This window comes from Dipteris shenzhenensis, chromosome 14 (genome assembly GCF_047967505.1).
Source record: "Dipteris shenzhenensis isolate YYH24624 ecotype China chromosome 14, Dip_SZ_1.0, whole genome shotgun sequence".
Classification (NCBI taxonomy): domain Eukaryota; kingdom Viridiplantae; phylum Streptophyta; class Polypodiopsida; order Gleicheniales; family Dipteridaceae; genus Dipteris; species Dipteris shenzhenensis.
Genome location: NC_141609.1, coordinates 18030799 through 18174977, shown reverse-complemented (window position 1 = coordinate 18174977; position 144179 = coordinate 18030799). Strand labels below are relative to the sequence as shown.

General features: G+C 43.4%; 2 protein-coding genes and 1 non-coding gene across 4 annotated transcripts; all 3 read left to right on the top strand.

Moving 5' to 3' along the window:
• The first annotated feature begins 33426 nt into the window (after positions 1–33426).
• Positions 33427–35272, top strand: LOC147894284 (ubiquitin-ribosomal protein eL40 fusion protein). Its single transcript, XM_087384704.1, has 5 exons — positions 33427–33582; positions 33935–34021; positions 34116–34218; positions 34776–34842; positions 34943–35272. Exons 1-5 carry the CDS (start codon positions 33480–33482, stop codon positions 34967–34969), a joined length of 387 nt encoding a protein of 128 aa, XP_087240830.1. The 5' UTR covers positions 33427–33479; the 3' UTR covers positions 34970–35272.
• A 42126-nt stretch (positions 35273–77398) lies between these two features.
• TRNAR-UCU (transfer RNA arginine (anticodon UCU)) lies at positions 77399–77471 on the top strand. The gene has a single exon. It is a non-coding gene; the product is annotated as a tRNA-Arg (tRNA).
• A 394-nt stretch (positions 77472–77865) lies between these two features.
• LOC147894282 (C2 and GRAM domain-containing protein At1g03370-like) lies at positions 77866–135129 on the top strand. 2 transcript variants are annotated; one of them, XR_015542105.1, is made up of 9 exons: positions 77866–78296; positions 82667–83893; positions 83988–84170; positions 84377–84660; positions 84804–84920; positions 104528–104796; positions 122863–123051; positions 123176–123394; positions 134614–135129. XR_015542105.1 is itself a non-coding variant. In XM_087384787.1 (8 exons), exons 1-7 carry the CDS (start codon positions 77951–77953, stop codon positions 123017–123019), a joined length of 2583 nt encoding a protein of 860 aa, XP_087240913.1. In that variant the 5' UTR covers positions 77866–77950; the 3' UTR covers positions 123020–123051; positions 134614–135129. The 2 variants fall into 2 exon arrangements, 1 of the variants encoding a protein (XP_087240913.1); XM_087384787.1 differs by lacking the exon at positions 123176–123394.
• Positions 135130–144179: the final 9050 nt, after the last annotated feature.

Here is a 144179-nt window from a genome sequence, read left to right as displayed (position 1 = left end):
GCTAGACTACACATCGAAGTGCTAAATGCAGCAAATGAATTTTATCTGTACTCATTTTATGTGCTGGGTGCACTGCAATGGATCAGGATGTGATTATGATAATGAAGATTTGATGATGCTATCCTATGGAAATGTTAGATGGCAAATCTAAGGTGTTTAGCACGTAGAGAATGATTTGGCGAGCAATTTTGCTTTTTGGAGAGCTGTGAAATTCCCTCTAGATCAAAAGATACGGCCCCTAGAAGGATAACTAGATTTTTATCATAAGAGAGGGGAAAAAATGAGGATGGTGGCTTGTGGTGATGTGGCACTTTGTGTTCACATGCTGTGTGCACTGCGTGCCTATGAAGAGGCAAATGTGGCTAGTAGGAGGCTTTGCCATGTGGCGTGCTGATGACTTCACTACTAACTGGGCCTACTTAGGCCCGCTAGTGACACACGGCCATTGATGACATGTCAAACATGTTAATGTGGTAGTGCCATGTGTCTTATTGACTTGGAAGGGTCACTAGGTGATGACATGGACTACGGGGCTAGCTTGAGGATGTGGCTACCTAGTCATGTGATGACATGGCAAAAGGGATGATGTGGCATTATAAGGCTAGTCGGTTGATGTGTACTTCGTGTGACGTGGCAAGTTGGTTGCCACATGTTAGCTTCTTGACCAAGCTTAGGGTATGGTGACCAAGGATAACATTCACCAAAATCTTCTAGATTTTGATGAAATGTAAGGATTTTGCTTTGTCTACGGATTTCCATCGTGAAGGGCATCATCTATCGATGGTTGGAGGAGCATTGCGGAAGAGCGTTGTGTAGTCGATGAGCTGCTAAGGCTTGCAAGCTAGCTAGCTATGGTAAGGCTTTGATCGTGGATGCAACATGCTTTAGGTGAGTAGCACATGGGTTGCCGTCCTGTATCTTTAGCTACTACTGGCCATGGAGGTCCGTTTGAGCTAGGAGCTCATGCATGGACTTTCCCTTCAGCAAAGTCTCTTATTGATGGACATCCATGGAGGCACTATGTGCACGTAGAGGCTGGCACTGTTGTAGTCTGGGCCATTTGGTTTGCTTGGCTGGAGCTTGAGCCACTACCTTAGTCGCTACAGTCACTTGAGGCATTGCTCAAGTGGGGCTACTAGCTTCATTGTTGCTGTAGCTCAATGGGTCGAGTGCTTGATGTTAGAGCTGCTGGAGACCACTGCACATGGACAGCCAACGAGATCCTTGGTAGATGTCGTCTTCATTGAGGCTGGTTGTTGAGGCTAAGGCATAACTACTAAAGTTGTTGGTGGATAATAGGGCATAGAGGCTAAAGCTCGCTGGAGAGGTGTAGAGACTGTGTATGGAGTCATTGAAGTGAGCCATGCTTGTACACTTTGACCGAGTCGAGCAAGTCATTGATGCTAGCCACTGGAGCTAGGAAGGTCGTTGCATGAACACTTGGAGCCTTTGTGTCAAGGCAAGGTCACTAAACATAGGGCCCATCGATGGAAGCCGCTTGTAGTTAGTAGCCTATTGTTCACCTCCTACGTATGTGAGCCAGCCGTTGAGTTCACTGATGGAGCTTAATCATAGTCGCAAGTCTCCTTAGTTGAAGGATGCTTACACATAGTTGATGATCATCTACATGTAGACTAAGTGTAGCCAAATGTAGATGCTACTTTTTCTTGTAGGTGTAGCTAAGGCTTTGGTCTTTGCACAGATGAAGACTTTGAAGGCTAGGTGTGGTCTGGGCTAGGGAGCCGGTTGAGATCTCTCTCTTTTCTCACAAGAAAGAACATAAAACTCTCAGAGAATCTCCCTATTTCTCTATCTCTCACATAATCCTCTCAAATAACATGAGGATGGAAATGTCTATACCTTGAGCTCCAGATATCATATCTGAAAGCTTTTTAAAGCAAAATGGAGAGCGGAATGAGCTCTACAAGATGAGCTAGAGTGACAATGAAGGTGCCTCATAGAGAAGGCTTGTGCCTTGATGGAAGCAAGGGCTTAACGCCTTGACGGAAGTCTCTCTCAAAGAAGGATGCCTCGTGGAAGGAGGGCTTGACACTCATGGAGTGGGAGCACCATCAGCTCTGATACCATGATAGCAGAAGTGAGAGAGGGAGAGAGAGAGAGAGAGAGAGAGAAAGGAGTGCACATAATATAGCTACATGTACAATAAGTTGTATTGAACATGAAGATGAAGATATACATGTGAACCCCTTAGGGTTAGGGTTAGGATTAGGCTTTGCCCCTAATGTCCTAGAGGTATAGTGCAATTTACACCATCCTCAATGGGGGACTTGGCTCGGAAGATGCCCTCTCTTTCACTCTGTAGCTTGTTTGGTATATGGGTCTACAAGCTGCTCGACTGCAAGAGTTAGAATGTCAGCAGACTATTAGGTTTGAGTGAACTCAAAATCATGAAGATGGGTGAATGAGCATTGCACGTTACATGTGTTGTGAAAGAAATGGGATAAGAACAATTTTTCTTTATTAGTCATAAGAAGGAGGCCACCTCAAATGATAGCTCTATAAGGAATGTGCATGCAACAATGTGTTGGGTTCAATGTCATGGGTACTTGCCTAGACTACAACACTTAGAGAACTTGGCTTGACCTAGTCTAAAACTATCCCCTAGACTAGGAAGTGGAACAAACATAATCTACTTCAAGTTTCTGACTTAAATCACCTAAGGATTCTAGACTCATTAGTTGTAGGGAATTGCCTTCTAAGCTTGGTTTGAAAGATTCTTTGAGCTTTTGTGGTAATCGTCTCCTCAAGGTGGAGATATTGAGCTCCACTCGTGATATGCTAGGGTGACCGTTGTGTATTTATGTCACCGACTTGTTAGCTACAGATGCGGTTGGTACACCACCCATGAATAATAGCTGGATGAATTATTCAAATTAACATGGTTGTGTTCTACACTAAAAGAGCTTCAAATATGTCTTTACACCTTGAAATTTGGGTTTTTATATTTTAGTGTATTTTTGTTTTACCCCCCCCATCCAAAAGAGCCCCCTTGGGCCTCACATATTATGAAAAATATGTACAAATTTTAAAATCTTGCATATTTTTCAAGGTATATACCTTATATTTTATGGGAGGGGGGACATGAAATTTGTTAGATATCAATGCTTCACTCTCGTGTAACTACGTGGGAACCAGCTAACTCTACTTGTAAGCCCCCCATATGAGGAGAAGGCATTTGAGTAGCTCAGTTATTCGGTAGGTCCTGGTTTGGACACCAGATGGGGGCCATGTGTGGCCTAATGGCTGGACGGCTTCAGATAGAGTTGGCACACTGCCAACTAGGCTACATGCAAGTGCGGGAAGGCATCATATGACTGACCGCACTAAGGGTAGAAGGAGCATTTCTTGGGGCAACCCACTCTCGAGTTGCGAGGCCCGTTTGGAGCCCCAGATGATCCCAGATGGCTCTAGGCCAAACGTGTGGTCGGTGGCCTATTTCGAGACCGACCCCCAGTCAGTCATTTTGGGCGGACTGGGTCGGTCACCCAATTGAGTCTAACCAACTATGACTGGTGGCTATATAAGAGCAAGCCCGTGAAACCCATATTTATCATTGGCTATAGCAACCCTGATTCCTTAGCATCCAGCCTCCATCCTCTACTGTTTCCAGCATGCCATTGAAGCTTCTCACACAAGAGCACACAGCTAGGAGGTAGCGCCATCTATTGTATCAGTTTTACAGTAATCAAATTTTTTATTCTCCATACTATCTGCTTTTCTCTCTTGCATACGAGATCCTATTATCTGTTGAGCATAGACGTTGTATTATTTTCTTACATGGTATCAGAGCTTGGGCTCTAGCAAGAAGATTTGGTAGTGTGTTTCTCTTTGCGAGCAGATTGTGAGAGATGGCCCAACCCGCAAGACTGCGAATCCCACCGTTCGACGAAAGCGGAAAGTTGGATGGCACTAACTATCCACTTTGGAGGTTCAAGATGAAGACCATCCTAAGCACATATAAGCTTTGGGATACTGCTACTGGGGTGGACCTGAAGCTAGTTTTGAGATCGAATCTGGCCAATGCAGCACAACAGATAGTACCAACTGCGGATGAGATTCTCGTGTGGACAAGAAGAAACGTAGATGTGCTGTGTTCTATTGTCTGCAATGTAAGTGATTCTATCATGGCATTAATTCAACATGTCACGACAGTGGAAGAGGCATGGATGATCTTGAAAAATCAGTACGAGACCACAAATCAGACGCAGATTCAGAATTTGGAGACTCAACTCACGAACGAGAAATTGTCTGAGTTTGAAATGGCAGAGAAGTTCATCACCAGGGTGAAGAATCTGCGTGATTAGATGACTGCAATTGGCATCACCATCACCAGTGAGAATCTAGCATGAAGGTGCATACGGATTCTCCCACCAAAGTACGATGGTTTGTTATGGCGCTGAATACGCAAAACAGAAATCTACCCCTCAACTTTGAGGATTTCAACGCAATGCTTCTGGAGGAGGAGATGTGTCAAAAGACGAGGACTGGAGAATATTCAACTTTCTGGGCTGGATCAAAGAAAGGTAAGGGTAAGGACTCTGGTAACCCATCTTCTTCTGATGATAAAAAGAGAAAGAAGAAGATCAAGTGCTTCTATTGCAACAAGGCAGGGCACAAGCAGAATGAGTGCTAGAAGAAGATTGTAGATGAGAAGAATGGAGTAAAGAAAGAGTCCAGCAACAGCACGCAGGCAGTACCAGTAGAGCTGTTCGTAGCAATTGAGGAGATTTGCACGGAGGTAGTTCATGTACCTATGGATGAACCTTAGATTATTGACCTTGGATTATTGACAGTGATGCATCGCGCCACATGACCAGTTGGAAGGATTGGTATACCTCTCTACATCCGGTAGGGAATGACATCCTGGTAGCAGTCATCGGCAATGATGCAAAATGTCCAGCAAAAGGAAAAGGTACGATTGCTCTCAAGTCAGATGGAGTTGTAAAACAGTTGTCCAATGTTATTTATGTGCTAGATATCAAGAGGAACTTGTTTTCCGTTTCTGCGATCACGGATCGGGACCTCAAAGTTCAATTCGATAAGAATGGTGCATAGATTTTGGATCTTTAAGGGAAGGTCGTTGGTAAATGTACACGGCGCAACATCTATGAACTCTCAGCTTTCAGTGCTCGAGCTAATGTGAGCAACACTAAGCTGTGGCATGAGAGGTTTGGTCATCTAAACCTTAGTTCTTTAAAGGAGATACATAAAAGTGGAATGATTATAGACCTACCAGAAATTTCAGATCTGCCCGATGTATGTGAAGCTTGCATGATGGGCAAGCAGCATCGGCAGCCCTTTCCTAAAGAGACCAGCAAGGCAAAGGCTCCTCTAGAGCTTGTTCACATGGACTTCTGTGGAAAGATGGAGACGGAAGCTTTGGGTGGTTCCTACTACTTCATGACACTGATCGATGACTACAGTAGAAGGATATGGATATACTTCCTGAAGACTAAAGATGAGGCTTTTAGTAAGTTCAAAGAATGGCATGTAATGGTCGAGAAAGAAACGGGGAGGAAGGTGAAGAAGTTCAGATCAGACAAAGGTGGTGAGTTCACATAAGTGAATTCGAAAGTTACTGCAAAAGTCATGGGATCAAGAGGCAGAAACCCCCACGACATACACCACAGCAAAATGGAGTAGCAGAGTGCAAGATGCCCATCATCTACGAAATGGGCAAGGGTATGATGAAAGGGAAAGATTTGCCAAAGACTTTCTGGGCTGAAGCATGTAACACAGCAGTTTACATTCTGAATCATAGCTACACGAAGGCTATGAATGGGATGACTCCACTGCAGGCATTTTCTGGTAAGAAACCTTCAGCTGCACATTTTAGAGTTTTTGGATGTGACTGTTTTATGCATTTCCCTAATGCTAATAGGACCAAATGGGAATCGAAGAGCTGGAAGTGTATTTTCTTGGGCTATAGTGAAGAGGCGAAGGGTTACCATCTCTATAATCTTGTTACCAAGAAGGTAATAGTAAGTCACGATGTGGTCTTCTCAGAACAGCCACATCAATTGGAGGAGGATGCTTCCTTCCCAGACAACCATGACCAGGATATCCATCTAGTACAACCACCAACAGTAGACCGAGCTCCCCCAATGGTGCTTGGGAGGATTCAAGATAAAGAAGAGGAAGAAGAGCCTATAGAACCACAATGGCAATAGCTATTCCCAAAGTGGGTAAAGCAGCTTTTGGACTACAGATAACCTCCAACTATTGAGGAGGAACCATTCCAACACCGCCGGTCCAAGAGATTAGAGGAGCAAAGAAGGGTGCAAGAACACTTGGTCAACTACGCTTTGATGATAGAGGTGATCCGTGCTGAAGAACCCAAGTGTCTTGAAGAGGCACAGGGTGATGATAGGTGGATGGAGGCTATGCAGTCGGAGTATGGCTCCATAATGAAGAACAACACTTGGGACCTTGTGGATCAACCACCAAAACGCAAGGTAATCGGCACCAAGTGGGTGTACAAGACCAAGTACAAGTCCGACGGCACGTTGGATAAGTACAAGGCTTGGCTCGCGGTAAAAGAATTCGCACAGGTACATGGTTTTGATTATCATGATACCTTTGCTCCCACAACTCGACTAACCACAATTCGCAATGTTTTGGCTTTAGCAGCACAGGGAAGTTGGCCCATGTTTCAGATGGATGTAAAATCCGCCTTTCTGAATGGTGATCTCAAGGAGGAGGTATATGTGGAACAACCACTAGGTTTTGTGATCCCCGATTCAAAAGGTAAAGTCTGTAAACTAAAGAAGGCACTTTACGGGTTGAAACAGGCCCCCCAAGCATGGTATCAGTGGATTGATGCCTACTTTCTGCAAAACGGGTTCAGGAGGAGCCCATCTAATGCAAATTTGTATATCTATAGAGAAGGAGGCAGGTGTATGATCATGGTCCTTTATCTAGACGACCTTGTCATAACAGGGAACCATGAAAAGATCTCGCAGAATTGCTAGGAAGAGAGTTTGAAAAGATAGACCTCAGACTGATGCATTTCTATTTGGGGATTGAGGCTTGGCAAGAGCCAAAACAAATCTTCATCTCCTCACAACTGAAGTATGATGGAGAGATATTGAAGGCATTTGGCATGGCTGAGTGCAAGACAGTTGGCACCCCTATGGAGGTTGACGTGAAGCTCTCAAATGAGGATTCATCACCACTGGTGGACGAAGCGAAGTACAAAAGGCTTGTGGGTAGTTTGATTTACTTGTGCAACACGCGGCCGGACATCAACTTTGTGACTGGTGTACTAAGCAAGTTTTCCAATAAGCCCCGGGAGAAAACAAATCTTCATCTCACAGCTGAAGTATGCTGGAGAGATACTGAAGGCATTTGGCATGGCTGAGTGCAAGACAGTTGGCACCCCTATGGAGGTTGACGTGAAGCTCTCAAATGAGGATTCAACACCACTGGTGGACAAAGCGAAGTACAGAAGGCTTGTGGGCAGTTTGATTTACTTGTGCAACATGTGGTCGGCGGACATCAGCTTTGCAACTTGTGTACTAAGTAGGTTTTCCAATAAGCCCTCGGAGAACCATTGGAGGGTAGGGACGCGGGTGCTGAAATACATCAAAGGCACACTTGACTATGGCATCACCTATACCAAGGGCAACACCTTGACCAGATTCTGTGACTTGGATTGGGTAGGAGATGTGGATAGCAGGAGATCAATGACAGGTTACTGTTTCTCACTTGGATCTGGAGCTGTGTCATGGGTCAGCAAGAAGCAACCCACAGTTGCTCTTTCTTCTACCGAGGCTGAGTACCAAATCAGCATGTTTTGCTTCTTGTGAGGCAGTATGGTTGAGGAGGATTTTAGGGGACATGGGTGTAGTGTAGAACAAGCCTACATAGTTATCATGTGACAATTAGAGTTGCATGGCAATTGCCAAGAACCCTGTGTTCCATGCTCGCACAAAACACATTCAGATTCAATATCACTTTGTACACGAGCTCATCATGGATGGAGAGGTCGACTTGGTGTACTGTCTGACTACAGAGAATGTTGCGGACATCTTCATGAAGGCTCTTGGAAGAGACTTGCTAGAGAGGCATCTTCATCGACTTGGCATTGGGCCGAAAAAGTAAGTTCACTTGCGGGTGGACATTGAGGAGGGGTGTTAGATATCAATGCTCCACTCTCGTGTAACTACGCAGGAACTAGCTAACTCTACTTGTAAGCCCCCAATATGAGGAGAAGGCATTTGAAATGCTCGATTATCTGGTAAGTCCTGGTTTGGATACTAGATGGGGGCCATGTGTGGCCTGATGGCTGGACGGCTTCAGATAGAGTTGGCACACTACCAACTAGGCTACATGCAAGTACGAGAAGGCATCCCATGACTGACCGCACTGAGGGTAGACGGAGCATTTCCCAGGGCAGCCCACTCTCGGGTTGCAGGGCCCGTTTAGAGCCCCAGATGATCCCGGATGGCTCTGAGCCGAACGTGTGGTCAATGGCCTATTTGGGACCAACCCCCAATCGGCCATTTTGGGTGGACTAGGTCGATCACCCAATTGGGTCTAACTGACTACAACTAGTGGCTATATAAGAGCAAGCCCGTGAAGCCCATATTCATCACTAGCTACAGCAACCCTGATTCCTTAGCATCCAACCTCCGTCCTCTACTGTTTCCAGCACGCCATCGAAGCTTCTCACACAGGAGCACACGGCTGGGAGGCAACGCCATCTATTGTATCAGTTTTACAGTAATCAAATTTTTGATTCTCCATACTATCTACTTTTCTCTCTTGCATACGAGATCTTGTTATCTGTTGAGCACAGATGTATTATTTTCAATTTTTAAGGAAATCCATGCATATTATTTATGGACCTTGTCCCCCCATCCCCTAGATTCTAGACGAAGGTAGTAACATATTACACATTGAGTTGGCACCCCACAGGGTGACCACAGGTGGTGTGGGTGTGGGGTGGTTTAGAGTCTATACTTTCAACTCTTGCACAGTGTTTTGAGTGCTTGTCATGTAGGTATATAACTCTTGTGGAGTGGGAGGGTGCCCCAAAATGTTATATAATTGTTGCAAGAATGCATCTCGAGGATCAAGCAAACCTACTGAAGAGCTTCCTGGCCACAGGATGAACTGCAAATACACAAAGACATAAAGGCATATACACAAGTAATCAGTAGAGCATTCAAACTAGGATATACATAGATAGTCTATGAGTAATAAGAGAAAGAAGAAGAGAGAAAAGAAGACAAAAGAGAAGAGAATAAGAGTAATAACAGAAAGAAGAAGAACTAAAAAGAATAGAAGAGGAGAAAGAAGAAAATAAAGGAAGAGAAGAGGAGAAGTTGAGAGAAAAGAAGAGAAAAAGAGAAGAGAAGAGAAGAAGATAAGAAGAGCACAAAAGAAAGAGAAGAAAGAAAGAAGAGAAGAAAAAAAGGGAGAGAAGAGAATAAGAGGAAGAATATTATACATTCCCTTATTTCCATCATGCCCTCTTTCCATACATCATGCTCTACCCCTATACTCTCAGCCCTCTTTCCCTATCTCGCCTTCATGCTTTATCCCAATTTCCTTCATGCTTCCCCTATTTCCCTCATGCAATCCCTTATTTCCATCATGCATGCCCTCTTTCCACAAGCATAAAACATCATGCTCTACCCCTATACTTCCCTCATGCCTCCCTAAGGTCCCTCGTGCATAATATGTTTCATCTCTCTACAATTCTCTCTTCCCATAATCAAAGGCAAAAAATTGATCAAAATATCGCAGCACATCTATACACGTGGCTACTAGCGCATCTATAGGCACGGGTACACAAGTCAAAAATAGCTTGACGCACTGTTAGGCACACTCTGGCACTCAAATCTAGACAAAACTCTGACACCATGACTAAAAGACTGACCTCCACATATTATTAAACCTAAAGTGCCCAAAAATATTCTTTCTTGCATGCAAAAGAGGACGAATTTGAAAGAAAAAATATTTCCACAAGTACAAGAAGCATCATAGATTGAGAGAGAAGAGCAACTGACAAGAGACTTACCTTGGATAGAGGTATAAAAAGCTTTTTCTCCTTCTTCACCCTCCTCTTGTATGCTTGGAGATGAATATGTATGCTTGGAGATGAGCTAATCTTGGAGATGGAAAAGCGACCGGAGAGGAAATCAAGCGCGGAGAGGAGAAGCAATGGGTGGAGTGTGGAAAAGCTTTTGTTAATGTAGGTTTAAAACCAAGTAGCTCATATAAAAACATATCTATAGGTGCATATGTACTGTGTAATAGACATGCCTATAGATGTGTTTTCACATAGCACTGATGCACCTATAGACACATTTTCACACAGCACAGACGCGGTAATAGATGTATTACACATAATTTTGGGTGAAAGTTTCAAGGGCTTGAGTAACATTTTGAGCTGTGATTAGTTATAGGATGTCTTCATCTTCAACTTGAGATAGGCTTGAGACTTGGATTGGGTATAGATGGTGTGAACCCATTTGGTCTCAAAAGCACCTCCTACAGTGTATGGCTAGTGATATTGGTGAATTATAATCTTCCACTCTCTATGGTGGCGAGTAAGAAAGGACATGTTACGTTATCCCTTCTAATTCTAGGGAAACATAAAGTCAAAAAGGTGGATGTTTATTTGGAGCCTTTGATTGATGAGCTGGAGATACTTTGGAGAGGTATCAAGGTGCACGATGCCTCCCTCATCATGAGACTTCATCTACAAGGCAGTGTTATGTGGATGAGGCATGACTTCCTAGGCTTTGGCGAGTGTTCAGGTAAGCATTGAGCTTTTAACTATGAGTAGGCAATTGATGTGGCATTGAGAACCCACCTTGCTTACGCATTTGCATCTATTATTTAGGTCTCACTACATCGAGTTACCATCCATGTCATGTTTGTGGTCCTTCACTAGTTGCTTCATAGCCAAAGGACTTGAAGAAGGTAATCTATGAGAATCATTTCTCCCACTTGATTATCCTAGATATGTCATCCCTTGGAATGAAGTCCCTCTACAGTCAATCACTACAGGAGATTGGAAGAAAATTTGGGACCTTTCCACAACTCCTCCTCCACATGGCATAAGCCGGTAAGGGTTCGTAACTATTGTGTGCTATATTGAATGGAAATCAAGGTTGCATGCTAACACCATATTTTGTTTAGATACTCCAACTTTTATTGGCTACCATATTGGTCCCACCTCAAGATCAATCACTTGCTTGATCCCATGCATATCTTCAAGAAGGTGGCATCTAACATTTGGGATCATTTGATTGGGACATGAGATTCCTTCAACATAAGGGAGGATGTGTGAAGCTTGGCCACAAGAAAGACCAAATGGGCATGTATTTTTACGATGTGCACCATAGACATTATCAAAGAAAGATATGGTGGTGGTGAAATAGGCTATCACTACAATTTGTACTCCCACTGGATGCATGAGGTGTTTGAAGGGGGCCTTCATAAAGAGCAAGAAAAGAGGTGTAGAGCAATTATACAGCTTGAAATCCCATGATTGGCACAAGATGCTCCAAGTATGTCTTGGGATAATCTCTTTTTCCTTCCAAATTTGTGAGTCTAGAAGCAAATAATCAACCGTCACTCATGTGTTCATCAGTTCATACTACCTACTAGCATTTCTCATTGTGCATCAAAGGATGTGAAGGATTGTATTTACAAGATGGGCGAGCTTGTGAGGTACTTCACACTATACAAAATATGAAGCGTATCAATGCTTGATGCAAGGTTTTCATATTGCTAACATGGTGCACTTTCTTCTTTCTAGGTATGTGAGCTTAAAGGAAATAGATCCCACCACTCGAGTTATGTTAGTGGAGGTAGTTTGTTTAGTGGAGGAGACGTTTCCACGTTCTATTCTCATAAGACAACTACATCTCATAGTGCATTTGGTGGATGAGATTTCTATATGCGGCATTATACATGCGCGATGGTTGTTCTACCTTGAGCACTTCATGAAGACATTGAAGGGTTTTATGAGGCAAAATGAGGGCAAAATGCGAGGCCTAAAGGTAGCATAACTGAGGGTTGGTTGGTACAAGAGTCACTTGTATATATTTTTGAGCTTTTTTTCTATGTGGATAGCTCTTTCCCATGACTATGGAGAGGTAACCTCTATTTCTTGTCTATGTGGATACCTCTCTCCCACGACTATGGAGAGATAACCTCTATTGCATGCTTAATAGTGATGTGATGAAAAGATGGGTGACAAGATATGAGGATGCAAATGCAAGAAGACAAGGAGAAAGGGCCCTCTTTCGTACACACCATGGATCTCATGTGCCATACCCTAAGCATCTAAGAGCACTTCCAAAGGATATTCATGTCGATTGGCTACTTGACAAAATGGAGAGAGCAGAGAGAGACAAGGGGATGCATATCACATTGGAAGAATGGGAGTATGCTAGAGGATGCATGTAAAAGATTGGTATATAGAATATTTTGCATAAGTTAGGAGCTTTCAACAATTTAGATTGCTTATTCAATTGATTTTGTCTTGGTGTAGTGTATTATGTTCAATGCTAGATGGTGTGAGGGCAAGCATTTTTTAACACAACGGATTGACGATAAGAGAATCACATAAGATTGCGGCGTCATTGCTAGCTTTGAGAAAGTCAATGGAGCCATAAATGATCATTATGGCATAATCCAATATATTATTAAGATTGCTTTTCGGCGCTTCTTTTTGTATGTTTTGGATGTCAAGTGGCTTAAGGACTTGGTGGAAAGAGGCCCTAATGCAACAATCAAACACCATGTAAGTGGCTTTATAACTATTGACTCCACAAAGTTTTGGCAAAGCAAGAAGGACACACTAGTACTGCCACAACAATGTGAATAGGTACTCTACACATATATAAAATGCTCACTTATATATATTTGATACCTTCAATGCAAGGAAATTAACCTGTTTGTATTTGTGTTTGAATAGTTTTTCTATCAACCAATGGTGGATAATAATAGGTGGTGGCATGTCATACCTATTACGCCATGTTCCAAAGTCATGTATAGTACATTTACTAATATGTAGTGTATGGAGGATGATCATAGCCATAGAGGTGATGATGATCGTGATACGATAGAGGAGGAGGATCAGGAGATAGGAGATAGGAGATACAGATATACAGGCCATTACCCACCATGAGGACGAGCCTACCATTGGTGATGCTAATTTCAATGAGCACAGTACCGCAAGTAGTAGTGGGCTGAATGTATTGTAGTTCTCCACATCAGTTTGGATATTGAAGTAGATAGTTTGGCAAGGGTTGATCTCATTGAGAATGAGATCAACCCATAGCCCATTATTGTATCATTCAAATTTCTTACATATTGGCAAAACTATTTTATGTATTATCTCATTCTCCTCACCTCACTTAAATTTTTCTTTTCAAGAAAATTACTTCATTAAGTATGAATGAAAGCCGCGAGACCAAGCTCAAATGTGGGAATACATTATGCTATGCATGAGGGGGGGGGGGGATAGCTCAAAAGGAGCTAATAAAAAACCAAGGCAAAGGCTGAAAATGTCACCTCAACCTTGAGGGAGACTCAAAGAAGAAAGTATATCCTCTCCAAACTCTGAAAAAAGTAACTCTCCTGGCAGTGGTTACTCTAGAGGATCCCTGCATGCTCGCCAAGATGGCCATAAGAGTATACTGTGTCAATCCAAATACTGGCCATAACCTGTTGTCTCTGTGCTAACATGGACTTAGGTAGCACAAAATGTGTGTGTAGAGTAGCAGCAAAGCTCCACTTGTACTTGCATTAGGCTATGAATAATCCCTCTTAGGAATCCAACTTGCATGTTCTACATGCAAGTTCTACATACGATTCCTACATGCATGTTCTACATGCAACATACATGTTCTACATGCAAGTTCTACAACTCCTACATGCAACTTCTAGATGCAAGTTCTACATGTAGAGAGAGAATGTCTTACAATTCCTACATGTAGAGAGAGAAGCTCTCCAACTTGTATAAATACCCCATAATGCAATGAAGCCCACACTCTTTGGGGAATTGTGTTGAGTTCTACTTTGGTATTCCAAGCAATTGTCTCCAAGTGTCCATGCTTCCTTGCACTCCATGTCCAAAAGCATTCCTAACCTTGCAACTCCTCCTCCCCTCTCCTCCAACCTTGCAACTCATCCTCTCCCTCTCCTCCTCCTCCTCCTCCTCCTCCTCCCTTCTCGTCCCTCCTCCTCCTCCCTTCTCGTCCCTCCTCCTCCTCCCTTCTCATCCCCTCTCCTTCTCCCTCCTCCTCCCTTCTCCTCCCCTCTCCTCCTCCCTCCTCCTTCCCTCTCTTCCTCCTCTTCCTCCCTTCTCCTCCCTTCTCCTCCCCTTCTCCTCCTCCCTCTTCTCTTCTCTTCTCCTCTCTCTCCTTCCCCCCCATGCTCTTACACCTTCTTCCTCTCCCACTCCTATGCTCCCTCTAAACCCTTAGTTCCTCAACCATTGACCTCCATGATCTACGAGGGAGATGAGTTCTCCATCGTGCTCTACCCTGAACCTTGGATCCTCCTTCTAACCCTTAAATCCCTTCTAAACCCTAGAACCTCCTTCTAAACCTTGGAACCTCCTTCTAAACCTTGTATCTCCCTCTAACCCTTAAACTCCTCCTAAACCATTCAACCCGAAGGTGAAAGCCTTCATTACCCCAATCATGATGATGCACGTCCCTTTCACACATGCATGCACTATGTTTGCTTACCACACTTAAGCCTATGTCTCTCACTGGAGTACAACCCGAGGTCCTAAGCTACACTTATACTACAAATGACAACACCAAAATATATGTAGGTGACAAAAAGCCTTGAAACCTTGCATACTAAGAATACCCTGCTGTTCCTGTGGAAGCCGTGGGAAAGAGCCAACATTTGGTGCCATTTGCCAAGGAGACTAGCATCTCAAGGAATGAGTAAACATACACAAGTATGTGTAAAAAACAAACTACTACAAAGTTTCATGAACATAACACTCAAGGGCAAGCAGAGTAAATTTTTTTTCCAACTCTAGACAAACATATCAACCCCAAGCATCAACCTTGGGTTACTACCTTAAAAAATTTTATTTATTTCTTTAAAAAAAGCCACTTAAAGAACAAATCAGGCTAGAAGAGCTTAGGGTTTGACCCTAACCCTAAGCCCATTCTTATAAAAACTCACTCCACCCCCTCATTCTTCTTCTTCCACATCTAGCCTCCATCCTCTTCCCCACCATTCCGAGCCCTATGCAAGACCCTCCTTCCTCCATCGACCACCATTGAGCCACCACCCTACTCCCATCCTCACATGGTGAGTTATTTCGAGCCCTTCTTGCAGCGATAACCTAGCCATCCACCCACCGTCCATTTGCCCTCAGCAATCATGTTACATCGAGACAGACTTGGGAGAGCATTAAAGGACAAGAAGCTATGCCAAAACTCAAGATGAATCGGCAAAAGAGTCTACAACCTCAACAACGAGACCCCTGCCAAACATCACAACCGTCTCCTAAATGCACAAGTATCACACTTGCTTACAAGCCGATCTACAAGTTCAATTATCTAGGTGCAGTCACATCCAACATATATGCAAGATAGCAAGAAATGCCAACGAGACCCCCACCAAACCTCTTCCCAAGAAGCTTCGACGATAGAGTCCGCAGCCTCAGCAACGAGATACCGTCCAAAATTCATAGTCGCGGACACCTCTCCTCAAGAGGAGATAAGCTACCTAACTACATACCAAAAATTGTATGGTGCAAAAGCATTATAGCAGGAGTGACTGACATGCCACAAGCTCAACAGCCATTGGGTTACACGCATGGCATCCCAACTCCGAAATCAAATAAGCCATTACGCGAGGATGGGTAATAAAATGGATACGGGAGTATGCTGTCTCTGTGCCAACATGGACTTAGGTAGCACAGAATGTGTGTGTAGAGTAGCATCAAAGCTCCGCTTGTACTTGCATAAGACTAGGAATAATCCCTCTTACGAATCCAACTTGCATGTTCTACATGCAAGTTCTACATAGGATTCCTACATACAACAAACAACTCCTACATGCATGTTCTACATGCAAGTCCTACATGCAACATGCAACATGCATGTTCTACATGCGAGTTCTACATGCAACTCCTACATGAAACTTGCAACTCCTACATGCAACATGCAGCTCCTACATGCAATTTGCAACTCCTACATGCAAATTCTAGATGCAAGTTCTACATGTAGAGAGAGAATGTCTTACAATTCCTATATGTAGAGAGAGAAGCTCTCCAACTTGTATAAATACCCCATGATGGAATGAATCCCACACTCTTTGGGGAATTGTGTTGAGTTCTACTTTGATATTCCAAGCAATTGTCTCCAAGTGTCCATGCTTCCTTCCACTCCACGTCCAAAAGCATGTCCTAACCTTGCAACTCCTCCAACCTTGCAACCCATCCTCTCCCTCTCCTCCTCCCTCCTACTCCTCCTCCTCCTCCCTTCTCCTCCCTCCTCCTCCTCCCTCCTCCTCCCTCTTCCTCCCTTCTCCTCCTCCCTCCTCCTCCCTTCTCCTCCTCCCTCCTCCTCCCTCTTCTCCTCCCTTCTCCTCTCTCTCCTTCCCCCCCATGCTCTTACACCTTCTTCCTCTCCCATTCCTATGCTCCCCCTAAACCCTCAGTCCCTCAACCGTTGACCTCCATGATCTACGAGGGAGATGAGTTCTCCACCATGTACTCTACCTTGAACCTTGGATCCTCCTTCTAACCCTTAAACCCCTTCTGAACCCTGGAACCTCCTTCTAAACCCTAAATCTCCCTCTAACTACTAAACTCCTCCTAAACCCTTCAACCCCCAATGAAGGTGAAAGCCTTCATTACCCCAATCATGATGATGCACATCCCTTTCGCACATGCATGCACTATGTTTGCTTACCATACTTAAGCCTACGTCTCTCATCGAAATACGACTCGAGGTCCTAAGCTACACTTATACTACAAATGACAACACCAAAATGTCTGAAGGTGACAAAAAGCCTCACAAACCTTGCATATTGAGAATACCTTGCTCTTCCTATAGAAGTTGTGGGAAAGAGCCAACATAGCCTGAAAGGGGCGATACCCTCCATCACCTCTGTAGACCTGGCTCTCCAAATATGCCAAGCTACAATGCTAGTCAGAATCTCCCATGATGTGTCTACTGAGGCATGACCAACTCTAGAAGGAGTGAAGGGAACATCCTAGAGGGAATAAGACTCCACTGAGTGTTGCCATACAATGAGAGCTGGATCTGGATCGTGTCCCTCAAAGAAAACTTGAGGGCCAGTAAAAGATAACCATGCTGCTAAACCCCAGGTCATATAGAAAGGCATTGTATGAAAGATGTTGAAAATCCTAGCAATGCCTTTCGAGATTGTCCTCGCCTATCTGCACTTGCAAAGGCATTGTTGTACTGACTCTACTACTGAGCTGAAATCTCTAGGCATTTCTAACTATGTAACAAAAGAAGGGGATGCTCTTCTCTCAGTGCCCCTCATCAATCATATTATCATGTGTGACACGTGCATAGCATAGATACTTTTATTATTAAGTGCTTTGGTAATCATGGGCAATGTTTCGCAAGTCATGATGCACATTTATCAGCCTGTAGTAAAATTTTAAACTCTGTTGCATGTTTATAAACGCATCTAAATGTGCATCTATTATACAATGCAGACATGGTATTAAACGCATGTATAACCACAATTTTAGATGCTTTTGTAATCGCGCTAATAGATGTGCCCATAATTATTAACTCTATCAATGCTTATAGATGCGCCCGCTATTTTTTGCATCTATCAAGTGCATCTACAGATGCATTGTGTTGTTGTGAAAGGGGACTTTTAGGTTACCATTTTTGCCTTATTTTATAGTAGTGGATATGGAATTAAATGTTAGCATGATTAAACTTATCCCTAAATGTGGCTAGAGAGAGTTTGTTTCTACTAATTAGCATCCTATCATAACTCTTAATACACAAGGAACAAAATTATAGCTAAGACCTTAGCCTTGAGGCTCAAAAATAAAATCAAAAAGTGGATAAGAAAAGACCAAAAGGTTTTATTAAAGGGAGGAACATCTTCAAAGGCATAATAACCTTGTGTGAAGGACTCAAATTAGCAAAGGAAGAGGGACAAGACATTCTTTTCTTGAATATTGACTTTGATGGGCCTCTAACAAGATGGAATGGTGTCTTATTATTGAATCTCTATAGGACATGGGGTTAGGGCCAAGGTTTAAGAGGCTTGTTGAAACTTTATTATTAACTCTATGGCCTAGGTTGAGATTAATGGGTTGACCTCCAAGTCCTTTACTTTGAAGAGATCCATAAGGAAGCATTGTCTACTTTCTTCTCTCCTATTTTCTATTGTTGTAGATTCTCTAGGTTGGCTAGTTCAAGATAAGGGACAATGGGAAGAGGTCAAGGGCATCGAAACACCTGATGGTAGACAAGCAATTTGGCAATAGTTTGTGGATCAGTGCACAAACATTATATCCACCAATGATCAAAGACTAATGGTGGGATCTTGGAATGCTTGGATACACTCTGCTTGGCCTCAGGATCTCATGTCAATCACAAAAAGGTAGGGGTTTATGCCACTGTGAGTCTAGCTTCTTAGATTCTACAAACATTGGGGCTATAAAGAAATCCCATAGGGGGGTCCTTTAGATTGATAGGAATCCTGATGGAGCTGCCTGAGGATCTCACCCCTCCTAATACGTGCAACTGAAAGATAAAAGTCGCTAATACTAGAGAGGGCTATAGCTAAGTCTGACAGAGAAAGCTACCCATCCTGCATATGAGATACTTGGGTCCTTAGCACTATCTCTGTAAGGGCCTCCTCTGCATAAAAGGCATCTAAAATCCTAACATTGGCAAAGTGGCCCCACATAGGATTTGAGACCATCAAAATCACTGGAAAATGATCCGAAGTGAATGCCCCAGCTGCAATGCTAATAGTACCTACTACCCCCTCTCTCAAGAGCCCAATCATCCACATAATATCTATCAATATGTGCATGGATAGGCATCTGCAATCTCCTGTTTGACCAAGAAAATAGGAGAGAATGTGGGTGAGTGTAAAAACCATCATCGTGCCAAGCATCCCTACCACTATTCTAAAAAAGGAAGGCATCCCAAGCTGCTCTCTCTAGGGAGTGGATACCACCTTCCCAACCACCCCTTTTGTCCGAGGGCATTCCAACCATGTTGAAATCGCCCCCTATCATCCAAGCCTCTGCAACATGTGACCAAGAGAGAAGTTCCTTCCAAAGAAGGGCACGATCCCCTCTAGAATTGGGTGCATAAAGGTCTAGAAGACCAATCTTATGCCCACCAATCAAAAGTATAATCCACTGAGATCTAGAAGGGACTATAATCCCGTGTCCAATCACCAAGGGGAGTATAGAAGAAGAAACAGAGGTGCAAGTGCCTCCCCTAGTGCTCAAGGTGGGTGACCAAAAAGTATGGCCTAAGAGAAGCTTACCCGACTTGGCACAATCCCTGACATGCAATTTGTATTCCTAAATCATAAGAATATCAATGGGTCCCCCAGTAACACCTAGATGAAGTTGGTTATGAATCAGCTACCTACGGCGATGGTGAGGTACACCCCCGAGGCCCTGAACGTTCCAACTAACAATCCTCATCTGTGAGAGGAAGAGGAAGATCCTATTGGACTTGGTAGCAGAGAAAGCCCTCTCCTTCTATGAAAAGTTCCTCCTATCAAGAGGAGATGGAGGGTACCCAGGTTCACCCTTCCCAGGCTATGGCAAGTATTTGGACCGACACAGTACACACTTTGATGGCCATATGGGTGAGCATGTAGGGATCCTCCAAGCAGCCACTGCCAGGAGAGTTACTTTTTTTAGAGTTTGGAGAGGACCTCCTTTCTTCTCTGAGTCTCCCTTAGGGTTGAGGTGGCATTTTCAGCCTCTGCCTTGGTTTTTTATCCGGTTATTTTGAGCTGTTTTTTTCCTCATGCATTGCATGATGTACTCCTGCAATTGAGCTTGCTCTCATGGTTTTTATTGTTAGATATCAATGCTCCACTCTCATGTAACTATATGGGAACTAGCTAACTCTACTTGTAAGCCCCCCATATGAGGAGAAGGCATTTGAGTATCTCGGTTATCCAGAAGGTCCTGGTTTGGACACCAGATGGGGGCCATGTGTGGCCTGATGGCTGGACGCCTTCCAATAGAGTTGGCACACCGCCAACTAGGCTACATGCAAGTGCGGGAAGGCATCCCATGACTGACTGCACTGAGGGTAGACAGAGCTTTTCCCAGGGCAGCACACTCTCGGGTTACGGGGCTCGTCTGGAGTCCCAGATGTCTCGGATGGCTGTGGGCCAAACGGAGACCGTAGGTTAGTTGCTCTATTTTGCGCACTGGTTCTATTGTGTGGTCAGTGGCCTATTTCATGACCGACCCCCAGTTGACCGTTTTGGGTGGACTGGGTCGGTCACCATATTGGGCCTAACAAACTACGATTGGTGGCTATATAAGAGCAAGCCCGTGAAGCCCATTTCATCACTGGATATAGCAATCCTGATTCCTTAGCATCCAGCCTCCGTTTTCTACTGTTTCCAACTTGCCATCGAAGCTTCTTTCACAGGAGTGCACGGTTGGGAGGTAGCGCCATCTATTGTATTAGTTTTACAGTAATCAAATTTTTTATTCTCCATACTATCTGGTTTTCTCTCTTGCGTACTAGATCCTATTATCTGTTGAGCACAGACGTTGTATATTTTCTTACATTTATTCATACTTAATGAAGTAATTTTCTTGAAAAAGAAAACATATAGGGCAAAATCAAACTCCCATAAGAGAGCTAGAGAGAATCCAAGTTTGAGGCTGAAAATGCCACCTCAATCATGTGCAGGATTCTAAGAAGAATGGCAAGCCACTCCATTCTATGAAGAAGATGATCCTTCTGGTAGAGGCTACTTGTGAAGATGCCTGCATAATCCCCCAGATGGCCATCAAGGTGTGTAAAGTGTCTATTCAAATACTTGCCAACCTGTGTGCTAGATGGAGCTAGGAACTATCTAAAGCCTTTGTGCATTTGGATCGCCAAAATTCCATGTTGCTATGCTCACCAAAATCTCCCAAGAATGTCTACAAGGGCATGCGGTGGTCTATAGGCATAGCCTATAATGTCATGACTCAACCAAATGTCATCGAATAGAAATAGCCCAGGAAGAGTCATGTCTCTCATAAAATAGTTGAAATCTGGACAAAGAGAGCCAAGCGACCGAGCCTCAGGTCATGAAGAAAGGAGAACACATAAAAGTGCTCAATATTCTACCAATCCCTTTCCAAATGATCCTCACCTATCTGCAGTCCCATAAACAATGCTAGATAGGTTCTTTAGGAAAAAGGCAATGCATACATGTGGAATCTACCCCAAACTTGGATCTCCACTGATTCACTGCAATCTCTCCATGAATAGAAAGCCAAAAGAAAAGAGTGATTTTCCTATTCATGAGGGATTTCCAGAGTCTCTTCCAAAATGACTTCTGCAAATTAGCAGAAATATGAATTTTTTTCTAATGAGCTTCTCTTGTGGGCCTCTAGCCTCTGAGGCTAAGCTGAAATTTCCTAGAATTATTTGACCATGTATCGAAAGAAAGGGAGGCTCTTCACTCGGTGCCCTACATCAATCCATTGAGACTACTTAGGATCCCATATTTTATGGTCACTCCATAAAGCCAAATCCTTCATGAACCCAAGGTAATGGGATCTGGAATGGGGTGTAGATACCATTCTGAAGTCATGAAGCACTACTTCACATGGCCTATGACTTTGACAAGATGAAATGAAAAATGCATAAGTATATTTTCTGTAGTCTTAGGCAACCTACCCATAGAATGGACATCAAAGACCAAGGGATCCTTGTCTGATCCTTGAAATCCTATGACCAAAAGTGGAATTTCTAATCTTGTAAATGCTCTTAAACAAGTATACCAAGAAGGTGGCTTGTCACGTGGAAGAACCCACAACCAATATATTGGCTGCATCAATCTACTAGATTCTTGTTGCACCCTCTCTGAGGTAATTTACTACCTGGAGTTTGCAATCATTTAGAAGTCTTCTGAAGACCTTCCAAGAACCCACCCGAGGAGGCAAGACCTCTCTCCCATCTAGACCACTGCATATGATGAGAAGTACGAAGTGTTTTGACATAATCATCAAGTATACTATCATTCCACATGATAGGTAGTCTATCAATCTCTTCTTGAGAGGTAGGGGAACTTTCTGAAGAATATTGTTGAAGCTAACCCAAACTTTCGGGACAGCAACCATAAAAGCGAGGAGAGAGCTCTAAGATGGGTTGTGGTTAAGATCCATTTGGTACTATCCATCCAATCTCCACTTAAGGAAGGAGAGCAGGAAGGTATACTTTGAATTAAAAAATCTTTCCATGGTTCCTCCTCTAACAACCACCTTACATAATAATGCTCTACTCTGCAAGTTTGGGTCTATTATATTGAGGCATCCTTCCTTTGTCGGGAGAATCAAAGTCTCCCAAGCCTCCTTGTCTCTAGTGTCTACCAAACCATTTAGTCCACTCCAAATAGATCTTTTAAGTTGAGCGATGCAATCCCTAAAATGGCACCAACAAGAGAAAATAAACCATGCCATGGCCAGAAGGACCTGGTGTACCACCACCACCACCCTGGAAGCAACATTAAGTTTGGTTGAGCTTCAAATAAGGAGCTTCCTCTTAATACTCTCCTTCTCTAGGGCAAATTGTTGTGAAGGAGAGATGCCCACACTGACCTAGGTGCCCAGATACCTAATAGATAAGTTCTATATGCAAATATATTTTGGATCTCTTATTTATGCAAAATAGGATTTGCCTTGAGAGACAAAGATATAAGCTAAATCATCCCAAGCTGCATGCATTCTGACTGACTCGACATTTTGGAAGATAGTTTTATTAGAGAGATTTGGTCACTTGTACATCTCAAAAAGGAGAACTTCTATTAAGTATGATAGTGAAAACCTCATACAAAATCATGCAGAAAAGAAATGGGGTAGCTGCTGCAATGAATTTGTAAAGTGGAAATGCCTTGTGGCACCATATGTCAAAGATAGATTGTGGTCTCACTCTCTAATGAAAGATACTCTATTGGCCACAACGTCATGTGAGGAGCCCCAAATCTTGCCCTAAGGGCCACGAGGATGTGAATAGTGTTCTACCAGATATCAGAAAGTGATTGAGGCAAAAAATCAGTCTCATCTATCGCCTTTGTGCATCTACATTACCATATCTACCATGCAGTAAGACTGGCAATAATCTCCTATGCTGAATCTATAAGAAAGTACATTTAGTTCCTACGACAATTTTTGTAGGTACTTTAAGCCACAAAACATCATAAAGAAGACCTTGCAGCTTCCTTTGAGGCAATGATATGCACACTCAATGTGACTAAAAGATGAATAGGAACAACATTTCATAGAATTTACTAAGATGTTAGCTAGTCAACTTGTTATGAGTTATCATCAAAACCCATGAGTAAGGTAAGAGAATTTGATTGATACAAGCCAAGGTGAGCACCAATGAATCAGCAATGAGAAATTTTTTGCATCCAATAACAGTGATTGGATCCTAGATACCATTGTCCTAGATGTGAAGAATAAAACATCAATGTTTCTAATGAGGACATGGAACACTAAAGGCAATTATCCAAAAATGACTATCTCCTTTTCACATAGTTAGGAATAACCACAAAGATGAGTTGTTTGTAGAAAAACAAAAGGATCAATAAAAAAGTTCTACAAAGGTCAATTATAGGCATTAAAGGCTTTGAAAAAGGATGGGATGCTGAAATGAGCACGACAAGAGGAGACACACTAAGGTGTGATGCAAAATAGACTCCCTCCCCTTGTTGTTATAGTTGCAATATCTCAGCCTTATCTACAAGCTTCTTTGCCCATTTTAGCAATTGCTTGGCAGATGCAGAGGCTTCTTGGTGCTTACTCTAAGATGCACCATGAGTCAAAATAGTTGAAATTGTCTTGGGATGCTCCCCAATCCACATTGTATGGGTGTTTGCTCCTCATCTACATTAGTGGTTGTTATCAGTTCTCCCCCCTCCTTTGGAATGGAGTATTGGATGTCTTGCCCTAAAAGCCTAGATTCTTGACCTCCTAACTTGCCTCATTCTTATGAGAAGAATGGGCAAAAGTCATGTAACCTTATACATGTCGTGTATGTGTGAAATTTGTCAATACTTGTGGTCATGCTTAATTGTTTAATCAAAAGCTAGTTGCTTGCAAATCTTATGCCTCTCCATTCCTACCTATCTCTAGCATAAGTGGGACTCATGCTTATACATGTCATCTTTTGTGAGCTTGACTCTTTAACCAAAAGCTAGTTGTTGTGTTGTCTATTTATGAGCTTAACTCTTTAGCTAGCTGGCCACAAATCTTGTGCCTCTCCATTCAAACTTGTCTAGCCTATGTGGGACTCATGCTTGGTAATTGCATGACTCATTACAAATATTCCAATGAATCTTAGTTACATGTTGATAAGATCCTTTACATGGAATCCTTAAACCATCTTCTTTAGCAAGAAAAACAAGGCCAATAAGATTGATGTGCACAAGACAGATCACTTCGAACTTCCAACTTGAAGTTACATAGGATTCATACTTTTGAAGCAAATACGAGGCTAATTCATCATGTGCATTCTTTCCTTGCTAATACCAATCTTATGTTGGATATCATTGAGTTTCTTGGCCATGTGATTGCCACCTCCTTGTATCATTCCTTTTGAGATGGAGTAAGGCTTCCAATTGCAAAGTCCTCAAGCAATCGCCCTATCTTCTCACCTCAAAGCACATGTAGCCTACTTTATCTTCTCATCAAACACAACATCCCAAGAAGCAAACATCCTATGGATGCATAGATTGTAAAGCTTGTATGCTATATGTTCTTCCACATACCTAACCATAATACATTTCTCACTTTTGGCATCAAACTTACCTCTTTTATCTTATTGAAAAGAAATGTAGGCTATTGATCCAAAGAGTTGTCCTTTCAAGCAATTGCAATGGCCTACAGTGTAAGCAACTGCCTAGAGTGTAAGCAACCAAATTATTGGTGCCATAGATTGGGTCATTGCTACCATCATGTTGGTTAGTAGAGGCATGACCCCCTACTTTCCCTTCTTCATGAGGGTACTACACCAACCTTGCAACTTTTAAAGAAAAACTTAAGTATTTTTATTCCTCACTCAACCTTGTATTTCACATGTGAAGAGTAGACATTTGAATGTTCATCTACTTGTGACCCCCTCTTAAGTTAAATCTTCATTGAGTATCCCCTCCTCCGATAGATTATCAACACCCTACCATGTGATTATGCTCCCATTGTGGTATTTACCCTCTCTGAAGTCGTGCATGTGGCCATCCTCTAAGATTTTCTATGCACAGGAGGTCAACAAGCATGATGATGGCAAGTCAATCTAGATGTGGGGTCACTTTGTTGAACCGTGGTTTGGTTTGGTTATGGAAAACAATTCAAAGCCCTAGGTTTTCGATGAGGATGGGATTTTATGGTTGGGGTAGAGGTTTGGGAATTTGTCTTCCCAAAATTAAAATCCCATGAGGATGGGATTTTAGGGTTGAGGTAGAGGTTTGAGAAGTCATCTTCCTAAAAAATTTCCTAGGAAAGCCATTCCCTAAAGCTATTTGGGAAGCCATCAAGGTAGCCACATGGGGTGACAATCCATGAAACTAGTGGAATTGGCCATTTTGTCACCATTTCCACCATTAGTTGGAATGCCCTTCAATTTCTTGTCGTAAGCATAGCCTCCAATGCATGGGAAGGTAGTACATCAATCGACGTGCATCATGGCAGGCTACTAGTTGCTAGCATGCCTCCCGATGCACCTTCCCTATAACATTCTAGATGTTGGGGTTTGGTTTGGTTAGAAAACATGGTGGGAATCCCACAATGGCCTTGCATAAGGAAGGTTAAGTATGTTTAGGGTTAAGATATTAAAGAGGAATGGTGTGAGGACGGCTATCTAGATGATTGTATGAGTACAAGCTATGCAAGTATGTAAATGATAGAGTGATTGGTCCAATATGCAAATGATGTGCCACTCTAGTTCATTCTATAGGGATGTTCTCTAGATGTGATAAAGATTACTACCATAAATTGTTGTTGGCTCATTGATATGCAAGTGGTATTTGTATTTTTCCATCATTATTTTCAGGTTCCATCAAAGTTTTAGTGTTTATTGGCATGCCATGTTGAAATCTCCAAGAGATATTTTGTATTGGTTATCATGTCGTATTTTATGCAGTACTTGTTTTAAGAGGTGCAAGAATAGTGTTATGTTTATTGTTGGTGGTTTGTAGATGTTCACAATCACATATTCTTGCTTGAGATTTGAAACATGTACTTCTATAATTTCTATTCCATGTCGTGCATATACATTTGAGTAATGGAGCATTTTATTTATTTTTAACAAGATACATGACCTAGAGGAAGAGAAGCTGAATATTGGTTGAAAAGTTTGTGGCATAAAATCATCAAAGTTTTTAATTTGTGTTTCTTGCAAGCAAATGACATCTGATTTTATTAGATTTGGTGTGTTTTGAATGTCAATGTTGTATTTGGTGAATGATCTTGTATTCAAATATTGAATAAGAATGTTATATATTTGTGAACCAAAATGCATCTCTTTTAATGTTTGCCATCTCATTGTAGTGTTTAATCTTTGCATCTCAATTGGACATCTTTTTCCATGTTAAATTTTTCCTTTTGCAATGGATCTAGCAAGTAGAGATTTCCTATTTTTCTTATGAGAGGGAAGTGTATGTTAGCCCATGTGCACATACACCTTTTGGAGAGACGAGTAGCATGACCTGTCTACGTCGAGTTAGAGACCTGCTCCTTGGATCTCAAGGTTGGGATCCTTAGGTTCCTGAATGCTTTTTATAAATTACCAAATTGGATCTTTAGCATTGCCTTTAGTGGGGGAAAATGTTTTCAGTAACATTGCATCTCTCTCTCTCTCTCTCTCTCTTGTTAAGAGTTGTGGTGCCATGAGCACATAATTAGAGGCTAAGGTATGTGCTAAGGAAAGAATCAAAGTAGCCACCCTAGGATGTGGACTACATGATGTGGAGATGTGGATTGATTATATCCATAAGGAGAGATGTGGATGAGAGGATCCCACATGTGTTGACTATTCAAAGGGCACTCTCTAAATAAGAGGCCTATTATGTATTGTTGAACACACATTGCAATAGAGGAATGCACTCATTCAAGATTTTGTTTATGAATCCAAGCTAATCTATCTTGGAACCTAATTGACTTGAGGTACATGTCATGAGCATTCTCTTCATCATGTCTCCACATAGGTTCCATCCACCTTAGAGTGCTCCATAGATCCTGAGGCACACATTTTTTCTCATCTCTCTCTCTCTCTCTCTCTCTCTCTCTCTCTCTCTCTCTCTCTCTCTCTCTCTGGATTTTCGCAAGGCATTTGACACGGTTCCGAGAGCCCACCTCATACGACACCTATAGGATTTGGGTTATGGCCAGGAGATCATTTGGGCTATCATGGCACTTTATGAGAGAGTTTCAGGCAAAGTCCGGATAGGATTTGGGTGGACAGATGAGATCATGAGCACTATCGGGGTCAAACAAGGGTGTCCATTATCACCTACCTTGTTTGGCCTATACATTGACGAGCTTGAGACAGTGATGTAGACATAGGGGGTAGGTTGCTCTCTTGCGAGCATGTTGATCCGGATATTGCTTTACGCATATGACGTGGCTCTCTTGTCTTTCTTAACAGAGGGGCTCCAGAGACACCTTAACGCACTACAATCCTTTTGTGAGTTTCATGATTTGAAAGTCAACTTGGGAAAAACCAAGGTTATGATCTTCAATACATCTTGAACCATCATGTGCCAAGAGCAGTTCACATTTGAGGGGTCACTTGTTGAGGTAGTTTCATCATACACGTATCTTGGGTCGTCATTTCACCTTCACTATGAGACCCACGATGCAGGCACGCTTGAGCAGAGGATATGCTTCATTGGCTAGACTAGAGAGACAGTGCTTCCATTCTCACTTTTAGGATCCACAGACCAAAGGGTTGCTTTTTGACTCCTTGGTCCATCCAGCAGGGATGTATGGCAGTCCATGGTGGGGGCCAAACTTGTCGAATATAGAGTGGGCCAGGGTGGAGTGGCTACACGTTCTCATGTTATCATGGATGATCCGTGGTAAGCCATTAGTTCCTCACCAAATCATTCGGGCGGAGTTTGGGTCACCCCCATTACAGCTAGATGCTGCATTTCAGGTCATCACGTATTTGTACTGAGTTAGGGAGTATGGGGGTTACACCTCTAGGCGTAGCATGGTACCTTGTCTAGCACTGTCCTCTTCTATGGCACTTGCATTAGGAGGAGACCAGAGGTGCTGGTATGCACTCACAGAGAGATGGTGTGCGGGTCTGGGGCTCCACATGGACAGACTACCCCCATTCCAGTACATCATGGATGCTCTGTTTTCTCCGCTCCTATCACACGAGGTCAACCAGGTTATCCATGAAGATCTATTACAGCTACACACATTCCAAACCTGGCTGGGCCCGAGTGATCTTCCAGTGAATCTAGGCTTCTACAGAGATCACTTCTTACATATCACAGTGGAGGATTTCATTGACCCACCAGGGTACATTCAGATTTATTTACCCCTCTCACTGAGGATCTCTTTTGGGCAGTTCTAGGTCTCTTCACATAGACTTCATATTGAGACTGGCAGAGCATAGCGACTACCTAGGGAGAGGTGCATATACACATTGTGTGACATGCAAGAGGTTGAGACAGAGGAGCACTTCATCTTCAGGTGTCATGTTTACAATGAGATCCCTGAACGTTTCTACTGCCTCTTCAGAGGTAGCTATGGGGTTTTGGCTCGACTCATCTCCTACCCAAGCCAATGATGTTTGGTAGGTTTCATTCATGAGGCCCTCAGACTCCGCAAGAGGATACTCCGAGCACAGCGACAGAAGCAGACTTCTTCCTTGGCTGATCCCTCTCAGAGCTCTATCACGGAGTTTTTCCAGCCAGATCGCATGGACACCCATGGGACGAGGCCTCGACATGACCTTGACCCAAAGCCTGTGACCGATAGCTCAAACAAAGGGTTGACACATAGATCACACTTGGGGACATCTCCTCCATGTTTAGAGTCGGGTCTCACCCGATAGGGGTCATAGTAGCCTTGGTTAGACGCAGAGCTATGACCAAGAGACATGCCACGGCTGCACCTTTGAGTGGATGACAACACTCTATCGCCGATTTCATGCCCCCATTGCCACATCCACCCTGATGTCTTGATGGTGATGATGATGATGATGAGATAGTCGACTACCGACATGACATGACTGTTGTATCTAGGATTTAGTACTGACATTCTGCATATTTTGCATTTGCATTGGTGTGGATGCTTGTTTAGTAGCTCCACCACCACAACTCGTTTGTACCAGCTTTTTCACAGTCTCATAGACCCATTGGTCTTTTGAAGACTTTAATAAAATCTCTCTCTCTCTCTCTTTCTCTCTCTCTCTCTCTCTCTCTCTCTCTCTCTCTCACTCTCCCTCTCTCTCTCTACCTCTCTCTTCTCTCTCTCTCTCTCTCTCTCTCTCTCTCTCTCTCTCTCTCTCTCTCTCTCTCTCTCTCTCTCTCTCTCTCTCAATCTGAAAGTTTACAAATCTCAATGTTTGTATGCTTGCAAATTTTCAAACCAAATCCCAATGAAGCCCTAGCAATGCCTTTATTTGGAAAAAATATATTTTATACCAATACTCTGTCTCTCTCTATATATAGTGTGTGTGTGGGTGTGGATGGGATGTGACTATAATGCAAATAGTTGGCGAGATGCCACCGATTGGACTAGACTACCTACAATTAAGAAGCCCAACTATGGATCATTTTTAAACACATTGCTTTAAACTCTTTACATCTTTGAAAAAAGTATGTCTTAAAAGGAACTCTAGCTACAACCACACACACACACACACAACAACAACAACAAATTCAAGAGATAATTTGAGAAGCATGTAGCCATAGCTATTCGTGCATGTGTGCATGTGTGCGTGTGTGTGTGTGTGTGTGTGTGAGAGAGAGAGAGAGAGAGAGAGAGATGGTCATGTCAACTTCACGAGCTTGCTAGATCTTAGGAATCAGAATATGGCAATTGGGATTCCAAAGCTACTTGGAAAATTTTGTGAAGCATGTTGCTTCGGCAAACAAAAGTGAACCAACTTTGGCAGAAGCAACTCTCACGCACGAGGTATTCTTGATTTGATACATACAAATGTATGGGGTTATGCCCAGACCCACAACATCAATGGTTCACTTTACTACTTGACTTTCATCGGTGTCTAGAGCAGATATTGTTGGGTCTACTTTCTAAAAGAAAAATCTGAAGTGTTTTCCAGATTTCAAGAATTCAAAGCCATGGAAGGAAACCAAACAGGCAGAAAGATCAAAGTCATGAGATCAAATAGAGGAAGTGAATACATGTCTTTAGCATTCGTGAACTTTTGTAGAAGTCACAGCATTCAAAGACAATTCACTTGTGCAGATACTCCTCAGCAGAATGCAAGAGCAGAAAGGAAGAATGGTACTTCAGCAGGCAGTGCTAGAGTAATGCTTAGTGAGAAGCATCTACCGCATGAGTATTGGGTAGAAGCAGTAGCCATTGCAAACTATTTGGTTAATCGGCTTCCAACTAAACCGCTTCAGGCTATGACACGCATTCACTCGACATAAGCCACACATTGGGCATCTCCACATATTTGGTTGCATAGCATATGCCCACATATATGATGATCATTGCAGGAAATTGGATGCAAAGTCATGTAAATGCAGCATGGTTGGCTACTGTGAAGAAAGCAAAGCATACCAATTGTATGATCCCATCAACCGCAAGGTCATTATCTCCAAGATAATCTAGTATCATGCTTTAATAAATTCTATCCCAGTTCAACTATTATACTTTCCAATTTCAGTTTTGGATGGAGGTATAATAAACCAGTCGTTGGACACTTCTTAACTCAAAAGAGGTATTCCATACTTTTTCATGGGTAAAGGAGGAAGATAAGTGTAAATGCTCTACTTTTAAATGATTTAAAACATTTACTATGGAAATGGATGAAGGAATGGGATCACATGTTCATATTAAAATCTTTCTAAGTAAAGTTATTCGACAAATACTTTACAAGGGCTTAAATCACATCCCTTGTAAACCTTGTCTTTTCTCTCCAGCCCTTAAGTCCCTCAATAATTTTTGGATGGATTTATTGGCAAAATGCAACTTGGTCAATAAACAATTAGCTATGTCATCTTTCTTAAAGGACTATGCTGACCAACTTAAAACTTTCAATATTACAAAATTCAAAAAACATGAATTTTGGTTAGACAACAAGGATGTTTTGGATGAAATTGAATGGATAAAAGCACATTTGTACATTTCAAGATTATACAAATGTGCTAATACTATGGTATTCGAATGCATTCACTGGATACGTGATATACACATGGATATATGGATAGCCATATCACTGAATACCATGCAACCATGAATCTGGATATGTCTATTTCTACTAGGTAAAGCAATAACAAGCCGGGGTGTGCAGGCATTACCTGTCTACCCATTTAAAACTGTGTTATTCTAACAATTGGTTTTTTCTGGATGGTGGCAGGTAAGTGGACCCCGACCGTGGATTCTTGGACACCTAAAATATTGAACATTGATGTCTTGATGTACCTGCATGTCTTACATATTATTGGAATATATTACATTGATTACCTGTTATAATCTTTTAAGAGCTTCGTTTGCCATGTACCTGGGGTATTTTTGTCTCTACACACACACACACACACACACACACACACACACACACACACACAGAGGGTCTTTGCAAACTCAGTTGATGTAGAACTATCCATGATTGCGAGAGTCATCTTCCAACAACTTAGAAATAATTTAAGTTTCTAATGTATATTTTCTTTCCTTTAATACACTGTTTTACTTTTCGCAAAAAAAAAACTTAGAAATAATGTAAGTTTTTAATGGAAGCAAGAGATTTTTCTGCAATCACGAACTTTAAGGAATGGAAGACTTTGTGAGCTTAACTTTTGGTGACCAAATCTTATGCAACAGTAGCACTAAATGACCAACATTAGCAGCAAGTCCCTATGTATTGAATCAGTATAATTATATATAGTTAGCCACTCAATCTACGAAAACATTTGGTAGCAAACATGGACAGAACTGAGTTGCGAATCAAAGAAGATAACCCGACGATGAAAAGCAATGGAAGGAATGTACGCTCATTCCAAATCGCATTTCCATGGCAGAGGGTTGCACCAACTCTTATTTTTTTGCTTATATTGTTGAATCGATGGCTTCTAGATTGACAGTACCCTTCATAAGAGGAAGAAAAACAGCTCAACGACAGTTGAGAGTATAGAAAGTTACCTTCGAAATTTGAGGAGCTATAGTCGAACAGAATCCTTCGTCAGCTTCCTCGTCCAATGTAGGGAGAGCTTCCTCGTCAATTGTGTGAAGGATTTCTACAGCAAAGATCTAAGAAAAGCTTATCAACGATAGAAAGATCCAACAACAAAGAGAGCTGCTCAACGACTGCAAGATCCAACGAAACAAAATAGAGAGCTTGTCACCTGTAGATTTTCAAGTTATGGTTGAAGTGGGAATCGCGCGTCGTCAGCTCCATGGTGGATTAGACTCGATCCAGTAAAAGACGCTCAATGAAAGACAGATCCTTTCAACGCTTAACCAAAGTCCACGACTCTGCTTCACTGCTTTATTTGCTTTCTTGGAGTCTTGGCTGGTGGGCCTCATCCTTGTAACCGAAGAGGAGGTAGATCCTTCTACGTTCTTGTAACTGAAGGGGAGAGAGCCCAAGGGGAGACGGGAGCACAGAGGAGATACCAAGCAAGCTGCATTTTTGAGGTGCCATGTGGCATAGCTATTTGATTGATCCTTTCCTTAAAGTATAGTATAGAGTATAGAAGGCTAAGTTCTCCACAGTGATGCCTTGAGCTCTATGTATTCTTCTTCTTCTCTCATGAATCAAATTCATCTTGTTATATTACTTGACCGCCGAGGACGTGTGAACTACAAACTAGGCGGCCATGCGCTCTTCGTGAAACCGCAATCGGCGTGGGCCCCTCTCCAGTAAGCCGGTGGGGTTGGGGGGGGGGGGGGGGCTAAAAAGGTGGAAGCCCTAGGTGTCCAACGAGGCTCGGAATTTTAGGGTTGGGGCCGAGCCTGGAGGTTCGGGAAGTCGTCTTCCACAAAAACTGTTTTAGGACATTCAACCCATTCTTTTATATCTTTTTTTTGTATGAGCCTCTGAACTTTTGCCAACATGCAGATCTTCGTCAAAACCCTCACTGGCAAGACCATCACGCTCGAAGTCGAGAGTAGCGATACCATCGACAATGTCAAAACCAAAATCCAGGATAAAGAAGGTGCTCTTTTTCGTTTGGCTTGCCTATCACTTCATAGCTTCTGTCGGGTTTTCTCTGCTGTGAGCTTCTGTCTTGTTGATAATGTTTTGTGTTGCAATGGAGCGCTTCCTTTTCTGTTCTGTGTGCGGGGTTCGCGTATTAGTTTTGTCTCCTGATTTGCATTCGACTCTAGGTGCTGTACTTCTGATATTTACGGTGGTTTCGTTTTAGTTTGTGTCCTGATTTTCATTAGTGATTTGCTGCATGAAGTCTGCTTTGTTTTCATAAGAGTTTGCTAGCCATCATCATTTTCCTGTAGCGTTTAACTCGAATTTATATGACAACATTAAATCGTATCGTTTCACCTCTTCAGGGATCCCTCCCGATCAGCAGCGTCTTATCTTCGCCGGCAAGCAGCTGGAGGATGGCCGCACTTTGGCAGATTACAACATTCAGAAAGGTGCGCTCGTGATGTAATGCTTCTAATGAAGGACTTCACCTTGAGACTGATTGAACCGCCTCTTTTTTATATTTTTATTGCGTTCTTGATGCAGAGTCAACTTTGCATTTGGTACTGAGGCTACGCGGTGGAATCATCGAGCCTTCGTTGATGGCTTTGGCAAGGAAGTACAATCAGGAGAAGATGATCTGTCGCAAGTAAGTCAGCACTTTCATTCCTGTCTTGTGAGATCCAACTGGCGGCTATGATCCTTTACGAAATTCTAAGTTTACCTGGTCTCATGTGTTTTCTTCTCCATTCTATCTTCCGCATATCTTCTTTGTTTGGGGCCTAAATGTTGACTCTAGGGCGACTTGTGTGCTTGAGAGGTGAACGTGGCACCCAAAATCTAATCTTGCAGCATCCTCCCAATTTTTATCCAGTCCATCAACTGGTCTGCTCTGATCAGTTGTCCATTTGAGGTGCTACAAATTGTTAAGACAGTTTTTTAGAATTTCTGTTTCCAACCTTTCAAAGTACTTTCCTTTGTCTTGGCTCGGCCCTCTTTTTGTCTATACGCTTTATATGTGTGGCAGCCACCTTTCAAAGAGGGCTTGCTTATACTCCGTCTCTGTGAGACGGCACCATCGGAGGGTCTGTGTGTGTACCTTTTCATTGTGGATTTTTAGAAAGTGGTCTTTGGCATCCTTTTTTTTAATTTTTTTACTCATCTCTGTTTGATATGGGAGGTCTGAAGGGGTTGAATGACTGACAGGTGTTATGCACGTTTGCATCCCCGAGCGGTAAACTGCAGGAAAAAGAAATGTGGACATAGTAACCAGGTAAGTTAATTTCTCTATTGCATTGTGACTTGGCACCTTGTTCAACTGTTCTAAAATTCTCAATCTGTTGCGTCCTCTGATGATTGGTTATTGTTTGCAGCTTCGGCCAAAGAAGAAGATCAAGTAGAGACGGATATTAGTTGCACTACTTTTTTGCTCGTTTTCAAGGGGATCTTTGTATTTGAGAGGGAAAGAAAAGCCTAAGTGCTCTGCTCTTTTGAAGAGATGAGATTTCATTCTTCTAACTCTACACAAGCTACTACAGGAGTACTATTGTTTATTTTTCCTCGTTGAATCTTACTGTAACAGCTTTGATATGATGAACGGCTTGTCCTGGCTGGATATGCATATGTTCAAAGGAAGTTATGTTGTTGGAAGCATATTTCCATGAAGCTAATATGAACTTACCAAGCTTAGTTCTTTGCGTACAGTTTTGTGTGAAGCAAGTTGCTGCTTGCCCAGATTGATTGATTACAATTATGAAGAGGGGAGGTAGGGAGGGAGAGTCGAAGAGAGAGAGATAGAGGATACAATGAGTGTCCATTGGTTTTGCATTGAGGATTATGAGTCGCTACTCCATGGTTAGTGCTTTCATATGTTCGTGTCACCTTATTCTATATGGTAGTATTCATTATTTCAGTAATCTTGCTAAGATGTAATTATGCCTTGTCGAAGATCCCATTACAATTTTTCAAAACTATTTTTGTACAAGATCTACCAGTATTTTTTTGCCTCCTCAAAGAGCACACAGCCTCAAGGGTGATAGGTTTTTTCTCTCCCCCTAATATGTTAACTCTTGAATCCTAGTGACACCAAATGTTCTAATTTGCTTGTTTTTCTCGTAAATCCAATTTGTTGGTTTGTTTCTTAGATGTCTTCGGAAGAGAGATGTTCTTATTTACGAATTTCTCTCCCCTAAATTAGCATTGGTTTCATGTTTACTTTGTTCTAGGGCATCTTGTTAGTGACTCCTTTGCTTCAAGATGTGTCTTGTCTCACATTACAATTTGGGCCAACACAATTCACCCATTATTTACTAAGCCTCTAACCCTAAGAGGAAGAAGTGTGAGACCATTTTCATTCATTTCTATGTAATATCCATTTACTCCACTCAAAAAGGTTATTTTGGCACCATGGAAAGGGAATCATCTTGTTGGAAGATTAACTCATGCACTTCTCCCATTTGGCATACCTTGGGTAGGTCTAAGAGTGCAGCCACACACACAGTCCTTTGGAGGGTAAACAGATCTTCTATGGCTGAAATGCAGGCCACATGAAAATGTAATCCCCTATTGAAATTCAAGGTTTGGAGGTGAAGTGGAGATAGCAGACTGTCTCAGAGCATTAACGGGTGCCTTGAAGTCCACCCTTTCACTCTCAAACTCTTCGTTGAAGAATGAAGCTATGGTGGTGCCCAAAACCCCCCTCTATTGGACCTCCAAAGTTCCATTCTCTTGCTTTGGCCATCCCTTGCATCGACTAGTGTGCCGATCGAGCTTTCCTATGTTAGAGACTATATTTGTTTACTCGTGCATGTGGCTAGATCTTCAAATTTGCCTCACCTTTGCAAACAATTGTTCAGTTCTGTTCTTGGAGGTTAAGCGGGCTCCATGTGGCTGTGCTCTAAGTGGAGGTTCTCTTCTCAAAGAAGCGGAATTCAGAATTATTGTATTGTGAAAGTCTTGAATTTTAGGATTGATCCAACTTTCCACTTGCCATTTCTTTCCCTTGAAATCCTCTCTCTCTCTCTCTCTCTCTCTCTCTCTCATGCTCTTTTAACTTCATTCTCTCGAAGCCTTCCTAGGCACCATTTGTGTTCTTTTTCACATTTGCAATCTCAGGAAGGCTTTGTAAATGATTAAATATCATCGCCATGTTTCAAACAAGCAAAAAGGTGATTTAGGCTAGCATGGACATGGAAATCTTGTCGGAAGATATATGCATGCATGCAAGGCGAGATCAAAACTAGGATTCTTTGCTTAGAGAAGTGGCCGTTGGTTCCAAGTTGTTAATTGATTGCCAATTGTCACACTTCCAAGTTGTCACAATGGTTGCAAGTTGTCATACACTTTAAGTTAGTCACATTGGTTGCAAGTTCTCATACACTGAAGCTCTCTCTCTCTCTCTCTCTCTCTCACACACACACACACACACACACGCGCGCGCGCATGCGCACACAACTTTTTTTTTTGGTGGCTCTCTCACTCACACACTCACTCACTCTCGCACACATGCACATTGCACACACCCACGCACACACACACAAAAACAGAGGGACATGCACACGTGTGCACAAGTCTTACAAGAATTAGTATGAGTTAAGAAAGCTCATCCTCCATTATTTCCTTCAAATCATTATCAATGTGAGACTTTGGCCTTGTCCACTCCATCACACTTTTTTTATTCCTTCCGCTTGAAAAGACTTTTAAGATCATTCTCAAATTTCCTAATCTCACTCTCAAATGTCATGTGTCACAAATATTTCATTTTTCCTATGCTCTTTTTGATTCTCTAAAGCTAGAAGGAATTAAGTTTTCTTAGACTTTTTAGGAGTGTCATTGCAAGTTAATAAGCATCTCCTCAACTCCATGTACTTGCATTGCCAATCACGTGTTAAATTAAGTTTCAAATTTTGTTTATACACCGTTGATGTGTGAGTAAGAGAGAGAGAGATAAAGGTGAGCAACAAGAGCCTTGTGTTTCTAATCATTACAAATGATGTATATCCCTATTGCAAAGGACATAATGGTGTACACTCTACATAAAAGTTTTGATATGTTGATGTATTTGAAGCAATGTAACACCTAACATTGAATATGTTATTGAGTTGCTTCCCAAGTTTGTGCATATTGTCCATAATTATTATAAGAGACATCCACAAAACTTCGCAAGGTCTACAAGTTCCATTATGATACACTATGATAGAGGCATTATGATGGTCCCCTCCAATCAAGCTACTGAACAAGCCCCCAAAGCTCTCTTTACTAAACTCCTTTTACAAATTCACATTTAGCTTATTTTAGCTTGCACCTCCTCTCTTGGCATCCTCCCTCAAATTTTTGCCTCACCCCTCATGCCCCCTCATGAACTCCTCCTTTTGATGCTCTATCTTGGGCTAATTTCCCTTGTGCCTAAGCTAACATCCAAGAGTTTCTAGGAATCATATCTTCAGTGTTAGATCCGTTCTGGGACCTCATTCCAATGCCTTCAGAGATGTTCTCGAACTTCGGAGGTGAATTGGACGACAATAATTACTCAATTTGGAAGATGAATTGGTGGAAGAGGTGGTGTCGAATATGACAATAGGAGGGGACTTGAAACCCAAGACCTTGTTTAATGCAACATGAAAGATACTAAAACCTGTAGATCCAGATGACGTGGAAGAGTGGGAGGAAAAGGATGTTGCGGCATTGTCTATGATCATTGGAACAACAATAGATGCAGTGATCCCCCTTCTTCAGTTGTTGGATATCTCAAAAGTAGCATGGGGTAGCTTGAAGGCTATGTCAAGATTCTACAAATCGTTACTAATACATTCAAGAGCATATAAAAAAGGACACACATCATTGTTAGACATCCTCACAAAGAGTCTTTCTAAAGAGATTCTTGATATATCAATAAGTGTCTTAGCATGACAGAAGCTGTTAAAATGTAAAGGGCTTAATAAATTTTAATGGCGGTATTTTTTGTACCAATGTTGTCACATGTAACAATGTGTCCTTTGAGTGTAGGTACCCTTCCTTGCATCTTCAACATCGCTTTATTTTATTGGATGGGATACTGCAATGGCATGACTTTGCTGGTTACTCTGAACCACCTTGGTCCATGTATTCACCATATAAGCTCTATTTCAAATAATGCATGGGAAAAGACGGGCTAGTTAAAGGTAGGGCCGCGAGGGGGGGGATAGATAATATATCCCTTTGCGATAATATATCCCTCATCTTTAAATGTAGATTAAGTCTTCCTAGATCAATCCTTAACTCCCTCACATGTGTATTCACCACAAGTTGATATTAGCCCACAAGTTGATAATAGCGAATCAAGGAGGATCTTTTTCTTTGCCTATGGAATACATCTATAGACAATCCAAAAACCACTCCCCCAATGTTAGAGGAATTCACTTTCTTGTAGGTGGCCATAAATTAAAGTGGTCATAAATTGGAATTGGTTATAAAGAAAGAGGTAGTACATTCTTGTCTCCTTCTCTCATTTACGTAGCTGGACCCCCTTCTGCTTGCAACAAAAGCGATTTTACAATTTCCCCCCCCTGCCCCCCCTCTTCTCTCTCTCTCTCTCTCTCTCTCTCTCTCTCAGTTTCATGAGGCAAGGACATCCAACACGGTAACATGGAACTGATCCAATAGAAATAATGGTTGAGTGAGGTTCCTTGTAAGGCATTAGCAGGTCGGTTGCTAGAATCTCCTTGTAGATGGAACCAACCTATAAGTTGTTGTTTGTAATTGAGAACACATTACTTTTTGGCTCATAGAGTCTTGTAACAGAGACAAGTCCACGTGAGTCTTGAGTACCATTACAAGGTTGAGCGGTTTGCCCTCAGCCACAAGGCGTGATTCAGTGCAACCCCTGGCTGTCTTATAAGCCGAGTGCCTTGACAATACAAGGTTGAGCGGTTTGCCCTCAGCCACAAGGCGTGATTCAGTGCAACCCCTGGCTGTCTTATAAGCCGAGTGCCTTGACAATACAAGTATTGCATTTCACACACACGCACACATATAACCCTCCCCCTCCCCTTCTCTCTCTCTGTCTCTCTCTTTGTCTCTCTCTGTCTCTGTCTCTCTCTCTCTCTCTTATCACACGAGGTCAACCAAGTTATCCATGAGGATCTACTACAGCTACACACATTTCGGACCTGGTTGGGACCGAGTGAACTCCCAGTGAAGCTTAGCTTCTATAGAGATCACTTCTTACATATCACAGCGGAGGGTTTCATTGACCCACCAGGATACACTCAGATTTACCTACCCCACTCTCTGAGGATCTCTCTCGAGTAGTTCCAAGTCTCTTCACACACAAACTTTGCATCGAGAGCGGCAGAGCAGAGCGACTACCTAGGGAGAGGCGCATGTGCACACTATGTGACATGCAGGAGGTTGAGACAGAGGAGCATTTCATCTTCAGGTGTCCTATGTACTATGAGATCCAAGGGCGTTTCCACTGCCTCTTCAAGGATAGTTATGGGATTTTGGCATGTTTCCTCTCCTACCCCGACCAACAGTGTTTGGTAGGTTTCATTCATGAGGCACTTAGACATCGTGAGAGGATACTTCGAGCACAGAGACAAGAGCAGACTACTTCCTCGACTGATCCCTCTCAGAGCTCTATCACGGAGTTCTTTCAGCTAGATCACATGGACCCCCACGAGATGAGGCATTGACATGACTGTGACCCAAAGCCTGTGACCCGATAACTCAAACAGAGGGTCACTAGTTCTCGAACATCAGTGGTGGGTAAAGGTTGTATTTTCTAGGCCAAAGCTATGACCATCGATTCTTCAACACCGCACAGCCACAAGTATGAAGGCGCTACTCCTATGATAAAAGGTCCAACAATATTCGTCTAAGAATCAAAGGAGGCATAAAGCAGCACTCGATCCCCCACAGTAACAATAACCTGCTCTATCACTCAACCCGTAGACAGTACACCATCAACACTAAACAAGAGCCGTGCTTAACTAGTAGTTAACTTTTCCAACTGGTCAACCCATAGCATAGAAACAACATGTAGCCAAGGCTCCAAACCATGTATGAAAGAAAACGAGCTTTTCCTTTGGAAGTGATAACATATCCTATGGCCTAAGATGAGAAAGTAAAGGTATGTCTAGCTTCTACTCTTATTTCATGGGTTCTCTACGCCACGGCCATCGATTTGGCTGCCCCCAACTAGTCAAAGCATTCTGGTAACATTCAAAGACTATGGACACCAGGTAATGTAAGAAAACCGCAGCGAGATGTGAACCCTTTGAGGCCAATGTAGAAAACCCATAAAAACATAAGAAACATCTCTCGTTGCATATTCGACGTGAGCAAAGTACTAGGTGTACGTTTACTAAATGAGCTACTAATCTTTGTGTCATTACACACTATCAATAGGAATTATAAGCGTTAACCAAGGCCCCTGTCCTTGGTTCCTACATGGCTCGCTACAGCTACGTGTATCACCAGCGAGACATCTCTCCAGGCCATCTCTCCCTCTGGCATCCCTGTGCACCTAGATGCACTCCGCCAAATCAGGGCGACCCATGGTACCATGATCTAATCGTAAGTCTTTTGTAGATCTAAAACCCGACGAGCTTCCATCTAAAGCTCATGCTGCAAAACCTGCATGCAAACATTGCGATAAAGGTAGAGGGTTGAACTCTTCAAACTCTATGCAGTCAATGGTAACTTCAAGCTATGCTGTCGACTCACTGTGTGTTAAACAGAGCTTCTCGTTGTGACAACATTCGTTCCTTTGTTCTAGCTCCGGCCTAGCTTATCAAGGTTGACGTTTTCAGCTAGAACTCAGACATGTATGCTCGGTTGTAGTGTTCTAACACGGGCTCAGAGGCATCACCGTGCTTCTCTAAAGCACTCTGCCATACCGTGTGGAAGTCGGTCCCCTCGCAAAGTTTGTTTGTGACTATTGTCACCCAGGGGAACCACCCGGGAGACCCTCATCGACAAGGCTTTACTCTAGGTCTAAAGCATCCAACGCAATGCAAGGATGTCTACAGCCAAAATACCTGGTCTTTCTTCTAGGGTGGCTGTTCCTGCGATGAGAGCAAGAGGAGAGTGGAAGCTGCCTCTCTCCTGAAAGTGGGAAAGCTCAAGTGAACAGAGAGCGCACTTTTGCTCTGGTTTTTAGTTCATGGACATAGAGCTACTTCTAGAGCAAATTGAGCGCTAAGAAAACCAAGACAACCGGACTGCCGTGACACTTGTGGTCCTATAACCCATATTGTCTCTACCTGGTCGACGTCCATAGTGTGGAATTGGTGGTGCTCTCACTGCTATTCCCAAAGGAGGCCTGGCCTTCTGTATTCCGTGCACCATAGGTCACAAATGATCGCTCGAGACGTGGCTTGTACTTACTGCATTACTCTACACCATGCTACGCCAATTACTCGCCTGGTACAATGCGGCAGTTCCTACAATGGACACATGCCGTATAATCCCATTTCTATTCTTGACCATCATACAGAGGTGTGTATTGTATGTAGCTCGCTTATGCCATTAAAATACTCCAATGTTGTTCAAGTATCCAAGGGTTGAAGGCTGCAATCCTACTCTAACCGCAAGTGCCATTAATGTTGTTCCAGTATCCAAGGGTTCAAGGCTGCAATCCTACTCTAATCGACTGTGCCATTGGTTCCCTCCTTTTTGGCCTGCCCTGGGGGTAGCCTAAGCAACGGCTTTGTTTTGGCAAAGCAAAGAAGACACATTTTCTGCATTTTTGGGTTGCTTTTTTTAACCATTGGTCCACGTGTGTTGATTCATTTGGTTTGCATTGTGCATGTGCAATTAAAGTGCCTCGTCTACGTCCTCTGCATGCCATATCTTCTGCGCATGGCAATGGAGAGTCTTGCATCGTTGGCATCCTCTTTCGCGATTCGTTATGGCTTAGGAGAGCTAGCTCCTGTCGTCTCTGCTATCTTGCGCGCTCCATGGCAGTAGCTTGATTCGTGCTCTGCTTTCGCGATTCGTTTCTATTGTTTATAATGGCAGAGCTTACGAGACCCTGCATGGCTCCTGCCGTCTCTAGTCTCTTCCGCGCTCCATGGCGGGAGCTTGATTCATGCTCCGCTTCTTTTAATTGAAGGATTCTAATTATTCTCCACATTGAAGGCGGGGATGTTTTTGGCGGATTTTTGGACTATCAAGTATTTTGTTCGGCATCGTTCCTCCTGCAAAGATTTAATTCTAACAAACCTATTAGCCATTAAGAAGGAAACATTTTTGTTGCGGTCACTACCACGGAGATCTTGTGTGGATGCAATTACTACTGTGACCAATTTAAGCGGACAATATCATTTGGTTGCATAGCGATTTCTCATCTTTGTTTCGAAGTATTCCGAAACGGTGAAATGCACTACAAGGAATAGGCCCTTTTTCGACGGAAATACCGACCTTTTTTACACCAAAAAGTTTTTTTTTAATGGGTGCAAAGGTCAGTATTTACGTCGCTATAAGCGTCGAAAAAGAACGGTTGCTATATAAGCGTCGCTATATAGTGACACTCGTAAACATCGCTATATAGCGACGATTAACAAAAGCTTAAAAAAAACATTAGTGGGGCTAAATAGGGCCACATCAAGCCCTGTTTTATCCCACTAATGTTTTTTATTTAGAAATTACAAAAGAATGTTTTTTGTTATAAATTTTCCCTTGTGGAAAGGGTGATACAAAATCGCTCAAATGAACCGAGCGAGAGAAGCATATACATGTCGAAGATATACAACATTGTTTGTTACAAAATTACCCTTTCGAAAAGGGTGATACCAAATCGCTCAAACGAGCCGATATACAAAAGCATATACATGGCGAAGTATATGCAAACTACTACTAATACTACTACTACTACTACTACTGCTCATCCGAATCATCATCCTCATCCTCATTGCTAGCCTGATCCCTAGCCCTCGTGAGTTGCGCCTAATCCTTGGCCCTCGTCGAAGCTGTGTAAGCCTAATCCCTCATCATCATTGCTCACCTCCGCTGATGGGACGTTCGAGCTTTGATTCTAAGAGTGAAACCATATTAATTGAAAATTAGATTGGAACTTAAAGAATAAAACAATTTAAAAAGTGAGATTACAAGTAGGAGTAGACTTATATTGTGTGAGCAGCCACCTCAGCCCAATCGACCGGCGCTCCTAGCACCTCCTACTCAATAAACCATGGCTTTGTTCCTACGCAAAACGTGCGTCTCGTCTTTGTGTTTGTAGGAAGGCGACCCATCGCAGCTTGCTATGGGCCCAATTTACGAGAGTTAGATAAAGTGCATGCAATATGTAGTAAAACAAATAGAACAATACATTAAATGAGAAGAAGTAGACTTGCCTGCCAACCATCTGCCTGCACCAAAGTGCGAAGTACCTACAGAGTCCAGCCATCTCCTCGTAGCCCTCCTCTGACCCTCGAACAGTTCGGGATGGTCCCTGTACTGCTTCTTGAAAAACTTCCAATCAGCTTTGTTTGCTCAGGTGGGTTTAGCCTTTCCCTTTGCGATGGAAGTATGCAAGGTTGACCTACGATGCTTCAAGAGGACCCCCATGTACTCTTTCATGTAATCCAAATTGAGGGTTAGGATATTGTCTTTTCAATTCATCGATGACTGCCTGTTTCTTTCCCTCATCTTGGTACCACCAGTCAGTAGAGCTATGCCACTCCTGAAGTGGTGGCTCATCAACCACCTCATGGTGGCCATCACTGCTGAGCCCTTTTTATTTTCTATTATCTCTCCAGCAACTATGATTTCATAGGACAGGTCCTCGACCGAGTAAGGAGGACTCATGGTAGTGGCAGAGTCAGAGCGAGTGGTGTTTGTGCGAGTACTTACGGAGCGAGGAGTAGCAGTGGGAGTAGGAGAGGGCAAGGGACCTGACTGGTACTGGGTCTCAGGACCAAGTGGAGACCTATAAGGATGTGAGTGTGTTGACTCATCTATATCTCCCGAGTTAGCACAACATAAGCGACCCCTCCTACTCTTCCTTATCTTACGATGGGCACGCCCAGGTGATGACCCCTCAGTCGAAGGGGCTAGAGGGGACGACTAGATAGTAGGTCCAACCGTCGGTGTAGGAGAGGGATCTGCTGAGGTCCTCCGGGATAGCAGAGAGAAGAATCTCGCTACCTCCACATCGATCATCTGTACGACAAACTCGTCGAGACTCCCGACAAAGCCATGGGTTGCTAGGCAAAGGAGTTCCCCGAGGGGTAGTCACAATGCTACGTCCGAGAGGAGCCGGGCCAGGGGTAGTCGCAGGGGTAGGCCCTTGAGGTGTCGCCTGAGTGGAATCAAAGTCCTCTGGAGAATAGATATCATGATGTCTCCTCCTACAAGGGTTTTCGTACTCGTCGGACGTGCGACGTGATCCCATGCCTAATTTGGGGGGATTGGACAAATGTAGACACAAACATGAAAACAAAAAATAAAAAACAAGAGCGATCGGGTAAGAAGCGGAAAGCATATGAGGCAAAGCATATGCATAAGAGAAGGAGAGGGGAAAAGAAGAGAAAGAAAAGGGGAAAAGAGATTGAAAGAGGGGAAAAGAACCAAATATGCATAAGAGAAAAAAGAGAGAAAGCATATGCTTATGCTTATGCATAAGCATAAGCATAAGCATAGGCATAGGCATAGGCATATGCTTATGAAAAGAAGAGAAAAAGAGAGGGAAAAAGAAAAGAAGGAAAGGAGAAGGAGAACGAGAAGGAGACATATGCTCATGCATAAGCATAAGCATAAGAGAAGAAAAAACATATGCATAAGAGAAAAAGAGAGAAAGCGTATGTTTGAAAGAGGGGAAAAAGAGATTGAAAGAGGGGGAAAAGAAGAGGGAAAAAGAAGAGAAGGAAGAGGGGAAAAGAGATTAAAAGAGGGAAAAAAGAAGAGAGGAAAAGAGCATAAGCATAAGAGAAGAAAGAGGGGAAAAGAGATTGAAAGAGGGGAAAAAAGAAGAGGGAAAAAGAGCATAAGCATAAGAGAAGGAAGAGGGGAAAAGAGATTGAAGAGGGGAAAAAGAAGAGAAGGAAGAGGGAAAAAGAAATCAAAAGAGGGGAAAAAGAAGAGAGGAAAAGAGCATAAGCATAAGAGAAAAAGAAAGAAAGCATATGCTTATGCTTATGCATGAGCATATAAGCATAAGAGAAAAAGAGAGAAAGCAATAGCTTGTACTTATGCATGAGCATATGAGCATATGCTCATGCATAAGCATAAGCATAGGCAAATACATATGCTTATGAAAAGAGGAGAAAAAGAGAGGAAAAAAGAGAGTGGAAAATAAGAGAAGGAAGAGGGGAAAAGAGATTGAAAGAAGGAAAAAAGAAGAGGGGAAAAGAGCATAAGCATAAATGAAGGAAAAACATATGCATAAGAGAAAAAGAGAGAAATATTATGCTTATGCTTATGCTTATGCATGAGCATATGAGGGAAAGAGGGGGGGAAACAGGGAGGAAAAGAGGAAAAGAGGGGAAGAAGAGGGAATAAGAGAAGAGAGGGTTCCTACGCCCATCACCGTAGCTAGCGCTTAAGGCATTAGTTGTAGGCCAATGCAAATATTGGAAATAACAAAAGGAAAAAATAGGAAGCACTTTCTTACTTGGAAAAGTCTCGAACCATGTTTCATAGTCGGCCCTACAAAAAAGAGAAAACATACCATTTTTTCAGATAACTAGTTAGAGGAAGGAGGAGTTTGGAGAAGCAACTTTTCAAAAGGATTGGATGAGTTTAGAGAAGCCTACAAACAAGGAGAAAGCATAAGCCTACAAACAAGGAGAAAGAGGAGGAAGAGAAATACCAAAAAGAGAAGAGGTGAGTCTTCTTTTTTTCACCAAATCTCGTTTTTTGTCGTTAACCTTTGAAAATCAAGCATGAAAATTAGCACATAGCCTTAGCAATATAAGGAGAAACATGCTTCAACACTCACAAAACAAAATCTCATAAAAAATGAATCTACATTGCTTAAAGAGACCCACCTTCTTGAAAAACTTCCTTTCACACAAGCAGAGAGGGAGAAGGGTGGAGAGGGAGCACAAGTGTTGGGAGAGGGGCTGGGTAGGGGTGAGGAGTGGGAAATAGAGAGGAGGAAAGCGAGGTCGTCGAATATAAGGTGGGAGGAGAGATTTTTGCTTTTCCCGCAATAGAGATGTGAAAGACGATGTCGCGCGGGGTTTTGGGTTTAAGCCCCCCACGTCACTATATAGTGACGCTAGTCAGTCGCTATATAGCGACGTTATATCCAAAAAGTGTTGCTATATAGCGACAAAACAAAGCAAAGTGTCGCTATATAGCGACGGAACAGGGCAAAGCGTCACTATATAGCGACGGTTCAGGGCACTTATTGACAGAAGAGAGAAAAGGAGCTCATGGGTGGCTATTTTTTGGATCTTAATAGATTTCCTTACAACTCATGTTGTGATTTTGGAAGTGTGTAGATGGAAGGGACGAGTGGAAGCTCATCAGATGATGCGCCAATGCCCGGGAGCGCAGAGTAGCTTACGGATAGGTTGTATTGTCATTGCACTCATTGTAAGTGAGAAGTACGACATCAACGCCGTATTGTCATGCACCACTTGCGGATGTATGGGGAGGAGCCCGAACCCAGTACCCACTGTTGGTGTTGCACGTGGTGATGGATCATCGGTAAGTCAATGCTATTTGAGTTCGTGATTAATATTGGATACCATTATGACACGAAATCTTGAGACAAGATCTTATATTTACACCAAATCTTTAGACAGGATGAGGAGGGTGGCGAGGGTGCGCATATACCTTCACACTTTGAGCAAGACTATAGTCTCCCGAATGTGCCAGATGATGACGAGGGTATGGTGGACATGATGGATTCTATTTTTAGGGGCACTACATCACATGTACACATGATGTCAGAGTCTGAGGTCAATATGCGAGAGTTGCAATCAACATAGTTGCACGAGGGTGCTAGGATGTCTAAACTACGGGCTTGTCTCTCAATCTTGAATCTGCAAGCAAAGTATGGGTGGTCGGATACAAGTGTCTCGGCCTTAATGACGTTAGCTCCTGCATTGATTTGACTCATTATTTGGATATTGTTTGTTTTGAGAATCATCATGTATGTTTGAGAATCATCATTATTCGAAGCCTATGTATGTTTGAATTGTGACTCTCTTTTATCCTCTCTTTTCGTCTCTTTTTGTCTCTTTTCTCCTCTCTTTTTCTCTCTTATCTCCTCTCTTTTTCTCTCTTTTTGCTCCTTTCTTTTCCTCTATTTTCCTCTCTTTTCTCCTCTTTTTCCTTCTCGTTTTTTCTCTGTTTTATCCCCACTTTTTCTCTTTTACTTTCTCTCTTTTTCTCTCTTATCTCCTCTCTTTTTCTGTCTTTTTTCTCCTCTCTTTTCTCCTTTTTCTCCTCTCTTTTCTTCTCTCTGTCCTTCTCTCTTTTTACCCACGTGAAGCTTCAATAGCCTACCATTGAGCAAACATATACAGATTTCTGTCACTCTAATTCAAAGAATGCAGGAGTCTGTAAATGATGTCAGGCTATAGGATTCTAAGCTTGCTCAATGTCTTACAGGTATTCTAAGCTATAGGATTAGTGACATGACTTCTTTGTTGCTTTGAAAGAGGGAAAAAGAGAAAGAAAAGGGAAAAAGAGAAAGAAAAGGGGAAAAGAGAGGTGAGAATCATCATGTATGTTTGAGAATCATCATTATTTGAAGCTTATGTATGTTTAAATTGTGATAGGATGCTCCAGAAGATGTTGCCTGCACCAAATACCATGCCCGCATCAAGAGATGAAGCAAAGAAGATGCTAACAACGGTGGGTATGGATTGTACAAGGCAAAAAATATGGACGTGTACATGGCACCTTTGATAAAGGAGTTACAGATCTTATGGAGAGGAGTGCGGGTCTTTGATATTTTCAGAGCTCCTAGACATAACAATGATATTTTGGTCAAGGGTATCTTGATGTGGACCATGCATGACTACCCAAGATATGGAGAGTGCGCAAGTATGTGGTTGTGTCTTTACATGTATAATATAGGATTATGCTTTTATGACTCTCTTTTGCATGCATGTCTTATACTAACACATTCATGCACGCGTGCAGAACTTGTTACAAGTGGGTACCATGCTTGTCCTGTTTGTGGACCGGGTTTGAAATCGCTTGCACGATACTCCAAACATATGAGGAAAAATGCTTATGAAGGTCATGCTCGATACCTTCCGCTGGACCATCTCACACGTGGAGGTCAGCTTGATCCACCACCACCATATTTGAAGGCAAATGATTGGATTCAGGCTTGGAGGGCCAATGGAGAGGAACCTCCTTGTGGTATGAAGAGGCTATCGATCTTTCACGAGCTTCCTTATTGGGGTTAGTTACAAATCAATCATCTTTTGGATCCCATGCATATCTTCAAGAATGTGGGGGCTACTATTTGGGCACACTTGGTTGGTTCCAAAGACTCGAGAGGAGTGCGAGAAGACTTGCGTGCTATGAATAGGATGTCTCATTTGTGGCCCCAAATGCGTGCTTCAGGAAAAGTTGTCCTCCTGAATGCAAAATGGATCCTCTCCATGAGAGAGGAGGCAGCGGTCATTGCCTCTTTTCAAACACCCACAGGGCACATGCATTGCTTGAAAGGAGCATTTTCAAAGGACAATAAGCTTAGTGGGCTCAAGTCCCATGATTGGCACAAGGTCTTATAGGTATTCTAAGTTGTAGGATTAGTGTACCGATAATCGTGATGTATTAGTGTAATTATGATTATGTTATATTATTGACATGACTTCTTTGTTGCTTTGCTAGTTCATCCTCCCAATTACAATAAAAGGGTGCTTACAAGAAGATGTTAGAAATGCTATATTCAAGATCAGTGGTATTGTGAGGTATGTTTACTATCAAATCGCATTGATTGCATTTTCTTCAATTTAAGCTGAATAATCTGTAGATTGATTATAAATATATCTTACATGGGCATGTGAAATAGGTGGATATCTCAAAAAGAGATCTCCATATCGAGCATCGAGAAGGCTAGGGTGGAATCCATCGAAGCCGTATGCTTGCTTGAGAAGCACTTTTCCTCAAGCATTATGACAACTCAAGTGCACTTGCTTGTGCACATAGTTGATGAGGTGGCCATTGTAGGTACCGTTCATAGTCGGTGGATGTTTTTTCTCGAGCGGTTTATGAAAACTTTGAAGGGATTTGTAAGACAAACAGCAAGACCGGAAGCAAGCATGGCAGAGCGATGGCTTGTGCAAGAGTCATTAGTATATATCACGAAGTTTCTTACATCCACGATATGCTGCAAGCTTGGCATAACAAGGATGATGATCGCATCGTTGGCGAGGCTCCCCAAGGAAAAGGGATTGAAAGAAAGATGAGGGAAGAGCAAATGGAGAAATTCAATAAGTTTTGTATCCTCAATAGCAAGGAGATGCAGAAGTGGATTGAGAGATATGAAGCGGCCAAAGCAGAAAGAATAAATGCAAGGACGAGATTCAGAGTAATGTACAGGCGATCGCAACCATATCCATGGGATCTCGCCCTTCTCCCCACTCACATGTCACTTGATTGGCTACAACTGGCTCTACGTAAAGCCGAACGCGATGGAGAGACAATAAACGAGCACGAGCAAGAGTTATCATTTGGATGTATGATGCATGTAAGTTTCTTACCTCTTGACGTAATTAAGTAATTATTTGTGGCAATATACGCTATAAAATAGATGCATCTTCATTGTTTTAATGATGCTCTTTTGCAGTATAAAAAGTACAGTGCATTATGGTCATATGGATGACATTTTCGTGTGGAATGCATCAATTCAAAGAGAGTCACGTATGATTGTGGAGTCATGGCTAACTTCACACAAGATAATCGAGCAAGTGCTTCGGATATCAATCTTCTCTCCTCACAGTTGGATTATTGTGGAACCATACGCGAAATCTATGAAATTGATTTCAGACGATTTAGTATTTTCATTCTTGATGTAAAATGGTTTAGAAATATTTACAACGGTCCCCATGCGATAGTGAGAAAAGACTATAGCGGTTTCTTTGCAATAGACTCCACCAAACTTTGGACCGATGAAAGTGATACTTTTGTTCTTCCCAAGCATTGTGAGCAGGTGCATACTAATGATTTAATTAATCAAATCTTTTGTTTTTAAAGATCCATTGATACATGTACTTAAGCATAATTTCATATATATAATTGATGGCATTTGGCACCCGTCTTCAATATAGGTGGTTTTTCATTTGGATCATTCTGACCCAAGATGGTGGTATGTGATCCAAGTTGCACCACGAAGTAAGCAAATTTTTGAAGATAGAGATGTTGATATGGAGACGCCACTACCAATGTCAGATCCAATTGATTCAGATGGATCTAGCAAAGAAGATGAAGATCACAATATGAGCCAAGAGGAAGATGCGCATAATGACATTGTACGGGAGGAAGATGGAGATCACGATATTGAGGAAGAAGATGATGATCATCAGGAATCACCACACTTTATTGAAGAAGATGATCAAGTCTTAGGTGAATGTACAATGCTAGAGTATGATGATGATATAGGAGACCAACTCAGTATAGAGTTAGAGATAGACTTGTTTGGCGCATTAGACTTGGCTCAAGCCGTTGATGTAAATGCTCTTCATTGATTTTTTTCATCTCAAACTTGGACATGAATGTATGAGCTTCAAAGGCTTGATGTACTTGCATGCTCTTGTACTTTTATTCTCTCAAAGGATTAAACATGTATGAAAAGGGAAAAAAATTTGTCATTGGGAAAAACTATCTTTTAAAGTCGGTATGGGAAAAAACACTCTTATAAACATCGCTATAGGAAACTGTCTCAGTGTCGCTATATAGCAACCATTCACAAGTCTAATAAGTGTCACTATATAGTGACCATTTACAAGAAGTCTAATAAGTGTCACTATATAGCGACACTCTTTAAACGTCGCTATATAGCGACACTTGCCTAAAGTCGCTATATAGTGACACTTAACGAATCCCGCTTTGGTTACCGACAATTAGCACCCCGTGCATGCTAAATGTCGATGCTTAAGCGTCAGAATAGGACCCATGTGTAGTAGTGATGGCTCTTTCCACTGACTACATGGACACACATAGTTGTGCATTTGTGAGAGGTTTGTAGCAGAAAACTGTAGGAGGAAGCTACTTTTCTTCATTGCTTGATTTGGCGTTACGTTCTTCATTCTTTCCTTTGCACTTCTCGATCTTACTGCTTGTTATTGATTGCAAATCTTACCAAGGCGTGCCCCGAAGTATTGGAATCTGCTTCCACCCTCGTTTGTGCAAAATTGTCTGCTGCTGGTGAATGCCTAGAAAAGATTGCGAATTCACATGATGGGATCGAAGGTATTTGCATGTAATAAATTGGATTCGCTTCGCAACGATTGATTAGTCATATCTACACTGGCAAATGAAGATGCGTATGCAGGCATACTGACACACTTCTCTTGAGGTTCCGTGTTCTGTGTATTTGCTCAATTTTCCACGCTTAAATCTCTTCTGCCAAGCAGACGGATGCACTTCTCTTGAGATTTCCATGTTCTGGTTATTCGTTCAATTCTCTAGGCTTAGATCTTTTTTGCCCCGTTGCAAAAGGCCTCCTTGTGCTTCGACTCTGTTTATGGTTTGTTCATTTTGTCACTCCATTCGTGATATTAAGGTCTACTGCACTAGATGGTATTCACTTTCCTTCGTTCGGTCGTTGTTTTCTATTGGATACGTATTTGTGCTTGAGAACGCTTGAACAGAGGCTATGAGACTTCCGCCTGTCTAGCATACAGAAAATATATATTTGCTTTATTTTGTTTTATTAGCTTTCTGTGTTTCAAAGGTCATGCTAAAACAGTAGCAGTAAGGCTATATATCTTTGCTTTATTTCATTTCATTAGCTTTCCGATGTTTCAATGGTCATGCCAAAATAGTAGCAGTGTGACAAATCATTAAACTTTTGCACCACTCTTGATTATGTGACAGTTTTGTACATTTGCATCTTCTTGTTTTTTTTTGTTTGGGTTTCCAACTCCACATCTTGTAGGAACTGGTTTAGTAGCAAAATTCCTCTATAAAAGTTGGAATACCTTTCGATCCATTTGATGCGTGAAAATTGGTGGTTTTGGTTTGAAATTTTTATTTTATGCGTTAGTATTTGTGGAAGGTATATTTTCAATGTGTTGTAATCAAGAAATTCACTTCAAATACAATTTCATATTCATTTTCTAAGAGTTTTTTTTTTTGAAATTGATTGGTTAACAAAATAGTGTTTTTTAGGTTTGCATGCCACCTCTGCTTGCTCCTATGCCAAAAAGAACACATCTCCTCCTAGTCCAAGGTCTACTCCAATGTTTTTAGGTACCTCAAGCAAGCCACCAAAGGAAAATCTTTTGAAGAAATTTTCAATTAAAAAAACACCATGGGGATCGTTCAACTTGCTCCTTCCAAGAAGTGGCTCAAGAGGCGTTTGCTCAAGGTATTGCATGACTTTGTTTTTTTATTTTAATTTTGAAGGAAAAATGGTGTTTGATTAGTTTTTTGTTTTTCTTTTATGTAGTGAAGAAGCTTCTTTGTGAAAACCCAGACTACATTAGCTTTAAGTCTACTATAACCTCTCATGTGCAACATAGAAGTTCATCTAAAAAATCCAAACATGAGAACCACAAAACTTCCACACCCAAAAGAGGCATTAGCGATGTTATTGTGATAGATTAGTCATGCCAATGTCTAGTTTACACAACTTTAAGTTTGTTGACTAGAACATAGTCTTTAAGAGTTGTTTATAATTCCATATGAACAAGTCTTCTCTTTTATGTTAGGCAATTTCATTTGTCTAAATTTTTTTTAATAATATGATCATGATGAACACATTATAAAAATAAATAGCATTTTAATGTAAGAATTGCTTTATTTAATAACTTTGAAACGTTGCATTGGAATATTTCTTGTTATCATGTGAGAATTTAAGTCTACTTCAAAACAAATACCAACTTCAATGTGCATTATAAACTACTTTGCAAAACAACTTGATTTATTGAAAGATAGTACTTTTTTCAATTTTAAACAATGTTATTGTAATGAATAGCACCTCATTTTGCCACACATTTGTCTTTGCAGCAAGTAAGCAATTGATATGCAAGGAAGAAAATGATGAGGTCAATTCTCACAGTGACCCTAATATTGCTAATAATTTTTGAACATCACCCCATTCTTTCCCATCAAATGCAAAAGCAATCGTTCCATCTAAGGAGAACTTTGTTAGGGGAGGGAATTCATTGATATAGCTCACCATTACGCAATTATCGGATTGCACCCCTCAAAAAATTGATTTTGAGGGGAAGTTGCTTTTAAGTATGGAACTTACAAAGTAGCAAATCCAAAGTACCCAACTTTCTTGAAAGGGGATCTCACTGATAGGTTTTTCTTGCACACTATCACGTTGCTTATTCCTTCTAGTAACATTCACCAATTTGTAAATTTTTTGCAAGTTGGTGAGTTTTATAGAATAGGAGCTAGTGTTGTGTTGAGAGGTGCAACTGAGGGTGGGACATCTAGATTCTCTTTGCTTCTTGATGCTACTACATGCATCATATGAGGTGAACCTTTTGAGGGAAATCTTCGTATGTTGCCCGATCATTCCCTCTGCACATATGTGTCATGGGCTGTTGAGAAGATAAACTTTGGCAAGCATAACATAGCAAGTGTGATGGGGACAGTCGCAATTGTTATCATAAAAATTGCAAACGGAGAAGGAATGGCAGACCAAATAATTGTAGCAGATGGACCAAGAGACGAAGACAAAGCCACAATAAGTTTATAGTGTGTTTGTTGAGTTGTATTGAATTGCTAATCAATTGTTGCAAATTTCACTTATGCCCCAACACTTTTATTTTGTAGCTATCATTTGTGAACGAAAGAAAGCCTAGGATCACTCAACTTGTCATGATGAGGGTATGGTTATGTACATCTTGAAAAATGTTTCTTTCTTGAAGGCAAAGAATACAATATGTGTTTTTGACTTCACCATTTTGGCGGAGGTGCCTAATGGCCCCACGAAGGATAGTTTGAAAGAAGCTTTCTCTAGCTAAGTTTCTCGACTTGGCTATGGGACAAAGGTTCCTATTCTAACACTAAATTTTGTTGTTCATTTACACAACACTAATAACAAAATTTTTTATTCGAATTTGCAGATATCAGGCATATTGTACTTCACCAACATCAATGCAAATCTTGTGGAGCATATGTGTGAGACTTGTGGAGGGTTGCGTGTGAGTAGAGATCCCCTCCACCCATTCTACTACTCTTGCAAGAGTCCAAAAGGCATCTTGCAAGGTCCCACCTTGACAGGAGATATTGTACAACACAACGGAGAACAAGTTCCAGTTCATATTAAGGGCCCATATGTAGACATTGTTCTTGCATTGGGTGTGCCTTTTCTTCAAATGTAAGAAGAGGATCTAATGATGGCACGAAACAAGCTTAAAACATGCAAGCCCAGTAGAAGCTTCACTATTAATAGTTCTGGTGCTGTCATAGCAATGCATGACATATGTGTAAACTTTGATGATATATTTGGTTTGCATCTTCATTTCAATTGATTAATTTTATTTCAATGTACTTTTGAGAAATTGATTTAACCAAAAAAGTTGATCACATTATGGATATACAATTGCTTCTTGAGAAAAAACAATTAGCAAAAAACCAATGTTTCAATGCAAAATACCATGTTAACACAAATGTTATCATATGTCTTTCTCAATTCTTTCCAAGTCTAAGTTATGAACAATTGTTAACAACTTTATTTGAGAACATTGTTTTTGATAGTGGAAGTTGTACCAATCCATGGACCATCTTCCAAACAATAGCTCGTGAATCGTTACTTACAATAGAGAATGTTCTGAACCTAATTCAAATTTCTTCAACGTCCATTGCTCTAATCGTTGACATTTTGCAACGATTTCATTCTATGTTTGGAACATCATTTGCTTTATTGTGTTATGATGGAATAAACCTTCAACAAAAGGCTACTGTGGGCTCAACTGAACTAATAAGTAGAAACACTTTGCTATTAGATCAATCAAAAAGTGTTTCTACAATCACGCCTTTGCTTTGTTTGCCTCGAAAGCATGTGTACACATTATGGAGCAAAGAAAACGAAAATCTATGGGAGCAAGTAGTCTTGCAAAACCCAAGCTTGCCTGTGAAAGACATTGCTTTCTCACTTTCCAACATGTTTTTAAAAAGTAATATTCAATGCAAGCAATTTTGAATAAAATTTACAAAATGAGGAGATTGGTTCTTGCACCAATTCATATGCTTGGGACACCAACATGTGGTAAAGATGCAACAACAACTGTGAAAATCTTTCCTAGTCAAAAAAGGCAAAGAAAAGAAAATGTACATCAACAAAAATACATTTAGAAAATATTGGATACTCCATCTTTTCCATGCCATCTGTTGCGGTTCATTGAAATTTTTGCTGAAGCTGAAAAGGGCCAAGAAACACATGGCAATATTCTTGCAAAGCAATGGAATAAATATAGCTTCGTCTTCTGCAGAAAATAATTTCTTGTGCACTCTTTGTTGGAAATATATTAAAGAGGGAAAAGTGCCTTTGATGAATTAATAAAGCCTTCAAATGGTTCAAAAGAAACCAAACACAAACAACTTAAATGAGGTGGAAGCTCGATTGATTTCCATAATAGTACCATTTGCACAACTTAGAGAACTCACTTACGAAGGCCAATATGGACTACGTGGAACTGTTGTAAATGTTTTTGCAGATGTTGATAGAGTACAACAAGTATTGCCTAGGTTCATGTGACAAAACGATACAGTGTCTGTAGCTATCAAGAGAAAACTATCATATGAACATAGTTACATGAGGAGTTATTCGCCCAACATTGACTATGTTGGCATTAACAAAGTTGCTTCTTACCCCTCGCCAACAAGTGGTGGACTTCAAAGATCAAACCGTTTTTGTTGCTCCTTCGGAAGGTTTTTCTCCCTTAAGCATTTTCAAATATATATTTTGCGAAGGACTAGCATACCCCAAACTATTCTTTGGTCACCAAATTAACTACAACATCCTAGAGCACACATCCTACCAAGACATAGCTTGCTGGGAGCTAACAAATGCTGATCATCAATTCGCACTATCAATCGACAATCTTTTTTTCAAAACAATGAAGATTTTAGTACGTCAAATCTTTTGTCTTCCTGGGTATGTATGCGAAAAGCACAGATAAAGGGAAAGAGCCTACAAGTAAAAGATGCACTCTTGGACACAAACATCGAAAAACTTCTACAATCAAACATAGGATTTCGAGACTTCACTCATTTGAGAACATCCATTGAGTACAAGTACTACCTCCAAAAAAAAAATCGCAATGTTGAGGCAACTAGGCCCTCCATGTTTCTTCATCTACACTATCAGCAGCATAAAAACTTAGGGAACCACTACTCGAATGTTTGAGAAAGCTAAGCCCTTCCAATGGAACTAGCAATTTGAACCTAAAAGAAGAGAGACACGATTTGATTTCGATCAGATCCTGTGACAACATCCTGTGACAACAGCACAATATTATGTTAATAAATTCCAAGCATTCAAAATATTGCTTAAAAAGGACAACACCATGCTAGTAAAAGTGAAAGACTTTTTCTTTGTAATAGAATTCCAAAATCGAAGAAGCCAGCACGATCATGGTCTTCGTTGGGTTCAAGAGGCACCTGTTTTTGGAATTTCACCCAATCATCACATAGAAGCATTTGTGAACACATACATCTCTACTAACATCGACAAATTCCCACTAAATAAAAAGGACATACAAATGCACAACCATCGCAAGACGTGCTTCAAAAACAAGAAAAAGCGCAGATTTGGTTTTCCACGTCTACCAATGGAAAAAACAACAATTTTACAACCACTTCATGATAACCTTGATAGCAAATTCCGAAAAAAGAGCATGAAAAACATCACATCAATGTTATTGGAGGAGAAAACAACATGTCATTCTTGAAAACATTGAAAATTATAGAAGAAGAATACATCCTTGCTATACGATCATCTATTTTCCAACCAACACTATTTTTGAAGAGACATCCAGAAGATATTTACACAAACAATTTCAACCCAACTATGTCCAAACTATGGGAAGCAAATATACATGTGCAATTCATATTGAATCCACACAGGGCTGCAACATACTGTATGTCCTACATAACTAAAATGGACAAGGAGAGTATTGAAGTGGTTAGAACTGCTCTCACACAAAGCATTTCCAATAACGCTCCAGAAAACGAATGCATTCAAAGAGTTTGAAATGCAATCTTGAACACCCAACACATAAGCTCTCAGCAAGCAGTATATCTAGCACTATCATTGCTGCTAACATCATCAACAAGACAATTTCAATACATCAACACAAACCCTCCCGAGAAACGAACGTACTTGCTAAAACGTCGAGAGCAACTACAATAACTAAATCTAGAAAACACCGAAATCTTCTTCGATTACATGATTGCAAAGTACTTGAAAACGTAGAAACAACCTTCACCACATTTGCTTGGTAATGTTTGTAAGTGAATACACAATTCACCTTTAAAAACACAAAAGAGGAAGAAGAACAAGATCATCCGCTACAATAACTACAGCGAGATAAATGATCCAAAAAACTACCACAGAGAGTTGTGTATACTCTTCCTACCATATCATGATGTTGAGCTACAACTTGATGAAAATAGTTGCACGTGGCATGACATGTACATTGACAACAAAAAAATTGTTGATGAAAATAAAAACAAATTTAACAAACTCATTCCAAGGTTCCCCACAAAATCAGATAATAGCTCTAGAAGCTCTTCCTCCAATACTACGTCCACATTGAAGAATATCGACACATATGACATTGGAATTGATATGCAAGGTTTGCCCAAGTCAACAATAAATCAACAAAATTCTTTGCTAACATACAAGATGATACCTAACCATGTATACTACTTCTCCTTGAGAAGTTAAATGATGAGCAATGTTTGATTCTCGAAGACACAATATTAAAGAAAAGGTGCCATCCAACAAAGCAACATCATCTATTCTTGACAAGAAATGCAGGAACAAGTAAAACCTTTGTGTTGCTACTAATAGTCCAAGCACTTCTAAGGCATTATTCACACAATAAAAGTACAAATTTGGAACTGCCAAAAATACTTCTGATTGCGTACACTGGGAAAGTAGCATTCAACATTGGGGGAACAACTATACATTTAGCCTTTCATTTGCCTCTCATGGCATCTCATTACACTAGTCTTTCATCAGAAAAGTTGCAAGAGTTATCGCAACTATACAAAGACCTAGAGGTTGTTGTGTTTAACGAAGTATTGCTCATTGGCCATAGCACAATGGTAGCAGACATGTGTCTTCGTGAGATCAAGCACAATCATCTACAACCTTTCGGAGGACTTGATGTCATTCTTTGTGGCGATCTATGCCAGTCCTATGAAGGACTCTTGGATTTTCATGGAGAAACCATCAAATTCTACAACAATGTCATCATTCTGGCAAGAAAATGTTCTTCTATACAAATTCACAACACCAATGCATCAACAAGACAATACATTCATAGACATACTCAATAGAATAAGAGTTGGGGAACACACTCTTCAAGACATCTCTTACCTTAATGAAAAATATCATTGTCAACCAAAAGAAAAACAATATGTCCCACACTTATTCAGAATCTACACAAACAATACAAAAGATTCTCGCAATGAAGAGTTGTTTAAATTGCTCCAAGAAGATCCACACATCTTCAAAGCAATCGACAAAAGACACAAGACATGTAGCAAAATTATAACAATTCCAACCAGTCCAAAGAACATAGCAGGATTACACCTGGCCTTGCTCTCAAGCTGGGAATGATAGTTGAAATATGTTATGGGAACTTGGACATCCAAGATGGCTTGGTGAATGGGGTCGATGGAATTTTCAAACATTTGTCCAATAACGCTCAACAACATGTGGTCTGGATATTGTTTAACAATCGAAACATGGGGAAAAGAACATGATACAACAACACCAACCTCTACGACATCAATATTGCACCAAATTGGACACCTATACAACCCATAACAAGGGAATTCCAAATTGAAAAAAACTAAAACACTATCTCGAGAAATCAATTCCCCATACAACGAGCAATAGCTAGAACCATCCATCATTCCCAAGGATTGTCTATAGATTGTCTTGCTTTTGACCCATCATTCATTAAGTCTCATGGACTTACATACACAGCTTTATCATGCATACATAATCCAAATAATCTTTTCCTCGTCATTAACCTAATCCAACCAAAACTCATAAAAGTCGATGTCAATGTTCTACAAGAAATACGACTTAAATACCACCGAAAGTGGAAGAAAAAACAAATACATTTCACTTCCAAAATAATCGCAACAATGACACTACAATCACTAAACACAAGAGCATTAACATCACACTATGAAGACAGACTCCATGACAAAAGCATGCTAAATGCAACAATCTTATGCCTCCAAGAGTTGCATTCCAAAAAGGACAACTCCCTAACATTGCCACGATTTACATGCTTGCAAAAAGATATCAGAGTTGGAATTGCAACATGTTTTAAAAACAATTTAGTCTTGGACCTTCAACAATACATCGTCGAGAGAAACAACGAGTGCTTCCTTACAATATTCAAGACCACACAATGCTCCAACATCGTAATCATTAATGTGTACAAAGGGGATTCAGCACCACATTCAATACTTGTGTATGTAATAGAAAAACTACTTCAAAAAATCAAACATGGAATTCCAACTACGATCATCGAGGACTTCAACATTCACTATGATCCTTTAAGAACTACTTCAACACAACTTACCACGTTCATGACAGATAAAAAATTCATGCAATTGATTCAAGAACCTACAACTATTGTTGGCTACACTATAGACCACATATGGTCAAATTCACAAATGAACAACAAAAAGTTGGCATTTATTGGTCTGGCCACTTTCTTATTTACAAAATCATTGACCTCCATGTAGGGCATGAGTTTTGAATGTAATTCACCTTGTTTCATTTTCACTCACGCACTACTTCCGTGTGGCCATTGGTTCCTTCCTTTTTCCAGCTCTATTCACCCAATAAATCCATATCACCATTCTCTAATTAACCATGGCACATGATGCCCAATAAAAGAATGCTCCATTTTTCTAATGACCCCAATACAAGGTCACTTAATTGAGAACTAGGGAATAAATAGCCTCACATTGCTTGGCTACCTCGATTGCTATATTGTGTTTCCCTTTCACAATGTTAGCCCAAAGGGCACCAACCACAGTAAAATCGTGAGAAGAAGAAGAGGAACTAGATGTAGCTTCACTTTTGTCCCATGCTCTTGATATTGGAGTCCTCAAAGGAACCAATGGTGGCCTTTTAGGGGAGGGCCCCTCATCTTCTCATGCCATTTCATGGTGGTCACACATGGCCATCTCATGGTGGTCAAGGATAAATCTATGTCTAGGATCTCATGCTAGCAAAGGTGCCCAAGGGTCAAGGTTTACAAAAATGGGATAGACCAAACACATATCACATGGCCTACATCATATGGTGAGCAGAGGTGATTTACAAAAGACAAAACATATGACATTCTTTTTGGAGTACTACTCCAAGCAGAGGACCTCAAAATTTGACCAAGTGATGATAAACAAAAATTTGACCAAGTGATGATAAACAAAACTTTGACCAAGCAGAGGACCTCAAAATTTGACCAAGTGATGATAAACAAAAATTCAAAGACAAGTTGCTCAAAAGGCAAAGTCCTTGTCTTCTACTACAAAGTTGGATGCTTCTTTTGCTGATGGAGTTCTTTCTTCAACCAGATTTGACATAGTCCTCTTCTTCTCATTGCAAAACTTTTCAGAGTGATTATTCTTTCCACAATATGAGCACGGGTTGATTCTATAACAATCCTTCTCAAGGTGATTGTTTTTCCCACAATGTTTACAAGCCTTGTACTTGCTCTTTGAAAACTTCACTGCTGCAAGAGCCTCTATATGCATCTTTCCCATTCTTGAAGTGTTCTTTCTTTCCTCTTCTTGTAAGGCACTAATGATGCCTTCTAATGAGGGTTGAGGAAGATTCTTCAAAGTAGTAACCACATAGTCAAAATCCTGAGGCATGCTCTTTAAAAGCACTGCCATAGCATCATCCTTAGTGACAGGGGAATTAATTGCAACTAGTTGTGTCATAATACTTCTCATAGTATTGACATGGGCAGCAACATTATCTCCCTCCATTTTAAGTTCAAAGAACTTAATTTTCAGATTTAATTTGGAAGTATGAGAGCTAGTACCAAACAATATGTCTAACTTGTGCCATGCTTCAAAAGGGGATTCCAAATCTAAAATGTGGTGTACATAGTCATCACCCAAACCTAATGCAATGATGGCATAGGCTTTCTGAATTCTCTTTGCATCTGCAGGTGTAGAAGTAGAGTCAGTGGCTTTTCCTTTACCTTTTGTTGTAGTTGATTCACCTTCCTAAGAGGTTTGAGTTCCTTCTTTGAGTAAGTCCCATAGATTCTCCTTCATAGGCATAAACTTTATCTTCATCTGCCAAGTATGGAATCCTTGGCCATTGAACTTGTCAATTTTATAAGTAGCCATGAGAGGGTCTTACCTTTGTTAGGCAGTGTCTACTCTTTTACAAAATGACTAATCTTGTGGAACAAAGAAATCTCCCTCACCATACAAATGTATATTGCTAGAGATAAATTCAGAGAATCCTAATTGTTTAGCATACTCATACCCTGTTGGCTTCTCGCAAAGTTTCTTGGCTGGGGTCTTCTTCACTTTGAATTTTGCCCTTCTTGCAGTCTTCTTCAAGTGATTTAGCATTTGAAGATCCCTCAGAGCTTGGCACTTTGACAAAAGATTAGTCCTAACTGAATTTCAAACTGAAAATGCATTCTCTGAACTGTACTTTGGCATTTCTTTAATCCTCAAGCATCACTCTAGCATTTACTCTAGCATCAAATGTCCAAAACTATCAAAAATGCATTGTAGTAGACTAGCTCAACTTGGAGGGCACAATTCACACAACTAAAGAAGAGATTGAGAGGGCAATCTATGCAAAAATAAAGCTTGAATATAAAGTAAGTTCACCACAAAGCATTAATGAAATAGTGCGTCTTTTTGTCTGGGAGATTTGCGCCTTCTTTGACTGTCTTTTCTCTAATTTCTCCTTGCTCTAGCAAGCATTGGCCTTCAAAACTCATCAGCCAGTAGGCTCTAGACATGGACCAACTTCTGCTAGGAGGGCTCAAGCAATGGTTGAGCAGAGGAGCAGAATTGCGTGTTTTTTCATCAAAGTTTGCTTGAATCAGTGCAGGTGGAATACTCCAAATCTAGGGAAATGCTTTGGGCTAGAGGGGCGCCCAATTGTGTAGAAACTCCAGCTGGAAGGGCTTGGAAAAAGTCATAAGGAATAGGGAGAACAGAGCTAAGCCTCTGAGAAGGAAGTAGGAAGAAAGCTCAAAAAGAGGTGTTGGAGAAGATGATGAGGTGGCACTACCAAAATGAGCTCTACAAAGCCTACCAGCTCTGACACCAAATGTAGAGTGTGGGATAGAAGAGATGCATCATGGCACAAAGAGTGAGAGCACAAGTGAGGCAAAATCCATGTATTAGAATGAAGGAATGACCTCCATTTTATAGAAAGAGAGGATGGTGTAGGCACCTCCCCTAAATCAGTGGCAATCAGCCCCTACATCAATGGGTCTGGCCTAAATCAAAGGAACCTCCCATGTGGGGGCCTTTGGCTTACATCATCACTTAGGTCACACACTAGACACATCATAGCACTAGATGTGCTTCTACAACACACACACACGTGACTCCCCTAGATGCACACATGCACCTTAGAGCAAGCCCTTGACCATAGTTATCCCAATAAAATCTTCATGCCAATGTTCTCTTTTTTATCTTCCCACAAGAGCTACCATAGGCGTTCTCAAAAAACTTGTAGAAAAGTGCAAGGACTCACCTGCCACCATCCAAATAAAACAACTATAGATAGATTCCAATGGGAAGACAAGCTTCATAACCCCTACACAATTGTTATCCATGTCATTCCACAAAAAATCATCCAAAACCACTTAGGAGCTCTCAATTTCCTTTTTGGGAACCACGTAAGTCATAAAACATTGAAAATAGTGTCACCAATACGCTGTCTCGAACAATAAGTCATAACTACAAGCCAAGAGTGAATTTTTTCTTTCTATTCTACTCCTTACTGCAGATCCCACCAAGCATAGCAGTAAATTGTTATGTTATACATTTATTTAGTAAGCTAGAAGAATAAACTGCCAATTTCCTTAAGAGCATAACAATAATCTACCCCAAGTAATAATTTTTAATTGCTCTCATAATCCAACCTGCCACTTCCTTAGATAGCATTTTTTAGAGGCCTTAATGATTAAACAACCCTATGTAGATCCTATAGTTTTCAATTCCATGCCTATACAAGCAAAAATCCTTTCCATCAAGATTTAAAGAGACTCTGACAAAGACTATACTGGTGCTTAATACTCGCTTAATATTGGCTGCTTATAGTAAACTTACACACCAAGTCTCTAAACCAATACTAGTCCTAGAACATCAGTGGTCGTGGGTAAAGGTTGTATTTTCTAGGCCCAAGGTACGACCATCGATTCTTCAACACCGCATAGCCACAAGTATCACGGCACTACTCCTATGATAGAAGGTCCAACCATGTTCTTCTAAGAATCAAAGGAGGCATAAAGCAACACTCGATCTCCCACAGTAACAATAACCTACTCTATCACTCACTTGACTCGTAGACAGTACACCATAAACACTAAAAGAGGGATGTGTTTAACCATTCATTTTTTCCAATTGATCAACCCATAGCAGAGAAACAACATGTAACCAAGGCTTCAAACCATGTATGAAAGAAAACAGGCTTTTCCTTTGGAGGTGATCACATATCTTATGGACTAAGATGAGAAAGTAAAGGTATATCTAACTTGTGCTCTTCTTTCATGTTCTCAGTGCCAACTAGTCAATGCGCTCTAGGGATGCTCAGAGACTATGGACACCAGTAATCTTCACCAGGTAATGTAAGAGAACCGCAGCGAGATGTCAACCCTTTGAGGCCAATGTAGAAAACCCATAAAAACATAAGACACATCTCTTGCAGCATATTCAATGTGAGAAAAGTACTTGGTGTACATTTACTAAATGTGGTACTCGTCTTTGTCTCATTACACAGTGTCAATAGGAATTGTAAGCATTAACCAAGGCTCCCTGTCCTTGGTTCCTACATGGCTCACTATAGCAACATGCATCGATGAGGCTCTACTCCAAGTCTAAAGCATCAAACATAGTGCGAGGACATCTACAACCAAAATACCTGGTCGTTCTTCTAGGGTGGCCATGAGAGCATAAGGAGAGTGGAAGATGCCTCTCTCCTAAAAGTGGGAAAGCTCGAGTGAATAGAGAGCACACTTTTGCTCTGGCTTTTGGTCCATGGGCACAAAGCTACGCCTAGAGCAAAGTGAGCACTAAGAAAACCAAGACAACCGGAGTGCCACAACACTTGTGCTCCTATAACCCATGTCTCGACTTGGTCGATGTCCATAGTGTGGAACTCTTGGTGCTGCTCCCCGAGGAGGCTTGGCCTTTTGTATTATGTGTGCCTTACAATGCAAAAATACTCCCTTGGTGCCAATGTACTCTCACACCAACTTGCAATATTGTCAAGGGACGGGTTGCGCTATGCCAAGAGTCTCAGACGACGATCCCAAGATTTCGAGGAGATGAGCAAGTGCAACAAAGAGGGGAATCTATGAGCACACTCTCCCAGATCACAAATGATCTCTGTGGTGCTTCCCCCAAAGTTTACTCCCTCGCATGGATCAAGACATGGATTGTACTTATTGCATTACTCTCCACCATTCTACACTAATTACTCGCTGGTACAATGCAGTGGTTCATGCAATGGACACATCCCGTATAATCCCATTCCTATTCTTGACCATCATACATAGGTGTGTATCATATGTAGCTCCCTTATGCCATTAAAATACTCCAATGTTGTTCTAGTATCCAAGGGTCCAACAGCTGTGGCCCTACTCTAACCGATTGTGCCATTGATTCCATCCTTTTTTCATTTTCACTCACTCACTACTTCTGTGGCCATTGGTTCCTTTCTTTTTTGAGTTCTATTCACCCAATAATTCCTTATCACCATTCTCTAGTTAACCACATGGCACATGATGCCCAATAAAAGAATGCTTCATTTTTCTAATGACCCTAATATAAGGTCACTTAATTGAGAACTGGTAGCCATTACAATGTCACATATGGTAGCCAATTGTTCTCACCCATAGCCATATTGCTCTGGGTGTCCCATATATTCCTGCCATCAATTGGGCTCACCATTATCACCTTACCGCTTGGACTTTGCAAGGGGACTGGAAGGGTGAGTGTGCAAGGGGACTAGAAGGGTGAGTGCGCATGTGCACGTGTGCGCACGCACACGCACGTGTGTGTGTGTGTGTGTGTGTGTGTGTGTGTGTGTGTGAATTCTTCTACCTCTTTGGTTTTCATCTGCGCACTCAGGAGTTTGATCTTTTCTTTGTTTGGGTTCATTATTGGCACTTTGGACTTTGTGGATAAACAGGAATTGTAAAGTCTTTGGTGATCCAATATTTTCTTTATTTGCTTTCTTCAAGTGTCCTCTGCAGCAATCTTTTTTTGACTGCTTGCAGACTCGCTACATCGATCATGATGTATATTTAGCTTGTACAGAGATTTTCAGCTAATGTAATTTCTAGCTCCTCGCTTTGAGGTGGCTTTTCTTGTAATATAAACAATCATAACTTTCACTAAAAAAGTGTGTGTGTGTGTGAGAGAGAGAGAAAACTTCAAGGGCAGGGGCCATGTAACCCATGGGGTGGACTCCTGGGGTGCCAACTCAATGCGTAATATGTTACTACCCTCGTCCAAAATCTAGGGTATGGGGGGACAAGGTCCATATATAATATGCATGGATTTCCTTTAAAATTTTCAAATATGCAAGAGAAAAATATGAAAATTTCATGTTCCCCTTCCCACAAAATATAAGGTATATGCCTTGAAAAATATGTAAGATTTTTAGATTTGTACATATTTTTCATAATATGTGAGGCCCAAGGGGGGGGTCTTTTGGATGAGGGGGGGTAAAACAAAAAATACACTAAAATATGAAAACCCATCTCCTTTCAAATTAATGTAACTTTTTCATGTGTTACCCAAATTTCAAGGTGTAAAGACATAATTGAAGCTCTTTTAATGTAGAACACAACCATGCTCATTTGAATAATTTCTACTCATGGCACATTGTTAAATTAGTCTCATACTCAAGATTTTGATAGGTTTTCTTACTACAGGGAGTTGGTGCCCTAGGGGTGGACTACTACAAAATCTAAATACAACATGCATTCAAGGAGTGATTTTCAAACCATTACTTACATATAGTTCTTGCATTTGATAGAAGTTAAAATTTTGTGATTTTGTGAATAAAAAATCCCTTTTGTATCTATTATTTTGTGAGATTATTAGATTGGAAAACCCCATAGGTTGAAAGCAATATTGCATGGTTATCTATTTCTAATTGCATTCCTTGAGACATTTAGTGGGGAACATTTTGTGAACACATGATTTCACATATGATGTATTTTGTATTGAGAGTGGTAAAAGGAAGGCTTCGAAAGGAATCTCCCTAGAGGACTTTATCCATAGAAAACTCTATGAGTAAGTCAAGACTTTAGAGTAAAGTAATCATAGATAAGACATCCAACTCTATAAAAGAGTCTTTCATGTATGCATCATTTAAGAGAAATTTTTGTGAAGTTGGGCATGATTTTGAGATTTTCGGCTATGTCTTGATTATTAATTTGAGTCCCCTTTGTGCTAGTCTAGTCTTTGATTATGTTGGTTATCAATGAAATTTTAAAATAGTTGAAGATACTTCCCTTAAAAATGACAATGGAATTGAATTTGTGAGATCCCCTCCCTTTCCCTACAGTCATATGACCATGTTTTTTATCAATGAGATTTAAAGACACATGATAATACTTCCCTTAAAAGTGACAACAGAATTGAATTTGTGAGATTCCCTCCCTTTCCCTACAGTCATATGGCTATGTTTGTTATCAATTAGATTTAAAGACACATGATAACACTTCCCCTTACAAATAACAACAAGAGAACAAAATGTATGCCATGATGTTTAATTGCTTTCCTACAAGTCGTAGACTACCACATATTACATTTGTTTTCTTTGAGGCACTAGCTTATTGACATGGAGGTCCACTTTGACATATAAGAGCCTTATTAGTGTTATAAGACAAGGAGGACTAACTAAAGTTTTCCACATTTGGGTATGAACGAGGTCCACTTATGTTAAATCTCTCAATATCATGTTAAAAATGCTTGAAAACCCACTTAAAATACGTTATTTATGGACTTTGATGAAGAGAAACTAGTTGAAACATATGAATGAAGGCCAAAAGAAGGGGTTAAGTGAATGGTGGGCAATGCGAATGCTACTTTGAGCAAGATTGTCATTAAGAATTCTAAGGGATGAGATCAATTTGATATGTGATCTTAAGCTCAAAGCATGGACTTCACAATGTAGAAATAATTTTCCTGAAAGAGTAAAAGTTCTTGTTAATTAGGTATCGCCATAAATGGAATTGTGTTGTGAAGATTAACTTTTAACATAAATAAACTACTTGCATTCAGAATATTCATTTAGAATCATGGTTTAGAAACACTCCCTAGAGGTTAAGGGTGAGTCTATACACATAATTCTTAGTTCTATTTAAGAGCCTAAGAGAGTCTTTTCATAGACTAAAATGCAAGGTCCCTAAACTTTGTACATCCAAAAGTCTCCTATGTGGTCTTGATTCTCTTATCCTCGCCATGCTAAGTCGACGTGCTTTTTCTCTAGCTCTAGCTAGTCATGCTCATTAGTCTTTACCTTATGCATTCTCTTTCTTAAATTTTGGCATGGTATCAGAGCTTTCATAAAACCAACATGCACATAAGCACTCTTTGAATTTTTAGAGTAGACACTACACTTGCTCATCACTTGAGCCAAGAGGTAAGACCCTCCTTCGTATCTCATTGCCTATAGACCATGTTTGTAAAAATTTCCTTGCTATTACAAGGTTAAGATACAAATGCACTAATCCTTGTAATCTAGGAAAGCTTTATTCGATGTAGCCAATGTAGCTCTCTCTAACTATTACATTGAGGGAGGGTGTTGAGAATCATGGTTTAGAAACATTCCCTAGAGGTTAAGGGTGAGTGTGTGCACATGGTTCTTATGTAAAGAGTCACATGAAAGGTCATGGCTTCATAAACACTCTGACATGAAGCATGCCCAATGTACAATGTGGTGATAGACACAAAAAATTGTGTGGTGTATTACCCAAATGCGTGGAGCTCTTGGTTTTATTTAAAGAGCCTAAGAGAGTCTCTTCATAGATTGAAATGAAAGGTTCCTAAAATTTTGTGGTATTTATTCTCTTATTCTCTCCATGCTAATTAGATGTGCTTTTTCTCTAGCTGCTCTAGCTATTCATGCTCACTCATCTTCCCTTGTGCATTCTATTTCAGAATTCTGACAATATTGACATAATTGAACTAGTTATGTTAAGCTTACCAGTGAATGCGCTAACATAACATAATGGTTGGTGGGAAAAGACCGTAAGTAACCTTATTTTTCATAATATGAAGTGAGATATCCTAATTTGAATGCATTGGGTTAACATAGCATATTTAAAGTTAGTGAAATCAAGAATTTTGCCCCACAAGTGTTGGACACATGTGAAATAAAGAGCATCCAAGAAAAATGTTTGTTTGGCCCATAAAAGATAAAAAGCAAACAAGTTGTGGTGAATTAATGTATTATCCAAGATGTCAAGTTTTTTAAATCTTTTTTGTTCACAGCTTTGAATCCTAATCACCTATATTGCATGAGTCTAGGGGCCCAGAGAGGGCAAGCATGACTCTCCTAAGATCTCACAAGAGATCACCGTGCCCTATAGACACCCACGATCACTTTTATTCATCAATTTATATTAGCAATGGGAGCGGCGACACGAATAGGTTCCCCTAACATTCAAAATCATATTAATTAAGGGGGGGGGGAGTGGTATATGATGGCAAAATATTTAAGGATAAACTGGGGAGAGGGGGGCAATAATTAGTCTCACATGGGGGAGAGAGAGAGCTTGAATTAAGTAAAAGGGGAGGGGGGGGAGGGACATTGAAGAGGGAGGAACGTGTGAGATTAGGTAGGGGGGACGACTTATGAAAGGCATTAAAGAGGAAAGGGCATCCCAAAGGTGGAGGGGATGCTCCATCTTCCTCCCTTTCCCTCACTCTTTTACAATAGAGAACTACTAACCTCAATGGAAGAGCTTAATGATGAATCATTCATAGCCTAATGAAAGTCATGCTCCAAACCTTCAAATTGGCATAAGAAAAACCCATGAAGCACAAGCCAAGGGATAGCTCATAATCAAATGTGAGTTGTGTTCGAGGCATCTTAGAACCTCACTATGAGTGAAGCTCAAGTTCCATACCCAGTAGTAGTTAGTGTAGTAGTTAATGCAATGCTATGGGCTTAAAATTTGAACATAAATTCACTGCTTGAAGCCCCATCTGTAGGAGAGGTGAACAGGAGCGGCGACACGATTAACCTAAGCTTTTGGGCTAAATTTGAAGATCCCTCTCGAAGGTTCGTGAGCTCGCCCTCTCCCTCTATATATGCGTTGCCTCTCTCGCTCTCAGTTTACCTCTCTCTCTTTCTGTGTGTGTGTGTGTGTGTGTGTGTGTTCCCCTTCGTCAACGTGCCAGTAGCAGCGAGCTGCCTCCCTCTCTGATTGATTTGAATAGGCTGCCTCAGCCAATTAATTAAGCACTTTTAACTTAGGTTAATCAGCATTAGAACATGCTTAATTAATTGAATCAAAGAGATGAAGTGCAAGAGGGAGGCAGAGGTTTAGTGGTAGGCTAGTGAACAGTAAAGAGAGCTACCTATTAACCTGGGTGGGTGTGAGCCCTAATTTCTAGCAATGCCCTAGATACGATTGGCTCTTTCTCGTGGATTGTAAGGCTGAGGTCCCGTAGGTTTCCTTACGTTTGACGCTTCCGCCCACAAGAAGGATCTAAATAGCCTCTCTGTTTCAAGCTAATGAGACTTCCTAAAATTCCATATCGTGGCCACCAAGGTGGTAGAGGCCGCTAATATATGTTGGATGACTAAGATCCTAGCATTCCACCCCAATGTGATGCTGTGCCACTTCCTTAGCTTCCCCTTCACTTTTTCGACGAACCATTCGGATCTCTATCGGAGGGTGACTGACACACCAAGTGGTGCACCAAGGTACCTTCGTTAAGACATCACGCTCAACATCATGTGATCATGTGTGCATAGCACCACCATGTGATCATATGTGCATAGCACTAACCCAATAGAGTGCTATAAAGGAAAGGGTTAGATGCCCTAACCCTAACCCTAAATGGGTTTGTATATATTCTACATTTTCAACTAAATCTAGTGTATAATTAGTCATTTGTGGTGTGCTCTCTAGCTGTGCCCTCTCTCCTCATCTCCACTCTTCTCCTCTCCCCTCCTCATATTTTGTCATGGTATCAGAGCATGGTTCTGCCTTCCGCTGAGACACCATCCTTCTTATGAGAGTGATTGAGAGATCGAGAGTTCTTGAGTGTTCTCTTCCATTGAGAGAACTTCATTCATTTCATGTGTGAGATTTCCATTCATTCTTCCGTGAGAGAGTGATTGAGATTCATCCATTTCTTTGAGAGAAAATTTCCGTTCGTTTGAACAAATTTTCCGTCCATACATCTTCATCCTTGAGAGATTTTGTGAGAAATTTCAATTTCGATTTGAGAGAAAGAGAGATTTCATTGAGAGAGAGATATGGATCTGTTTTCATTCTGAGAGGGATAGCTTCATTTGAGAGAGAGAGATATAGCTTCATTCTAAGAAAAAGAGCTTCATTCTGAGAGAGATAGCTTCATTTTCTTATGAGAGAGTTCATTTGGAGGATAGCATCCAAGTCCACAGCACCATCATCCATCAACTCTGCAACGAACTGTCTGGGAGCCCGTATGCACCATCTTTTAACAACTGGTCGTAAACCAATACAAGGCACACACGTGGCAGTTACCACCTAGCCCCCGGCGTGCCTGTTCCCCTCATCGACTCAGATGCAGGCCTTCAACTCCATTGGCACATCCCCTTTTTGAAGAGGGAGCAATTTTGGTGCTACTACGGCAGTGCACACCTCGAGCGGCAGATCCATCCCCTTTACATGCCCATGTAATGATGATGGACATGGGCCCACTTCCGCAAGCTCTTACAAAAAGATTTGAATATTTTTTACAACTTCCCTAAGTATAATTTTCCCAAGGAAATGACTCAGTAGGGATTTCGCTTCCACCTCTAGTCAGTAGGTATTTTGCTTCCACCTCCAGTCATTCAACGACACCTACAGCTATGTTCCAGACCCCGCAGTGATTGCAGTAGCAGTCCACTTCAATCGCCTCATCCTCTTGCTCCTCCATGATTTCCCCACCCATAGTCGGCCCATTGACAACAAGCTCCATAATCTCAACAACCAGATTGTCTTCAACCCTAACATCGGCCCCTCTCAGTTCCAGGACCTCCGCCTCTACCTTCAAGTCTGCAAACTCCATGGCCATCACATTTGCACCTTTGAGGACATGCATGCCACCAACTTTTGGAAGTTCTGCTCGTACTTCATGCATATCGCCCCCCACAAATTGGATTGCTACACAATCCACGAGACAGTCCTCTCCACTCACCTACTCCAGCGCAACTGATCCAAGGATGGCTTAGCAACAGGAAGGGGGTCATGTTAATAGCCACAACCATGGATCACAGTGATAGATTTGGCCATATGGGTTTTGAGCTGAAAAGGCTCAACATCAAGCTATCTTGATGGGGCTTGAGCCGCAAATGGATCAATGCCATTCTAGTCCTATAGGTTTTGAGCCTCACATGGATTAAGATAGAGGTAGGTGCCGAAATCATCCAAATTGGCAAGGATAATACAAGAGCTATTTGGATCCAGTATATGGATAACACAAGAGCCATTTCAAGTTAAGAGAAGGTTGAGAGAATGCCTTGGTGCCATATGGTCCCAAGTGGTTGTAACAAAAGAGAGATAAGAGAGAGTGGTATAAGGAAAAGGGTTGGCCCTTCCTCCAAAAGGTGACTTGTATAAAAGGCCAAATGGTTGACTTTGGTCTTCATTGTTGTATGCACAAGTTTGGAATACAAGCTTCCTCTTCTCTTTCAAGAGTGTATTTGGGTGTTCTCTTATTTCCCTTGTAGTGTCATTGTGGTTGCCATTCCATCCCCCTTCATTCTTCCCTTCCCTCTCCCTCTCTTCTCCCTTCTTCCCCTTCCCTCTTTCTCTCATGGGAACACTTTGCAACAATCCAAGAGCCGCTTGAGTGACACTTGCGGACGACTCCTGCTTGCATTTCTCTCACAAGGAGTAGCTTGGAGTGGAGGCTCCATTGGCATTCCTTCAAGATACCCATGGCACGTGAGTCACCGTTGAGACTACACAGTGTCACGCCTCTAACTCCACCTCTACCTCCAACCAAGAAGAATCCTTCTACTATCGAGGAGGAGTATAAAATGCGGCCTACGATTCCAAGATGTTAGGGACCATAACTCCCTTAAGCATGATCAATATCTTGAAGATACCAAGGATGGTCAAGGGGTACAAAAAGTGAAAATGGATCCTCACTAGTTGACATATGTGGGTGTTGTTACAGCACACCATGAGTTCTCATCTAATTGAGGAGCCAGGTTGTATAGAATTAAGGCCCCCCTAGGATAGAATCCCTTAAAGTAGAGGAAATCCCTTTCGTTGAGGCTAAGGCCCCTTTGGAAGCCAAGCCACCACCAAAAACCAAGGCTTCAAAAGCCAAAGGCACCAAGACTTCTCCTAATGAGAAACAACCTACCCCAAAAGCTTTGGAGGACGATGAGGAAGAGGAAGTTGATTTATGCCATCCCCAAGCACTTTAAATCTTACACAGTCTAGACCACAAAATACTTCTTGAGCGTGCTAAATGGATGGCATAGCAAGGGAACCAACATAGTTATGATGGTGCGGCTAAGGTTTAAAAAGTCGACCTTACCAATGAAGGCAAAGACCCTAACCCAATCTACATAGCCAATGACCTCACCCCTAAGCAATGCTCCAGTAGCAAAGATGGATTCCATACAGTTCTTGATATCACTAGTGACACTCAGGAGATGGAATGTGTACCAGCTCGATGTCAAGAATGCATTTCTCAATGGTTACCTAGATGAGGAAGTCTTCATGCAACAACCAGCAGGTTATGTTGAACCAGGATAAGGTTTGCCATCTCAAAAAGAGTCTCTACGGCTTGAAGCAAGCACCCAGAAGTTGGTACAGCAGAATCAACAAGTATTTTGTTGATTTGGGATACATGAAATCCAATGCAGATCATACTCTCTACTACAAAGTTCAAGGGGAAGACATTACTATTGCAATTTTGTATGCAAATGATCTGATTGTGATTGGAAGCAAGGATAGCTTCATCAAAAAGATAAAATAAGACTTATTTGCAGAGTTCGGCATGAAAGATCTTGGACTTATGCACTATTGTCTTGGAATTGAGTTCTGGAGAGATTCAGATAGCACCTTTATGAGTAAGCTCAAATATGTCAATAGTCTCCTGAAGAAGTTTCATATGGTAGAATGCAAGATTGCAACCGCTCCCATGGAATAGAGTTTGAAACTTACAAAAGATTCAGAAAAGCCTACACTCAATGACAGAGACTACAGACCGCTCATCGAATCTCTTATATATCTGACTATCCCACGGCCAGATATTTGTTATGTAGTAAGCTCACTAGCACAGTTTATGGCAAATCCAAAACAGTCTCACTGGAATGCAACCAAAAGAGTCTTGAGATACATCAAAGGTATAGGACAATTTGGAATAGAATACAAAGGAAGTCATCCACGATTGCATGGATACTGTGACAGTGACTATGGCAGAGATCATGAGACCAGGAGATCCACACGGGGATATGCATTTTTCCTTGGTCAAGGTGCTATATCATGGTTGTCAAACAAACATCCAACTGTCTCTTTGTCTTCGACTGAAGCATAATATAGAGCACTCACTACAAGTGCATGTGAGGCTATATGGCTCAGAAGACTATTGTCGAAAACAGATTACTTTGATGAGTCAAAGACAACAACAATAATCATCACTCTAGGATAAAGCACATTGAGGTCAGAGAGCACTTCATCAGAGAAATAGTGTTACTTGGTGACATCACACTGTATCATTGTGATAGCAAAGAGAATGTTCCCACCACACCACAAAATTCCATCGTCGGACATTCATACAACAGATATCGCAGACCACCATCAATCCTTCTTGATGAACTCAATGCAACAATTTTTGAAGACATAACCATGTAGAACTACAACAGGACCTCCTCGGTAAGGAAGTCCCAGCGCGCGTGCTGCAACAGGCGACACACGAGAAAGCTCCTCCAAAATAACATAATCATCTTCTTCGCCATATAAAGAACCATAATCAACTCCGGAAGAAATCTTCTCAACACCAATGCCAGGCGAAACATCTGCACCACTACCATTCTTCCTCGGTGAAACCTCTTCAGCAGAAACATCACCAACAATGCTAACAGAACCATTCTTCAGAGTAGCAGAATCTTTACCAAAAAATTCATTCCCAGCTTCGCCAATGAACTCATGACCACCAACCAACTCAGGAATAACAGAAACAACGCATTCAGAAGAAGTTGCAGAAGCCAAATTAATGCCACCATCCAAAGCAACAACAAAAGTTCCTCCATCATACACTTACGGTAAGAAGAGACTCTTCTATGACCAGTCACCAGCCGACCTACATCATCGGGAACCTGGCACAAACTAAGTCGAGTAACAATTGACACCCTCACACTCTTATTAGTTCTGCTTTCACCCTGACCACAAGAAACAATAGAAAGCATCATCCGAACCAGCTTATTCAAGCTCTTCTTAGAAACTCGCTCACATTAAACCAAACCTCCAAACAATACCCAGTTAACAAAATCCCGCCAAAACTTAGAAACAAAACGTACAAACAAAAAAGACGAACCTCAAAAACATAATTCTCTATAACCTGCAATAACAAATACTTAGAATTCGGAGAACAATCCTGTAACGGAGGAAGATGGCGCACAAGCGAACAATAGGTTCGAACCACATCTCTCCGTGAACCCGAACTCCAGGACGGAAATCAGATTTCTGATATCGAGTCAAGCTCACCACGTAATTCTTGCTGAGACGCTCGTTATACCTGCACAAGTTTAGAGTAATTAAAATACAAACAAAGTAACCAAACTACAACCAACCAAAGGAGATAAAAATACAGACAATACTCACTCGACATACTCTCCCAGTTCATCGCTGTCATGACTGAAATCCAAGCTTAGAACAGAATGCAGCTCCTTACCACCTCGTATGCAAAACCGAGAAAGGCAAACCGACACTGCACCCCACGCGGATGAAACATAGAAAAGTCAATATCATCTAAAACTATCCGCTCTTCAATGATTCCTACAACAGAGTCATTCTCAGTTCGACTTAGGACTACTTTGCTGCACCGACCGGTTCATAGCCATAACAACAGCACCCTGTGTAGCCTTGAAGATAGGATTCTTAACGATGTCGAACGGAACCTCTAGCACGCCCGTTGCAGCAATACAAACATCCTGCTCCTGCCTAATAATCCGCCCAAAACAGCGAAACATCTCCATAATCGATTCAACAGGATACAAAGATCCATCAAGCTTCACCATCTGCAGCCCGCCTCGAATCATTCTTTCCGTGTCCCCTTCATGCGTTGAGCCACTTCATCTTGTAAGATTCTTATGATATCTTCGTCCGCCAATGACGAGAAGCTGCTGTGGATCTTCTTCTCCAAGATTTTCGCGGAGGAAAGATCTTTGGCACGTGTGTCTTCATCCTCGGGGACCTCCCCAGGGGCTCCCCTCCATGACCATTTGCACTTTGTAAAATTGCACGTGAAATATATTACTCCGTTTCGAGCGTCCTCCAAATCGGAGCCAATGTGAATTTGGTTCGCCCCTAGCCTTGCAGTTTTCATCGCACCCTACGAGACTAGAAACTTGAAAGGTTGCTCCTTTAGGTTGACAACGTGGATCACCTGCTTGTCATGACGTAAGGTCATCAGCCTCCAATTGAAAGAAAAAGGTCGAAAACCAAAGGTAGCTTTGCGAATCATCTGCGAAGGATATTTCACCTTTTGCTGTCTCACGACTCTTGAACAAAATTCACCTAACGAAACCGCTACTTGTCCGTGCCGTTCCGAATCGCGATGATGCCTAAATAGCTCCTATCTGCCAACAAATGCATGACAGTCAGCACAACAGATACAAATGCATATTGCGTGGGTTGCAACAAGGGCAGCAAGGTCGAAAAGATCCATTCTACGCGTTCCAAATATTACATATACACGGTACGTTCCCATTGTTGCAGGCTTGCAGCTTATTATCGTCGCAATTTCCTACTGTGCCTTGCCTTGTCCATCGCAATAAGCAGTACAAGATACAAATTAAATTTGTTGAGGCAAATGCAGATGGCACGCGAGCTCCCGTGGCCTAATGGATAAGGCATCTGACTTCTAATCAGGGGATTGTGGGTTCGAGTCCCACCGGGAGTGATAAGTATGATTATTGTTGACTTTACGGCCTGGTGGCTGGCATGGCCAAATCAGTTCTCAGTCGGCTTTTGACTTTTTATAAGCCATCTGGCACGTACAGTGGTTGCCAACTCAGCTCACAGGCGGCTCGGGACACGTCACACCATGTGACGCTTCGAACAGCCCACTTCTCGGTACAGGGTTCTAGCACGTGGCAGACCGCGCGACCGCAGGGACACACCACGTCATCAGTGCCCGAAGCCAACAGGACCAGGGCTGGGACCCACGTCATCAGCTCCGTAGTGAACTGTACTGTCTGTACATAGCCAAAGAGGACCCGGAATTTGTGCCGTATGAAGCGCTGATCATGGAATTGTGGGCTTTCAAATGCTGCTTCAGACTTCTTCCTCTTTTGGGTCGTTTGGTATTCCCCTGAAATCTTCCAGCCTCTGCTCAATTTTGCACTTTTCCTTCATTCAAATCGCCCCTCTCATCTCCAAATGAACCTCCAGGTGCATATCCGCCAGGCCAGAAACCTCTTGGCCGCTGATTCTAACGGCCTCAGTGACCCCTACGTTCTCCTTCAGCTCGGCCGTCGTAAGCGCAAGACATCGGTTGTTCTAAACAGTCTCGATCCCTCCTGGCACGAAAATTTTACTTTCACTGTTGTAGACCTTGAGGGCGAGCTGGTCTTAACCGTTTTGGATCAAGACCTGTTCGCGGATGATTTCTTGGGCCAGCTGAAGATACCCGTGCCAGCTTTGCTCGCTGCTGACGACCACACATTGCCATTGAATTGGTACCCACTCCAGAAATCTCACAGCAAGTCCAGGACCCCTGTTTCAGGTACATGCGCTACTTTCCAAAGGTCCATTGATCAGAAACGAGTGATTCCTTAGGCTTGTATCCTGGCTCACACACGAGTGGTTTCCTGAGGATTGTATCCTTGCGGTGCTTTTCAATATTTGCATTAGTATTCTCAAATAATTTTGAGAGGCAAACCTACATTTGGAAAGAGAAACCAACCAACAATGGGCCAAATGACGCTTTTTCCCCCAGTCAGCGACGGACCTCTTTTATACGTCTGACCAAAAAAACTTTTGAGAGGAAGCTTATACTGAATAACATGACCTCGCAGTAAAATGCTTTATTGGGAATTGGCATCCTATCGTTCGTGGTTCGCATCGTACCCTCAAGTTCCTTAACTTTGTTTGTACACGGTACCATTCCTCACTGAGCGACAAGTCTCACGGGGAGGCGAGAAGACATTTTGGAACGAAAAGACATCGTGTCAACTTCGAGTAAATCACGTATCGATTCAGTGAAGCACACGAAGTGAACAACAATGAAAGCTGGAGATTTCAATTTTGCAATTCCGGAAACTACTACCTTTTGCTACCGCCAAGCCGTGGCCTGATCTGTTCAAAACTATTGCAGATGTGTGTCGCCTCTCTTGAATAGTAGCCCAATGGTTTTAGGCCTGTCTTATCCAAAGCCTGCCATTATTCTTTACACATAAACTACACTCTGGAACCATCTCAGCATATAATTTTGAATGTATTGTGCCTTGTGAACCTTGTTGCATTCCTGCATCAAAGTTAAATAATCATCCAACATGAATGCCTTGTGAGGCTTGTTGCATTCCTGCGTCCAAGTTAAGTAATCATCCAACACGAATGACCCATCACTGGCCCCATAGCCTTTAACGAACTATTTTTGCTTTTGCATGATGGGCTTCTGGTTAGTACCTTGTTACTAATCATAGGTGTTAGCTATTTGGTAATAGAGAGCATCCAACTTTGGTTTTGAAAGTTTTCTCCCTCAGTTGGGTGCCACTCCCCTCATCTTGGAATCGTTCTTGGGGTGTTGCTGCTTGGAGGGCAGAAGTCTCACTAGCACCCCAGTTTTCCAGGTACATGGTTGGCAAATTTACTATGGCGTGCTGAGGGGTTGCTGCGGAAGGGCTCAGTACTGAATTAACTGCTGCTGAACTGCTGATACTGAAATAAGAGGCTGGAACCCCCTCTAGTCATAAACAGGTTGGTCTGGTCTCTAAATAGCCAGTCATCGGTAGGGATCTGCAAAAATGCCAACTGGTTCAGTATACAGACTGTTACCCTGCCTGAACCCCATGCAATGCAGACTACAAATGGGCCTGTTCTGCTGCAAAGTCAAGGGGTACATACTGCTGCTGTTGTGCAGTCCCCTGCCTACATGGAAATCTTATATAGACTATGGCCTGTTGCTGCTATCCTGGCAGCTGCTGATGGCAGTGCTATTGCTGTTCTAGGCAGATGACCTCAGGGCTATAGTACGAGGGAAGGTTTGTGGAGGAATTGGAGCACGAAGGTCGTTGTGACCTGGACGTGAGAGATGAGAGAGGGGGCAGGTGGAAGATGAAGGCCTGCAAAGGAGCAGGCAGTGCAGAAGATAGCTGGTCTGCAGGGAAGATGACACAGGCAGGCAGATGGAGTGAGGGGCTGCGCTATTAGGGGGTGTGGGCAGGAGTATGAGGATGGGATCTATTCAGAGCAACCATATCGCTCTGATGATTTTGTACCTGTTTAGTGATCAAAGTGTAAGGTAGGTGCGGATAAAAGGATGGTGGACCTTTATTTAAATTGCAGTTTGAATCAAAACATGTGGATGCATCAAATTTATGATATAAATAGTGATTTGCTCATATGCCATGAGATTGCTTTTCAAATATGCTTCTCATGGCCATTTCTGATTTTGGCAGCCGTAGATTTGTAATCAGTATTTATGGAAGCCATACTTCATGAGATAGCTTTTCAAATATGCGTCTCATGCCCATTTCAGATCTGGGAACATTTGCCCCCTATCTGACCCCAACCAGGGCTCTACAGTTGTGCCTATATAAGGCAACACCCAGCCAGTTTGTTGCAGCCCAACGCGGGTCCTTGGTCAGCCTTATAAATGGCTCTATCCACGGCATCCAAGCAACGCCAACAAGGGTCTTCATGCGCAGCCCCCTCATGAGCATGTGTTCCTCATAGAGGGGCTCACTTATTGGGCATCGACCCATACCCATCGACCCCCCTCATTGACTCAATGTGGGCCTACACCCATTGAGAAGAGAAGCTCTATCTGCTCCCTCTAGAGAGGCGCTGAGGAATAGTTGAAAGCATTATCCACGGTGGGGCTGTACACCCACACATCCTGCTCCTCCATGTACCACTCCTTTAACTGATAATGGAACACCGGGTGGTCTGAAGACTGCTTCATGTTGTCCACAAACCATCTGAGCCTGACTGGATTATGAGCTCATGACTTACACTTTCAAATTTGATGAAGACCATCTGTCATTTTCTGCTGAGGCATTGGAGGGCCCTTGATTCGAGCAAGAAACCTTGTTTCGAATTAACCACGTGGCATTCCAATGTCAAACCCAGGTAGAACCATGTTACCGACCCAATGTGGTTCTGCTAAACTAAGTCATGAACACATTAGAATCTATGCGATGACTGGTACCATCCATATCTCCGTCTAATGACTCACCCAATGCGACCATGCCATCCCCTATTGACAGATTACGATCTACTTATCCCCTCTGATAACTGCCTCCATCCATCAGCAACCAAGTCTCCTCAATGATGTCAGCACTAACCATGACAGCCATCATGTAGTATGCACCAAATGCATCTGCAATGCGGCATGACCCTCTGTCCATCTGGAAGGTCTTCACCCTCCATTCTCTGATTTGAGCACACCAGGACAAACAACATGTCAAAAACCATCTACTGAAATCACAAAATACCTATAGAAATAAATGTAATCTTGGGATTATCCCCCTGCCCCGTCAGAGTCCAACAACTTTCACGTGATCATGGCTAGCCATGTAGCCACGAGATGATATACGGTCCTGGTATTACTTGCCATCACAACAAGCCAGGCACCTGTCTCAAGTCTCTACCACTGATTGAGATCCATTCACCTTGTTACACTTTCGTTTAACTTGAATTCATGCTCGAGTTGATGCGGTATCATGCTCCACATCTGAGTGTCCAGCATCATCCTCATCTTTTAAGTGATGACTGCTATGTCTTTAGCCCCCCCGTTGTTGTCTGCTTTCTCCAAAAAATCCAGATCTGTGTGCTTATTGGACCACTACTCTATGTTGGACATGGACATGGTTATACCATTGTCTGCATATCTTGCCTTAGTGCTCTCATGCCAAACATAATGAACAGACTCTAGGAAGGCTTCTTTTATTGCCAGTTATGCACGTAGGTCAGTAAACCACGTCGACCTGGTCAGACAGATGGCCGACTTGGTCTGTGGGTATGCCAACCAGATTGGGGCCAGATCTTCCCCAGATTGGACCCCATCTATGGCCCTAGAGTGTGCATATATAAAGCAGCACCGGCCAGTTTCTTGCAGCCCCATGTGGGCTCTTGGTTATTCCTACAAAAGGCTCTATTCATGACAGTCCACTTGGCCTGTTAAGCACTTTTCCTGAGCATCCAAGCAACTCCAACAAGGATCTTTGTGCAGACATGTGTTTCTTCAATCCTTAATGCAGATCTCCCATATGGCAGATCGTGATTCGTATGGGACCCTACGTCCCAAAATGTCTACCTCCATTGTCCTCATATGGGGGCTCACATGTGGGGCATTGACCCATATCTTTTCACAGGATGTTCTCAGAGGCAGGTGCATTTCTAGGGATGTCAATTGTCTGCTAGTCTTATGAAGTCAGGAGAGGCATAGAGCATAGCTGTATTAGCTTGATATTGTTGCATCGTGCCTTTTTGGAAGGGAATGTAAAGTGAGTTTGGAATTAAAAACTGCAGTTTGGATGAATGTACCATAATAGGAAAGATTGCTCGTAGTGATTAATTAAAAAAAACCACTTCTTTCATTCCCTGCATGCCCTAACCCTTCTCTTCCCTTCCTTTTCCCCCTTTCCTCCTTATTTCTTCAAATTATGTAAAGGCTCCTGAAGGAATGGAAAAGACTCTTAAATTTTGACCTCATGCTGCGGCACCAACAGGGGAGATCCTTTTGTCGCAGCAAACAACAGCATATTAAAACAAACCACTTCTTTCTTTCCCTGCATGTCCCCACCCTTCCCTTCCCTTCCTCTTCCCCCTTTTCCCCTTCTTTCTTCTCCAAATTATGTATTCATCATAAAAAGCTCCTGAAAGAATGGAAAGCAGACTCTTAAATTTGACCTGATGCTGCTGCACCAACAGGGGAGATCCTTTTATCGGTATGCCTTTGCAGCAAACATGGCTCTCCAGTATCATCAGTCCATAAGGCAGAACTTAATCAACAAACTTTGCAATCTATTAATGATACTATCTCTGGATGCTCTCAACCTCTCCCCTTGAAATCTCCAGAGATTTATCCAATTCAATGTGGCAGTTTGGTGGATTCACTAAACATTAATGATTCCCTTCATAAGCCTAATCACCAGGTGCAAGCAACAGATGAGGATACACAAAAAACAACTGGTCTTTCATGCAGAGAAGAACTTGAAAATGTTACACAATTCCTTTTCTTTGATGAGGATGACCCAAAATATGCTGGAGGCTCTTCAAGTAAACTTCCTGATTCTCTTCCAGGTGGCATCCTTTTGGATGAAAAGTATTCTGTCAGTCCAAAGGTTCTCAATGCTATTTTGTTCAAACCTGAATGTGAGTTTTATAAGGATCTGTTTGCTGTGCAAAAGGCAACAAATATAGAATATTCCCCTTGGGGAAAATCGGACGAGGGTTTGCTGCATAGGGTTGTGAGATACACAAAAGCAGCAACGTTGTTGGTGAAGGCAGTAGATGTCACTGAATATCACTCTTACATTAGGGCAGATGCAGGCTGTTATGCTGTGTTGGAGAGTGTCAGTACTCCAGATGTGCCATATGGTAGCTATTTTAGGACAGAGCTGCTATTTATTATGACTCCGCTCTCAGATTTATCCACTGGGAAAGCGGGTGCACATTTCACAATCTCATGGAGGATCAATTTTCTGAAAAGTACGGTGATGAAAACTTTTATTGAAAAGAAGGCAAAAGAGGGGCTTGAGGATAGCTTTAAACAATTCACGGCGCTACTGTCAAAATATGCCCCGCCTGTCAATGGCAGAGAGCTACTGTTAAAATATTCCCAGCCTGTCAATGGAAGCGAAGCTCAGTCAAAAATGTCAATGCAGAAGGTGATCAAATTGAATAGTCAATGGGAACTAGCATATGAGTGCTTTGGAAATATACCTGCCCTATGCACAGTGGTTATTTCACTGTTGGTGCTTTGGCATGCCTGCATGACAAAACCAAATCGGCCTGAGGGCCTTGAATTCTGGGTTCTTGACATGCCAGATTCTTTGACAGAGATTATAGTGACTGCTGCCATTGTTTTGCTAGTTCAACACTTGGTGAAAAAAGTGCACCACTTTGCAAGATTTCGGCAGATGACTTTCTTAACAGGTAGGATAGGTACTTGTGACTTTCTTAACAGGTTGCATAGGAGGATTTTATCCTTGTTTGGGTGTGGGTTAATCTCAGTGGCTTTTTCTTTCAGTTGGTGATCATGGAGTCAAGGCAGTTGGAGATGGGTGGTTGCTGTCAGTTGCACTAGTTGAAGGCGTGTGTTTAGTACCCGTGAAAAATTCATGTCTGTCAGATCCGTACGTTGTGTTAACTTGTAATGGCCAAGCACGGACCAGCTCTGTAAAGATGCACAGTTTAAATCCACATTGGCAAGGTATTTTTTGTTTTTTTTTGGAGCACTCAGTTTTAGGATGCTTCAAGATGACATTCTAGAATTCCAGTTTTTTAAAATTTGCTGCATTCTTGTTTCTGCTCATTTTGGAGAATGTCCAAGATCATATTGGAGTCATATGTTCATTCACATCTGCACTTGTGCACAGCTGCCATCTGACGATATTGACTTTGTTCTGTGTTTCTTAGAGATATTTGAGTTTGATGCCACAGAGGATCTGCCATCAACAATGGAAGTTGAAGTATTTGACTTTGATGGGCCGTTTGTGGAGCCTGTCTCACTTGGTCATGCAGAAATTAATTTCCTAAAATGTGGCGTTGATGAGCTGGCTGATATCTGGGTACCTCTAGATGGTAGGCATGCTCGATTGTTTGGATCTAGAATCCATTTGAGAGTGTTCCTGAAGTATACAAAAGAGCATGATAATGCAATTCAATACATTGCAAAGATAGAGAAAGAAGCTGGCATAAAGGTATGCTACCTTCAATGCAGAGGTATTCTGTCTGATTCATTTTTTATGCTGTTTTAGGGCAAGTTAAGGAGGCTTGTGTGCTGACTTGGTTCAATGCTATGCTGAAGATTTTTGCTAATTTTCCTTTTTCTAAACGGTTTCAGATTTTGAGGCATGCACCTGAGAGAAACTCATTATTCCAGAAAAGATTTTCGCTTCCATCAGAAGAATTTCTTGTGGACGAGTTTGCTTGTGCTTTGAAACGTACAGTTCCTATTCCGGTATGTTTTTCCATACCAAAGAATTGAAATTTTATTTTTAATTTTAATTTTTTGTCATGACTTACAGTGAGAGATTCACCAAGAGCATTTGCTGTAATGCAGAAGGGTATTCAAAAGCCACACAACTTTATCCACTCCTAAGATAAGGGGACTTGCACAAGAAGGGCACGCTGCACAATAGTACACATTGTCTGAATCAGATTGAATGTTGCTAGTATAAAGCTTCTGCTCTCCTGCAGCAGGCACCCACCGTAGGATTCAATGTGTGATGTACTACTGGGGTAGTACTCCTATCATAGGCTCTAGTGAGGTTGATGGCTATATGTTATTGACTTCCACTAGGCGCCTTGTTAGAAATAGAGGCCTAAATGCTTAAACCTAATGCAGCACATAGATGTAGGAAACTCTTTCCAAACACTTCAAGGTGCACAACGATTTCTGAACGCACAAACTGTAAATGAACAGAGAGATAGAACAGAACATGTACTTCCAGAAACACTCAGATTATAGCAACCACAAGAGTGGCAAAATGCTGCAGGAAGAAGCCACAAACATCCAGCGAACTGCTGGGCACAAAACAGCCAGAGAAGACTGCGCAAAATCTGAGAAACATAGGAAGGAAGATGACTAGTTTTGTGCTCCTGCGTGCCTTTATTTGAATGGATTCACTGGGATAGAAAACTGGGCCATCTCAAGGCCCTTATATAGACAGGCAGCTCAGTCTGTAACTCACAGACCATGCTGGTCCAGTCTGTAGAAAACAGGTGACTTCAGAGCAAGGGGTTCCCACACAATCACCTTTCTACCATCAACGGTCTCATTGATAGACCTCATTTGACATGCAAGTCAAGATCCATCCAGTGTCCCGGGCTCACACATGGCTTCTCCTCATATGGGGGCCTTCCAACTTGAGCACCTTGGACCACTGGTGGTTACCAAGAGGGTGGGGCATTGAGCATATCTAACATGACTTTTCTAACACCCCCTCTCAATGACTCAATGTGGGCCATACCCATGCGCCGAATTGGGTGCTCTAGCTAGTCTCCGAGAAGAGAATTCGTGAACACATCTGAGATTGTCAGAAGTCGGACAGCACATCAATTCTGGTTGTCATACCTTGGACCCTCCTGAAGAACATCCATTATCCTCCAAGACAACTGTTGGTTGTATCTTGCGTAGCCACGAAATGGCACCTGTAGCCTGATGTTGAGTGCTGGTATCCCAATCACCTGCCCAATCAGAATCATAGAATTCTCCCAGCTCCATACCTGTTTTGTAAGAGAACTGGCAGAGTACATCAAATGCAAAATAAATGTCCGGTTGACTGGTAGTCAGATAAAGCAAACTGTCCACCAACTGTCTATACCTCATGGTACCCATCAATTGAGAACCATCTTCATTACTTAGCTTCAGCTCGACCTCCATCAGCCTCCTTGCAGTGCTTTATCTTGTACTGCTTTAGAATCTCACAACAATACTTCTTATGGGAAATGAAGATGCTGTGCTATCTCTATCTAACTTCTATTCGAAGGAAATAGTGGAGAATATGATGGCCTCTTAGACATTCCAATCTTATTGAAGAAGTCATTAGTGCGGTGGTGCGGTGCCCTTGGTGCTTGTACAGAGCTTTCTTCAGTCTGCACACATGCACCTGTACCTGGAACATGAAATCCCTCCAGCTGATCTACGTTAGCTCCTTCCTCTAGGTTACCATTGAGGAATGTGGACTTGACATGGAACATCCAAAAACTGTTCATATGGTTGTGTTGGGGCAAAGGTCTCATCAAATTCAAGACCCTCCACTTGAGCATAACCTTTGACCACTATCCTCCGCTTGAGCATAACCTTTGGACTCCGAGACAATCCATCTTATTGAAGAAGTCATCAATGTGGTGCTACCATGCCCTTGGGGCCCATATGGAGCTTTCTTAATTCTGCACACGTGTACCTGTACCTGTACCTGGAACATGAAATACCTCCCCAATGGCATGGATGGTGGCCATACAAACAGCATAGACTTGGCTGCTCATTTTGGATGGTCCATGTCAAGTCCACATTCCTAAATGGAAACCTAGAGGAAGAAGCTTACGTAGATCAGCCTCCATGGCAGCCCACCATTCTAGTACATCTTTTACCTCTTCAAATGGCCTTGGCTCCACAATGTGAGCCACTACGGCGTAGTTCACGGTGGAATTCTTTGACATTCGTTGGGATCTCCTCACCTCCAAACTTGACTTTGGAATGTCTGTCACTCCAAAATCGTACAAAATCTTCTTTGAGTACCCGTGTGGAAGCTTCCTATCCTTTGCCAAGGTCATCTTTGGCGGTTCCAGTGCCTCTTGTTCGCACTTCGACCACAACGACTCCTCTTTCTGCTATTTAGCCAATCTGGGTATGGATGGGGGTACCAATTGAGCTTCATGTGCTGCCACCTCTAGTTGGTGCTCTGTCTACTCAAAGACAAGGCACCGACTTGTGGGATCTACTTCTTGTCTGAGTCAAGACTCCTCACTATACCCAATGAATGTGCACTTCCTGCTCCTAGAATCTAGCTTCTTCCTCTCATCTTTATGCACATGAACAATGCTTTAGAACCGAAGTTTTCAAATTCGAAATGGTAGGCTTCTCCCCATAGTAGGCTTCATGTGGGGTCATACCCTTCGACCACCTTGGTCTTTGTCCTATCTAGGATGTGTGTGGTTGCATGAACCGCCTCACCCCAGTAGGCCCTGGGAAAGTTCCCCCTCATCATTGTTAACCATTATCTCTACTATCACACTGTTCTTTCTCTCCACAACCCCATTTTGCTTGGATTTTTGGGATGTGGTGAGATATCTCTTGATCCCATTCTTCCTATAGAAAGCTTTGAAGTGAAAACCCTCCCCCCCGTCGGTGTGGAATGCCTTTACTTCTTTTGTTGACTCCTTCCTTGAATCTCCATTTCTTGAACTTGTTAAAGGCTTGTGACTTGTTAGTCAGGCAGAAAACCCAAATCTTATGATTGTAATCATCAATGAAGTTTGGGAAATAATGTGATCCTATGAATAATTGAGTAGACATTGGTCTGCAAATGTTGGAATAAAACAACTATAGTGGCCATTGGCCCTAGATGTGTCCTCCTTTGGGAATGGCTCCCAGTTTTGCTTGCCCTCCATGCAAGCCTCTTAGACGACTCCTGTGCTTGGTATTGGTGGAAGTCCATCCATCATTCCTCCCTTTTGTATCTATGACAAGGTGCCATATTCGATACTACCAAACCTCTGAAGCCATAGTTTGTGTTTCCATGAACCATCAATGCATTGATCCAATACAAACCATCTTCTTCGACTCCGCGACCAAAATATCTCTAGTCTCCTTGGATCTGACCAGGACCTCTTGATCGTTTAACTCCGTCATCTATGTCACAGAAGCAAGTTTGTGCAAAGATCAGCACATAGAGTAAATTGGAGATAACCTTCTTAGTTACTGAGTCAATTTTGTAAGGAATACTTTCTATGCCCTTCACATAGGACATATCTAGTTGTCACCCATAGCTTTGAGTCCGTATGTGGCGGTTCCATGGATTTGAACCAACTTTTTCTGTTTGACATGTATCGTGATGCCCCACTACATACCAACCTTCTTTGTTTTCAGGCACCGCATGTGCATAACAATGCTCAATAACTATGAACAACGCTCCTGTTGTTGCTTTTGCTGATTCAGACTTGGTCTCTTCCTTGGGCTTGCCTTCCCTCTTCCTCTTCTGATCTACTTTCTTTTTCCTATAGTCTTTTGTGAAGTGGCTGCATCCTCTTTGCACTGATCTAGCAGGTAAACCCGCCAGTAGTTTGTACTAGAAGCCATACAAAAAGCCGTACATCAGATACCCCCCATAAGTAACCCTCTGCCATACCTAGGTCTACTAAACTACGGTCCTCCTCATATGGTGGCTCACAGAGGGGTCAATGACTGTTCTAACAAACCTATTGTTGGGTTCATGGTGTGATGTAGTAGTGGGTGTAATACTTATTATTTAGAGGCTCTCCTGTGCCAGGTGCACACTGTGGGGTCCAATAACTTGCTACTGCTCTTTTGCACTAGGCACCTACTATAGTATTCAATGTACGATGTACTAGTGGGGTAGCATTGCCTCGGTACACTCTAAGTAGGGTCAAGGACTATATGTTTTGGCTAGCTTAGCAAACTAACACCAAAGGGGATGAGTAAAAAAGGCTAATAGGTGATCCCTTTTCATAGCCACTTAAACCAATTGCATTCACAATAGCATATCTTTCCATTACAAGTCTTCGTTACATGAAAATGACCAAGGGGTGGTCTCCAAAAGAGAATTATGCAAGGGATGTAGTAGAGTAACTCAAAATTCCTTGTGAGGACCTAGAGGAGTGACAGCTTTTGATTCTTGACCATAATCTACACATGTTGATCTAGTCACTACATGTGGCTTATGGAGAAGGCTACAATACAGTGTAGGCTGCTATCATCGAACACAATATCTTGTAATAAGAGCAGCAGCACTGTATGCTTGTCCACCCACACCCCTAGGATAGAATGGTCTGCATTCACTAGAAATAGATTCTTGATAGTTTAGATATCCACATCTAGGGCATGGTCAGGATTTTCCTCCAAACTAAACATGTCTACATTAGGATCCAACTACTCCTTGTAACTCCTCTCAAACCTCAAGTGAAGATAGCTTTACTACTGTCATTAAAGGTATATTTTCCATTTACTATTGTCATTAAAGGTATACCTTCCATTTAGTGCATGTGTATGCACGCGTGAGAGAGAGAGAGAGAGAGAGAGAGAGAGAGAGAAACTATATGTGTGTGTGTGTGTGAAAAAAAATGTTTGTGTGTGTGTGTGTGAGAGAGAGCAGCCATGGAGAGCTCGTCTCCTCCCTCCTCCCTGCCTGTACCTGCGTCTGTCCCTCAGCCCGCTGCTGTACCCTGTCCGTACACCCCTGCACCCTCTGCGAATCTGTCCGTACCCAACCCGCTCCAAGCTGCAACCTCCTGTACAGCTTCCATACAGATCCTGCAGCCTCCCGTACATATTTTGCAGCCTGTCATACCAGTTTCACAGCACCCTGTTTATACCTCGTCTGAGCCTCTTCTTTCTCTGCCTTCATCCGTAGCTTGCTTGCATGCTGGACGACCTGTACAGCTGTTCGTACAGGCTGTACAGTCGTCCATACCTCTTCACGCTGCTGTTTCACCTTTCCCTGTGCAAAACTCTTTGCCCGTACAGCTTTTGGATACTTCTTCTGTGTAGCCGGTCCTTTCTCTGCAATAGCCAACTTCTTCCCAATCTTTCCTTGATGTTGCTTCAACCGATTCTCCTTTTGTCTTCTCCGTTTCAGCTCCTCCTTCTGCCTCTTCTCCTCTTGCACGTGTCTTTGTTCGACGGAAGCGAGGTGTCTTGGCTCCTTCATGCTCTTTCAAATCGGCGAAGCTTGATCTCGCAGATGGCCCTTCTTCTTCCCTTCAGCTGGATCTTCTGAGCCAGTTATGTTCAGCCTCTGTTACAAGGTTCCCCCTTTGTTTGTTATTTGGATTCTGCCCTTCTAGTTTCAGGTCTTTGACAAGCTCTTGGGGTCTATCTCTACTTTATGGGCAGAGTTCTTTCTACAGCTCATCTTCATCGGTGGGCTGAAGAAGTAGTGGGTTCGGATTGTATTTCCTCCTTTGTCTTTCTGGGCAAAGGGTTCTATTATGCCCACTGTTCTTCAACTGATGTGGTGGAGCGACTTGTCAGTCGTGCTGGTGTTCCTGGGGCTGGTTTCTTTGCTTATGTGATGCCCTGGGATCCACTTTTCGATCCATTTGCTACCCTTCTGACACATCGTCCGGTCTGGATTACTCTCAAAGCGCTGCCTATGCCTCTTCTTCAGCATCTTCCTACTCTTGCAGCACTTTTGGGGAGGCCTCTTCATGTTCTGCGACAAGAGTTCTTGCAAGCTTCCCGTGATGTTCACCTTTGCGTTTTGTGGGATATGATGTAGCCCCTGTTTTTGTGGTCGAATGGGAGGCCGCAGATGCCTATCCATACACAGATTGATAGATTTTATGTTTAATGATTGGGCTGTAGATAGAGGTCGATCAATATGCATTCGACTGGGATATCCCCTTTATATCACTTTTCCGTGGTATTGATGATTTCGGAGCCTCATTTGAGAGGACGATCTACAAATCATAGGATTCCATATGCCTTTTATGCAGAGGAGGACCCACAGAGGTAGCTTTGCAGATTTGGATCTCTCGCTTGTAGGGTGGAGTGCTGTCCCCTTTACAAGTGGCTGTAGCCGTCACTGGCATTAGTGACTTTTATCATTCAATAACTAGCACCAAGAGACGTGACATTCTCAGACGCGAGGTTGGTATTCGCGAGCAGTTGGTAGCCCTACAAAGGAAAGAGCAGAAACAACCTAAAGATGCTTGGATTTAGGAGAAGAGTATGTCTTTCATGCACGCAAGTCATTTTGGACTCAGGTAGTAGGTAGAGTCAGTAAACACTTCTTCACTACTCTTAGCCTTAGACATAGTAGGGAGAGTGTCTCACAGCTTATTGACTTAGACAGGGTTTTGCAGACAGTGCCTGGTGCCGTCATGCACATGGGTACAAATTTTTACGCCCGTGTTCTCACAGTAGATCCTAATACTAGATATGCTATATGACTGTGTATTTCTAGGTTGGTGAAATTAGATATGTAGGTCTTACTTGATGCACCTTTCACCAACATAGAGTTTAGGACTGCATTTCTTGCCCTCCAGAAGGGCAATTGCCCAGTTTCGGATGGGCTTACTTCCTCCTTCTTTATTACTTTTTGGCATAAGATTGGGGATCACATTACCTCAGCCCTCCAGGGCATTTGGGACTCTGGTGAGATGCTAGACTCACTCATAGACGGTGTCATTCATCGTATTCCAAAGGGAGGTAGCATAAATTTAGTATCTCAGTGGAGGCCTATTGCTCTTTTGGGCACTTTTCATAAAATCCTGGCTAAAGCAATCATCATGCGTTTTCAGCCCCTACTTCTAGATCTTATTCATGATACGCAAACGGGCTTCATGCATGGCAGAAGCATTTTTGATAATATCTTCTCATTTTAGGAAGCTTCTGAGTGGGCTATGCAGAGTGGCCAAAGGCTGGCCTGGCCATTCTACAATTGGATTTTGAGAACGCTTATGATAGGGTAGATTGGGCTTTCTAGAAGGCACCCTTAGTCGCTTTGGCTTTATAGATGCATGGATTTGAGGGGCTTTCTCCCTATACAGATCAGCCCATAGCCTGGGCCGGCAATTAAGAACGTATTCACAAGTTCCATCCCAACATCCCCCTCCCTGCTGTTCCGCCCCCTTCCCCTGCCTGCTATTCCACCCCCTCCCCCTGCCTGCTGTTCCACCCCCTCCCCCTGCTTGCTCCCTCGCCCCCCCCTACTGTTCCGCCCCCTCCCTGCCTGCTCCCCCGCCCCCTCTCTGCCTCTCCGCCCTCTCCCTGCCTCTCAGCCTGCCCCCCCGCCCCCTCCTTGCCTCTCCGCCCCCTCCCCCCTCTCCTCCCCCTTCCCTTCTCTCCCCGCTCCCTCTCCTCCCCCTCTCAGCCTGCCTCGCCCCCTCCCTGCCCCTCCCTCTCCTTCCTCTCCCTCTCCTTCCTCTACCTCTCCCTCTCCTTCCTCTCCTCTCCCTCTCAGCCCTGCCCGCCCCCTTCCAGCTTCTTCTTCCTCTCCCTTTCCTATTCCTAGCTGCCCCCTCCCTCCCTCTCAGCCTGCCCCTTTCCCCTTTAGCCTCTCAGCCTCTCTCCTTCATCCCTCCCCTTCTTTCCCCTTCCCCCTGCTTCCTCCTTGCCTCCTTTCCCTTTCTTCTGCCCCCCTTTTCTCCCACAGCTTTTTTGGGAACGGAAGGAGCCTTTAATTTGTTAGAGTCGGCCTCCTCACCTCGATTGGCGATGGATACTCCGTCAGCCAATCCTACTCCACCTCCATCGGCCGCGAAAACTATCACTTTTTCTAAAGACGAGTTGCAGCAGCTCAAGAAGGATGTAAAGATTGAATGCTCTACCACGTTGCTAGCACGCATCTTTGGGTCTCACCCCTCCAGATCCCAAGCCAGAGACTGGATGCTTGCGGCTCTCCCCCCAGACCTCACTCCACGATTGTTAGATGTCTGTCTTCTGGGACGAGGTTTTTTCCAGGTTGTTTTTGACACTCCAGAGGCTACGAGCACTGTGCTCAAGGCTGAGTTTTTACACCTGGGACACAGGAAGATCTTCTTTGAAGCCTTTCATATTGGTTTCGACCTAGTGGAGGCAGATAAGAAAATCTTCTCGCTCTTCATCAGGTTCCTCGGGCTTCCCCAGGTTTACCATCGACTTCTTTCTGTTATTGGGGAGCATTTTGGCGCAGTTGCTGAGATCCCACCCCTCCCTGGGTTGCCATTGACTGCAGTAGAGGCAACCAAGGCTGATGGGGTTCCTAGAGTTAGGGTCCTTTGCAAGGATCCTAACCTCAAGTTGGATCATGTTATGATCCAGCGCCCGGATGGTTTCTTTTTTCGCCAGAGTAGAGATTTCAGGCAGGCAGGACCAGTGCAGGATTTGCAGGACCTCTGGACACTTTGCCAGGGATTGCCCCAGGAAGAAGAAAAGGCCCAAGAAGCCCTCTGGTACAGCTACCGCCCCTTGGCCTCGACAGGGGGGACAGGGGGGTGGTATAGGTCCAGCACTTGCTCCTCGACCCCGACAGAGGGGTGGTACAAGTCCAGCTCCTGCTCCTCGACCTTCGCATGGCGTTGGTGGTGGTACAGGTCCAGCATCTGCTCCTCGGCCTCGACAGGGGGGTGGTACAAGTCCTTCACCTGCTCCTCGATCCCCACCTACCTCAGGTACACGCGACGCTCTACAGTGGGTTCCGGTACGTGTGCAGATCCCTCCTTCAGTTCACGAGGGTACCTTAGTGGACTCTGCTTCACCTCGAGCTATCCCTCCAATCTCACCATGCACAGTCCGAGACGCTGAAGCTTCGACCTCCTCCTCGGTTGCAGCTTCTTCCTAAGATCCAGCGGTGCCAGATGCTCTTCTTGAGGCAAGAGAGGTCTCTGCGGCTGGGCAGACACAGGATAGAGGGCATTCCTCACTTCCTCCCTTGGATAGGGGGAAGGGGATAGCTTACACTATTGATCCTCTTCCCTCACAAGGGATCCTTCGCACTCCGGTGTCTGGCTTGCTCCACAGGAACTCGTTTTCAGCCTTGGCAGAGGGTTCAGATTTTCCAGAGGAGGAGTTTGTGCCCGCTACTTTTGGGGAGCCAGTGATTGGGTTTCCTGTTGACAGGGCTTCTTCTTCAGGTGCCAGGATTCTTTCCCCTGTTGATTTTCCACCACTTGGTTCCATCCCTCCCCCCTCGAGCAGGAGGTCTTCCCCTGTTGAGGGGTTTGTTTCCGCCACTAGGTCGGGTAAGGTATACCACTCTACATCCTCCCGTCGATGAGGATTATTAGTTGGAACATACAGGGCCTAGGTGGCGTCCCACATCGCCACCGTAGACAGTTGGTCCGGGATCAGCTTCATCCAGGTGTTACTGGGGGTTCCATTGATATATTATTTATTCAAGAGCACAAGCTAGATTCTAGAGATTGTGCCAAGTCAGTCCAGATGCCTTTTACACAGAGGAGGACCTTACAGAGGCAGCCTTGCAGATATGGTTTGCTCATGTCCAGGGTGGGCAGCCATATCCATCACATGTAGTCGCTGCCCTTTCTGGTATTAGCGACTTCTACCACTCAGTTGCTTGTACCAGGAGACGAGATATTCTCAGACGTGAGATTGGTGTTCGCCAGCAGTTGGCAGCTTTGCAGAGGGAAGAGGAGAAACGGCCTTCAGATGCTTGGATACAGGAGCGCCTTGCTGCAGCAAGGGCTCATCTGCAGTTATTGCTTGATCAGAGAGCAGAGTATGCCTTTCATGCACGGGAGTCCTTCTGGATTCAGATGGGTGGTAGAGTCAATAAACACTTTTTCTCTACTCTTGGCCCTAGACATAGTAGAGAGAGTGTATCCCAGCTTATTGACTCACATGGGGTTTTACAGACAGAGCCTGATGATGTCTTACGCATAGCTTCAGATTTCTATGCCACCCTTCTTACTGCTGATCCTGAGACACACGATAGAGAGGATGCTAGACAGGCTATTTGGCATGGTATCCCTGTGTTGGTGAATCCAAGTATGCATGTTCTACTCGACGCACCTTTCACCAACACAGAGTTCAGGACTGCACTTTCAGCCCTTCACAAGGGCAAGTGCCCAGGTTCAGATGGCCTCACCCCGTCTTTTTTCATTGCATTTTGGGATATGATTGGAGACTATTACTTCAGCCCTGCAGGCCATTTGGGACTCTGGCGAGATGCCTGGGTCGCTTACAGAGGGTCTCATCCACCTTATCCCAAAAGGAGGTAGCAGAAATTTAGTGTCCCAGTGGAGGCCTATCACACTTCTAGGGACTTGTTACAAGATTCTGGCCAAGGCTATCAGCCTCCGATTGCAGCCACTTCTCCCTGATCTCATTCATGACACTCAGACGGGATTTGTGCATGGCAGAAGCATTTTTTATAACATTTTTTCTTTCTGGGAAGCTTCAGAGTGGGCCATGCAGAGTGGCCAGAATCTTGCCATTCTACTTTTGGATTTTGAAAAAGCTTATGACATAGTAGATTGGGGTTTTTTGGAGGGCACCCTTCTACGCTTTGGCTTTACTGATGCTTGGATCAGAGGTGTTTCCTCTTTGTACAGATCAGCCCACAGCCAGGTACTTATTGGTGGGGTAAGGGGTGAGAGATTTCAGATTTCGAGATCAGTCCGTCAGGGATGCCCCCTTGCTCCTTTTCTTTTTTTGTTCGTGGCCAAAGCTATGAGTATCTATGATAGATCTCAAGCTGACATCTTTGGGCTGAGACTTCCCATCAGAAGGGAAGAGGAGCTACTTGACAGTGAGTTGGCTGATGACACAGCAATTTACTTGGATGCCACTCCACAGACGCTCACTTCTTTCAGGACAGCATTGGATTTATTTTGCTTGGCGGCAGGGGCGTAGATAAATTGGCATAAATCCAATGGCTTTTGGATCAGTGATGAGGACACTCCAGTTTGGGGGCTTGACATAGGATTCACTTGGGTCCAGAGGGGTGTGCCTATCAGGTATTTGGGCTGCCAGGTCAGCTTGGATATTTCTACCACGCAGCAGTTTGCTCCCGTTTTGGAGAGCATCAGAAGGAAGCTTCTTTTTTGGAGCTCAGCCAAGCTGGATCTTGCCTCTAGAGTTGTGGTGGTCAACCAGGTCCTCTTGGCCACAGCCTGTTTTGTTTGTTCATGTTGGTGCCGTTCTAGGGACTGCATCATTCAGCTCAGAAGACCGATCAGGAACTTTCTCTGGAGTGGGCTTGATGGCACAGCAGATGCCTTAGCCAGGGTGGCTTGGGAGACCCTCATCCTCCCTACACAGGATGGGGGTCTCAATATTATTGATCCAGATTTACAGTGCAGAGCTTTACTTTGCAAGATGGTGGTGCGAGGACTTATGCCAGGGCAGGAACCGTGGAAGGACTTTCTTATCAGCAGCATACAGAGGTGCACACCTTCTTCAGGAGGAGATTGGATGAGCAGTGTTAGATGGATCTTCACCACAGCACACCTCAGGTCACCTTCGTCCCCTCTCATGGTTGCCATTCTGAAAGCTTGGGCCAGTTTCAAAAGCACTCTTCGGAGGATTCCTCCTTCCTCTCGGGAAGAAATTGATAGGCAACCCATCATGTGGAATGACAGTATTTTAGATGATCTTGGCAGGCCACTGGGTGCCTCACTCTACATGCAGTGGTCCAGGTGGGAGAGGGGACCTGCTTCTTCTATGGGGTCTTGGAAAGCTTTCCGCAGGCTTCCAGAGGAAACCAAATCAAGGTTGACAGGACATCTCAGAGGGAGTGCAGGGAGGATCTTGCAGATTGAGGCAGCCCTTCCAGAGGTTTGGGTAGACACAGATGATATGCCACTCACTTCCTCCACTTGGGCAGGTACTTTTTCGAGAGGCGGGGTTCTGCTTCAGGTTTTGGCCTTCCGAGATGCACAGGAGGATGCTTTGGTTTTTAGTGTCCAGGATGGTGGCATATTGCTCAGGTCCACAGAGGACATCTTGCTTGAGTCTGCTTTTCAGCCTATCAGGGTTGTAGGTCTTTTGATGCAGGGATCAGATTCAGAGTGGTTCCTAGACCCAGACCCCCGGCTACTCTCCACCAGGTCTTGGAGGCTCTGGCTGTATGGGGGAGTTCCCATCAGGTATTTACAGTGGGACCCCGGAGAGTGGGAGTGGATTGACGCAGGGCATCGAGAGAAGAGCATCCCCTTCTTTCGTTACACGGTCAGTAATGCCAGGAGATTTCAGCTCAGTAGCAGAGGTTGGAGACCCTCCAGAGTTCCTCATTGGGAGACTTTTGGTATTACTGCGGATCAGCAGAGGTGCTTCTGGAGGAGGCTCTGGAAATCCCACAGCAATAGAAAGATCACTATCTTCTTTTGGCTTTCTATCCATGGAGGGATTGCAGTGAACCTTTGGAGATCCAGGTTCGGAGTCGACCCTACATGCCCTCGATGCCTTTCTGCTTCGGAGTCTATTCAGCATTGCTTATGGGATTGCAGACAGGCGAGGTTGATTTGGATGGGGGTAGCCAGGATTTTCAGTCACTTTGCCCATTTCCCATTTTTTATGACATGGGGCTCGGTGGCTTGGCTTTCTCTTACAGGACCTCAGGTTTTCTATGAGGGAGTTGACTCCTCTCGGGCCATTTCGGTTCGACGTCATCGGATTGAGTCCTGTTCGTTGGATGTGGTACCACACCTTCCTTTTACAGCTGTACATGCCTTTGTGGATACTTCTTGGGAGATTCTAGCGAGCATAACAGCCTGGCATATCTGGAGAGCCAGATGCACAGAGGCTATGGAGGGTACTCAGGTTCATCCCTCGCACACATTGGCTAGTATCTGGACAGACATCGTACATACTTTGATGGCCGTATGGACGGGTATGCAGGGGGACTCCCGTGCAGCCTCAGCTAGGAGGGCTTCTTTCTTCAAGGAATGGAAGGATTCTCCTTTCTTCTCTGAAACTACTACAGGGTTGAGATGGCACTTTCAGCCTCAGCCTTGGTTGTTTTCCACCTCACTCTGAGGGGTTTTTTATTTATCCTCATGATTTCATGATGTATTCCGCTTTGAGCTTGCTCTCGCGGGTTTTTTTCTTACTTGATAGAAGTCTTTTTCTTGGGAAAAAAATATATATATATCCTTTAGCTCCTTTTCTATTTTTGTTTATGTCTCAAGCTATGAGTATCTACAATAGATCTTAAGGTGATATTTTTGGGCTGAGACTTCCCCTCAGAGGGGAAGAAGAGCTTCTAAACACTGAGCTGGCAGATGGTACTACTGGTTTTTTGAATGCCACACCATAGACACTCACTTCTTTCAAGACAGCCTTAGATTTATTTTGTACCGCTGCGTGGGCAAACCTCAATTGGCATAAATCCAATGGTTTTTGGATCAGTGAGTCACGAGGACAACCCGGATTGGGGGGCACACATCAATTGGCATAAATCCAATGGTTTTTGGACCAATGACAATGACACTCTGGATTAGGGGAATGATATTGTCTTCACTTGGATTCAAAGAGGTGTTCTCGTCAGGTATTTGGGATGCCAGGTCGGTATGGGTATCTCTCCATCTCAATAGTTTTCTCCTGTGTTGGAGAGTATAAGGAGAAAGTTTCTTTTTTGGAGTTCAGCCATGCTTGACCTTGCCTCTAGAATAGTGGTGGTTAACCACGTTTTGCTGGCCATGGCTTGGTTTGTATGCTTTTGTTGGGTGCCATTCTAGGGATTATATCACTGAGCTCAAGAGACCTATAAGGAATTTTTTATGGAGTGGACTTGATGGCACAACATATGTTATAGCCAAGGTGGCTTGGAAGTTGAGACCACCATCTTAATGGAAGTCCTTTTTTTGAAAAAAAGAAAGAGTTCTTTTGTTGAGGCTTACCTTTTATCTTTGACTGAGTATTCAATCTCTCCTCCCGGCAGCAATGCCTCAGCCCTGTGCTCACCGCTCACAACATAGAGACAATGTTGTGGAAATCAAGAGCATCCAAATTCACCCTCAAAATAGTTGCTAACTCTGCATACTGAGATGGAAGACTAGACAAAAGTATCGCTTGTACCGTCATCATCCACTCAAGCTCCCAATGATTGTAATTGTTTCATTAAAGATTGCATATGATTCAAGTGTGTTCCTAGAGACTTGCTATTACCTATGTGCAAAGCAAACAACTCTTATTTCAGCACAAGCTTATAATTTTTTTATGGCGTCCTGAATAGAGTTTCCAGCATACTCCAATTCTAAACTACAGTCTTTGAGCCAGGCCTGTATTTTCTAAATTCCTTGGTTATTTGGTGGCTTCTTCTTTGAACCACTAAGGACCCCACAGAGGGAGTTCTCCATTAGAAACAACGGAGTTGCCATGATGAGAAATGCCATCCGTAAGACTTGGACAGACGAAATCTTGCTCAAACTTTTCAAAATTCCTCATGTCAACTCTTCGAACCAAAAAGTCCTCCAAGCTCTCGACTCATAAGAAACTACAACCAGCCTTTCATGGAGTGCTCATTGACCCTTAGAGAAAGTGGCTCTGATACCTGCTAGAATTTGTTAGAAACATGGTGAAGGGAGAGAGAGAAAGAGAGTTAGGGTGTGAGGAAATAATGCTCAAATGAAGACATGAATAATGCTTTCATTCATATATCAAGTGTGACAAGACAAGTGAGGTACAAGCCTTATATAGGCTACTCACTCAAACACTAGCACCAAGTGCATATGGGATAAGTCCCGCCATGACACGTGGCACTCACACACATAGACTAGTACTAGATCACCTGTACTTCACACCAACACACTCTTTGACTATGACATCTCCAACACCCCCCTTCAGAGCAAAGAGTGTGAGACCCAACATGCAAGAGTAGACTCATCCCCCCTCCACCGCAATACTGCAAAGAGCAAGTCCAATGATCCAACACCTCCCGTGTGATAGTGACTTCTCAGTCAGCTTGCGACCGGCAAGGGCAAACCATCACTCGTCATACCCCCTTACTCTGAACTAGGTGGTCAATACCATCAACCAAAGTAAAAGACAATACAATCATTTTTGGGGGACAACCCAAGGTAGAGTACCTCTTATTGACTCCAAATACATTAAATTTAGAGGCAACTCAAGGCTGAGAACCTTTATTTGACTCAACACAAACACACATAGCATAGGGGCCTCAAAAGCCCAACCCTGGTTAAATGGATCCTCGTCGTCAAGAGAGAGGCCATGAACCTCTACTGTAGCTGCATGTATCTCTTCCGGGGGCTCTTCAGGTTCAGCTTCGTCTTCAGCCAAAAGATTGGCATGATGCTTCTCTTGTTCCTGTGCTTTCTTCGTGAAGCAATGGGCTTCAATGTGTCCTTTCCTCTTGCAAAACCTGCAAATAATGTTCTTGTTGGTCTTCTATTTTCTTGTGGAAGCAAATGCATGATCAATAGGAGAGGCAAGAGCGACTTCCTTATTGTGACGATCCTTCTCAATGAGAGAGCCACCATATTATAAGACAAAGGATCTCAAGAGTGTGCTCAAAGTGAGAAATGCCATGCATATTCTTCATAAGGATGGCCATCTTATCTTCATCATCAAGGACACTCTTCAAACTTGAGAGTTGTTGAACAAGAGATTGAACCTGGGCTAGATGATCACTTAACTCATCATTGTTTTCCATTTGAGCTTCAAAAAGACTTAAGAGCATGATCAATAGGAGAGGCAAGAGCGACTTCCTTATTGTGACGATCCTTCTCAATGAGGAGAGCCACCATATCATAAGACAAAGGATCTCAAGAGTGTGCTCAAAGTGAGAAATGCCATGCATACTCTTCATAAGGACGGCCATCTTATCTTCATCATCAAGGACAGTCTTCAAACTTGAGAGTTGTTGAACAAGAGATTGAACCTGGGCTAGATGATCACTTAACTCATCACTGTCTTCCATTTGAGCTTCAAAAAGACTTAAGAGTTGGTGATTTTATTACCAAAGAAGGTCTCGAGGCAACTCCAAATCTGCTTAGCTGTTGACTTGAAATCCACATGATGGATGAGAGAGTCAACTAAGCAAAGACCAATGAGGGCAATGGCCTTAGCATTCTGCTGCTTCCAAATCTTTTGGTGTTGTTGATCAAGTAACTCAACCTGGTCATCCTCAACAACATCCCAAACTCCTTCACTCATAAGCAACAATTGCATCGTGGTTTGCCACATGGGAAAACCTTCCCCCTAAAACTTCTCCATGAGGATAAAACTCCTGAGATATCTCCGTTGAAGGCGGCTATGCAGGAGTAGCTTAGAAATTCTTGAAATCCCCTCAAAGCCTCGAATAGGTGGTCGGCTATGACTCAAAAGACTCCTTTGTATTATCATGGACTGTGAATATTGATTTTGTTGCCGCATAAGAAGCATAAGAAGAGGACGCGATTTCAACTAAGGACCCTAAAGACTAGCAAGCACAAAGCTTGCACCACAACTAGTAAAGCACCCGAAAATCGACTTTTTTCAGGACTGATCTAACAACACAAAGGCGAAGTCTGCGGCAAACAGACTTTCACAATTGCCTTCCCTTTATATAAGTAGAATCCTTTGCAAACTGGTTTGTCAGTCATGCTTGAGTCTCTTTCCGTGTACTCACCATGCATCAAAACGTGTCTTTCCATGTAGATGTGTACACACCATGTAGAATCCAATCACCACTCCACGCCTTAGGTAAGACCAGCCAACTACAACCCCCCATGAAGGTTTAGCTAGCAGTCCACTTGGGTTTCTCTTGGATATTTAAGAAGACTAGTAATCCAGGCTTGTGCTTTCGAAAACGTTCGATTGAAATTTCTTCCTATGTGAAGTCATAGGAATGGAGGAAATCTGAAAGAGTAAACTGTAAAACTAGTGATCTAGAGGACTTAGTTTGTTGGTGATTCTAATGGAAATGGAACTAGGGAAAGGAGAGAGAAACTTGGAGTAGGTAGGCCCTCGAGTTTGGGTAGATGAAGCCAAGAAGAGGATGAAGGGTAGTAGGATTGAAGGACGAGTGTAAGAGAGAAGGGAATGAATGTTGATCCGTGATTGAGCAATCACACAAATATATCTAAAGAGCTTTTGACTATTGTGAAGGTATCTTTGCTGGGTGGCCCTAGGCCTCTTGTGCAAGAAGATTGCATGGGGTGCCTAGTGAAGCCTAACCCTCTACTCTTTCACAATTATATATCCTTTCGCAATGTCTCCCTCCTCCTCTCTCTATTTGCCACCCTTTAGTCCTCACTTTGTCTCCTTTTTGTGGCAGAACAACCATTCCTCATTGGCAAAAGGGTTTGGATTTCTCCCTCCATCATGAGGCAACTTCTCTTTTTCTCTCAGGGACAGTTGATCGATTGATAGATGACAAAGGGATTCTCCTTGGTATTTGCTTGCCGTTTGTGGGTTTTCCTTGTAGGGAGGATTACCAGAATTCGAGCGACTGTGTTCGAGCGAGGTGACAGTTCGAGCGAGGACTTTCATAAAATTGACATTCTAATGTGATGATTTATGTTCAAAAAGTAGCATGCATTGCTTACTTTTACAGTTGTTGTACTACCCATGATATTATGAGGAATCAATTGCCTTACATACAAACAACAATTATTGAAAAATGTTTTGCAATGTTTTTGCAAGGGTCAAGGAAGAAGGAGGGGTCGAAGAAAGGGGTTAGAGTATGTGTTTTTCTTGTGAAATTTCCATTTTCAAGGCAAAAGACAATGGGAGGAGGAGCCTTCCAAGAGGCCGCGATATCGCGGCCTCTTGGGAGGCTCCTTCTACCAATTTTATTTGGGCCATAACTTGTTCAATCAAACTCCAAATATGGTCATGTTTGTAGTCAAAACGATCGAAATGATATGAATGAATCCATTTATCATGTTAGAATGTCTGAATTCTACAACTTTAAAAAGTTTGTACTTATCTTTGCTTCATCAGAGCTAAACCTTATCAAACTCTTATATTTTCTTAAATTTTTCTCATATAGAGTTCGGGTCCTTGGTTCTCTCCCTCCCTCCCACAGGTATATACATGATCATGGACATATGAAGGTGATCCATATTTTGTTAGCATCATGGTCATAAGGTGATCAATAATTTATTAGCTCCATAGTTTAAACATTTTATTCATGTTATCATTTTGTGTACAAAATGGATCATATCATATGGGTAGCATAAAAATCGATGAGCTACATAGTACAAATATTTTTTTGTGAAGGATTTTTATAGGAGGAGCTTCTATATCATGGATGGGACTATTTTTGTTTGTATGTAAGTCCACAAAATAAAGAAACCCGTTCAACTCACGTGCTACCTTACATAATTTTGAGTGACTACCTCAAGGTGTAGACATTGCAACATTTCCCCTTTTGTATGTATTGAATGATTTCTAACTTGCATGGATTTATTATTTATCAAATAATAGGTTTTCTCTTTGTATGTTGCCAATAAGTTTTCATTTGGTATTCATTGAATCATTGCTAACTTGTATGGACTTATCAGTTATCCCCAATAGTCGGTTTTATCTTTGTATGTTGCCAAGAATCATACGAAAAATAAGTAAGAACAATCTCTAATATGGTCATGTAGATTCAACCATTTCTAGTAAAAAACTATTGCTACTATAGGTTCAGAAAAAGTTCATCACAAGCATCGCTTGAACTCTGGGCTCGCTCGAACGCAGTTGCTCGATGTTTTGACTTACTCCCTTGTAGGGATAGCGCGATGTTCTACTTTTTTTCTCGTCACAGACATCAGCTTGGGTAGGGGTGCCCATTCTAGTTGGGCGTGGCCCTACCCTTAGGTTTCATTGTATCTAGTGTCGTTTCAGTCTCATAGAGCCTTTGGCCTTTCGTAGACATTAATAAACTTTCTTTCTTTCTTTCTTTCTTTCCCCTACCCACATGGCACAAGACTCGTCCTCTCAAGTCTAGCCATTGGCGATGGGCTTAAGAGCCCACATCATTGCTTTGTCCGGTTGACTCCTCATGGAAGTACATAGAGAGTGTGGCATCTTTGTGGACGCCATTCGAGTTGGAAGCTGCCCAAATCTTTATGTATTAGCAGTCTCCATGTCTACTTCTTCACTTAGTCCTCCTTTAGTTTGCCACTACCATGTTTTTTGTCAATCAGCGGCTGCATGGTTGGTTGGTCCACTGCTTCCATGGGGGGTTCATTGGCTAGCTACTCAGTTTGCTACATCCATGGTTGGTCCACAAAAGCCTTCACCTATTCTCCTTGATCTATTCTTGCTTGGTGTTAATTCTAAAAATATTTGTATTAGGGTGTAAGTTTTTCCTCATTGGTATTGTTAAGATCACATTTATGAATGCGCTTTTGCTTTGAGTAATGGTCTAAGACATTATAATGTGCCGACTTAAAGTTTATAATTTTTAAAAGATGTTTAAATTTTTAGTTGTTTATTGACTATGGCAGGGAAGGTTATTTTTGTCGCCACGCATGTTGGGATTCAATGCTAATTACTTTGGTCGAAAAACAATGTTTTCATTAATTTGGGAGGATATTGAAGAAATCAAACAAGAGTCTTTAGTGCAGTTCGCAGGGAATTCATTCAGTCTATCTTTATTGTTATGCACAAAGAAGGGACGGGCTAATATTGCTAGCCAGTATGCAAAGAAAATGGATTCTCAGGGCCGGTTACACTTTCAATTTCAAACCTTTGCAAAGTTTGGACCTACATATAGGTCTCTCTCTCTCTCTCTCTCTCTCTCTCTCCCCCCCCCTTCCGCCCCCTCCTCTCACACTCCGAGACTTAACCCTTCATGTATTGAAGGTAAGCTTTTTTCCAAAGGTGCAACCGATATATGTACTTAAATTTTTTATCAAGTCCTCCAATCACTACATTGTCATTGTCATTTGAGATTAGTTGTGATAGAGAATGCTCTGCTTGGATCACATGCCATTCTGAAGGCTTTGTTGATCAATTCCATACCTCCCTGTGTGAAGGCTCCAGTCCTGGGGGAGATGGAATTGGCTCATTTTAGGAGCTTAGCACCTTCGTATCTTCAAATCCTCAATTCAGCATTGGAGGAAGTTAGGAAAGGCCAAGTTCAAATGGCTCCTAACTATATCGAATTTGCTAGTAGAACTAGGGTTGTATGATAGTCAGGGGTCCTCTTGGGCTTTCACGGTTTGGCACCATTGTGTACAGTTTTGTCAAACTACAACTTGCATATGCATCAGCGAGCACTTGCTGAGAGATTGTATCGAGCATCACTACTTGGCACATATAGAGATCTAGATACAGAGAGGCTATTAATGGCATCTAGGTCCACCTAGCTCATACCATGGCCAATATATCTGGATAGATGTTGTACACACCTTGATGGCTATTTGATCAAGGATGCATGGATCTTATAGGTTTGCTTCATCTAAGAGGAAGAACTTTCTCAAAGAGCGGAGGGGCTGTCCTTTCGTTTCTGAGACACCACTTGCATGATGTGGGGTCTTTCATTTGCTCAAACTTTTTGAGTGATAATATACCACCGGTTTTTGATGCTCCAGATATGCCTTGAGTTTCTTCTCTTGGCTGTTTCTTTCGTACTTCATAGAAGTCTATTTCAAGAAGAAAAAAAGAGCGAGGGAGCTCATTGGGATTGCATGGAGAAACCTATGTATATGGTTATCTTATCTTATATAAGGCTACTTGGAACTTGGGGGCGTGCATGTTACCCTAGCAAAGAAGTTGTGCCAAAGTTCCTACTAGAGCTGTCAAGTGAAGACGAAAGCTTGTGCTGCGGTAGGTCATGAGGGGGATCAAAGCGAAAGAAGGGGATGGGAGAGGGAGTGTAGTGGCAACAAAGAGAAGGGGACAAAGAGATGTATTGGTGGAATATTCTTTGGGAGACTTTGACAGTCCTAGCTACAATTTACCGCTCTTTGATGCACTCCCTATGGTTTTCCTATTTTGGGAATTTTTCTACACACGTTATCTCATTCTCGTGATTGACCCTTGTTGGGTGCCAATTTTATTAGTGAACTATGTTCACTTTTCCGAAGCTAATGCAATGTTCGTGCACACGCTTTCTAGAGAAAGCCATGGAAGTGATAGTGCAACGATGCTATTGTTAGAAACATGGTGAACGGAGAGAGAGAGAGAGAGAGAGAGAGAGAGAGAGAGAGAGAGAGAGAGTTGGGGTGTGAAAAAATAGTGCTCAAATGAAGACATGAAGAAGGCTTTCATTCATTCATCAAGTGTGTCAAGACAAGTGAAGTACAAGCCTTATATAGGCTACTCACTCACACACTACCACCTAGTGCATATGGGATAAGTCCCATGATGACACGTGGCACTCACACATGACTCACACATAGACTAGTACTAGATCACCTAGTACTACACACCAACACTTCACTAACACACTCTTTGGCTATGATATCTCCAACACCCCCTTCAGAGCAAAGAGTGTGAGACCCAACACGCAAAGAGTAGACCAATCCCCCCTCCACCGCAATATTGCAAAGAGCAAGTCCAACTATCCAACACCTCCCGTGTGATAGTGACTTCTCAGTCACCTTGCGACCGGCAAGGGCAAACCATCACTCGTCATCCCCCTTACTCTGAACTGGGTGGTCAATACCATCAACCAAAGTAAAAGACAATACATTCATTTTTGGGGGACAACCCAAGGCAGAGTACCTCTTATTGACTCCAAATACATTCAATTTAGAGGGACAACTCAAGGCTGAGAACCTTTATGTGACTCAACACAAACACACATAGCATAGGGGCCTAGAAAACCCAGCCCTGGTCAAATGGATCCTCGTCGTCAAGAGAGAGGCCGTGAACCTCTACTGTAGCTGCATGTATCTCCTCCGGGGGCTCTTCAGGTTCAGCTTCGTCTTCAGCTAGAATATTGGCATGATGATTCTCTTGTTCCTGTGCTTGCTTCTTGAAGCAATGGGCTTCAATGTGTCCTTTCCTCTTGCAAAGCCTGCAAATAATGTTCTTGTTGGTCTTTCGAGGAGGGCCACCATATCATAAACGTGTTAGTGGCAAGACGAAGGATCTCAAGAGTGGAAAGGAGGCTCCCTAGCTACCCCGCTACCCTGCTGCTCCACTATCCCGCCCCCTCTGCCCTTCCGTAGCCCCTTTCGCCTCCCCCCCACATTCCGCTCATCTGCCTCCCCCTCCCTCAACTGCACCCCCCGCCATCTCGCCTCCCCCCGTCATCTCCCCCCTCCGCCTCCCCGGCCTCGTCCGCCCTTTCCTCCGCTCCCTCCTCCTTCCCTCGCCGGCTCTCTTCCCCCGCCTCCTCTCCCTCCTTCGCTATCTCCTCCACTCCCTCCTTCTCTCCTTCTCTTCTCCCTCCTTCTCTCCTTCCCTTTCTCTCCTTCGCCTTCTCCTCCGCTCCCTCCTTCTCTTCTGCCGCCCTACCACTTCCTCCACCTTCTCATCCCTTCTCTTCTTCAGCCCTTCGTTGTCCCCCCCCCGCCTTCCTTGCCCTCGCTTCTGCCCTCTCCACCTCTCTCCTCCGCCTCTTCGCCTCGCCCCGCCTGGTCTCCGCCTCCCCCTCTGACGTCCTTCCTCCTCACCCCCCCCCCCGTTTTTTCTCCTCTTCCTCCTTGCTGCGGGAGCATTTGTGCTTGTTAAGGCGAAATAAAATCTTGGTGGTGACCCTTGGTGTGGCCAAAGGGGCTCTATGGCAGCACCCTCAAATCCCACATCTGTTAAGGTTCTTCTTTCCCCAGCTGACAAGAAACAAGTACAGCAGGCAGTTCAGTCCTTCCAAGACAAGGCGATCATGGGAAGAATTGTGGGCCTCACGCCTACAAGGAGACGGGTGCGAGAGTGGATCTAGGTGAGCTTGGCATTAGAGGGTGACCACATCCAGGAGGTCACCATCTATGGAAGAGGCGTATTCCTCATCCAATTGAGCTCCCCCGACACTGCCTCGACACTCATGGAGCAGAGCCGCATCCTACTTGGCCCGCATCTAGTGTACCTCTCTTTCCTTGGTACCATGGCTTTACAGTGGAGGACATGGACACGCCACACCATGGTCCCCGTTTTTATTATATGATCCGCTTCCTAGGGCTCCCAAAGGAGTATCGAGCCATCCTCCCCTCCATTGGTCGGGCATTTGGCACCATGCTCGAGTCTCCACCAGAGTCGGCCGCCTCAGTTGTAGCAGATGACGGGGTTCCCAAGATCAGACTGGTGGTTGAGAGCCCAGAGTCCCTCCTAGAGACCCTCGAAGGGGGCACACTTCACTAGCGAGTGGAGATTTCTGGGTTACCAGGCTGGTGTCTTCGGTGCAGATAGATGTCTCACCTAGCCAAAGATTGCCCTCGTGGCCATGGCCGAGCGCCTCCCCCCCACCCGCGCAGAGTAGGCAAAGTCAGCAGACCAGGGTCCAGCACCCCCTCAGACAGGAGCAACGGGAGTCTCAGACTCCCTAGGTGACCCCCTCAGAAGGGGACTGGACCCAGGTTTTAAAAAAAAGAAACCAAGCAAACAGGCTCACAAGTGCTGCAGGTAGAGGGCCAGACGTAGAGAGAGAGATAGGGTTGTCCACGAGGCACCTGAGGAGCAGCAACAGCAGCAGGAGCCCTTATGTGGAGATCCACCTCCCCTAGTGGAAGGGACCACAGATGATCCTCCCGTGATGGAGGTTTAGCGTCTGCATCCACCCGTGCATCAACAGCGAGCCCCAGAAGTTCTTGATTAGGCGATGGCAGACGTTAGCCAGGCAACGGTTGAGGAGGAGCGGATCCAGAGCCTCAGTGAGCCTAAGCAACATGGGGGCATGTGGTCGCCCCTATCTGCCCCCCTCCCCCTCCAGATCCCTCTCCCTCTTCCCCTCCACTCTCCTTCCCCCTGGGTTCCCCCCGCCCCCTCACCCCTTTTGCTATGATTACTCTCACCACCCACCCCCTTCCCTCCGCCCCCCAACCTCCTCCCTCCCCCGCCGCCCCCCTCTCCACCTCCGTAGCAGGTTCCTCAGCCTCCCTCCCCTCCCCTGCTTCGACATCCTTGCTAGCAGGCAAGGGTAAGATGACGTCCGCTTCTGCTCCCTCATCGCAGCATCAGGTCCACTCGGGGAGGGAGCCAAAGGGACGGGGATCATCCTCCCGGTCAGCAACTCCCAACCTCCAGCGTGGGCGTCCCTTACCGCGAGACTTCTGGAGGTTGGGACCTTGGAATTATCTGGAGATCCCGGACTCTCATCCTTTACTGCTGGAGGTAACGCTTATGGTCCTGCAGCCATGGAAGGGGAGTTTGATCAACGCTGTGAGCTCTCATACACACCCCGTTTAGAGTTTCGAGTTTGCCTCCACAAGGTTGGAGAAGTGGACCCCAGAGGTATTTGATGCTATTATGGGAGATCAGATTTCACGCACGATGGACGAGTCGATGGGAGCACGGGGACTAGACCTTTGGCACGCCCATGGTGCGGAGGTGAATTTTCATCTGAGCTTCACGCGAGAGGAGTTGACGTGTGGTTTGGTGGTAGGAGTTATCAGATTGCCGCTTGAGGCAAAGGTGGATCAGGCATACTACTGGCCCCTCCAGAAGTGTACGGAGCTGTTCGGGGTGGAAGTCTTCTTCATGATGAAGTGGGCATGGAAGATTGGCATTGGGCCAGTATCCACCCTAGTACATCGTCGCACAGACACGGACTATTCCCCTTCCAAAGTCCCAGCAAAGTCACATAAGGAAGTCTTTCTGGAACAGGCACCCACTGACAGGAGAGCCTTGTTCCTTGCACCCCCGTCCTCGTGAGTTGGACCATAGTGAGTTGGAATGTGCACGGGCTCCACGACCGTGCTCGTAGTCAACCGTAGTACTTGATACTCCGGTAGGAGTTGCAGAGGGCAGTGGTAGGAGGGTGGACAATGGACATCCTTTTGATTCATGAGCATATGTTCTCAGCAACAGACATCAGACGGCGACACCTTCTTCTCCCAGGGAGAGGTCCGGAGGAGTGGTCCCCTACAGTAGGATGGAGCGGAGGGGTCTACATCTCGGTCTCACAGACTTTGACTCCAGAGGTCTACGATCAGGGTGAGCTTATCCTAGGACGGGCAGTTTGGATGGGAGTTAGGACAGGAGAGTCCAGGATTGGGATCCTGAACGTGTACGCCCCAGCGTGCAAACAGCACCGCCTGGCCTTTTGGAGGAGGCTGTCAGAGTGTCTTTCGGATGTAGACTCCTGGATTGTTGGAGGGTACTTCCACAACCTGGAGTTTGGGGAAGACAAGCAAGGCGCCGCCTCCTTCTCTAAGATGGCCAGCAGCAGAGCGACCTGGCAGCAGTTTATTTTCATGATCAGTGGCAAAGACCCGTGGCGAGGGCCAGATTTCAGCAGGATACCTGGCAGCCTCCTCTTCTCTTTCGGACAGAGGAGACATGATGGACTGCTTGAGAGACTAGACCGTTTCTACGTTGGGGACTGGGCACTGCACAGAGGTAGCTCTACCGAGATTCTACTAGGTACCACGATGTCAGACCACTGTCCAGTAGTACTTCACTTAGATCAGCCCCGCCGAGGTCTTCCCCAGAAGGGGGTCCACATTCCAGAGGACCTCCTGCAGGATGAGAAGATCCAGGAGGTCATGGCAGGGATTTGGGAGCAGTCAAAGATGACACCATGTGAGGGCTGGGCTTCATGGGTGGCTGATGCGATCCAAAGGAGCAATGAGGAGTTACAGGCTCACGCCCTTAAGCAGAGGACTCTTCAGGAGCGCGAGCGGGCTTTGAGGAGAGACCTCGCCTCCATAGAGCGGCTCAGGGAGCAGGACCCAGGTTCTCAAAGCCTTAGCGACAGGTTTGAGAGCGCTTGCCTTGAGCTTCAAGACTGAGATTCGACGGGCAGAGTTCTCCTATCACTCTTCCCGGGCCCGGTGGATACAGCAGGGGGATAGGATGACGAAGTAGTTTTTTCAGACCACTGGGCCCTGATCGGCAGGCACACAGCTGCAGCGTCTCCGAGATCCACAGGGCATCATCCACACTGACCCATAGGAGATATTAGACCTGACCACAGGTTTTTACAGCCAGATCTTTTAGATGGAGAGGATGACTCTAGCCGGTATTGTGGCCCGAGAGGTAGTTTGGAATCATGTTCCGATAGTAGTATCGCAGGATTTATGCAGTAGACTAGAGGATCCTTTCACGGATGAGGAGCTCTGGGAAGCCCTCAAGGCTCTCCCGACCTAGAAGTGTCCTGGCGAGGATGGCTTGACTCCGGCCTTCTTCTGGGAGATTACTCCACCCCTTTCCGACTAGCATGCCAGGGGATTTTGGACACGGGCTCCCTCCCTCAGTCCCCATGTAGGGGGTGGATTTCTTTGATCCCAAAAGGAGGAGATAGGTCAAACATCCGGAAGTGGAGACCGATCACTCTGCTTGATACTACCTACAAGATCCTCGCCAAGGTCTTGAGCTTGCGGTTACGGCCCCGTCTTACTAACATCATCCACGACACACAGACGGGGTTCGTCCAGGAGCGCAGCATCCTGGACAACATCTTCACGTTCTGGGAGGCAGTGGATTGGTCTAGGGAGGAGTCATAGCCGCTGGCCGTCCTTCTCTTGGATTTTGAGAAGGCCTACGACAGGGTGGAGTGGTCCTTCCTGGAGGGTATTGTGCGGAGATTGGGTTTCTCAGACAGATGGGTCAGAGGAGTTTCTGCGCTTTATGCGGGGAGCTCTAGCCAGATGCTTATCGGAGGACACACGGGCGAGGCCTTTCCTCTCTCTTGCTCGGTCCGCCGGGGCTTGCCCACTCACTCCCTTCCTCTTCTTGTTTGTGGCGGAGGCTTTGGGCTACTACTTGAGATCACAGGTGGCGGGCCTCACAGGATTGAGGCTCCCAATCAAATAGGAGGAGGAACTTCTTGACTCTGAGTTTGCAGATGACAGTGCCTTGTATGTTGAGGGCACCATAGTGAGTTTGGAGAGAGTCAAGGGAGCCCTGGCTATGTACTTCGAGGCCTCGGATGCGCAGATCAACTGAACAAAGTCCATAGGTTTCTTCATGGGCATGAGATTTGTGAGTGGGGGAGTGACTTTCGCTTCAGATGGATATCGCGGGGCCAGACAGCGAGATACCTCGGATGCCAATTTGGTATTGACATTACAGCAGAGCAGCAGATCGCCGCGGTCCTTGAGAGTGTTTGGCGCAAGCTTCTCTACTAGAGCTCGGCCAAGCTCTCCCTAGTAGGTCGTGCCTTAGTGGCAAACCAGGTCTTTCTTGCCACGGCCTAGTATATCGTCTCCTACTGGTGCTTTCACAGAGGATGCATTGGGTAGCTCCGACGGTTGGTTCGGAACTTCCTTTGGGCAGGTTTGGACGGCACACGGAATACTACAGCCCAAGTCACTTGGCAAACAACGATCATGCCGCAGGCACTGGGAGGCTTGGGTAGCATTGATCCGGAGATGTAGAGCAAAGTCCTCCTGGGCAAGTTGGTTGCTCACGGCCTCACCCCAGGTACAGAGACTTGGAAGCTCCTCTTATAGCGAGGGCTTCTCAAGAACACCCCACGCACCGAAGGACAGTGGCAGCTTTCACACAAATGGATCTTCTCAAAGGCCCCCCTTATAGGGAAGTGTTCCCACTTGATGAGGAGCCTTCACAGGGTTTGGCAGAGACTAGCACGAGGTCTCATTTGTGCTATGCCCAGATGCAGAGAGGAGTTTGAGCGTCAGCTCCTTATGTGGCACCCAGAGATCCAAGATCAGGCGGGGTGTATGCTCAGACAGCGGACTCACATTGGTTTGGCACAGTGGGACAGTGGTCCGGCCGGGTCTTTTGGCAGATGGAGCAGATTACCCATTGAGGCAAAGGTGAGGCTTGGTGCCAAAGCGCATCTGCGAGGGGCAGGGCAGCAGATGAGAGAGATTGACCTAGCCATCCCTGAGTCCTGGTGGGACTTTGCGTTTGGAGGGACAACATTTGGTTGGGCAGTTTTCTCAGACTGGTATCCCCTTGACGATGATGATGCAGCGAGCCAACACGCACCCGGGATTCTTCCGTGTAGGACTTGGAGGCCTACTTCATCCACTCACTGAGAGAGACCTTGAGGTGAATGGGAGTCTTGATGGGATTCACTGGCAGATGATCAAAGTGGTGGGACGTTTGGGGAAGGAGTGGCACGTTGACCCTTTCAATATCTTAGAGCAGGATGGTGCCTCTGGCTGTGGGAAGGTAGACCCTTGCGGGAGGTCCAGTGGGATCCGGGGGAGTGGTTATGGACCTCCAGGGGCGGTCTTGCCAAGCAGATGGATGAGGTGCCCTTCTTTTCCTACACCACATGGATTGGCAGGAGGCTTCAGATGGACTCTTCGAGGTGAACCCCCTCAACTAGTTGGCCGCCCACGGAGGCTTGCCCATCGGACTGTGGTTGGTGTAGATGCGAGTCGAGGGGTAGTGCCATTGTTGCTCTGCTGGTTTCCTGGAGACAATCCCGCACTGCCTTTGGAGCTGTCGTAGAGCAGCGAGGATGTGGATGGGAGCCCTCAAGATCATGACCCGTATGCAGAGTCTTCAAAGGGACTACACTTGGGGGATGGTGGTCTGGTTGACTAAGGGAGGACACACGTTCCAGATTGATGAGATCTCCCTAGCCTACCGGATACAGGGTCAGAGCATTCAGAGGATATCGCTCCATGAGGCAGTCCGACCTAATAGCCTAGCTCCCCTTCTCCTCTAGAGGACAGCATTCGGGAGGAGGTAGCCAATATCACTGCGTGGAACATTTGGGTGGCTCGCTGCAGTCTCGTGATGGGTGAGCATCCGGTTCCACCCTCGGCTACCTTGGTCGCCATCTGGCAAGATATCATTTACACTCTACACTCCACCTAGGACCGTGGAACTCCAGGCTCTAGAGCGACTATTGAGAGGCATGCTCGATCTGCAAGGCTTGGCCTGCAGGAGTTTTCTACATCTTCACTCCGCAAGGGATTTGCTGGTTGTATAGTCCCCCCACGTGGCTGTTAGCCCGAGTACCAGAGACCCTGGGCAGTGAGCTGGGTTTCTCTGGAACATGCCGGTTCTTTTCTTTCAGCCTTTTCCGGTTTTTTCCCATACTCAGCACCTTCAGGGCTGTTGTTTTTTATGAAGTCTTTCAAAGCATTAGTAGGAGGTTCCTTTTTTTGCAAAAGAAAAGAATCTCAAGAGTTTGCTCAAAGCAAGAAATTCCATGCATACTCTTCATAAGGATAGCCATCTTATCTTCATCATCAAGGACACTCTTCAAACTGGAGAGTTGGTGAACAAGAGATTGAAACCGGGCTAGATGATCACTCAACTCATCACTCTCTTCCATTTTCAGATCATAAAATTTGAGCTTCAAATAGACTTTAGAGTTGGTGATTTTATTACCAAAGAAGGTCTGGAGGCAACAACTCCAAATCTGCTTAGTTGTTGACTTGAAATCCACATGATGGATGAGAGAGTCAGCTAAGCAAAGACCAATGAGGGAAATCCCTTCCCCCTTAAACTTCTCCACGAGGACAAAACTTGAAGACAAGGAAGTCATGATTGAAGAGAATTTCGTAAAGGCGGCCAGCAAGCTAAGATGAAGGACCAACAATCTCCTTGTGTGCAAAAGAATATATATAAATGCCTAGAGATGGTCCAAGTATGAACTTGAATCTGAGAGCAGCAAAGATATGCCTTGAAATTTGTAAAGCAGCTCAACAAAATAGCTCCAAAGTACACCGAAGTGTTTCAGCAGATGTGTGGTTGTAACTTGTACCAAAACACAACAGTAGATCTCTGAAGTTGAAGTCGGCTCCCCAAAACAGCTCTGAATGTTGTAGCAGATCTCTGATGCAGAAAAGGGCTGATATAGATGTCCTAGAGGCCTCAAAATTGTTAGAAACATGGTGAAGAGAGAGAGAGAGAGAGAGAGAGAGAGAGTTAGGGTATGAGGAAATAATGCTCAAATGAAGACATGAAGAAGGCTTTCATTCATTCATCAAGTGGGACAAGACAAGTGAAGTACAAGCCTTATGTAGGCTACTAACTCACACACTAGCACCTAGTGCATATGGGATAAGTCCCATGATGACATATGGCACTCACACAAGACTCACACACTTAGACTAGTACTAGATCACCTCGTACTACACACCAACACTTCACACCGACACACTCTTTGACTATGATATCTCCAACACCTCCCTTTAGAGCAAAGAGTGTGAGACCCAACATACAAAGAGTAGACCGATCCCCCCTCCACCACAATACTGCAAAGAGCAAGTCCAACTATCCAACACTTCCCGTGTGATAGTGACTTCTCAGTCAGCTTGCGACTGGCAAGGGCAAACCATCACTTGTCATCCCCCCTTACTCTAAACTGGGTGGTCAATACCATCAACCAAAGTAAAACACAATACAATCATTTTTGGGATACAACCCAGGGCAGAGGACCTCTTATTTACTCTTCAAACATTTAAAGGGACTACTCAAGGTAGAGAACCTTTAACTCAAACATAGAAATATTTGCATTCATTTTATGCATAGCAAGGGCAGAGAACCCATGATCGCGAAGTAGCTACCGCACAAGAGTGTGCACATCCTGATGCAAAGAGGTATGTCGGTGAAGAACCAGGCTAGGAAGCCCTCGAACGATGTGTCGATGAAGTCCATAAGAGCAGCTACCAAGGGAGATCATGTCATGACTCTCAATGTGCTGATCGGAGAGTCACCGAATGCGAAGAAGATCTTCAAATTTGAGCACTTGTGCCCAAAGGAGGCAAAATGCCCAGCTGAATTTACAAGATAGTAATGAAATTACATGAATTTTGAGAAATCCCCAAATGTCTACATGCAGGAGACTTCAATACAGCTCAGGGGATGCATAAAACAGAAATGCCCTAACTTTTGAAAATTAGGGTCTAGCAGAAAATTAGGGTTTGGAACATTCTAGGGCTTTTAAAATTTTCTTGTAGGAGAGTGTTTTTGCAACACCTAGGAGCCCTTAAATCATAAAAGCCCTAAAAATTTTGGAAGATCTGAGCAGATCTTGCAAAAATTGACTTTTAGGGTTTTGTGGCAGTTAGAGATCCGAAATTTGCATGGAGCAAGTTGTGGGCTGGAGTAGAGGCAGAGTCGGCACCTCCAAAACATCGTGAGCAGGAGCGGCTCCAAAGCATGAACTGTATGGGCGAGTCATACAGCCTGTACGGCAGCTAGTAGGTCGTACGATTAGTCATATGGCAGCTACGCATGCAGATGCAGCAGACCGGGCAGTTGTACGAATGACTGGTATGGCAGCTTGAGTTCGGCGATGGAGAGCTCCACACGTGCACGCGGACCTGGAAGACTGTGCCGCTTACAGGCGCCAAAGTTGCCTAAACCTCTAGTAGGCGCAGCTTGTAGGAGTAGCCGACCAGCAAGGCTGTGGAGAGGTTAGACGGGCAGAAATGGACGCAAAAAGGGCTGCAAGAAGAGGCGGCTATGGAGGTTCTAGGTGGGCAAGTAGGAGTGCAAAGGGCTGCAAGAGAAGTAGGCGGAATTGAGGCGGCTGCAAGAGAGAAAAGAGCTAGAGTGACAAATTAGGGTTAGGGCAAGGCTGACGTGGCAGCTATGGAAGGTGGCTCTGATACCATGTTAGAAACATGGTGAAGGGAGAGAGAGAGAGAGAGAGAGAGAGAGAGTTAGGGTGTGAGAAAATAATGCTCAAATGAAGACATGAAGAAGGCTTTCATTCATTCATCAAGTGTGACAAGACAAGCCTTATGTAGGCTACTCACTCACACACTAGCACCTAGTGCATATGGGATGAGTCCCATGATGACACGTGGCACTCACACAAGACTCACACACATAGACTAGTACTAGATCACCTAGTACTACACACCAACACACTCTTTGACTATGATATCTTTAACAAAAACAGCTTGAAATTCTCTCTCGTGTAGGCGGTTAAGATGCAGTAGTCTCAAAACAGCTCAGGGACGCCTCGACCTCGAACTTCTGTAATAAATGTGCTGTAGATGTCTGCAGCGGATATTCGGAGGCTTGGTGTGCTCTGAAATGCAGAGCCAGACCTGTATGCAGCACTTGGAGGTGTGGAAAATGCTCAGGGGTGGTGGCTATGGCACTGGAGCTGCTTGGAGGTTGTCTGGTATGCACTAGCAGTACACGGGATGCAGATTGTGGCGACAAAAAGCTATGAAACAGACTTGAAGGCCCACACGTGCAAGCGCAAGGATCCGACCAGCAAGGGAGGAGGCTATGAAGGGCGCCTACACTCCAAAAGTTCTCAAATCAAGGTGGCTAGTTATGGAGGCAAGAGCTGAAGCAAATAGCTGCAAAGGGGAAGCAGAATGGAGACGGAATGAGCTAGCTTAGAGGAAGAGATAGCTAGAAGCGGAAATGAACAAGGGACGAAATGGAGCAAGGCTGAGGCGGCTGCATGCTGCAGGAAGAAGAGCTGAAGCAGAATTAGGGTTAGGGCTAGGATGATGCCAAGAATAAACTCCTTAGAGTGAACAAGAGATAAACCAAGGCAGAGGCTGAAAGTGCCATCTCAACCCTCCTGTGGACTCCGGAAAAAAAGTGGAGCCTCTCCATTCCCTAAGGAATATAGCCCTCTTGGATGAAGCTCCTCGTGAGGTCCCTGCATGCTTGTCCAAATAACCATCAACATATGAATAGTGTTTGTGCAAATAATGGTCAAAGTGTGAGAAGGGTGGAGCTGAGATCCATCCAAGGCCTATGTGCATTTGGCTCTCCAGATGTGCCACGCTGAAATACTCACTATTATCTCCCAAGAAGAATCCATAGAAACATGCACGGGCCTGAATTGTGAGAAGGAAACATCATCCAGAGAGCATGACTCAACTAAATGTCGCCATATTGAAAGATTCCAAGAAGAGTCATGCCTCTCATAGAAGACGTGAGACCCCCAAAAGTGAGAGCCATGCCACTGAGCCCCAGGGCATAAAGAAGGGAAAGCTCTTCAACTTGAAGGAAACCATGCTCTGATATGTCTCAAAGTTGTGCTTATGCAGAAGCATAGTTTCTAGGTGAATTACTTAATAAACTTGGAATTTCAAATAGCCATTACTTAGAAAGGCCGGAAAACAATAAGCTGAAGCAGAATTTGAGGGGGATTGCAGCAAATCATCAGATTAGGAGAAGTAGGAACAGATTTGGAACGAATTTGCATGTAGAAATGACTCCACAATGTCAGAATTGGGCGATGGGTGAAGAAAATCCAATCGTAATTGACCAGAGAGGAAGCCTTGCTGCTGCAAATTGATTTCTAACCCTCTCGTTTCTGTAGATACTCTGTTTACAGGTTTGGCCAGGTTCAAAACAGTCCCAAACTGCTCCTAGACGAATCCCAAACTAGGTAGGGGCCTCTAGGATGTGAATACAAGGTTTGGGAAGCAAAGGTGCAGCAAGTAAGCAGGAGAGAGCAAGGGAGCAGCAAGAAGATGATGCGAATTAGCTAGGGAGCCCAGCCAGAATGCCAAAAATCAGTCACACTTTTCTATATCCCCGAATTGGAAAGCAGAAAGCCCTAAAAGCTGAGAAAATCAGCAGAATAGATATGGAAAATTGTAGGTTTAAAAAAAAACAAAACTTTTCTAATATATTAGCTCCTAAATGTAAGAGTTAAGTAGCTATTCTAGATTAAAATAGTATTTCTGATCAGTTTAATATTTTAATCAAGTCTTTTAATAATTTTTGCCCCCATGACCCCTCTACTCATGCACACAATTAATTAAACAAGTAGGCCTAGAACAACTATAATCCTAGGTTTGCTAAGCTCCAATTTGACCTAGACAACTCAGAATTGGCCCAAATTGAACCCATCTTTTAAATCTCGACATGCCCTAACTAATGTGCATGTGATTGATAAAGGTGCTAATCCTTGTTAGAATCCTAGGCTTGAGAGTGCACAAGGAAGCTTGGATCTAAGAAGCGAGACAGGAGAAAGCTCCACGTGACATGAAAGAGGCAAATGACGACTTTGGACTATACAAAGTCAAGTCGTTGTATTTCAGCCCTACAAAAGACTCTCTTGGGCCCCTTTAAATAGAGGCCAAGGGTTCTACAAAGATGGTGTGTGAGACAATCACTTGCTTAAAACTACATCCACACAATTGCTTAGTCCTCAACTTCCACAGTTCTTGGGGCGAGATAAGACTATCTCTAGGTCCCAACTCCTCTTTCAGTCTACTAGCATGAAAGGCCGAGTGAACGTTTACATGTGGAGGCTTGTATAATCTTTTTTGTCCTGCCAATGGGGAAGGCCTTATTGACGATTTGGTCTTGAAAGGGAAAACTCCTTTTTTTTTGCTTTTTAGGTTGTTCGAAATTCCCATTGGTTGCTGCCAACCTTGGCAAAGAGTATTGATGATTCGGGGTCCCCTTTTATGACTTTCGGGCCATTCGCATTTACTCCTCTTTGCACACTCCTAATCTCCTTCTTGCTTTTCACCTTCATCGTCCCTTCCTGAATTTGGGGCCTCCAATTTAATGCTCGTTCTGCGCATTTCACTCAGGCAGGGGCAGGCCTGATGAATGATAGATATATATCATTCACCTTGCTCAAGATTAAGAAGGATCAACAATGCCTAGGGAATAACTTTTCTACCAACCCCGTGTGCAATGTCTTTGAATCCTTTGGTATTCGCAAGTATACACGCATCCCCTCAGAAAACTCTTTGGATGAACACCGTCTATCAGTATAAAACTGTGCTCTATCCTAGGCACTCCTAATGATTCTCGTGTAGTCACTAGCATCTCTTCCATGTCCTTCAAGAAATCTTTAGCTTCATCTAGCTGAATACCCTTCAATCCAACAGTCATAGGAAACTTGGATTGATATCCATACATAAGCATAAACCGACTAAAACCAATAGCCACACGCTTAGCATTATCGTAGGAAAATTCCATCATTGGGATGTACTTCTCCCAATCAAATGGCCTCTTGGACACGTATGCTCGAAGCATATATTCCAAGGTCTGATTCACCCTTTTTGTTTGCCCATCACACTCGGATGATCAGCAAAACTCATACTCAAAGTAGTTCCTAACTTTATAAACATTTCTTGCTAGAAGTGCCAAGAGAACTTCCGATCTCTATCATCACAAGGCAACCCATCTAGCCTGAACATCTGCTCATCAAACTAATGAGCCAGTTCAGTAGCCCTTACAGTCGCCTTTGTGGAAAAAAATCTAGCCATCGTTGTCAATCTATCTACCACAATCCAAGTGACATCATGCCCCCGCTGGGGGTTCATGTTAATCCCACAATGAAGCCCATGGAAGTACTCTCCCATTTAATTCCAGGGCTGTCTAGAGCATACAACAATCCTCTAGCCCTAAGGTGCTCTGCCTTATTTGTTTGGCACTGCTAGTATTTTACTACATAGCCAGTAATCTTGGCCTTCATCTTAGGCCAATATAACGTCCGTTTTACTAAATCATAGATTCACTGAATTCTTGGATGACTTGTGGTTGCAGTGTCATGACACTCATAGAGAATTCTCCTCCTAACCTCTGCATCATTAGTAACACAAATGTTTCCATTTGGAGTATCAAGCCACTCCGAATGTAGAACTGACCATTTTCCACCTGAAGCGATGGCATGACGCTTGAGTCCTGGTCTATTTGTATGGAGCTTCTGTTTGGACCTACTGCCAATACTGATCGAAATGACTACTTAGCGGCCAGGGAATCATAAAGGTCGGCCCCTATCTTGGTAAAAGTCAAAGAGCTTACCTCACCAATGCGGCTCAAAGCATCAGCAATCTTATTCAAACTACCCTTTCGAGACCTATTTTCGATATTAAAGCATTGCATAAGTTTAGTCCACTGTGCCTTCCTTCCCCTCAACCCTGGCCTATCACATTGTTATTTGATAGACTCACGGTCCGTCAATACAATAAACTTGGATCCCTCCAAGTGTTAGTGTGTAAATAACCACATATAATTCCTTCTCCTAAGTCGGCCAGCGAACGTGGATATCATCTATCTTTTTACTCTCAAAAGCTATGTCGGCCTCTTGGAATAGGGCTGTGCCCACTGCGAAAACCACTAACATCAGCTTCAATCACGAATGGTAGGCCAGGTTCCGGTAAGGCCAATATATGTGCCTCCACCTTAAAATTGAGAGCTTGCAGCTTCTAGTGTCGCCCTCCTCAAGCTTCCCGATCGCTCCCAAGTCTTCTCCATCAACCCACGACAGTCCTCTCAGGACCCATCCCCCAGCCGCCTTCTCCTTGGCCCACAGAGCTCACGAAGCTCTTTACGCCACCCCGCCTTCTGCCCAGTCACCACCTTGCCTATCCACTCTCCAAGCTCCTCTCCATTATGAGCCTCCACACCTGTCAGCTCCAGTCCACCCTAGTTCACGACTCTGTCTCCTCACCCTGCGCACGGGCCCCTAGTCCAAAAAGCCCTCCACACTAGCCATCCTCAACCTCTCTAGCAGAACCTTGGCTCCTACTAATCACGCACCTCTCTTAGTGACCCCCAGTGCCAGAACAAAACGAGCCCCACTGCCTATCTGAGCTCGCATTTGTCCCCTCTCAACTCAGCTCTTCATCACTACTAGAACCATGCAGACCCTTTGATCACAGAGCTCTGCTCTTCCCGCACGACGACTCCTTATGCTTCCTCTGAGCTCGCATTCTCCCTTGAACTCACGTAGTAGAGACACCCTCAGTGAGTGACCTCCCATTCTCTACTTAAATTGCCTTCAACATGCTCGTGCCTACGACCTCTCCCTTCGTTCGCGAATCCTTTTGACAAGCAGCAGCTCCTCCCCTGTGCAACTCTTGGTGTAGGCTTTCCCTCCCAAACTTATCGAGCCACCCTTCGCTCTCCTTGGTCTTTCAGCTTCCTTCCCCAAGTCCTCTTCTCGATCTCGTAACCACCGCTCCTCATAATCTACCCAAAGCGGCGCTCCCCTTTCATCCAGCAGATCCCTCCTTTCAGAGCTCACGCGGCCCCTCCCATCCTTTAGAGCTTCCCTCCCCCGTAGCTGTCTCCTTCAGGACTCTCTAGTAGCCCTTCTTCACGTGATGATCCTCCGTGTGTGTACCCAGTAGTGACGCGTGCTCCCTTCAGGATCATTCTCCAGCCACCCTTAGTTGCTGTCCACTTGTGTATCTGCTAGCTCGTCGACGAGGAGCTTCCCTTCCAGCCTTACGTAACATGCATGGCTTCTTTCCTTGTAAATTAGCCATGTCATGCATTTCCTTTTTCACTACTCTTCACCCTTCCCTTCAAACTTTATACCAAGGCAATTAGTGCCTATACTCCAACCTTAGGCACCACCAATGCACATAACCTTCAAGCACATTTTTATTACTTGATTGGCACATATAACCGCGCGTCCGTGAAGCCCACAACCCATGATATAATTGCTCACATGACTTACAAATCAGGAGCAATCATAGTAAGACAAACATAGCTCCGGACAACAATCAAAGACATGTCCTCCCACACCAAATGCTCTGGAGTGCCTAATGTACCCACACTGCTTTTCATCATCTCCCAGAAGTTCTTGGAGAAGCATCTGCCATCTCAAGAAAGTATATCATCAATGTGGAGTCTTTTATGAGAGTATCCATAGCTCATTTCCACTACCAACTAGCTATGTACATAGCTATGCACTCACCCAGCAACATGCAACAAGTGAAAAAAAAAATTTCATTTTTATCCACACAACGGATGAATTTATTAGATTGCTTTTGAAACACATGAATGAGAACATCTTTTCATTTTCAAGTAATGGATTTTTTTGAAAGCTTGAACTACTCTGGTGCAGGGTGATACTAGCACTTTGGAAGGCTAGATCTCTTGTTCCTAAGGAGCGAAAGGAGAGGCTAACAGCTGCAGACAGTGGCAGTGAAAGGACTGTTTTACAATCTAGTCAAGAGGATGACGTGGAGACTTTTGTAGGTTTCGAGGAAGCCAGAATATGACAGAAGTGTATTTTCCTAATTGTCCATTCAACGTGAGTATTTACTATTAAGATGCATTAAATCAAATGTTGACAACCATGCAGTTTTAACAATTAGACTGCTGATACAACAGTTCTAAAAGCCCTTCTTGCAATTTTGATGTTGAATGGGAAACAGGATAGTTCCACAAATCTTGAACTGTACTGCAACATCTTAAGCCTTATTGAGCATAAGACCCATCGTGCAACTATGGCAGACAGAACCTCAAGATGAGCTAGTGCCTATCCAAATACAGCAATTACGTGCCTAGACCAAAACCTGTGCTAGAGAACAAAAGGTTGCACAGTATTGATAAACTTATCTCTTTACATGTCATGCCTATTGGTGACTCTCCAGGTACTCCCTCTGAATGTCTCTACGTGAAGAAAATAAATCTTTGCAATACTGTTTTCCCTCAAGATATGCAACACTATCAGATTTGCAAACAAAATAACAAACTGTATGACTAAAAACACATTGACGCAAATACAAAACATGAACTTGTGTGTCAAGGCATCCATTTAATAAATACAAACAGCTTAAGCCTAAAGGCCATAGGTATTGACAATGCTTTTACAAGAGGGAAACCAGAATCAACATACTTGCTTGCCAACAGATTTGATATGCAGTCCTTCAAGAACCGACAATATCCCAAACAGCCATGAAGGTATATCTGCAGCTTCACCTGAAAGGAAGGCTCAACAGCATCATAAATATTCTATCAATAGTGTGTTAGTTTCGCCATGCCTACAAAGAATTTACAAAAATAGCAATGCACCTGTAACTCCTTTGTAAGGCACTACCTACCGCGACGATTGCTGCACTAGGTCAGAAGCAAGCCGCCTGGTAGAGTTTTGTAGTGTGGGTCCCTAGAATTACTTGAGGGCCTAGAGGCTTACCGTCTCACCTTAAAGGTTACAGTGAATGATAGGTGACACCATTGGGAGCTCAGCCCATCTATTCTGGAACAGATCAGTGGACTCTGATGCTCTTTCACACATAGATGAGAGGCGAAATGATAGCTGTGCTAGGGGAGTGGTTGGGCAATCCAGCTTGTGGCCTATGGATCAAGTATGGGAATAGACACTTTTTGCTCACTTTCCAACAAGATAAGCCAAGGCTCAAATGCCTCCTCGTTTTGATTCGAGTAGATGTGGAGATCGGACATGAGCTACACCATTGAACCAATTCTCTAATAGGTTGGGTGTAAGGGTTTCGATCTTGATCGCCTAGGCCTAAAAGGTGGTTTGGATTTGGTAATGCCACTTGAACTACCACACTAATCTGGATTATCATCCTCCAAACCTCTAGTCAAGCTCCTATTTTATCAATGTTACACATACCTTGAGCTCCCGCAAGGCCTTGTTACTACCCCCCCGTCCCCCCCTCTCGGCCCCCCCAATCCTCCCTATGAATGGGACCATGATGAGCTAGAATTTGCATGGAGTTTATGATCATGCTATACAGTAGCCAAAAGACCTGATTCTTTTATAGAGAGTCCTTGTAGGGGCCCCAATGACACGACCCCGCAAGATGTGACCCTATCACTAACCGCACATGGGTTACAGCTCGACTCATCCATAGGCCCGTATCTAACCCAGGCATCCCATACCACCTGAGCTCATCTAGAGGACCTTCAATGCACCACCTATGATCCGCCATGTAGATGGCCAGATTCGTGGCCTGTGTCCAAGCCCCATCCATCAGTTGAGGAGCGCTCAGAGGATTCTACAATAGCACTGGCCCTCCATCTATATAGAAGGAAACCCGCTATAGATAGCACAATGCTATGAATAGCTCCCTCCATATAAAGCAAGCACTATATATGAATCAATCTCTATATATAGCAATCTCGGCTAAAAATAGCCATCCGGTCCTATGCTATCTCGTATACCTGCTATCCAACCCTAGGTACACCATGCACATGACATACTCCCCTTCTTCTAAGAACTCACTCATGAGTTCACTAGAAAGCTCGAAAACTCTCTGTGAAGACGAGTCAATGCCAATAACTATACTCTGACTATTAGTTTGAGTGTGCTATACTTTCCATGAGATTCAAATCAAAGGCCAAAGCCACAATCTTTTATAACCAATCCAAGGAAAATAAATCTCTCAATCGACACAAGGTTACATATCGTCGAGTATTCTCCTCGAGAAATCAAGTAACTCCTGAATCCACATAGTTCCGTTGACATATCCGTACACAAGCATGATAAAATCCGTACTTCAAGGTAAATGATTCTATCAATCTTATCTATTGAGTTCTAATTGGGAATTCATGAAAAAATATTCATCATGCTGAATACCCAGGTTGAGATCAAGGAATCATTGTTCGAACAACCCCATCAATTGAGCTCCTCGAGGTCAATTTCTCAGTTGCAATTTCTATCAACCCTAATTTCCTGAATTACTTAATATGCAGAAAATGCCTCAACGGAATACCCTTGTAATTCAAATTCTTGGGTTGAAATACATGACAGACTTTCCACCGCATAACAATTAGGTATCAGTTCATGACTCATGATGGAAGAATCTCCATGGAAGTATCAATGGCAAAATCCTGACCAAAGATATGGTCCCTTGATCTATCCTCGGAATGCCCCTACATGAGGATAATCAGTAAAAATTCAATTGGCTATATCCAGTCATTGGTACTATTCTAGACATGTATATAGTCAACCATCATAGGAGTAACATCCTATGTGATCCAAAGACTACGGAAATAGTCAATCGGAGATCTCTTAAAACAAGATCCACTATCAGATATCCTGTATAAACTTGTGCACAATAAGCCGCTCCTATCACAGGATCATCGAGTTCTTAGGATCTCTTATCTAGGAACACTAAGTTCCAAATAAGGCACTGGCAGACCATCATCAAAGAGATGTGGTAACCCTCCCTGAGATTGAGTCTAGACTATGGAGCTCCAGGGTTGAACCAAAAAAAAAACATGGCTTCTCTCAAGGTAAAGAATCTTAGTTAGCCCTCGTAAAAAATCTAATCAGGTTGCCCCCAATTCAATTCAGCCTACTTGTACTTCACCCTAGAGGTCCTTGGGTATTGTTTCACGCTGGATTATACCACCACATCAGAGAATCTTAAATGTGGCATACCTTAGTGTCCCATACCACCAAAGTATACTGCAAATAAAAAACTCAGTGGACAATATGAGTGAATCAGGGTAGCCAATCCCTCTTCAACTCAGATGATCCCAGATTGAGTCAGGGTGGCAAATCCATTCTCAATCCTTTTCTCAATGTAATTATATCACCCCCTTGTGTTACAATACCCCAACCAATTGGTTAAAGAAGAAAACAAGTAGGTAGCATCCCTAACAACTCTTGAATCCTGACTATCCATGACCTCGGGCTAAAAGAGTGAGAATCAGAATGACCCCGCCTTTGGACATGATTCAAAGAAGGGATCCAACAAGACTCATCTTGGTCTAATCATATGTCCAAACGGTAACTCGAAGAAACGTCATAACTCATAATCACATCAAGATCAAACTTCAAATAGAAACGAAATAGGAATCTATTCACCAGGATTCGAGAAAGGAAAATCTAATTGCCTTCGTTAAATTTGGTCTAATATGTAACAAATACTCTGGCACCATCAATGTACCATATATCTAAAAAACTTCAAGATATATGCAAGAAAAGTATAATTTGACAAAAAAAAATCCAATTATAGATGCCACTAGTTACAAATCAAAACCAAATTAACCAAAACGTGGTCATTTTAATAACAAAGATGTAGCCTCGTCCACCATCTCAATAAAACAGTAATCCAACGTAGGTGTCTCATTACTTTAATGTCCTGGAGAATATCTCGCACAGGAGAGGGACTAGAAGAAAAGCAGCTGCATCCAAACACGTGTTCTTCACATCAGCAAGAGAGAATCTGGTGCTGCATGGAATCAAGGAAGAAGGCGGGTAGAGGACAGCAAGAAAGATGGCAGAATCTGATAGGCTGATCTCAGATGGAAAGAGGGTGGGAAATTCGCCTTCATGCGCTGAAGTACTGAAGTGAGAGAAAGAGAGAGAGAGAGGAATCCGAGGTATATAAATAGCCAGGAAGGGCCATCAAAAGCTAGGTGAATTTAGGATGGGTGCTGAAGTGAGAGAGAGAGGAATCCCGGGTATATAAATAGCCAGGAAGGGCCATCAAAAGCTAGTGAATTTAGGATGGGTGCTTGATTTAGAGCAAGTGCTTTTCTTGCTAGAGAAAAACAAAAAAGCAACCTGCTTTTTTGACCAAAAAACAGTCTCGCTTTTAATAGATCTGGTCCCACTTTTCTCCAGCCATCCAAAGATAGCCAAAACGCGCTAAAATCAAGCCATACACTCCTTCCCAAAGCCAAGCGCCTGCCCCAATCATATCACCCATGTCTCTAATGCCCGAATCTCCTAGACAAGCTGCTCTTTGGGCTTATGAATGCCCTCTCTTGCCTCCTACTTCTCAACTGCAGCAAAGCTAGTTCTCTAGGGTAGGTATCTCATCCACGAGAACATAGATTCCCTAACCAGCCCACTTTCACGCGTCCCCACATAGCCAATCATAGGTCAAAAACAATCCATCCTCATATCTCTTGCTGATGAAAGCATCAAGTCTTCTCACATCGCCTACCCTTCTTAAGGAATCTCGATTTCCAAACACGTAGCAACCGAGAGAGAGCACACAGCCTATGGACGTCTACAACTCTCCCAAGCATGAGCGTGCATCATCAGCCAACGATTCAGCCCATACATGAGCGGAAATTCATATTTGCAAGAGCAATCTCAAAAAACGTACCTGGAAGACATGTTTTCAGCATACCTCGCGTTGAATTAAATTGTGATAGGATGGCTCTGATGCCAAATGACATGACCCCGCAAGATCTGACCCTATCACTAACCTAGAATCTCGTCCTAAATCCAACCAGAATCATAGCGTAGGCACCTCGATCCTCCCGACCACCCCCGAGCACGTGGGCTATAGCTTGACTCATCCATAGGCCCGTATCTAACCCAGGCGTCCCATACCACTTGAGCTCGTCTAGAACCACCTATGATCCGCCATGTAGATGGCCAAAGTCCCAGCTTGGGTCCAAGCCCCATCCATCAGTTGAGGAGCGCTCAAGTGATTCTGCAATAGCGTTGGCCCTCCCTCTCTATAGAAGGAAACCCGCTATAGATAGCACAATGCTATGAATAGCTCCCTCCATATAAAGCGAGCACTATATATGAATCAATCTCTATATATAGCTATCTCGGCTAAAAATAGCCATCCATCCGTATGCTACCCCGTAACCCACGTTCACCTACTATCCAGCCCTAGGAGCAGGATCCCTTCCCTTACAGAGACTTGCCTCTACTACGAAGCCTGTCTTCTTAGAAGGTCTTCACTTTCCATTCTCGTAGTTTGTTTTTTCAGAGAAACTGAACTTTCTATCAATGCTTGAGAAAAAGCCAACCATACATACTAGCTATACATGTGGCACTCCTCATGGAAGAAATTTTTAGAATACCCAGCTCACTCTTGGAGAATATCTGAAATAGGAGCTAATAACCAGGGTGGGGGACTATACAACCAGTGAATGCCTCGCTCCATGATTGTGTAGAAGAAACTTGTAGGCCTAGCCTTGCAGAAACGTGCCTATCCTCTCAGTGGCCATTCGAGATCCCATCGTCCCTTGCTCCCAAATGGCAACGAGGGTTTGGGGGACGTGTTGGCCTCCCATTACCAAATTGCAATGGGCGACACAAATGTTCCAAGCAGTAAACCTGGACACCATCTCCCAAATACTTTCCTTACGTGAGGATATGGTCATTGGCAAGAAGGAGTTGTGTCTTCCACCTCAACCCTGGAGACTCTTTGCCTGTGGATCTTGTAGACTGGCGAAATTGTACGAATTGAGGAGGCATGACCCCCCTTCGTTAGCGAGGCTGCCATGCCCCAGGTGAAATCTCACTGCATCCTCCACATCTATCATTACTCTCTCCAGTATATTGCAACTAGGTCTCCATGGAATGGTCTTCTTGATAATCACCACATTAGTAACATAGTCTCTTTAAAGCCCATCACAACCATCGTGCAACAGGAAGTGAATGCCTCTACAATGGAGCCTCCCCATCTGTCTTCTTAGAAGGTCTTCACTGTCCATTCTCGTAGTTTGTTTTTTCAGAGAAACGGAACTTTCTATCAATGCTTGAGAAAAAGCCAACCATACATGTGGCACTGATCATGGAAGAAAAGAAACTAGCTATCCACCGGCTTGTTTTTAGAATACCCAGCTCACTCTTGGAGAATATCTGAAATAGGAGCTAATAACCAGGGTGGGGGACTCTACAACCAGTGAATTTCTCGCTCCATGATTGTGTAGAAGAGACTTGTAGGCCTAGCCTCGCAGAAACGTGTCTATCCTCTCTGTGGCCATTCGAGATCCCATCTTCCCTTTCTCCCAAATGGCAACGAGGGTTTGGGGGACGTGTTGGCCTCCCATCACCAAACTGCAATGGGCGACACAAGTAAACCTGGACACCATCTCCCAAATACTTTCCTTACGTGAGGATATGGTAATTGGCAAGGAGGAGTTGTGTCTTCCACCTCAACCCTGGAGGCTCTTTGCCCGTGGATCTTATAGACTAGCGAAATTGTACGAATTGAGGAGGCACGACCTCCGTTTGTTAGCCAGGCTGCCATGCCCCAGGTGAAATCTCACTGCATCCTCTGCATTCCTAGCCATGATCCGGAAGGCCCCTTGCTAAATCCTCTACACTACCATAGGCAATGTGGAATCGTCTCGAGGTTCCTATCCACGCATGGGTGGTATATCCCATCCGCTTGCATCCACTCCAACCATGGGTCAATGGGCAATCTTCTATGGACCACTATCTAGATGAAATATGTGATCTTTTGTGGTCGAAGGCTAATCACAATCACGACCAAAACCTAGAAATGACTTTTAACGCACCTGTTACTCTACTCAAATGCCGCTCTTTCAAAGGGGTCGAGTTGTCCGCCTCAAGCTTAAGATGGTGACCAATGCGTGTAGTGTACGAGAAGAAGGGTACCTTTGTAATCCTCTCTAAGTGCCTTGCTCTAGAAGGCCGAAAGCACTCGTCTAGATCCCAGTGTACCTCTCGAAGGGGCGACCCTCCGACAATCAAAGCTGCCATCGCGACTAGTCTTGCCCCAAAGTAAGTAGTATTGGGTCAATGGACCAACCCTTACCAAAACAACCCACTACCCTGATCTGTTGCCACAGAAGCATCTCCAAGACTCAATCCCTTTTGGGTCTCCCTTTGACTTTGATTGAAGAAAACCCCCTTGGCCCCACTCTATAATGCATGGGGTAGAGCGTTGAGGACTTAATGCATATAAAGCCTTCTCAAGGAAAGCCTTATCCTAGAGACTGCCCATACCAGTTGAGAAGAGCTGACGTTCTGTGTAGACCAACCCCCTAGGATTTGGGGATGGTGGTATCTATCTCCAGCATGCTCGTACCGACCCTCTCAAGTGAGAGAGGGCTCCCATACGTGCTAAAACTCCTCTTGATACCAAGGCCACCGGCTCGGGAGTCCCCTAGCCAGAGAAGTTTTGCCAAACCCTATTTGAACCCCTAATCAATGGTGACCCCTTCCTTGTGAGGGGGGCCTTATAGGCCATTGTATGGGCTATCCATAGGTGCCACTCCTTCCTTGGTATGTGTCTTGTAGGCCTAGTTAGGGGCAGTTAGGACACTTGGTACAATTAGCACATGTACCAGCTAGTACAGTTAGTACCCATAAGACACCCTGTCCTAGGGTTTCATCATATAGGGTACAACAATTCATTACAGCAGCTCGTTTTTGTCTTCATCGCTTCACCTCTTGTGCTTCAATTGCTTGCCCTAGTCTAGAGTTGTATCAGAGCAGGCTAGGCTCCTTCCCGTCAACCTCCTCGAGCTAGTGTACTCGCATTTGGAGCTGTTTGGCAGCCTGTACGACTCATATACTTGCTGGTCGGCACAAATCCCGATGCATCTTTCACACGTGTGGGCATTTAAGGTCTTTCCAAGCAGTTTTGCTACCAAAAAAACGTGTTTTTGGAGCTGATATTGCAAAGCCGCCTCCCACAAATGTTTCATTGAGGCCCTGGTTCTGTATTTTAGCTCAAAAAAAGCCTTAGCCGCGTTATTTCCTTCGCACGTGTGGATTGTATGGACTTGTTGTTGCAGTTTTTAGCTGTATGGAGCATTTAAGGTAACCACCATTCGCACATGTGGACTGTACGGATCCCTTTTTTGGGTCTTCCTCTGACTTGGTTGGAGAAACCCCCTTGGCCCCACCCTATAATGCATGGGGCAGAGCGCTGAGGGCTTAATGCATATAAAGGATTCTCAAGGGAACCCCTATCCTAGAGGCTGCCCATACCAGCTGAGGGGAGCTGACGTTCTGTGTAGACCAACCCTCTAGGACTTGGGGATGGCGGCACCTATCTCCAGCATGCTCGTACCCGACCCTCTGAAGTGAGAGAGGGCTTCCGTATGTGCTAAAACTCCTCTTGATACTGGGGCCGCCGGCTCAGGAGTCCCCTAGAGAAGCATTGCCAAACCCTATTTGAACCCCTAATCAATGGTGACCCCTTCCTGGTGAGGGGGGCCTTGTAGGCCATTCTATGGGCTATCCATAGGTGCCACTCCTTTCTTGGTATGTGTCTAGGGCCTAGATAGGGGCAATTAGGACACTTGGTACAGTTAGCACATATAGCAGTTAGTACAATTAGTACCCATAGGACACCCTGTCCTAGGGTTTCATCATATAGGGTGTAACAATTCATTACAGCAGGTCGTTTTTGTCTTCATTGCTTCACCTCTTGTGCTTCCATTGCTTGCTCTAGTCTACAGCTGTATCAATGCAAGCAAGGGTCCTTCCCCTTAGCCACGTGTTTTTGGAGCTGCTTCATAGCCGCCTCTCATAAATGCTTCATTGAGGTCCTGATTCTGCATTTTGGCTCAAAGAAAGCCTTAGCTACGTTGTTTTCTTGCACGTGTGGACTGTACGGAGTCCAGACTTGTCGTTGCAATACGTCAGCTGTACGAACAATGGCAACAATCTCACCATTGGATCTTCACAACAGCCCCTCTCACAAGGAAGGAGTAGCATTGATGATGTAGAGTTTGATGAGAGTGTGGTGGCATCTCTCATGGAGCCTCTTCTATGCCACCCTAAGCAGAGATCAGTTTGAGTGGCAACCCCTATTTCGGCAATCAGACATCCCAAACCAGGAGGGTCATATGGTGGGGGAATGCATGCACATTGGGTAGGCACAATGGGACAATAGGCCGATGAGGTTCCTGGGGGTATGGAATTGACCTCCAACAGCCAGAGGAGAGGTTGAGTGCTCTTGCCTACCTAAGAAGCATAAGGCAGGGGTTCCTCTCAGAGACTTTCACCCACAGCAGACCACGATGAGCCCTACCTGATCTTTTCTAGTATGGGCTTGAGTGGATTACTCCATATAGAGTGGTTCTTAGACTATGTAGATTACTAGAGGACCGGACTTGGACCATCAACGCCAAACCTTCAGTATGGACTGGTTCATTCTGAGGTGGCGCCTCTGGTTATGGGAGGGCAGACCCTTGTGAGAGGTGTAGTGGGTTCCACGAGAGTGGTCTTGGCCATCTAGGGTAGGGCACTCCGAGTAGGTGGTGGAGGTGCCCTTCTTCTCCTGCACCACCCACATTGGCGGCAGGTGTCCTTACCAGGTTTGCTTGCCTTTGAACTAGCCTCTGCCTGAGGAAGATCTCCTATTCTTATGGCTGGTAGCTCATGGAGGGCTGCCAGGATGACCATTGCTAGAGCAGATGAGAGTAGATGGGCCTGCCATTGCTGTGACATTGGGGGCCTTGAGATGATAGCTTACTGCCTGTGGAGCTGTCTAGGGGCTCAGAAGACCTGATAGTACTCCCTCAGGATGGTGGCCAAGATGCAAATTACCCGCCAAGACTTCATGTGGGGCATGGCAGCTTGGTTGACAGAGGGACGACACCCTTTCCCCATTGAGATGGTCTCTCCAGCCTACAAGACAGATGGCTTCATTGTCATTTGATTGGATGTCCAGACTCAGTCCCTCCCTTGATTGGATGGTTTGAGCGTCTCTATGTTCTCTCCAGAGGACAGCATCTGGGAGATACTGGCCAGCATGATAGCCTTGTATATCTGGATAGTGTACTGCTTCAGATAGAGCAGTTTGCTTTGGATACACCTGCCATCTTCCTGCCATGACATAAGATTGTCAACCCTGAACCTATTGCCAGTTCTTTTGTTGGTCAAGGTAAACAAAGTGAGAGCGCCTTTTTTGTCCATCTCTTAGCAATTGGTAAGGTCAAGAATTGTTTCTGGAAACCCCCATTTTAGTTCCTTGTCACCCCTACATGCATGTTTCCACTAATAATGTGTCTGGTCTCTTTGACCATGTTGAAATCTCCACTAATGATGCAATTTCCACCTTGAATTTGACAAGACAATTACAGATGACGTCATTGTGAGGACTCAAAAAAAGCACGAACGCTTACCACAACTGTATGCGCAATGCCCATACCCTCTCTATGAGTATTTGCCTGCGTTCTCTATGTACTCCTGATACTAACATGAATCTTTTGGACTTGTGGCACCTCCTCATGTGACTCTGCCATGCATGGGTGCAATTGCAATCCTTAGTATTGTGGTCCACTTACCTCCTTGTAAACCACTGCATGATCTTTCATGTTTTTTTGACCATCACCCACAAATGGTACTCCGGCTCTTTGCTGACCTTGACCTGGTCTCACTCCTTATCTTCTCTTGCCACATCATTTCCCTTATATCTCTCCCACCTAATCATTCATTGTCCCAATGAATGGTAGTCTGGGGATCTGCACCTTTTCTTTTAACCTTAAACATGGAAAGATGGAATAGCATGATAAGAAAAGACCCATGCATAGAGAGAGAGTTTCGGAGCTATGAGCTAGCCATTTGTATTGTACTCTGCAGTTGTGTCTTCCACTAAGCTTCTGTTTGTCTTATTGGATATTGCCGCTGTTAACAGCTACACCAACGGCAAGCGTCTAGTGTATGCTACCTTTCCTATATGCCCCTTGTAGAATTGCAGGCTATTCCTACCCCTAAATTAGCTGCATTCCAGGGACTGAATACAAAATCAAAGCATCAACAGCAGATGGAAACAGCCATGGTTTTTTACTCCTATTTTTTTTTCAGAGGATCCATTAATGTGTCCGTTTAGAATTGTTGTCCAAGTCTTGCCCTCTATTGAACTAATCAAAAGACTAATGGTTAGTGGTTGCTCATCATTTTAGAATTAGTGGCATATGATAGCCTTGAAATTTGACTTGGATACATGTTATAACAATTCAATTTGTCTTTAATGGCTTTGTTACATTATAATATATATATTAAACTGTTAGAAAGAGGGATTAGGAAAGCCAGTGTCATGAAGATCCCTGCACAAAATCTATAGTGATTCATCTTTGGCAGTTTTGCATTTGCAAGGATTTCTTTTTCTACAAGCCCCGCCTAATGTGCTGTTTTTTTTCTTGTTTGGGATCACAGCTGCAAATACAAAAAGAAGAGGGTTCGCCTGTGGATCCCCAATTTCTCCTATATGTAGGATACTTGCTTGGAGAAAGAGCGTTATGGTTTCAAATGGCATTACCTTTCTTAAAAGCTCCCCAAACTTCTGAAAGAACATCCCTACCAGTAGAGAGGGAGATTCTCAAAGCAAAATGAAATCCTTATCTTAGCTATGGCTTGGGTGCTTCCAAAGCAAATTGCCAGAAACATTCTTGACGTTTTCAACCTTCTGAAAGAACACTCGCTTATCATAGAGGGAGATTCTCAGAAGCAAAATGGGAAACCGCTGATGCCTTATTCAGGTGTATGCAACTCTCTTACTAACAGATCAGGCTGTTTGCTGTCCTTTTCCATTCTTTTGTACTTAGATGGGGTAAACACATTTTTAATCTTACATTGTGTGCCATGCACACCATGATGAAACTGTCATTATTACAATTCTGGAGGAGAAATGTGGAAAGTTCTGATGATGGTGATTTTTGCCAGTAGCTACAAACTGTCTCCATGTGTCTTTGGTATCATTCATCATCGGATGAGGAAAAAAGTTTCAATGTATTATGATAAAATGTTACCCACGGTATTTCTCTGAGTCTTTCTTTTTGCATATGTGCGATTTGTTAGATGTAATGTGCACAAAGGTGATGCATTTTTGTAGTTATTGCTAGTGTTATCTGAAGAAGACTCAGGTTTTATTTATGCTATCCTTGATAATTGGATACATTCGCATTCAAAATTCATGTTCCTACCTAGTGGAAGGACCTTAAGCACTTGTCCTATCTGGGAAGAAGAAGAGCAAAATTCCAAGGTGAAAAATCACAGCTTGAATTGACCATAGTGTATGTTGGGATATTTGTGATCAAGGGCTTGTTCTATAGTGCATGTGTGCACCTAGTAGCAATCACATGTGTGTGTGTGTGTGTGTTTATCAAGCCCTGATTCGACACAGATGCCCGGTTTGGGCGGAGGTGGTGGATTTTCCTCAGTGTTTGGCTTGCTTGTTGCCTAAGATTGCAGCTTCTTTAGGCAAGGTGGTCTGTCCTCCGAGACCGAATGGGAATTTCAAACAGATTCTGTATTTTATGGGACACTGATAATCCCACACGTGAGTCTTATTGAATCATGGTCAATAATGTTTTGATGGGCAGTGCTTTCTACAAGCTCAAATGGGGTCTTTTTGCAAGAGCTTGTTTTGACTGTAAAAAATTTGGGAATATTTCATCACAATGCCCCTTGCGCCTGCAGAAATTGTCGAAAGATTCAATGCTTGTTTTTCAGCAAAATAAGGATAGTGATGTTTCTACTGTGACAAAAAATAAAGGGATTAAACAGGTGTATGTTGCTCGAGAAAGGTAAAGAGCCGGCTGCTGTTAATGGGAATGCCTCTCCTTCAGTACCTTCAACTTCTCAATCCAAAGGAAAAGAGAAGACCTTGCAGGAAGTTTGGCAGACTCCAAGGAAAACTATCACAGCCAGAAGACCTTTGCCTTCACGCACTTGGAGTGGTACTTCTTCTAATGGCCACACCCCTCAAGAAAATTCTGGTGTGGGCATTACTTGGGGCTGCTATAATAGCCAATCGAATCCTCTTCCCAGAGCAGGATATTGTGGGTTTGTTGTCTTCTTCACAGACTTTGGTGACACCTCAGGATAGGGGCCCTAACCCTGAGGTGGACATGCAATGGACAGCAGGGTCACTTTAATGGATATGATATTTTTTTATGCTGGGCAGTATTCTTTCTTGAGTGTAGCATTTTTGATAAGGCATGACTTACAGCCTGTAGTGGATGCAAATGGCAGGTGGATGGTGTGACATGAAGTTGGGGGTAATAAACTTCATGCACCTCTTCACTTCCTACTGCTTTTGAAATCAGTGACAAAGATATTTATCATTGAGAAAGGGACATTAAAAAGAAGCTTTTATGCTCAGATACCACACCATACTTTCCTTCCTTAGATAAGAATGAAGATGGTAACATCCTAAGTGATATTGTACTCAAGCATAGGGAGAAGGAAAGGATCCATAATCTCAGCAAGCCGGTCTGCGCCAAAGAGAAGAGCGATACGTTATTGAAAGAAGATCTTGCGGCTCAACATGACATGAACTAATATATATCGAGGAGCTTGAAGGGGTTGATTGGGTCGGATGGATAGGTTCCGAGGAAACATTGCACCTTCTTCATAGATACCTTTACTCTTAGCTCAAAACACTCTGCAAACTGTCATTAGACACAGAGGCCTATAACTTTTAGTAGAGACATGATACCAAAAGTTCAAACACATATAGAGATGCGCTTTGAGATGGGCTTCGCGCTGATATACATTTCGTAAGAAACAAAGAAGCGGCCAAAAAGTTATGGGCGGTTTACTAGATGGGGGTGAAAACTGTCATGAAAACAGACTGTCAAACATAGAGACTCATAACTTTTTGCTGTAGTATCTGATTCAAGGTCTGATAACATAGAGACATGCGCCTTGAAGAGAGCTTCGTATTGATATACGTTTCATTGAAAACAGATAACCGGTTGAAGAGATATGGACAGTTTACTGAAAGGAGGAAAAAACTGCCATAGAAATAAACAGTCATACACAGAGACTCATAACTTCTTGTCCTGGATCCAATATAAGAAACTAATTATATGGGAGGGAGACCCTTAAAGAGAGCTTCGCGCTTATATAAGTTTCATTGAAATCGGACCATCGAGGAGAAAGTTATAGGCCAAATACTGACAGGGGGTCTAACTGCTATATTAACTGCCATCTGCCCATGCAGATTTCGCCTAAGCAAACTACTCCCTCAAGGCTCCACAATTGTCAACGATCCAATATCCCTAGAATTCGCCTAAAAGAGAGAAAGAAGCTTGCATGGTGGCTCGGGAAACGGATGGACCATGTGTGTACAATGAGCGGCCGAACAAGAACTACTTTAGAGACTTGAATAGAGAGAGAAAGGAACATATGAATGGAGACTCAGGAAAATGATAAAAAGTGACTTTCATTGCTATGAGAGTAAGACTCCACTCAAATACACTCAAAATACTACAAACACAAGGGAGAAGAAGAGGTTTCATACATACAAGAGGGAGCAGAAGCTCCAAGACTACTCATAGAGAGAGAATAAACTAAAGAGAGATGGACTCAAGAGTCAACATAAGAGAATATCTACAAGAGGGAGAGAAGGCTCATGGAAGAGGCTTAAGGAGACTAGAGCTACAGCAACATGAGGCCTAATGGTGGGAAGATATGATGAACAAGGGAGAAGAGGGCTCCTTTTATAGAGATTTTGTCACCATCCTTCACCCATTTACAATTGCTACCTATAGATTCCTTTCCCCATCAATCACATAAGCCTGCATGTCACCATCCATGACCTTTTTGGCTACTCTTGCCATGTGTCCCATCAAAAGATGCTCAAGACTCTTAAAATATTAAGAAAGTCAAGAGTCTCCCCACATGGAGCTCATAGGGACCCTCTCTTTTCCATATGTCCACATCCTCCTTATTCCACATAGGAATTCTAGAAGGATTCCTCTTGACTCCACACTCCTCCACATGCCTTCCACATGCTTGGCATGTGATCTCTCTCATATTATTGGAACACATGGACATCAGCCCACCTCTTTATATGACTCACTCTTCCTATTTTCTAAAACCCCATAATATCCCATACACAAATAACTCTTACTCCATACCAAGGTATTTATCATTCATACACACGGTATTTACAATGATCCATTCCACTCATCCTCTCAATCCCATACAATATCTTAGAAAATAGAATTAAGTAAGAGCGGCGAGGCTATCACTTGATACTCAAACTCTTGTCAAACATAGAAGAAAACAATACCAATGCCAAATAAAAAAATATGAATTTTTGGCGTCACAATGGTTATGCAGTGTTTAATTCAAGGCAAGATTTTTGAATTCGCCTCGGTTTATGCCCCGCAATCATCTCGTGGTAGAGGTTTAATATAGGAGGAGATGCAGAGCTATCCCTGGTGTCATTATGCTTTCATTTGTGGTGATTTTAATAATGCACCTCAGCCAGGAGATAATACATGTGGTAAGGCACATATGCTGGCCTATGAACGGGATCATTGGTCTCAGCTTTTGCTTTAGCTTTGACTAGTTGATCTATGGAAAGAAATTCCGCCTTCTTTGCCAGGCTTCACTTTTCAGCATAATGCAATTTCCTCGTATCAGACATGCCTGGATCGTTGGTACAGGGTCAATCCACAACATTGTGACATTTTGACCACAAAAATGTGGGTGGATTACACTTTTGTGCATTCAGAGCACGCCCCTCTATGGTTGAGGATTTCTTTCCTTGCAGCATGATGCCACAAGGCTTTGGTCTATGATGCGTGTCAGCCTCTTTCTCGTCAAAGTCTCATTGACTTGGACTATGCCTGGACTACTTTTGTTGCCAGAATGCAATTTGTTATCGGGGATTATGGAAAATTTAACATGAAAAAATTGAGGGCAAATTTGGCTCGAGCAAAACAAAATCGTCAATCATTAACTGAGCTGAGTCATTCCAGGCCTCTCTCCAGGGAAGAAAATGACTTGATCTGTCAGGCTAGATTTTGCTTGAAAGTAATGATCTCAGGAAAGTATCTAAATGGGAATCCCATGCGAGGCAGAAAGCTTTTTTGGATAAAGGTTGCTCATCTAAGGAATTTTTTAAAAGTTTACATTCCAAGAAGCAATCTTCAAATATCTGTCGTACTATGATGCTTGATGGGATTTGGACTTCCTCTCGGGCACAACTTGCTGCAGAGTGTGTTGCTCATTTCTCCACACAGTTTGGCATGGAAGATCTTCCTTCTTGAGATGTTATTTCAGCAAGAGCTAAGTTTCATTATGTTTCTCCTACACAAGCTGTCAATTTGGAAGTGCCTTCCACTAAACGGGAGCTATTTGATGCTTTAAAATCCTGTGGTAGATGGAAATCTCTAGGATGGGATGGCCTCACTGTTGAGTTCTTTGTTGCATACTAGGAAATTCTTAAGCTACCCCTCTTATGCATGATCAATTCTGCTTGGGAAAATCAGCATTTGCCACATTCATGGAAAAAGGACATTGTCAAAATTACTTCCTAAAAAGCAAATATGTGACTCCTTGGCTGATTGGAGGCTCATCACTCTTATGCCTGTTATTTATAAGATCATCACTAAAATGGTGGTTGATTGCATTAAAGGATTTCTGCATGATAGCCTTCATCCTGCTCGGTATGGTTTTGTTTCTCACAGGCATATTACAGATAATATTGCTAATGCATATGTTGGCATAGAATATGCCAAATATACTGAGCAGAATGTTTTAATACTGCAGGTTGATATTGCCAAGGCTGACACAATCCAATGGTATTTTATTGCTTAGACTATGCGAGCATTGGGTTTTGGTGCAAAATTGCAGCACATTATTTATTGGCTTTATAGTGACAGTCAACCGGCTTGTATACTGTGTGGGGATCTTTCTGAAGCTTGGACTCTTCAGTGTTCGGTTCGGCAGAGCTGTCCAGTTAGTGCCTTGCTTTACCACCCATCCTATGATGCAATAGATGGATCATTTGGTTGCCATGGACATGCTTCATGGATTAGAAATTCTGGGGAGTGGTACTATGATTGCTTAGGCATATGCTGATGATTCCTTTTTTACTCCTCAGAATACGCAGCAGGATCTCTCTTCTTTGATGCATGCTCTCTCTCTTTATCGTTTAGCTGCTGGTCTTCATGTGAATTTTGAGAAGTCCAAGCTCTTGCCTCTGCTTTCTAAAGATTGGCATTCTCTTTTACTACCGGGTGATATTATCCAACCTACTCAGTTGATCCGTCATCTTGGTTACCCTCTTGGATCAATGGCCAAGGCTTCCATACTTGGCAAATGAAAATTAAATTTGTGCTTATGAAGGAGAATTTATGGGATTTAGGCAAGCCAGGAAATCAGTCATCACAAGAGGGTGAATCCAACACAACCAAGGGAAAGGGGAAGGTAAGTGACTCTTCTTCAAGAACACCAGCATATGCTAAAAGGCTAGAGAAAGCCTATGCAATTATTGCATTAGGTTTGGGAGATGATTATGTGCATATGTTTCAGATTTGGAATCTCCTTTTGAGGCTTGGCATAAGTCAGATGTACTATTTAGTGCTAGCTCTCATAACTCTAAATTGACTTTGAAGATTAAGTTTTTTGAACTTAAGATGGATGGAAACTTTGTTGCAGCTCATGTCAACACTATGAGGAGTCTTATGACACAATTGGCCTCAGTCAACTCTCCAGCCACTGAAGATGTTGCAATGGCTGTGCTCTTGAAGAGTATACCTCAGGATTTTGACTATGTTGTGACTACTTTGAAGAATCTTCCACAACCAACACTAGAGAGCATCATCAGTGCTCTACAAGAAGAAGAGAGAAACAAGAATTCAAGGAAGGTAGAAGATCAAACTGAAGCGCTTACGGTGAAGTTCTCATCAAAGGGCAAGTACAACGCATGCAAATATTGTGGCAAAAACAATCAATCTGAGAAGTTTTGCAATGAGAAGAAGAAAGTCAAGGCAAATATGGTTTAAGAAAGAACTCCACCAGCAAAATAAAGTAACAAATTTTGTGGTAGCATCAACAAATAAAGAAACAAATTTTGTGATAGGAAGATAAAGATTGGACCCCGTCTAAAGTCCAACATCTTTGAACTTTTGTCATCACTTGGTCATGTAGTCAATTTTGAGGTTCTTTGCCTGGAGTAGTACTCCAGAAAGGAATGTTATGTGTTTTTAGTTCTTATACTCTTTGTAAATCACCTCTAGTCACCATATAATGTAGGCCATGTAATATGTGTTTGCCTCCACGGTACCTCTTGCAGACATGAGAAACTATGAATTTTGAGAAACCCTAAACCTCAATTTTGAGGTTCTCTACCTAGAGTGTACTCCAAAAGGAATGTTGTGTGTTATTCGTTCATATAGTCTTTGTAAATCACGTCTGGTCACCATATGATGTAGGCCATGTGATATGTGTTTGCCTCCATGATACCTCTTGTAAACATGAGAAACTAGGTTCACACAAAGGCCTAAGATTAATTCGTGTACATGTAAGAGAGAGAACCATTTTGGGGGGGGGGAGGGGGTTATTATCCCATTTTTGTAAACCTAGACTCTTGGACACCCTTCTAGCATGAGATCATAGCCATAGATTTATCCTTGACTACCATGAGATGGCATGCGAAACATGTGACTAGATGTATCCTTGATATAGCATGAGGCAAACCCTTGAGGGGAGAGTATGTGGGGATATTTGTAATCAAGGTCTTGCTCTAAGGTGCATATGTGCATCTAGTAGCAGTCTCATGTGTGTGTGTGTGTGTGGTGGACCATGACACAAGTGATGATGTAGTAGAAGGTGCCCTCTTAAGGGGGGTGCTAATGATTTAGGAATTCCCTATAATGTAGGGCCAATTGCCTTTGATGTAGGAGAGGTTCCTATGATCTAGGACACTCTCTCTCCCACTCTATAAATGAGAGGCTTCTCTCTCACAATCAATAGAACACACTTTTGGATTCTTCTTGTGTTCTCAACTCTTGTCATGATGCATCTCTTCTCTCCCACCACTCCCCAACAGTGTATAGATGCTAAAAATCTATAAATAATTGCAAGTTGAGAGTAAGCACACAAGGAGAGACTAGAAACAAGATTGCATTGCATACATGACTTAAAACCTTGGATGTAAATAATTGCAAGTAGAGCAAGCACACAAAAAGAGCCTAAACAAGATTGCATTGCAAATACTAACGAGAGAAAATGAATAGCTTAACTACACATGAGGTCATATTCATTTATTTGCAGTAATGGGTCCTACAAATTCAAACATCCGTAACTACCAAACGACAGACCATTTTCAACCGGAATCGATTGGAAACATCTGTAATTTTCAAAGAAAATTCACATATACAAAAAGGCTATGTATTTTTATTCCAGAAAGGATTCGATACAAAAGATGTCTGCAAAGCTGGTAATAGTACTATTTCAGAGCTTTACATATCATGCATGCTATATAGTTGCCATTTTTGCCAGGCTCAATAAGAGGATTGTATTCGGGTAGATGGGGAGGTAGACACGCATGGTACTTTGCTAGAGGATTCACTCTCGGATTCATTGACAACTGGTTCCTTGCCAGCCCTCCCCTCGTTAGCACTCTGCTCTTGATTCTTGAGATGTGGCAACCCAACATCTTTCATACAATATCCGAACATACCGTGGTTGGAAAGTATGCATATTTTTATGCTCAAGTGTCCTGCACATGACAATCCCCCCAACCGGCCTCTTCTTATCCCATCCGATATATCTTTGGACCATCTTATTGATCGAATGCACACTATTTTCCATGACACAACACAACATTTGCAAGTGCAAATGATAGAGAGAGCCCCCTCTCTCCATAAAACACACACCGGCAATACAACTCTCCAAAAACTTCTCCATGCATGAAACATCTATTTCATCGCCTCCAACACTTAGCTCCAAGATATTTGGCACGGTTGTCTTCTTGCTTCTACTGGAGTTCGATGGTCTTCCTCTACCTCTTGCACACACCTCCAACCTGCACAACCAAAACACATGCAAACAAAAACACAACCTGATCAATACACAAACTTGGGCTGTCTTTCATTGCCGCACGTCTTCATCACCAATCGAAAGTGCCAAAGCTCCCTCGCCGTGTCCATCCTCTGCATTACTCTTTGCTACCACATCGTGCCCATGAACCAGACGTTTCACTCGCATCTTTGCACCTACTCTTCTCCATCCTCTAATGTGCAAAATATAAGCTATTGTGCATGCCTGCATTGCAACATGGGGGCGAGTTTTCAGTATCACAGGCTCTTTTAAAGCCCGTGTCGCCTTCCTCCCACCTCACATGTGGCATATATGGTGCTGTCATGTAGCTGGCGGCGCTAGAAAGATCTAGATATATCCCCACCCCTAGCCCTTAATTTTCACCAATCCTATCTTTACTTTCCACTACCACACCCACTCCGATCACTAATCCCATTTTTAGATCATTGTCGGCACCTATTCATATGTGTGTGTGCACGCATGCATGCATGCATGTATGTATGTAATGTCAGAAAAAATCTATGATTAATTCATGTAAAAAAGTATTGAAATGGAGAATCTTGACATTATCCATGTTGGCATGAGAGGTTTACATGTCATCAATGGAAATGATGCAATCTATGGCAATCAAAACCATAAAGCAAACTAAATGCTATATAAGTGCAAAGATTCTAACTAGGAGTCAAGAAAAGAAAATAATTCATATACATGGTCAAAGTAGGAACTATTCTAATACTATAGGAGTAACAATCCACTCATGGGCAAGGCCATGTCTATAAGTGCAAAGGAACAAGTTAATAAACTCTTTGTAGCTCAAAGATAATCAAAGTGAAATATCCTTCAATGCTGTTTGTTGAAAATTAGCTAAAGTAGAGTAATTAATACCATGAGTGTCCACTGTCACGTCTTAGTTCGAAAATATCAATCCGGATCTCTTT

Bases quoted from the DNA above. Each gene is read 5' to 3' on its own strand.
- LOC147894284 (XM_087384704.1), top strand. From the start codon at position 33,480: ATGCAGATCTTCGTCAAAACCCTCACTGGCAAGACCATCACGCTCGAA. The intron at 34,022-34,115 runs GTGCGCTCGTGA...TTCTTGATGCAG, and splicing joins AGATTACAACATTCAGAAAG to AGTCAACTTTGCATTTGGTA. The intron at 34,843-34,942 runs GTAAGTTAATTT...TATTGTTTGCAG, and splicing joins AATGTGGACATAGTAACCAG to CTTCGGCCAAAGAAGAAGAT.
- LOC147894282 (XM_087384787.1), top strand. From the start codon at position 77,951: ATGAACCTCCAGGTGCATATCCGCCAGGCCAGAAACCTCTTGGCCGCT. The intron at 78,297-82,666 runs GTACATGCGCTA...CTGCACCAACAG, and splicing joins GTCCAGGACCCCTGTTTCAG to GGGAGATCCTTTTATCGGTA. The intron at 84,171-84,376 runs GTATTTTTTGTT...TGTGTTTCTTAG, and splicing joins TTTAAATCCACATTGGCAAG to AGATATTTGAGTTTGATGCC.